At 38.8% G+C, this 144,179-nt stretch overlaps 1 protein-coding gene across 1 annotated transcript; it reads right to left on the bottom strand.

The window, feature by feature from the left end:
- Positions 1-43,885: 43,885 nt before the first annotated feature.
- Positions 43,886-128,772, bottom strand: LOC145989016 (neuropeptides capa receptor-like). The gene is made up of 3 exons (XM_083124316.1): positions 128,648-128,772; positions 116,423-116,871; positions 43,886-46,075 (listed from the first exon to the last, which is right to left on the bottom strand). The coding sequence occupies exons 1-3, from the start codon at positions 128,770-128,772 to the stop codon at positions 45,030-45,032; spliced, it is 1,620 nt and encodes a 539-aa protein (XP_082980442.1). The 3' UTR covers positions 43,886-45,029.
- Between the last annotated feature and the right edge of the window lie 15,407 nt (positions 128,773-144,179).

Below are 144,179 nucleotides of genomic sequence, written 5' to 3'. Positions count from 1 at the left end.
CTATATCGTACCAAATTCCCACTTTATCACTGCATCTTGCTACATTTTACAGCATCTCAATTGTTTTCCGATTCGAAAACAATTGGAATGTTGTTTTGTGCAGTTGATTGTCATTGTTTCGTTGTTTGGATTGTTTAATTAACGCCGCATTAATTAGTTTTAGACCGATCTTGACACAGAATCGAGAACACAAAGGAAGGGAAAAAGACAAGTTAGAGACCACGGCTCCCTTTAAAGGTAGCATTCCGTGAATACGACTGAAGTGACTGCAGAATATTATGGATAAAATTTTTTTCGCTTTTTCCTTTTATTTCTATTGCAGTTAGCTATTTTACTTCGCTTTTCTTCTACCACTCGTGTTAATCGTGTCGGTGAGGAAGAATTATAAACTCGTGAAATGGACGATGGGACAAAAAATCTATGCCTCTCCCAAGGTTCGAAACTGTGACCACAGAATATTGTCTTATTTTTAAAATTTACGCCAAATATGGTTTCACTCTTTCTCAAGGCGTTACATTGCCTCTCCGATGGCGTAGTGGTAACATCTTCGACATGTAATCAAAGGCTTCCGAATTTAAAACGAGATAGAGGAACATTTGGTTCGGATCCCACTTTAATCTGTAGGTCCATTGTACAGGGTGATTTTTTTAAAACTCATGGTTTTCTTTGTTGTGTAAAATTTGTAAATGAAGTATTATTTCCATGCGGTTTGTGGCAAATGAATAAGGAAGGATGGGAGATTTATTGGAGTATGTTTACCGGTTTATATGCATCCCGGGTAATATCGCCCACGCCTCAACAAAAACAGCAAATATTCATCAGTGTACCCTACAATAACATTGAAGTATTGGATTTTTGCTAAACTGAATTAATGAAAATGAAAATGAGTTCTTCTTTTTTTGTATTCACTCAAACATAAATAAAACATAAAAATTATGGCACAGACATATGACATAACATCTCACCATTAAAGAAGGTGCTGAAAGTGTCGACTTCCTTCCTGTAAAGAAAGTCGAACACGCCGTTCCATGTTAAGGGCTGTCTGACATAGTGTTTCTGCGGTAATGTTCGCAATTTCAGTGATAATGTTCTGCTTCAACATTTCCAGGGATGTAGGGTTGTTTGTGTACACACGTCCCTTTAGGAAGCCCCACAGAAAGAAGTCAAGTGAAGTAAAGTCTGGAGACCTCGGAGGCCACAATCCCTTTGAAATAACCCTATTCGCAAAGAAACTTTCAATGAGTGCCATACTGTCATACGATGTATGGCATGTAGCACCATCCTGTTGAAAATAACCCTGTGTGAGTTCAATGTCGTCCAAACTTTCAACAAATTCCATGAATATTGCCCTGTACCGCTCTGTGTTCACTGTTTCATTGAAGAAGATTGGACCCACTATACGTGATGCTGAGACAGCGCACCGTACCCCAACTTTCTGTGAGTGCAAAGGAATTTCGATTACACTATGTGGATTTTCAGCTGCCCATATCCGTGTATTCTGAGAATTAACATACCCAGAGAGATGAAACCAGGCTTCATCAGTAAACCACGTTATTTTCAGAATATCAGGATTACGCACAATAAACACTAAAAACCAATTACAGTAATCTACACGTTTAACTTTATCTGGATCCTTCAATTCTTGAACAGCTGTAATTTTGTACGCCCTTAGTTTCGCAGTTTTCGCTGCCTTTTGACATGTTGAATAGCTATAGCCGGTTTCTTGTGACAAACGACGGAGAGATTTCTTGGGCGACCTCAAGAGTCGAGCACTGACATCTTCCACAACACCTGCCCGCGGGGTCTGATGCTTCCCTGTCTCACTCAGAAGCGATCCTGTTTCTTCCAATTTCTTCACTAGCGACAATATTGTGTTCCTGTCTGAGGCAGAACGTGAGGCAAATTTGTTTCTAAATACCCTTTGCGTGGCAACAACAGAATCAGTTTTCCAAAAACTTTTCACGATAAACACACGTTCCTGCAAGGAGTACACCATTCTTACTGTGTGTCCTGATCACAATAACGCAACTTTTCAGCACAACAATTACGCAAAAGCACACAACTTTCCAGCACAACAATATAACAGCTCAGTTTCCTGGTTATTGTTGACAATGACAACGGTGCTATCTACAGGAGGAAACTTAAACCTCCGCACTGCATCCAAACCCCCAGACCATATAGACGCGATAGGTACACTGGTGAATATTTGCTGTTTTTGTTGAGGCATGGGCGATATTGCCCGGGATGCATATAAACCGGTAAACATACTCCAATAAATCTCCCATCCTTCCTTATTCATTTGCCACAAACCGCATGGAAATAATACTTCATTTACAAATTTTACACAACAAAGAAAACCATGAGTTTTAAAAAAATCACTATAAACTAGACTTAATCAATTAACGTTTGGCATGTGGTCAGTAGTATTGATCCCAGCCAAGCTCGGTCGCTATTTAATATTCGCAGTTTATTTGCACGGGTGTTAATTAATTTGCACGTACTTATAACTAATTTGCACGTACTTAGAACTAATTAGCATGTACTTAGAATACTTTACATTTATGTATTTGCTTAATTATAACTTTTATGAATATATAATTATTTATTTTATGAAAAATATGTATATAGAAGGTAATTAGAGGTACTAAACGCTATGCATATGGTTTTATATTCATTACTGCAAAGTATGTAATGTATCAATCGATAATATTAATGTTTATAATATTGAAAATAAGTTTTCTATGGTTTATGAACCGCTATGAACGGTGGTAATGGCTGTAGGTACAGGTCCAATTACGAAAGAAGACGGTCCCGGTACTCGAACCCGCGATATGTAATGTTATTAATTAGTACTATGCAATAATTTCATTAAGTTATGAAAGACGATGGTGCGAGATGCTAGACAGAATACTGTCTCAGTATCTCGACTCCGCTCTGAGGGTAGACGAGAAAGGAATTTGGGGGAGTGTGCGTTCAAGGTCAAATGACGTCAGAACGTCAGAACAAAGAAGGAACCTGTTTCACCAATCAGAGAACGCGTCGGTAGATTTTCAGAACCGGTTTTTCCAAGGTTAACCAGTACGCAATAACAGGGGAAAGCTATGCAATACTGTAGGGCAGGGGAGGGATTCAACCAGACAACAAAGGATGTCTGGAAATGCGCAGCAAGGGTCAAATCTCTGAAGCTATGCGTCGCTTGTAGAACTGGTTTCAGCCGCCAATTAATATTCCGCTCAGGGTTGCCCCAAGGCACAGGACGCTTTAGCGCAGGTTTTTTTTATCTGTACTATGAAGAAGGGAGAGCTATCAGGGACGGGGCCTACAGTTTTCACCATTTGCTTTTATCACGGGGTAACGAACCTAGGACACTTTGATTATTGATTTAGGTAGTAAATGTATGTTACTGTGTGCTATTTAATTTAATTTAGAGTTTATTTTTTACCAAACTTTGACTTTATGTCAAACATTTTCACAGCTTATCCTTATTTTTACAAAAATAACACTATTTGTACTATTCAGGCAACATTTTTTATTAAATTTCGGACTCGAAAGACATTTTTTCAACTTTTAATTTATTATTTTACAATTTTATGTTAATTTTTTACCAAATAATACTATTTATACTATTCAGGCATCATTTTTTATTAAATTTTGGACTCGCAAAGACATTTTTACAACTTTTAACCTATTATTTTACAACTTGATATTAATTTTTTACAAAAATAACACTATTTGTACTATTCAGGAAATACTTTTAGTTACATTTTCGACACACTAAGTGTGTGTTCTCAACTTCTATCTGTTTATTAGGCTTATTATTACTCAAATAACACTATTTATACTATTCAGGCAACCATTTTTATTAAATCTTGGACTCGCAAAGAAATTTTTTCAACTTTTAATTTATTATTTTACAATTTTATGTTAATTTTTTACCAAAATAACACTATTTATACTATTCAGGCAACATTTTTTATTAAATTTTGGACTCTCAAAGATATTTTTACAACTTTTTAACTTATTATTTTACAATTTTATACCTATTTTTAACCTAAATAACACTATTTATAGTATTAAGGAAAGATTTTTAGTTATATTTTCGACACACAAAGTGTGTGTTCTCAACTTTTATCTGTTTATTTCACAAGTTTAGGCTTATTTTTACCAAAATAACACAATTCAATCTGTTCAGGAAAGACTTTTAGTTACATTTTCGACACACTAAGTGAGTGTTTTCAACTTCTATCTGTTTATTAGGCTTATTATTACTCAAATAACACAATTTCAGCTGTTCAGGCAACATTTTTTATTAAATTTTGGACTCACAAAGACATTTTTTTCAACTTTTAACGTATTATTTTACAACTTTGTTAATTTTTTACCAAAATAACACAATTTCATCTGTTCAGGAAATACTTTTTATTACATTTTGGACATACACACACACACACATACACACACATACACACACACAGAAAGAGAGAGAGAGAGAGAGAGAGAGAGAGAGATTTTCCAAGTTTACAGGATTATTCTCCACGTTTACTCAAATAACATAATTTGAATGTGTTTTGAATTAAATTTTGCACTCACGAAGTGTGTTTCGTCAAGTTCTACCCTTTTATTTTACAAGTTTAGGCTTATTATTACTCAAATAACACAATGTAATCCAGTCAGAAAGGATTTGTTATTATATTTTGCATGCACAAACAGATGTTTTCAATTTTTTTACTAATTTTTGCAGGGTATGTATTAATTTTTATTTATTTTGTTTTGTATCATATATACATTTACAAATTTTTAACTTAAAGTTTAGTATTTATTTAAATCTTTTCAAAAACACTAAAGAAAAAGTACTTTTAGCTAAAATGTAAGCCACAGAATATAGTATTAATATCATTATTATTATTATTATTATTATTATTATTATTATTATTATTAGGGTTTACTGATTTCCACTATGCTATTTTTGGTTCCGTATTTCTATATGCATTTATTTAGGTCAGGTTACGCCTGCTACGTAGGAAAGTTTGTTTATTTTAGAGTTTGCTGAGTATTTTGTTACTGTTGTACTAGGTAAAAGTTTTCTAAATATATCAGATAGGGCTCTGTATATTTTTGTTTTTGCTATTTTGGAGATGATGCGATGAGATCAGCACCACTCTTCATCTGCTTTTTTATTTTATGTACCTTAATATTATTTTGAGGCTTAGTGAATTCTAGAGCCTATTTATGCAGGAGAGAGGGCTTGAAAATTTTGATCTCAGATAACCCACATCTATTTGTCAGAGTATTTTAAAGGATATTTTATATTTATTATGGGCCACTAGAATATCAAAGCTTGCTTAATTTTTGTCTGTAACGCTGTTATTGTATTTCTAGCTAAGGCTTACTGGATAAAGTACACGAAATGTTTATCATTTCGACTATTTACCTTTATACGAGGCCAAATTTTTAGTGTAACGAAAATTATTGTGTGTCTATAAAGACTGAAATTTCTTTACCGATGGGTCCTTAACTGGACGCTTACCAACATTGTTCCTTTCTTTTAAAAAAAAATATATATATAACCATTTATCAATATATTGACAATTCACACGACAAGACGAAGTTCACAGACGACTGACTATATGGATCATAGGTCCACTTGCTAAACTTTTTTCTATGCTAGAAGAATAATTTAGCTTTATAGCCTTTTTCAAGGTATTTTTGAAGGATTACTGGTTTTTGGGTGCATCAACATTTGGGTTATTTCCATTTGGTTTATTATACGAGGCTACAATCACTATCTGAACACTGAAATCCTCTGATTGAAACTAAAAGCTTAGGCTGTAACTTAGTATGTATATCGACAATTTATAGGACAACACGAACCTTACAAAGGATTATAGGTGACGTAGGACCACACGCCAGAGCCCTGTTAATGTGCAAGAAGCATTTACAGCTAATATTACGAGGAAATGAGGTTGATTTTTTACTGTTTCACAAGAAGGCTATCTTTTATACACCCAATATTTGCTTTTTCAAGTAACTACATGTACCAGAAGTACTTACTGGCCAACTCTAACTAGACTTCGACTTATTATATATCAGGTGCTAAATTTATAAAGAACTATGATTGTGTATATTTCTGAGGAAGTACGCAAAAGCAGATTACCCGATTAAAGTATCTGAAAAACAGATTTTTCTATGTAAGTATATTTTTATTGACTGGATTATTTAACAGATCAAACAGGAAGACTGCAAAATTCATTAAATGTAGTTCTATAGTATAGGTGGTTTCAGAGATATAAAAAGAACAAATATAAGATTTTGCTGTTTTTGCTTCTGAGGCTAATCGCGACGCTAAGGGTAAATGGCGAGGAAATGTAACGGAGGAGAAACAGTCCCAAAAGTTATGGGCTGCATGTAAGTTAATACCACAGAGATATTACAGTAGGTGTAGGTTCTACCACCAGAACTTTTCTATCATAATAATACTGGTTATGCTGTAGGCCTACTGTTAGCTAAAGATACTGATATTTGAGAAATTTAAAAGCTTATTTGCAAAATTTTAGATAAATAATAATCTGTTAGACTGTAAACATATTTTATATCCATTCTGCAAAAGATCCGATGACAAAATTTAAAACTTGTAATCGCCCCGACAGGGACTCGAACCCTGGACAGATAGATTAAAAGCCTAACGCTATACCAACTAAGATATCTGGGCACAAGGTATTCTTTTCTTGAAAAGTTTGATATGTTAAGAAATATATTGAAACATTTGAGAACACTCTTGGTCTGGTTCGACAGAGAAGGAGACAACATTTCCAAATTTTTACAGACTGGGTGTATTTTTCCACTATAGAGGCCTTCACTATATGTAATTCGTAACACTAAAGTTCAGCTAGCTTCCAAAATGGAGGTAAAGATTGTGTTTGGCGAGATTAACAAGTTACAATTATATCCAGTTACGGACAAATAAAGCTAAAACTCTCAGATTTACTGTACTAGCCAAGTTTTAGTAACATTTTCTTCACTTTAGTACAAATACCAAAGAAATAGGTATATTTTATTTATAATTTGACAAAATGTACTAGTATTTAATTCACAAAGTTAGGTAAAAAACAGTAGTTTTTAAAAATATTGTTACTGCCTTCAAATTTTATGTTATTTAGCCACTAACAACTGGTTTACACTGTTTGGCATCCTTTAAAAAGGAAAAGAAGGAATTATTTGTTTAGTATTTTTACTACTTTATATTTATTTAAGAAAATAATTCTACAGTTTAACTTAATTTTAACAAATTGTTACTAATTTATATATCAAAGTTATGTTATTTAGAGTGTATGAAGGCGTATAAAGTTAATATTTGTACTTATCAGTTCAACTAACAATTATATTTTACACACAAAAGATAATGTTTACAGTTAAATTACTTGAATCAGAGAATAATATTTTACAGTAATTGATTCATTCAGCACTAGTCAGTACTTTTATGCATCAGAAAGTTTTCTTAATTTTCTATTACGCATGCTATTTTGAGCTATTCTTAAAATGTATTTCTAGGGCAAACTGGTTTAAATTTCTGCTTATAATGCAAAGTTGACAGTTTTCGCAAAATGCATTGTACATTTGTTATATTCTCTACTTACAATCCAAATATTATGCTTATTTAATGTATAACTAACTAACTCTCTAGTTTTTTTAAACCCGAATGTTCATGGCTGCAGCAACAAATGCCTTTCATCTGTCCCTGTCCTGAGCAAGATCTATATACTCCTTTCCTTCCCTACCAATTTCCTTTAGGTCCATCTCTACATTATCCCTCCATCTTTGTTTTGGTCTTCCTATTGGTCTTTTACCATCAGGTTTCCCAACAAGAATCCTGTATACTCTTCTTTCCTCTCCCATTCGTACCACATGATCTACACACCTAAGTCTTCTTGATTTAATTATTCTGATAATATCTGGACATGAATACAAATTATGTACTTCTAAATTATGTAACCTTCTCCACTCATCTGTCTCCTTATCTGTTTTAGGCCCAAATATTTTCCTAAGGATTTTATTTTCAAATACTCTCAATTTATGTTCCTTTTTCAATGTAAGGGACCAGGTTTATTTACTGTATTTAACTTTCATTTTTTGTAATTAACAAAAATTAAAAGCTTATACTGTAGTTATTATATCTTTTTCTATCAGCTTATTTTGAAATTAATATTATTAGGTATAATATTTGATTTATAACTATATTGCTTTTTTATCAATTTATCTAAGAGTACACGCAGACAAACACATGTGTACACACTTTTATGTAAATAGATATGCCTTTTTTCAATATTTTAGTATGAAGATTGCACTTTAGCTATTTAAGCAAGGGTAGGAAAGGTAGGATTTCTGAGAATTTGTTGTAGGATTTTGTTGTCCAAGTATAGATGAGACCTGAGCTGGGAGACTGTTTTGAACCTTTTCATGATAGTTTGCATGTGAACTGTATGCAAACTGAGCACTATTGACTGTGCATGCTTCTAAGTTTTGCTGTTATTTTACATCAAGTCTCTGAGACTGTAGTTAGTTTCCCTTTTCAAGTAGTTTTTATTGATTGTGTTTGTATATGTTTTGGGGACTTAGCAGTTTTATGTTATGAGGCAGTTTGTTGTAGAATATTTTTACATGATTGTTTTGAGATATTGAGTGTCTGCTGTTTTACTTGTAATTATTTTCCTTCTTGTGTTGTGCATTTGACTATATTTTGTCCACGTTCGTAGTATTTAGAATAATTGTTGTTGACTTGTAGATGTAGGGAGTAATAATCCTTTGCAAGATGCCCTATACTTTAGTCTGAACATTATTCTTAGTGTTCACTTTTGAAGCCTTAGTATTCTGGTAGTATTATTAATGTAGAGGTAAATTAGGCTGAAATGTAGGCATTTTTCTGATAAATTATACTCACTTAGTCGTTTCAGCAGGTAGAAGTTGCATGATGGTTTACTGCTGATGATATTAATTTGCTCTTCTTATGTACTACGTATGATGTAGCTTACTTGAGTAATTGGAATTTTCTACTGAAAAAAGGATTGCTTGTCTATTTTATTCCTATGTTGTTGAGTTTGTCCATAAGCAAGCCATGTGTTTACTCTATCCTATGCCTTGGAAGAATCTAGATATATTGTGTTTGCAGTTTTATGTTTCTCTAAGGTTTCAGCTATGTAGTTTTTTAAACTGTGCTATGGGTGTGACTACTGATTTCTCTTTCTGGATGCCATGTTGGTTTCTGTGTATTCCTCTTGAATAGTAGTCACACCCATAGCACAGTTTAAAAAACTACATAGCTGAAACCTTAGAGAAACATAAAACTGCAAACACAATATATCTAGATTCTTCCAAGGCATAGGATAGAGTAAACACATGGCTTGCTTATGGACAAACTCAACAACATAGGAATAAAATAGACAAGCAATCCTTTTTTCAGTAGAAAATTCCAATTACTCAAGTAAGCTACATCATACGTAGTACATAAGAAGAGCAAATTAATATCATCAGCAGTAAACCATCATGCAACTTCTACCTGCTGAAACGACTAAGTGAGTATAATTTATCAGAAAAATGCCTACATTTCAGCCTAATTTACCTCTACATTAATAATACTACCAGAATACTAAGGCTTCAAAAGTGAACACTAAGAATAATGTTCAGACTAAAGTATAGGGCATCTTGCAAAGGATTATTACTCCCTACATCTACAAGTCAACAACAATTATTCTAAATACTACGAACTTGGACAAAATATAGTCAAATGCACAACACAAGAAGGAAAATAATTACAAGTAAAACAGCAGACACTCAATATCTCAAAACAATCATGTAAAAATATTCTACAACAAACTGCCTCATAACATAAAACTGCTAAGTCCCCAAAACATATACAAACACAATCAATAAAAACTACTTGAAAAGGGAAACTGACTACAGTCTCAGAGACTTGATGTAAAATAACAGCAAAACTTAGAAGCATGCACAGTCAATAGTGCTCAGTTTGCATACAGTTCACATGCAAACTATCATGAAAAGGTTCAAAACAGTCTCCCAGCTCAGGTCTCATCTATACTTGGACAACAAAATCCTACAACAAATTCTCAGAAATCCTACCTTTCCTACCCTTGCTTAAATAGCTAAAGTGCAATCTTCATACTAAAATATTGAAAAAAGGCATATCTATTTACATAAAAGTGTGTACACATGTGTTTGTCTGCGTGTACTCTTAGATAAATTGATAAAAAAGCAATATAGTTATAAATCAAATATTATACCTAATAATATTAATTTCAAAATAAGCTGATAGAAAAAGATATAATAACTACAGTATAAGCTTTTAATTTTTGTTAATTACAAAAAATGAAAGTTAAATACAGTAAATAAACCTGGTCCCTTACATTGAAAAAGGAACATAAATTGAGAGTATTTGAAAATAAAATCCTTAGGAAAATATTTGGGCCTAAAACAGATAAGGAGACAGATGAGTGGAGAAGGTTACATAATTTAGAAGTACATAATTTGTATTCATGTCCAGATATTATCAGAATAATTAAATCAAGAAGACTTAGGTGTGTAGATCATGTGGTACGAATGGGAGAGGAAAGAAGAGTATACAGGATTCTTGTTGGGAAACCTGATGGTAAAAGACCAATAGGAAGACCAAAACAAAGATGGAGGGATAATGTAGAGATGGACCTAAAGGAAATTGGTAGGGAAGGAAAGGAGTATATAGATCTTGCTCAGGACAGGGACAGATGAAAGGCATTTGTTGCTGCAGCCATGAACATTCGGGTTTAAAAAAACTAGAGAGTTAGTTAGTTATACATTAAATAAGCATAATATTTGGATTGTAAGTAGAGAATATAACAAATGTACAATGCATTTTGCGAAAACTGTCAACTTTGCATTATAAGCAGAAATTTAAACCAGTTTGCCCTAGAAATACATTTTAAGAATAGCTCAAAATAGCATGCGTAATAGAAAATTAAGAAAACTTTCTGATGCATAAAAGTACTGACTAGTGCTGAATGAATCAATTACTGTAAAATATTATTCTCTGATTCAAGTAATTTAACTGTAAACATTATCTTTTGTGTGTAAAATATAATTGTTAGTTGAACTGATAAGTACAAATATTAACTTTATACGCCTTCATACACTCTAAATAACATAACTTTGATATATAAATTAGTAACAATTTGTTAAAATTAAGTTAAACTGTAGAATTATTTTCTTAAATAAATATAAAGTAGTAAAAATACTAAACAAATAATTCCTTCTTTTCCTTTTTAAAGGATGCCAAACAGTGTAAACCAGTTGTTAGTGGCTAAATAACATAAAATTTGAAGGCAGTAACAATATTTTTAAAAACTACTGTTTTTTACCTAACTTTGTGAATTAAATACTAGTACATTTTGTCAAATTATAAATAAAATATACCTATTTCTTTGGTATTTGTACTAAAGTGAAGAAAATGTTACTAAAACTTGGCTAGTACAGTAAATCTGAGAGTTTTAGCTTTATTTGTCCGTAACTGGATATAATTGTAACTTGTTAATCTCGCCAAACACAATCTTTACCTCCATTTTGGAAGCTAGCTGAACTTTAGTGTTACGAATTACATATAGTGAAGGCCTCTATAGTGGAAAAATACACCCAGTCTGTAAAAATTTGGAAATGTTGTCTCCTTCTCTGTCGAACCAGACCAAGAGTGTTCTCAAATGTTTCAATATATTTCTTAACATATCAAACTTTTCAAGAAAAGAATACCTTGTGCCCAGATAGCTTAGTTGGTATAGCGTTAGGCTTTTAATCTATCTGTCCAGGGTTCGAGTCCCTGTCTGGGCGATTACAAGTTTTAAATTTTGTCATCGGATCTTTTGCAGAATGGATATAAAATATGTTTACAGTCTAACAGATTATTATTTATCTAAAATTTTGCAAATAAGCTTTTAAATTTCTCAAATATCAGTATCTTTAGCTAACAGTAGGCCTACAGCATAACCAGTATTATTATGATAGAAAAGTTCTGGTGGTAGAACCTACACCTACTGTAATATCTCTGTGGTATTAACTTACATGCAGCCCATAACTTTTGGGACTGTTTCTCCTCCGTTACATTTCCTCGCCATTTACCCTTAGCGTCGCGATTAGCCTCAGAAGCAAAAACAGCAAAATCTTATATTTGTTCTTTTTATATCTCTGAAACCACCTATACTATAGAACTACATTTAATGAATTTTGCAGTCTTCCTGTTTGATCTGTTAAATAATCCAGTCAATAAAAATATACTTACATAGAAAAATCTGTTTTTCAGATACTTTAATCGGGTAATCTGCTTTTGCGTACTTCCTCAGAAATATACACAATCATAGTTCTTTATAAATTTAGCACCTGATATATAATAAGTCGAAGTCTAGTTAGAGTTGGCCAGTAAGTACTTCTGGTACATGTAGTTACTTGAAAAAGCAAATATTGGGTGTATAAAAGATAGCCTTCTTGTGAAACAGTAAAAAATCAACCTCATTTCCTCGTAATATTAGCTGTAAATGCTTCTTGCACATTAACAGGGCTCTGGCGTGTGGTCCTACGTCACCTATAATCCTTTGTAAGGTTCGTGTTGTCCTATAAATTGTCGATATACATACTAAGTTACAGCCTAAGCTTTTAGTTTCAATCAGAGGATTTCAGTGTTCAGATAGTGATTGTAGCCTCGTATAATAAACCAAATGGAAATAACCCAAATGTTGATGCACCCAAAAACCAGTAATCCTTCAAAAATACCTTGAAAAAGGCTATAAAGCTAAATTATTCTTCTAGCATAGAAAAAAGTTTAGCAAGTGGACCTATGATCCATATAGTCAGTCGTCTGTGAACTTCGTCTTGTCGTGTGAATTGTCAATATATTGATAAATGGTTATATATATATTTTTTTTTAAAAGAAAGGAACAATGTTGGTAAGCGTCCAGTTAAGGACCCATCGGTAAAGAAATTTCAGTCTTTATAGACACACAATAATTTTCGTTACACTAAAAATTTGGCCTCGTATAAAGGTAAATAGTCGAAATGATAAACATTTCGTGTACTTTATCCAGTAAGCCTTAGCTAGAAATACAATAACAGCGTTACAGACAAAAATTAAGCAAGCTTTGATATTCTAGTGGCCCATAATAAATATAAAATATCCTTTAAAATACTCTGACAAATAGATGTGGGTTATCTGAGATCAAAATTTTCAAGCCCTCTCTCCTGCATAAATAGGCTCTAGAATTCACTAAGCCTCAAAATAATATTAAGGTACATAAAATAAAAAAGCAGATGAAGAGTGGTGCTGATCTCATCGCATCATCTCCAAAATAGCAAAAACAAAAATATACAGAGCCCTATCTGATATATTTAGAAAACTTTTACCTAGTACAACAGTAACAAAATACTCAGCAAACTCTAAAATAAACAAACTTTCCTACGTAGCAGGCGTAACCTGACCTAAATAAATGCATATAGAAATACGGAACCAAAAATAGCATAGTGGAAATCAGTAAACCCTAATAATAATAATAATAATAATAATAATAATAATGATATTAATAATATATTCTGTGGCTTACATTTTAGCTAAAAGTACTTTTTCTTTAGTGTTTTTGAAAAGATTTAAATAAATACTAAACTTTAAGTTAAAAATTTGTAAATGTATATATGATACAAAACAAAATAAATAAAAATTAATACATACCCTGCAAAAATTAGTAAAAAAGTTGAAAACATCTGTTTGTGCATGCAAAATATAATAACAAATCCTTTCTGACTGGATTACATTGTGTTATTTGAGTAATAATAAGCCTAAACTTGTAAAATAAAAGGGTAGAACTTGACGAAACACACTTCGTGAGTGCAAAATTTAATTCAAAACACATTCAAATTATGTTATTTGAGTAAACGTGGAGAATAATCCTGTAAACTTGGAAAATCTCTCTCTCTCTCTCTCTCTCTCTCTCTCTTTCTGTGTGTGTGTGTGTGTGTGTGTGTATGTGTGTGTGTGTGTATGTCCAAAATGTAATAAAAAGTATTTCCTGAACAGATGAAATTGTGTTATTTTGGTAAAAAATTAACAAAGTTGTAAAATAATACGTTAAAAGTTGAAAAAAATGTCTTTGTGAGTCCAAAATTTAATAAAAAATGTTGCCTGAACAGCTGAAATTGTGTTATTTGAGTAATAATAAGCCTAATAAACAGATAGAAGTTGAAAACACTCACTTAGTGTGTCGAAAATGTAACTAAAAGTCTTTCCTGAACAGATTGAATTGTGTTATTTTGGTAAAAATAAGCCTAAACTTGTGAAATAAACAGATAAAAGTTGAGAACACACACTTTGTGTGTCGAAAATATAACTAAAAAAATCTTTCCTTAATACTATAAATAGTGTTATTTAGGTTAAAAATAGGTATAACATACATTTACTACCTAAATCAATAATCAAAGTGTCCTAGGTTCGTTACCCCGTGATAAAAGCAAATGGTGAAAACTGTAGGCCCCGTCCCTGATAGCTCTCCCTTCTTCATAGTACAGATAAAAAAAACCTGCGCTAAAGCGTCCTGTGCCTTGGGGCAACCCTGAGCGGAATATTAATTGGCGGCTGAAACCAGTTCTACAAGCGACGCATAGCTTCAGAGATTTGACCCTTGCTGCGCATTTCCAGACATCCTTTGTTGTCTGGTTGAATCCCTCCCCTGCCCTACAGTATTGCATAGCTTTCCCCTGTTATTGCGTACTGGTTAACCTTGGAAAAACCGGTTCTGAAAATCTACCGACGCGTTCTCTGATTGGTGAAACAGGTTCCTTCTTTGTTCTGACGTTCTGACGTCATTTGACCTTGAACGCACACTCCCCCAAATTCCTTTCTCGTCTACCCTCAGAGCGGAGTCGAGATACTGAGACAGTATTCTGTCTAGCATCTCGCACCATCGTCTTTCATAACTTAATGAAATTATTGCATAGTACTAATTAATAACATTACATATCGCGGGTTCGAGTACCGGGACCGTCTTCTTTCGTAATTGGACCTGTACCTACAGCCATTACCACCGTTCATAGCGGTTCATAAACCATAGAAAACTTATTTTCAATATTATAAACATTAATATTATCGATTGATACATTACATACTTTGCAGTAATGAATATAAAACCATATGCATAGCGTTTAGTACCTCTAATTACCTTCTATATACATATTTTTCATAAAATAAATAATTATATATTCATAAAAGTTATAATTAAGCAAATACATAAATGTAAAGTATTCTAAGTACATGCTAATTAGTTCTAAGTACGTGCAAATTAGTTATAAGTACGTGCAAATTAATTAACACCCGTGCAAATAAACTGCGAATATTAAATAGCGACCGAGCTTGGCTGGGATCAATACTACTGTGGTCTGTGATGAGAACCATCATTTCAGTGAACCTTCTTGACAATGACTAATATCACTGGAAAGAATATTTCCTTACGAGTAGCTCTTGTCAAGAAACCAGTTCCTGAAATTCACTATTCTGGAGGCCTCGTAGCACCGAGCTGTTTGTTGTGGCTGGGGCATGAGTCATGTGACTCCTGCTATCAATGCTCAATCCTTCCCGAGAACACAGATCCACCAGACAAACTTAAGCGAATATTTTGTTATTTGCGTTGCATAAACAACAGGCTTTAAGACGTTACGAAATTCTAGGTCCCGTGGCCCAGGTAATTCTTTCTTTGACTGTACAATGTTTAACTACACGATCAAAAATATAATTAAACGAGCTTTCAAAATATGTATAAGGTATTAACATTCGTTAGTTTAAAGAATGTGCAAACACTCACTTCTTATTTACCTGAAAATAACGACAAATATTCTGCTCCCCAACACAATTACTGGCAGCCCGAGACAAATGGTTGTATGATTTAACAATATGGGGAGATACTCACTAATTTTGGACTCCTAATGATGAATCTCAAGTTGAAATTTGGCGCTGTCGTATAGAAATTGCGAAATTATGTGTAATTATTAACGGTATGATTGTTGATACACTATTATGGTAGCCATATTTGATGTGAACAATTGAAGATCGGTATTATTCATTACGCTGTCTACAGCGTTGCGACATTGTTAATTTGTCACTTGGAGATCATTGACCGTGGAAGAATGGAGGAGGAAGGAGTGAAAAGATCTTTAATCTGGTGCAATTATTTACAGTGACGATGAGGACGAAGAGGTTGTGGAATGCGGCTTCGAATACAGGTAAGTTTGGCAACGGTGCGGTTCCTAGAGTGTTGTGCCGAAAGTTATACCACTTGCATGGAGCGTTCATTTGTATGTGAGAAAATGGCGTGTTGCATAATGTCGATTGTATGTTTGTTGAACGAATCATTGACGGTAAGGATAGATTACGTTAATTTTGAGTAACGGAAATCTCCAATTTGTTTCAAATTCTGTATACTTACTACTTTTGGTATCGTAATCATGAATGTGGAGTTGAAATTTGGGTGTGGATTGTATGTTTGTTCAACGAATCATTGACGGTAAGGATAGGTTACGTTAATTTTCAAATAACGGAAATATCTCCAATTTGTTTCAAATGCTGTATACTTACTACTTTTGGTCTTGTAATCATGAATGTGCAGTTGAAATTTGGCGCTCACTTGGGGGGTAGGTGACTCCGGCCAATTTCTAACATGCCCTTAAAAAGGGACTCTATAGTGAAAGCCGGGTAGCCGGAGCGTAGCGGAGCGGAGGCGGGGCCGCGGTAGCGGTAGGGGGCGGTAGGTCAATTACCCCAGGGATTGAGCCCGAAATCTGTGGGAAATTTGAACTCAAAAATTTAAAACTGCGATATCTTAACTTTAAACGGCTATACATTCGTAAATACTTCTTTCCGCGCTCCAGATTATTGTTCAGGGGTGTATATATCGTTTTTTAGTTATTTGAAACAAATATTTCCGATAAATAATGAGCAAATGTGGCGATTGCAGACCACTTAATTTCGGTTATTTTGCAATTTGTACGCGTGAGCGCCAAATTTTAACTGCAGATTCGTGATTAGGAGGGCAAATTAGTGAGTATGTCGAATTTGAAACAAATTGGAGAAACTCCAGATATTGTAAAATCGCTCCCAAATGGTTTTCTGCATGATACGCAGGAAGACTGGGTACATTAATGTAGTGCCATTTGTTAGCTATGTTAAATACTAATATGATTGTAGTGAATGGAGAATATAGAGAATGTCTCCAATTTCGTTAATATTTGGTATACTAACTAAATTTGGCCTTCTAATCACGAATCTGTTGTTAAAATGAGGGGGTGTGGAAAGGTAACGGTTCCGATTGTTTTATGATTTCTTCTAGCACAAAGACTAATTAGCGTAGAATTTTGGAAATCATTGTCACGAAATTTGAACCTTCCTTAAAGTAATGAGCACTGTTTGGACTCTGAAAAAAAGTTATTTATGTTGAAAGAAAAACTTTAAAAAAATACCTTACGCACTTCTCATGGACAAGATATTCTCCGTCGACGAGCGACAGCAAATATCGTAGAACCGTGGGAATGAATGTAGAAGTAAATCGGAACCTTGGTAGAATGCATTTATTGACTTTATCTTAATGCTAAGGGAACCAAACTTAACATGCCTAACCTAACCACGAGAGCATATATTGAACAAAACCTTAAGTAATCGCCAAAACTCCGCAGTATGTGTTAACTAACAGACTTACATCAAAATCGAACCATGTAAAAAATGCATTCGAGCATGATGAAATCGCAATAAAACAAAAGGAACTTGGGCCTTAAAGGGTTTTAATTTAAATGGCAATTAATTGGTAACAGTTCAGATTGCGGTAAAAATCTACTATTCCCCGGACACCTATAATTCTTGACATTTGTACTTAACTATCTGCTTCGCGGAACATTCTTTAAGGTGTATTGACGTTTTTTTTATGAAAGTAATTGCAATTTTTCACATTACGACTACTTCTTTCTAGTACCCTTTTCGCTTACCTGAGACACAGTATGGCGCGTACACCTTCCTAGATAATCGCGCGTCGTGCCTGTGTTTTGTCGATTTTCATTCGTTATGCAGTGTTTCAACCTTCGGAACCCAAGAAATAACCGTGAGCAAAACTCATCTGATCTAATTTTGTTTTTTAAACTTTTTCGCATTGTTTTACGAAGAAAGTTTTAATGTTTCGTGGCGCTATCCGTGAATGGTTTTTGGGGCTATCCGTCCCGGAATCGGTGGGAAATTTAAACTAAAAAAATATTTTAGTTTGAAATTTTTTAGTCCAAATTTCCCACCGATTTCGGGCTCCGCCCCTGGGGTAATTGACCTCCCGCCCCCTACCGCTACCGCGGCCCCGCCTCCGCTCCGGCTTCCCCGCTTTCTCTATAGAGTCCCTGTTAAAGGCATGTTAGAAATTGGCCGGAGTCACCTGCCCCCAAATGAGCCCCAAAGTTTTAAATTTGAAGAAATCCGTTTCCAGGATACGGAAAACTTACCTGAATTTCACCACGCATCCACGACACGTCATATTAGGCACATACCCACAGCCCATTCCTTCTAACGAGTAGCTTACATTCACTGCCACATTTTCGACATTCCATTCCTTTCGTTTCTTTACGATCCCGTGTTCAATTAAATTAAAAAATCCACTGGATCTTCCACACCCGGTACGAATTTCACCACGCATCCACGACACGTCATGTTTCTAACTTTCGTTGCAAACACACACAGTTTGAAACACTGGATACCCCAATTAACATGAACAAAACACAATCACCACGCGTGATGTACGAAGGTGTACGCGCCAAACGCTATTGTCCGTTGGAGAATTAATTTTCAACAAAGAACATGAATTTCCGCTATGAAACATTCCCACATTACACAAAACATCTTCCAGATGTTAGACAATGCTACAGGAACTTATTACCGTAAGTAGTTTCCGCTGTAAAAATGAAGAAATCTGTCCGGAGAATATCAGATAAGTACCGAAGAAACTACTTACGGAAATTAGTTTCTGTAAAGTTTCCAACGTTCGTCGAGGCATTTTCTTTCATCGTGGAATCTACATGTATTTGAACGGAAAATCATGTATTTTTCTAGAGAAATATCTCACCGACGCACAATTGCCATTGCTTTACCTACGTGAACCGGATGCTGCATACGTTGGATGACGTAACCCCGTGTCAGTTTCCAACACTTTTTTTTTTAAAACTATGGTTGCCTAACGTAACCTTATCGGAACGGTTCGTGGGGCTATCCGTCAGCTACCCGTGCATAATGTACAATTTGCACACGTGACGAACACTATAGTAGGTATTTTTCGGTGAAGAAGGTTGGAAACACTACATACCCGGTAAAATTTCAGTAACCGCCAAACGTCTGAAATTCCTTTATTTTCTTCTTTTTCACATTGGTACATACGTATTCTGCATTCCTAAGGATTCTTGAAGGTGCCATTTCGTTTTTTTCACGCAAATAATCTCAATTTTCGACATATCGAGTAATTCTTGTTTGTTTGTTTTCGCTTGCGTTACACGCAATATGGCGGAGAAATCTTGACTAGCGTTGTCCATAATCAGTTGTTATGCAGTGTTGCAAGCCTCTTCATCGAAAAGTACCTACTTTCGTGTTACTGATTTTGTATTTTTTTTTTTCAGGTTCGAAAACCCCACGAACCATTCACAGATAGCCCCACGAACCATTCACGGATAGCCCCACGAACCATTCACGGATAGCCCCACGAACCATTCATAAATAGCCCCACGAACCATGCACGGCAAGGTTAGGTTAGGTTCGGTTAGGTTAGGCAAACAGTTAAAATTGTCATCTTCAAAATTGTCATGTTCTTGGAAAACAACGGTGTAGTTGGAAACACTGACCGGTGGTTACATCATCGAACGCATGCAACATTTGATTCACCTATTGGAAGGACAGAGGCAACAGCTTTCGTGCATTGGAGATACATTAATCTTCAAAAATACATGATTTACCGGCAAAATAAATTAACCGATGGGAAAAAAAACACTTCCACGACCTTTCAAAAAGTGTACGGAAAGTCAGTTCGGTAAGTACTTTCTCCGTAAAATTGAAGAAATACTTTTTGCGGATACGAAAATTTTCCCTTTTGGAAAAAATGTTATTTTTGTTGAGGAAATAACGTAAAAATTACCTTACGCAAGCATTCGCACTCGCCATGGACATGACATTCTCACATTCTCCGTTGATATAAGCGACAGCGAGTATCGTAGAATAGTGGGAATGAATGTAAAAGTAATTTGGAACCTTCCTGAAGCTAATCAGCAGAGTTTACATTTCGAAAAAGTCAAATTTATGGGTAAAATAAGTTGTTAGAGGTACCTTGCGCAAAAACTTCCCATTTCTCACGCTTGACGCATTACACTACTACCACCTAACCTAACTACGAAAGCATGTATTGAACAAAATCTTCGAACTTCTTGACGGCAAGAATTATGGAAGTTAAAACCAGCATCAAGGAAACACGCAGTAAGTAATCGCTAAACCTCCGCAGTGTGCGTTAACAGACGTAAGTTGAAATTGAACCATGTAAAAAATGCTGACGTAACATGATGAAATCGCAATAAAACAAAAGGAACTTGGGCCTTATAGGCTTATTGCGCGGAACGTAATTTTACTGTGCAATGTCGATGTAATTGGGCAGTCAAACACACTTGTGACTTGAGTAAAATGCACATACCTGACATTCAATTTGAAGATCTTCTTATCGGGTCATTTTCGATGATTTGGGGAAAGAATAGTTCTGTCGTGGTTGAAGTTACGTATCGTCCTTCAGACACGTAAAAACACGACCTGCTCTCTGGTCACGTAGAAAACAAACAACCAAGTCCCTCTTGACGTATTCTTCCGGCAAAAATATGTTGCAGCTAACCTCCAATCCAGCGTGTCGGCGAAAACGGCCAGTCTACGAAGTTCTCTGCTGAAATCTCTTTGCGACGAACACAAAACATTTGCTAGTAGTAGGCAGGGACAGCGAACCGAATTTGAACTCGAACTGAAATATACTCCAGTTCGACTTATAGTTCGCACTCGAACCTGAACTGAAATGTTTCGCTACATTCTGGTGCACCATAACCCTCCGTGTATTTTCAGTTTCAGTTCAGTTCCGGAATGAAACCTCATTGTGAACACTTTTGGTTCGCACCCGAACCTGAACTGAAATGTTTCGCTACATTCTGGTGCACCATAACCCTCCGTGTACTTTCAGCTTCAGTTCAGTTCCGAAATGAAGCCTCGTTGTGAACATTTCCGGTGAGCACCCGAACCTGAACTGAAATGTTTTGCTACATTCTGGTGCACCATAACTCTCCTTGTACTTTCAGTTTAAGTTTTGTTTCGGAATAAAACTTCGTAGTGAACAATTTGGTATTTTGGGGGCTGCCAGATCCGAATATTTGGAAATAGATAAGATCCGAAATGCCATTAAGGCAGTGTTTCTAATTTTTTTTGCCTGAGAGTCCTCCTTGACATAATTGAATATTTCTGTGTACCCCCGGAATTCTCAATATTTTATATACCTAAAACTTGTATGAAGTAAGTGTGAAAAATGACACCAAACACGAACTCATTGCTTCCAATGCGCTACATAATAATATGGATACGTAGTTATTACTTCTGAGTGGCAATATGTTTGTAATTCGTATATCTTGGTCGTGTTTTGTGTCATTTTTCATATTTTATAGCCCAGATTTCAATTATAACAAAATAAATGTAATATTATTACAACATAAAAAAATAACATTGTTGATTCAAATAGTCAGTAGGTGACTCACTAGTCAGTACGTCGGTCCTGTCCAGTTTCTATTGCGTCACCACCTGTAGGAAGAGAACAGGAAGTATGTATTTTCCAACAGTGTCTTACATCGCATTGCATTCCCGTTCCCAACCAATCACCTGGCCTCCTACCCGACTGCCATGCCATCAAACTGTTTAAATCCAGGTACTATAAATAAGCCTGTTCATACAAGATATTAATCAAATCCACATTGGAATCGTGTTTTTTACCACAGCTGCAGCGCAATTCGAGAAACAATTCTCATATCGGCATTGTCCAAGAGTGGTGGTCATTGGTTCTGCGGTCACGAAAGACGTTTGATCGACACACTGTCGGCTTAAACCACAATACATTTTCTTTCAATGGGGAACTCGGGAAGGCAAGTGCAAGGCGCATTTTTCCCACTTTTCATTGTGGTTACTCTTGGGAGGGCGCATTTTTCCCACTTTTATTGCGAGAGCGCACTTTTCCCGGGCGCATTTTTCCCGACACCGGTGGTTTTGGCTGCACCAGCCACCCAGGTAAGCGTGGAGCGGTTGTTCTCAAGTGTGAAGTTTGTAACGTCAGATTTGAGGTACAACCTTTCCTCTCCAACACTTGATGATCTCATGGTCTTGCTGACGAATGCTTTATTCCAAAAACGTTCTGATCAGCACTTGCCAGCCTTAAACCAAGATGAAAATTCTTTCAGTTCCTCTATTAGCTCCAGTAGTGTTTACGAGTTCGTCGAGGAGGAAGGTGAATAGTCATTGTCTTTCATGCTCACATGTTTGCTGTCGTTTTTCATAATTATCGTTTGGAAAGACATTTAAAAGATTAACATTGTAAGATTTATGTATGACCTAATTTCCTTTTTTATTCAAAATTTAAATAATAGCTGTTAAAGTGCAAATACTATGTTACATACGAGGAGGAGGAACTCGTACTACAAAATTATGACATGTATCATTTACAATCAACCAAAATTTGTGAAGCATATTTTTAAGTGCTTTTTCTTTAATCTATGGTTATTTGTAGTGTGAAGATATCCATCGAGGATAGATGCTTATTGCGTTTTTCATAAATTAACAGTTCATTCACTATTTGATTTTAATTTTCTATTTTCAGGAATTCAGAAAACCAAACAAAATTATGTAATTACATTCAAAAGAGTAAATGCCATGAATTGGAAAATTTGCTGTCATAGGAAAATCTAATGTGTATTAATCTTATTGATGTTGTAGTTTTGCGGCAAAATGGACACGCTAATGAAGCTAGCCACAGCTCACGTAGAATTGTATCTGTTTTATTAACTACAATTTGGTTGCTGTACTGTGATGACATACGCTACTTTCATAAATGTATTTGTTTAACTACAATTTGGTTACTGTACTGTGATGTCATACGCTACTTTCGGAAATGTATGTTTGATTAACTACAATTTGGTTACTGTAATGAAGATACGTAACTTTTTTCACAGTTAATTTTCATCCCATTGTTTGATGCCATTTTGAACTGAATCAACTGAGGTAAAAGTGACGCGACGGATTCATATAAACTTTTCTTTTTAATTTCACAGATAATTACAAAAAAGTACAATTGTCAGTACAATGTGAGATACAGTTCTTAAATGAAGAAAATGTAAAAGTTACTCAGTATTTTTCTCGATCTCAAACATAGCAAAACGCGCCCAGATCCTTAACATTTGGGTCTGGAAACGGTTTAAGTTCGAGAACTGAAACTGAACTGAAAACTTTCATTCCGGGCCAAACTGGAAGTGAAAGTTCAGACCATCCAATTACGGTTCAGATAGATATGCTCCGGTTTCATTCCAGTTTCAGTTCGAGAACTGAAAGTGAACCGAAAGGTTTCATTCCGGGCCGAACTGAAACTAAAACCCCAGATCATTTCATTTTCGGTTCGGATAGATATACTCCGGTTTCATTCCAGTTTCAGTTTTATGAACTGAAAGTAAACCGAAAGGTTTCATTCCGGACCGAACTGAAACTACAACACCAGATCATTCCAGTTGTGGTTCGGACATATATACTCCGGTTTCATTCCAGTTTCAGTTCGATAACTGAAAGTGAACCGAAAGGTTTTATTCCGAGCCGAACTGAAACTAAAACCTCAGATCATTTCAGTTACGGTTCGGATAGATATATTCCGGTTTCATTTCAGTTTCAGTTCAAGAACTGAAAGTGAACCGAAAGGTTTTATTCCGGGCCGAACTGAAACTATAACCTCAGGTCATTCCAGTTACGGTTCGGACATATATATTCCGGTTCCATTCCAGTTTCAGTTCGAGAACTGAAAATGAACCGAATGGTTTCATTCCGGGCCGAACTGGACGTAAAACATCAGATCATTCCAGTTCTGGTTCAGACATATATATTCCGGTTCCATTCCAGTTTCAGTTCGATAACTGAAAGTGAACCGAAAGGTTTCATTCCGAGCCGAACTGAAACTGAAACTGAAAGTAGGTTTCAACTGCAGTCCCTGGTAGTAGGTTGAAAGTCTTCCCCTGTCCGGTGAATTTGCGTAGGTTAAGTTCCCATTGTCTTACTATGTTATCTGACAAGGCGTGGTGCAGGTTAGTGACGTTGTGTAGTTACTCACCCATGTCTGTAGAGCGAGAGAGTGCGACTGCCCAAATGTGTCAAACCTCGAGTCTCCCTTTTCGCACATCACGAGAGCAACATTGCGTTCTGACGTCATGGCAAAATGGTTTCATTGTTACGCTAAATGCCAAAGATGTTGGGTTATGTTGGTTAGGTTTAGTTATCTTTGCATAAATAATACATTTGTATTTTGCAATACCAAACCTAACAGACATAACCTAACAACGTAGGCTTTCATCGTCTGACGTCGGAACGCTAGGTTGTCCTAGCGTTGTACGATAAGGGAGACCCGATAGCTGCAAAGCTGTCAATAGGCAGAGGCATCTGGTGTTTGCGGGGGACAAAAGAGTAGCAATACTCGCAAACGTAGTCAGGGGCGGAGAGACGAATTTTACGGCGTGTAATAAGGAGTGCTATTGTTATGACGTAGAGAAGTTGTTACAATTTCTAGGGAAATAACATAAAACGTACATATTCTAGAAATTACTAAAGTTTCTGAATTATTTGTATAAACGCACATTTTGGAGTTAATGCTTAAAATGGACGAAACACACGGTAAATTTGTAAATTACTATCCGATTCGGTACTCAACAAAAAAATTTTGAAGCTTTTGCCATATTTATAAGATATCTGGGAACCTTGCTTCGTAATTGTAATTATTTCTTTGCCTATTTCCTTCTCTTGGGCTAATCGTGACGATGAGGATGAATGATGAACTGATTAAATGGATGGTGAGGTAAGCACAATGATACGTACGTGTCAAACCCACCATTCGAAGCTGGGACCTCTGACGTCGCAGTGTGGCCATTCTACCACGGAAAAGGGCGTGATTGTAATATGATGGCAAAGTAATACCTAGACATTGCAAAGTGTCCTGGAGGATCGTAGGTGGGTGTGGAAGTAAGGGCTCCACACATTTACGACCTCGGCCCATTGTGAAGGTGGTGTGATAACCCCCACGCTCCGACCGCATTCACCCCTCCCCCGCAAGGTTGCTCCCAGGTATCTCTTCATTAGAAGCTGGAAGAATCCAGGGGCAGTCTTACGTAGGGTTGAAATGCAATGAGTATGGAAATATCCCTCCAGCTTCAGTGGACTGACGTCACTTTGGGACCAAAATAGCAACTTTTCATATTTTAAAGTAATGTATTTGTGTTATCCCTATATATTGTACTTGCTATGAAGGCACATATAGGTGTAGCGGTAGGACTCTACCCATTCTCGATCTCGACCATATGATGCAATTCCGGCCATATATTATGAAGCAATCAGCACCAAACTCCAGCTGCCTTTACTCCCAGGCTTGCTTCCAGAAACCCATTTATTATAGGCTGGGTTCCTTGCCACTTGAAATCATACACCCCAGGAATCGCACACTAAAGAAGAAAGGAACAGAAAAATGTTTAAAAAATTACAAGAAGAAAAGGAAAATAAAGAAAGGCAGAAAAGGAAAACGTGTAAGAGAATAAATTAAGTAAAGTACACTCGCGCCACTTGTACAGCATTTTTGCCCAAGCTGCAGTTCGACTTCGTTATTCGATTGTCTTTAGTTAAAACTTTCTATTAGTATAAATTACACAGTACTATAAAATACGCTGACTGTATAAAATTCTTCTTCTTCCTCTTTCCCCTCTTGCCTCGGGGTTGTCTCTATCCACTCCTTCCATTTCTTCCGTTCCTTTGTCATCCTCTTCATTTCTCTCACTCCTTTTCCTTTCTCTTGTCCTATTTGTACAGATCTCACAAAGACGACAACGCAAGAAAAGGAAACGAGAATCTGAACCTGGAATATCAAAATAGTAAATGGTAAAGAAGTAGAAATAATCAAGGAAATGGAAAGATACAAAATAAAAATACTTGGAATAAGCGAATGTAACGAAGAAAGGAAATGGAGGGATAAAGCTTGAAGGAGGAAATGTATTGAGATACTCAGGAGTACCAGTTGGAAACAGAGCAAAAGAGTGAGTAGGAATTATAGTAACAGCAGAAATAGACAGAGTAATCAGTTGGGATCTAGTAAACTCAAGAATAATGACTTTAGACAGAGACTTAGAAGAAAAGATTACCCTGATTCAAGTACGTATATGCACCAACCGAAGATGCTGAAAGATAGAAAATGAAGCCCGAACGAATTTTCTTTGGTGAAATTGCCAACAGCTTGTACTAGTGGGTTAATGCACAAACTACGCCAAACAAAAATTAACAACTGAGGAACCGACACTTGGTGCATAAACTCCTGCGATCTTTCTTACCCCTTTGATTTTCTGTTAAGTTTTTTTGTACAGCATGTTTGCACTTGGCTCTGGTCAAAGAAGTCCGTGCATGGCCCCGAGGGGAACTTCAGTGCTAACTTCGTTAAATCGAGGTGCGTCTCTGAAGGGAAAGCCCACGAGTCTCTTTGACATGTACAGGATGACGTTGAGGTCCCTTTGATTGGTGGGGCTGGGGGAAGGAGGAGGGGTGCTTAATTAACTAGCAACTGTTGACCGTGCTTCACTCCAGAGCACCGAATGTAAACAATGGGATGTTCCTCGATTGCATGAAGTTCTGAAACGAAAAACCTTAATGAATTTCGCCGTTTATTATAATGAATCGAATCTTTAGTTACAGATGAAAGTCACCAAAGCCGACAGACCATTTTGTTTTTTGCCCTTAAGTCGGAGTAGGGAAGGATTTTTTCGAAGTGGAATACATCAATGTATACATCAATTCCATGCCCAAGTAAAAACTGCGTAACAATGTCTATTACAACAACATTTAGTTTCACAAAATAGTTTTTTTTTACGAAAGGTACAATTATACCATCTGAGGAAATGGGTTCCTAAACCAACATACCTGTTTAAGTAAGGAATTAAATTACAAAGCAACACAAACAATATAGCCCTATGTGATAATATTTTAATGGTTTCTCTTAGATACTAGAGCAATTCCTTTAATAAACATAAAATAAAATGTAATTTCTTTCGAATATTTAGTCCTCAATGGCAATACAAATACATTCATTTTAGAAATCACAGACGTGCAGGTCATGTTCTGTACCTGCACATTGCACATGAGCCCAAAGATTGCACATACGGTAATACATATTCACCACAGGCATCTTCAGAATAAAGCCCTACACAAAAAAATACATTCAGCATCTAGGGCATCTTCATCTGGCGCATCGATTTATGGAACCCAATTATTGACGTATGTCGATTTTGGAAACGACGCCATCAATAACAATAGCTTCGAAAATCTACAAACAGCACATCATCTTCACAACTAAAAGAAATATAGGTTTGGAATCGTTATTCTGTCAAAAATAACGTGATAAAACTGAAAAATTTTACTCATCCTTCCAGTATGAATAATATAGTACTATGCACAGACAAGCAAAAGTATTGAAATAACCCACAAACAAAAATGTCTCCCTACACATAGAAAACAGTCACCAACGGTCGTTTCGCTTGTCGCACACTGTTTGGGACCCTAAAGAATAGAGTTACCCTGCTACCGCAAAGTGGCAGCACTTCTGAGCTGTGAAATAGGGGTGTGTCGGTTTAGGAGCCCTATGTCAATTTTGGTGACTCTACTCTACATTTTTATAAATTGATATGCAACATTTGCAATCTATGGTTTTGTGGGGATGGTCTAATCTAAAAATGAATTCTCAACTTGCCATTTAATATAAGAGTGTCCTATTATGACCCTCCAAGACACTACACTCTTTTATTCAAGGGCTTCCAATGTGATTCCTGTCTCAGTTTGTAACTTGAACGTTCAATGTTATGGTAATGATTGTACGGTACATAAAAAAAAAAAAAACATCTATCGTTGGAAACCGTTCTAATATTCAGATTTGTATTGGGTTGTACAATTTTTAAAGATAATTGTTATGTTTATATATATCCTTAAGGCTGTTGAATTCACAAACGATCAATTTAAAAGTTTGTTTTTAATTCATGTTAAGGTCCACTTAAAAGTAATGATTAATTAATTACATTTCATAGATTCTGGATATTGGGAATTTAATGTACACAATCAAACATTATTTCCTTGCACTCAATTTTATGATAACTAAATTTTTAGAATTTGGTTGAAGGTAAACAAACAGTACACATAAAAAAATGTACTGATTGCAACCACATTTCTAAAAAATAATATATCATTAAATTAAGTCCAAATAAATCATGTTCCTCATTCATCGCTATATCCTTGTAATAAAGGGGTCCTGGGTTCGACCAGTACTTTCAATTCTACTTTAAATATTACGTCCACTCCCTATTAGCTTAAGTGTAAAGCGGAATTTGATTCTGCAACTTTCTGGAACGCCACATAAAATAAATATTTCATTTTAATATTAAAATGTTCTTAAAAAGAACATGGTACATACCCAGATAGCACAGACAGCTTGCTGCAAGCATGAAGCTAGCTTACCATGGCAAGCTAAGTAGCTAGCAGCAAGCTTGCCATAGCAAGCTATTAGCTGGATGCAAGCTTACATTAAGCAATCTAGTTACCACAATTGGAATCTGCAGCAAGCTTGCCAAGGCATGCTTGCATCAAGCTTTTCATAACTAGCTGTAAGCTTACAGAATGCAATGCTCGAAGTAAGCGATAATATGTATGTTTAAGCTAAATTTATATATATGTATAAACATGGCTGTAATGTACATTGTATACACTTACATTCATAATAGCAAAACTAGAAACAATTGGGGCTAATTAACAACAAACACACATGTTTGTGACGTCACAGTTTATCTTTGCAACTTATAGAAACTTTTCGTGCTCCCACAAAATAGGCAATAGTTAGGCTGAAGAGTTCAATGAACTATTCAATATTCAAAGAATCTCTAACTATACACTGGTAATCAATTTTTCTTACTTCTTTCTTCAGTTTTTTTTCCCTCGTTTTCCATTTAGTAGGCTACACCTTCTCTTTGGTAAGTGAATTGTTTTCATAAATGTTTTCCCTTGCAAGGTGATGGTCTAAGTGGTTTCAGTATTGGAGTGGTACATATTTACTTATTCTGAGGGTAGTTCATTCGGATCTTATTTATTCAGCGCCGGTAGTGGGAAATTTAATTCAGTTAGGAAAGTAGTAATTTGCTATGGTGTGGCATGTGTTGGATATATCACGTGCCGTAGTTCCGAAGGATGATGGATATTATATAGCTGATAGTCTGGATGCTGTGGATCTATCAGGAAGGTATACATGGTTAAGAGATGCTGTAATGGTGTGCAGTGGTATGTAGGAATGCAGTCGTGTAGAGCATCTTCGTACATTGTGCTGAGAAGTAGTGGATGGTGCGAGTTCATTCGACCAGTTATATATTTCTGACGGACGGCTTCGATGTGGGTTGTGATTTCGGGAAAGGTTATTCGATCGTATAGTAGTCGTGAAGGATTTGGTAGGACTACTCTGAAGGCAAACGAAGAGCATGTCTTTCCAGAACTTGTAGTTTATGATAAAATGAATCTGGTGCTGATATCCATGCAGTGTGGCCGTAAGTAATTGCTGGTCGAAGGAAAGCCTTGTAGGTATGTAAGACGACCTGGGAGTTGAGTCCCCAGGAGGTTCCAATTAGCCGTTTGAGTAACCTTAGCCGATTTGTAGCTTTCTGGACAATGTTGAGCAAGTGAGGTTTCCAGGTTAGCTTGGAGTCAAATATGACTCCCAGGTATTTTGCAGTGGTGGTAGGCAGAATAGGAGTTCCCCGTATTTTAATGTTTAATAATGTTGGGTTCCTTTGGATCTTCGAGCAACAGCCTGTGTGTAAAAACATCAATGCTTGTGTTTTGAGAGCATTAATTGTGAGACGCCATGTGTCACACCATCTTTGGAAGGAGTTTATAGCTGGTTGGAGAGCTTTGTTTATAGCTTGGATGGTTGATCAACATGCGAGAAATGCGGTGTCGTCGGCGAATTGGTAGATAGAAACTTGTGTTTTTTTTGGCATATCAGCAACGTATAGTATGTAGAGTAGTGGTGATAATGCAGTACCCTGTGGAACGCCAGAGTAAGGGAAAATGGGGTATGACATTGCTCCATTTACAGCAACATAGGCGATCCTATTTGTTAGGAAGCTGTAGACTAATCTGATAGAGCAAAGCGGTAGATGGAATTTATGGAGCTTGTAGATGAGTCCAGCATGCCAGCAGTCCACTTTGTCAAATGCTTTCTCCAAGTCAAATAGCACTAGACATTATGGTTTGGAAGTGTTGAAATGATTTGTGATGCGAGTCGTTAGTTTTAACAAATTATCTAGGACACTGTGTTGAGGTCTAAACCCTGCTTGGTGCAACGGTAGTAAATTATGAGCTTGTAAGTGCATGTGTATGCGGCGAACAATGATGCGTTCGAATATTTTGCTAAAGGTTGATGTGAGCTGAATAGGTCTATAGTTTGCGGGATTAGTACTATCTTTGTTTGGCTTTGGAAACATTAGAACTTTCGAAATCTTACAGTCTATCGGGTATTGTCCTGTGCGGAGGATAAAATTGTAGATAATGGCCAGAAATGACAGTAATGCAAGTGGGTCCTGTTTAATCAATACGTATGTAATATTGTCTAAGCCGGGAGCAGTGTTTCTCTACCTACGCACAGTATTGAGAATATCGTCTGTTGTAATAGGAACAGTTAGAGCATTATTAGGATCAATAGCGTGCGTATTACTGGGTTGCAGTTGCCTGTTATTGGGATTGGTGATTCTGTCAATTTTGGTGTGGAGGCGGAGATTTGGAGCTAGTTGTGTTGTTGGAGTGGAAGTGTCTTGCAAGACATTTGCGAAGGCATGAGCTTTATCAGTGTCGGTGTTTATAGCTGCGTCCTTAATTGTTATTGGATAAGGGGTACTACTGGATTGTCCAGTGAGCACATTGAAGCGTTTCCAACACTTGCTGGGATGGCTTTCATCACTCAATTGTTTGCACGTTTCAATCCATCGACGTTGTTTATAAGCTTTTATATAGTTTTGAACTGTACGCAGCCATTGACGGTGTATGTTAAGGGATTCAGGATTTCTCGTCTGGAGATAGTCCCTGTATGCTCGTCGTGATGCTGTGATTAGGTGAAGATATTGCGGAGGTAGCTTTGGTTTGTAACTATTGAGAGTGGTCGTAGGTATGTTAGTGGTTGCCGCACTGGTAATCTGAGCAGTAAGATGTTCCACCGCCGTATCGAGTTCCTCTGAATTGTTTGGTGGTGGATGCGGGTGAGAAAAAGCATTCTGTAGCTTTTCACTATATGCCTCCCAGTTCGCTTTGTTGTAACACCAGATTTTTCGAGGTTGTATTGTACTGCTCGTATTGCGGTTACCAAGATTTAAGGTAATTTTCACTGGGTCATGGTCACTGCGGATGGAATCCAGCACAGATATGTTCAAGCAGGCACTTAGAGATGTTGATGTTATAACAACGTCAGGGGTAGTGTTACCTATGGGACGTGTGGCTCTGGGCAGTACATGGAATTCCGCTGTAGTGTTTTGGTCCAGAAATTGTAAAGAGTTTGTTTTGTCTTGCATGGTTCGACTATGGTAATTGATGTCCGCTGCTATGATATAATGTTTGCTAAGGGTTTGGATATGTTGAAAGAATTGGTATGGAATAGTCTCCCCTGGTCTTACATAGATGGTAGCAAATGTAACGACCCGGGATGGAAAGTAGATGGTACTAGCAGTATGTTCTGGCAAGTGGAAGTGTGGTGGGAAGGTAACTGTTCGATATGGTAATTTTCTATCTACTCCAATTGCTGTGCCGCCGTTTACTCTTAAGCCCGGTGGACCATCGTGGCGTAAGGTGTTGTATGGTGGAATATGACAGATCATTTTTGGAGCAAGATAGGTTTCGTTTAGCGCAAAGCAGTGAACAGATTCTTCCAAAAGCAGGTGTTGCAATAAAGCTTTTCGTTTAGAAACGGATCGGATATTTAAAAATAGAAAATTATACATATTCCGTACTGCCATATTCAAAACCTTAAACCGCAGTTTCCAAGTGGGATATGTGGAAATGCACATGAGGACCAGAGTATGTTGCATGGAGTTGCAAGTTGAAAATTGTTTTTGCAGATGCTGTTACTTGGGTTAATATGTGCGTTCTTAAAAATGGGTGCACATTTTGGAGAGTCAGGGTGAAGAAACGTATTAGATCTTCCACTGTTACTGGATGTCGTAGTGAATTGTCAGGTTCTGTAGCAGTGTCATTGGTGCGCAGGGGAACTGTTAGATCAGGGTGTTCAGGTATTGCATCTGGCTTGGCTTTGCATTTGTAACTGTATGTAGGATGGTTTTCCGTACATGTGACACATTTTGGTGCAGCAGTTTGGTTTTGACATTCTCTGGTTGAATGGGGTCCTGAACAGTATCCGCATTTATCTCGGTTTGGACATGCAGCAGTAGTGTGCTTGTTATACTGTTGGCATTTTTCGCACCGCAATGGAAGAGGTTGTTGAGAACGGGATGGTTCAACTTTGTACCTGCGTCTGTATATGTATGCTCCACTGTGTAGTAGAGTGTCTACAGCATTTTGTGAGTCTGTTAGGACCCGCACCATGTACGTGGGTCCGTTGTTATTGCGAATACGGATACATTTGCGGATTTGTACACCTTCGCATTCCAGTTCCTCAAAAATCTCTTCGTCTGTTAGACTAGGTTCTACACCCCTGATGACAACTGATAGTAGTGGGGATTTATGTGGTGGTGGTGGTGGTTTTTGAATGGAAGCATTTAGTGTTTGGATGTTTGCTTTGGCTCCATAGATTTCAAAAGAAGCTTTGTTTCTAATTAGTTTTGCAAAGTCTGGATCTGGTGATTTCAATATGATGCCATTGCGGGTGAACAGTATTTGTGCAATTTGTGCCCTTGGTACATACTTAGATGTTTGTTGGAACACATGTTTTGCTGTATTGAATTTGGTGTCGTAATTGGTGAGCAGGAAGTTGTATAAGCTGTTATCCTGTTGTTTGGATTTTAGTTGGGTTGCATGAGCTGTATTTCCTGTATCTCGTTTAATTGGTGATCTAGATCGTTGACGTTGAGGTAGAGGTAATCCTTCATAGGAATTGCGACGTCGGTGTTTTGTGGAATAGCTGGACGTTTGCATTGGATCATTGGTACTTCGTGAATCGAGCATCGTCTCGGAGTTTGGACCGTCCGTCCGTTTAGTACCTCCGGTGAAAGTTTTCACCCCTTCTCGCTGTCGTAGCAGCGTTGCAGGAAGACCATGATGCATATCAGAAGACCACAACCGTGAGTTGTTTATATGATCCAATAGAGCAAACGCAAATCCTATGGGAAAAGAGGCACAAACTCAAACCAACTGACAACTCAATCCAAAGAAGCGAATCCAAATTCCAAACTAATTGTAGAGCCCAAGACAAAAGAAGAGGAAGGATGAAGGTAGTAAGGGAAAACAGTTTCAAAAAATAGTGCAAGTCGTATGTCTGCTCCACTCAACGTGTTCAACCAAAAAGGTTCCTCGCAATCACCTAACCACCGTATAGGCACAATTGGTACCGTTTGTCCGTTCCAGACTTACGGCTTCCACCTGGAATAATTGGCCCACGATGCGTGACACAAGAGAGACCGACTTAGGATTACCTATACCTTGATCCTGTGCTTTCTTCAGTTTTTTTTTTTTTTTTTTTTTTTTTTTTGTCCTTGTTTTCCATTTAGAAGGGTACACCTTCTCTTTGGTAAGTGAATTGTTTTCATAAATGTTTTCCCTTGCAAGGTGATGGTCTAAGTGTTTTCAGTAATGAAGTGGTACATATTAACTTATTCTGAGGGTAGTTCACTTAGATCTTATTTATGCAGTAGTGGGAAAATTACTTCAGTTAGGAAAGTAATAATTTGCTATGGTGCGGCATGTGTTGGATATATCACGTGCCGTAGTTCCGGAGGATGATGGATATTATACAGCTGGTAGTCAGGATGCTGTGGATCTATCAGGAAGGTGTACATGGTTAAGAGATGCTGTAATGGTGTGCAGTGGTATGTGGGAAGGCAGTCGTGTAGAGCATCTTCGTACATTGTGCTAAGAAGTTGTGGATGGTGCGAGTTCATTCGACCAGTTATATATTTGTGACGGATGGCTTCGATGTGGGTTGTGATTTCGGGAAAGGTTATTCGCTCGTACAGTAGTCGTGTAGGACTTGGTAGGACTACTCTGAAGGCCAAACGAAGAGCATGTCTTTCCAGAACTTGTAATTTGTGATAGAATGAGTCTGGCGCTGATATCCATGCAGTGTGGCCGTAAGTAATTGCTGGTCGAAGGAAAGCCTTGTAGGTATGTAGGACAACCTGGGAGTTGAGTCCCCAGGATGTTCCAATTAGCCGTTTGAGCAAGCTCAGACGATTTGTAGCTTTTTGGACGATGTTGAGCAATTGAGGTTTCCAGGTTAGCTTGGAGTCAAATATGACTCCCAGGTATTTTGCAGTGGTGGCAGGCAGAATTGGAGTTCCCCGTATTTTGATGTTTAATAATGTTGGGTTCCTTTGGATCTTCGAGCGACAGCCTGTCTGCAGAAACACCAATGCTTGTGTTTTGAGAGCATTAATTGTGAGACGCCATGTGTCACACCATCTTTGGAAGGAGTTTATAGCTGGTTGGAGAGTTTTGTTTATAGCTTGGATGGTTGAACAACAGGCGAGAAATGCGGTGTCGTCAGCAAATTGGTAGATAGAAACTTGTGGGGGTTTTAGCATATCGGCAACGTATAGTATGTAGAGTAATGGTGATAAAGCAGCACCCTGTGGAACGCCAGAGTAAGGGAAAATGGGGTATGACATTGCTCCATTTACAGTGACATAGGCGACCCTATTTGTTAGGAAGCTGTGTACTAATCTGACATAGGAAAGCGGTAGGTGGAATTTATGGAGCTTGTAGATGAGCCCAGTATGCCATACTTTGTCAAATGGTTTCTCCAGGTCGAATAGTACTAGACAGGATGGTTTGGATGTGTTGAAGTGATTTGTGATGCGAGTCGTTAGTTTTAATAAATTATCAAGGACACTGTGTTGAGGTCTAAAGCCTGCTTGGTGCGACGGAAGTAAACTGTGTGCTTGTAAGTGCATGTGTATGCGTCGAACAATGATGCGTTCGAATATTTTGCTAAAGGTTTATGTGAGCTGAATAGGTCGATAGTTCGTTGGGTTGGTACTATCTTTGTTTGGCTTTGGGAACATTAGAACCTTTGAAATCTTCCAGTCTGTCGGGTAGTGTCCTGTGCGGAGGATAAAATTGTAGATAATGGCCAGAAAGGACAGCAATGCAAGCGGGGCCTGTTTGATCAATACGTATGTGATATTGTCCAATCCGGGAGCAGTGTTTCTCTTCCTACGCACAGCATTGATAATAGCGTCTGTTGTGATAGGAACAGTTAGAGCATTTGTAGGATCAATAGTGTGCGTATTACTGGGTTGCAGTTGCCTGTTATTGGGGTTTGTGACTCTGTCAATTTTGGTCTGGAGGCGGAGATTTGGAGCTAGTTGCGGTGTCGGAGTGAAAGTGTCTTGCAAGGCATTTGCGAAGGCATAAGCTTTTTCAGTGTCTGTGTTTAGAGCTGCGTCCTTGATTGTTATCGGATAAGGAGTACTACTGGATTGTCCAGTGAGCACCTTGAAACGTTTCCAGTATTTTGTGGGATGGCTTTCGTCACTCAATTGGTTGCACGTTTCAATCCATCGACGTTGTTTATAAGCTTTTATATAGTTATGAACTGTACGCAGCCATTGACGGTGTAAGTTAAGGGATTCAGGATTTCTGGTCTGGAGATAGTCCCTGTATGCTCGTCGTGATGCTGTGATTAGGTGAAGATATTGCGGAGGTAGCTTTGGTTTGTAACTATTGAGAGTGGTCGTAGGTATGTTAGTGGTTGCCGCACTGGTAATCTGAGCAGTAAGATGTTCCACCGCCGTATCGAGTTCCTCTGAATTGTTTGGTTCTGGATGCGGGTGAGAAAAAGCATTCTGTAGCTTTTCACTATATGCCTCCCAGTTCGCTTTGTTGTAACACCAGATTTTTCGAGGTTGTATTGTACTGCTCGTATTGCGGTTACCAAGATTTAAGGTAATTTTCACTGGGTCATGGTCACTGCCGATGGAATCCAGCACAGATATGTTCAAGCAGGCACTTAGAGATGTTGATGTTATAACAACGTCAGGGGTAGTGTTACTTATGGGACGTGTGGCTCTGGGCAGTACATGGAATTCTGCTGTAGTGTTTTGGTCCAGAAATTGTAAAAAGTTTGTTTTGTCTTGCATGGTTCGACTATGATAATTGATGTCCGCTGCTATGATATAATGTTTGCTAAGGGTTTGGATATGTTGAAAGAATTGGTATGGAATAGTCTCCCGTGGTCTTACATAGATGGTAGCAAATGTAACGACTCGGGATGGAAAGTAGATTGTACTAGCAGTATGTTCTGGCAAGTGGAAGTTTGGTGGGAAGGTAACTGTTCGATATGGTAATTTTCTATCTACTCCAATTGCTGTGCCGCCGTTTACTCTTAAGCCCGGCGGACCATCGTGGCGTAAGATATTGTATGGTGGAATATGACAGATCATTTTTGGAGCAAGATAGGTTTCGTTTAGCGCAAAGCAGTGAACAGATTCTTCCAAAAGCAGGTGTTGCAATAAAGCTTTTCGTTTAGAAACGGATCGGATATTTAAAAATAGAAAATTATACATATTCCGTACTGCCATATTCAAAACCTTAAACCGCAGTTTCCAAGTGGGATATGTGGAAATGCACGTGAGGACCAGAGTATGTTGCATGGAGTTGCAAGTTGAAAATTGTTTTTGCAGATGCTGTTACTTGGGTTAATATGTGCGTTCTTAAAAATGGGTGCACATTTTGGAGCGTCAGGGTGAAGAAACGTATTAGATCTTCCACTGTTACTGGATGTCGTAGTGAATTGTCAGGTTCTGTAGCAGTGTCGTTGGTGCGCAGGGGAACTGTTAGATCAGGGTGTTCAGGTATTGCATCTGGCTTGGCTTTGCATTTGTAACTGTATGTAGGATGGTTTTCCGTACATGTGACACATTTTGGTGCAGCAGTTTGGTTTTGACATTCTCTGGTTGAATGGGGTCCTGAACAGTATCCGCATTTATCTCGGTTTGGACATGCAGCAGTAGTGTGCTTGTTATACTGTTGGCATTTTTCGCACCGCAATGGAAGAGGTTGTTGAGAACGGGATGGTTCAACTTTGTACCTGCGTCTGTATATGTATGCTCCACTGTGTAGTAGAGTGTCTACAGCATTTTGTGAGTCTGTTAGGACCCGCACCATGTACGTGGGTCCGTTGTTATTGCGAATACGGATACATTTGCGGATTTGTACACCTTCGCATTCTAGTTCCTCAAAAATCTCTTCGTCTGTTTATTTTTTTTTTATTTATTTTTTTTTTTCCCTCGTTTTCCATTTAGAAGGGTACACCTTCTCTTTGGTAAGTGAATTTTTTCCATAAATGTTTTCCCTTGCAAGGTGATGGTCTAAGTGTTTTCAGTGATGAAGTGGTACATATTTACTTATTCTGAGGGTAGTTCACTTAGATCTTATTTATGCAGTAGTGGGAAAATTACTTCAGTTAGGAAAGTAGTAATTTGCTATGGTGCGGCATGTGTTGGATATATCACGTGCCGTAGCTCCGGAGGATGATGGATATTATACAGCTGGTAGTCAGGATGCTGTGGATCTATCAGGAAGGTGTACATGGTTAAGAGATGCTGTAATGGTGTGCAGTGGTATGTGGGAAGGCAGTCGTGTAGAGCATCTTCGTACATTGTGCTAAGAAGTTGTGGATGGTGCGAGTTCATTCGACCAGTTATATATTTGTGACGGATGGCTTCGATGTGGGTTGTGATTTCGGGAAAGGTTATTCGCTCGTACAGTAGTCGTGTAGGACTTGGTAGGACTACTCTGAAGGCCAAACGAAGAGCATGTCTTTCCAGAACTTGTAGTTTGTGATAGAATGAGTCTGGGGCTGATATCCATGCAGTGTGGCCGTAAGTAATTGCTGGTCGAAGGAAAGCCTTGTAGGTATGTAGGACAACCTGGGAGTTGAGTCCCCAGGATGTTCCAATTAGCCGTTTGAGCAAGCTCAGACGATTTGTAGCTTTTTGGACGATGTTGAGCAATTGAGGTTTCCAGGTTAGCTTGGAGTCAAATATGACTCCCAGATATTTTGCAGTGGTGGCAGGCAGAATTGGAGTTCCCCGTATTTTGATGTTTAATAATGTTGGGTTCCTTTGGATCTTCGAGCGACAGCCTGTCTGCAGAAACACCAATGCTTGTGTTTTGAGAGCATTAATTGTGAGACGCCATGTGTCACACCATCTTTGGAAGGAGTTTATAGCTGGTTGGAGAGTTTTGTTTATAGCTTGGATGGTTGAACAACATGCGAGAAATGCGGTGTCGTCAGCGAATTGGTAGATAGAAACTTGTGGGGGTTTTGGCATATCGGCAACGTATAGTATGTAGAGTAATGGTGATAAAGCAGCACCCTGTGGAACGCCAGAGTAAGGGAAAATGGGGTATGACATCGCTCCATTTACAGTGACATAGGCGACCCTATTTGTTAGGAAGCTGTGTACTAATCTGACATAGGAAAGCGGTAGGTGGAATTTATGGAGCTTGTAGATGAGCCCAGTATGCCATACTTTGACAAATGCTTTCTCCAGGTCGAATAGTACTAGGCAGGATGGTTTGGATGTGTTGAAATGATTTGTGATGCGAGTCGTTAGTTTTAACAAATTATCAAGGACACTGTGTTGAGGTCTAAAGCCTGCTTGGTGCGACGGAAGTAAACTGTGTGCTTGTAAGTGCATGTGTATGCGTCGAACAATGATGCGTTCGAATATTTTGCTAAAGGTTGATGTGAGCTGAATAGGTCGATAGTTTGTTGGGTTGGTACTATCTTTGTTTGGTTTTGGGAACATTAGAACCTTTGAAATCTTCCAGTCTGTCGGGTAGTGTCCTGTGCGGAGGATAAAATTGTAGATAATGGCCAGAAAGGACAGCAATGCAAGCGGGGCCTGTTTAATCAATACGTATGTGATATTGTCCAATCCGGGAGCAGTGTTTCTCTTCCTACGCACAGTATTGATAATATCGTCTGTTGTGATAGGAACAGTTAGAGCATTTGTAGGATCAATAGTGTGCGTATTACTGGGTTGCAGTTGCCTGTTATTGGGGTTTGTGACTCTGTCAATTTTGGTCTGGAGGCGGAGATTTGGAGCTAGTTGCGGTGTCGGAGTGAAAGTGTCTTGCAAGGCATTTGCGAAGGCATAAGCTTTTTCAGTGTCTGTGTTTAGAGCTGCGTCCTTGATTGTTATCGGATAAGGAGTACTACTGAATTGTCCAGTGAGCACCTTGAAACGTTTCCAGTATTTTGTGGGATGGCTTTCGTCACTCAATTGGTTGCACGTTTCAATCCATCGACGTTGTTTATAAGCTTTTATATAGTTATGAACTGTACGCAGCCATTGACGGTGTAAGTTAAGGGATTCAGGATTTCTGGTCTGGAGATAGTCCCTGTATGCTCGTCGTGATGCTGTGATTAGGTGAAGATATTGCGGAGGTAGCTTTGGTTTGTAACTATTGAGAGTGGTCGTAGGTATGTTAGTGGTTGCCGCACTGGTAATCTGAGCAGTAAGATGTTCCACCGCCGTATCGAGTTCCTCTGAATTGTTTGGTGGTGGATGCGGGTGAGAAAAAGCATTCTGTAGCTTTTCACTATATGCCTCCCAGTTCGCTTTGTTGTAACACCAGATTTTTCGAGGTTGTATTGTACTGCTCGTATTGCGGTTACCAAGATTTAAGGTAATTTTCACTGGGTCATGGTCACTGCCGATGGAATCCAGCACAGATATGTTCAAGCAGGCACTTAGAGATGTTGATGTTATAACAACGTCAGGGGTAGTGTTACTTATGGGACGTGTGGCTCTGGGCAGTACATGGAATTCTGCTATAGTGTTTTGGTCCAGAAATTGTAAAAAGTTTGTTTTGTCTTGCATGGTTCGACTATGATAATTGATGTCCGCTGCTATGATATAATGTTTGCTAAGGGTTTGGATATGTTGAAAGAATTGGTATGGAATAGTCTCCCCTGGTCTTACATAGATGGTAGCAAATGTAACGACCCGGGATGGAAAGTAGATTGTACTAGCAGTATGTTCTGGCAAGTGGAAGTGTGGTGGGAAGGTGACTGTTCGATATGGTAATTTTCTATCTACTCCAATTGCTGTGCCGCCGTTTACTCTTAAGCCCGGCGGGCCATCGTGGCGTAAGATGTTGTATGGTGGAATATGACAGATCATTTTTGGAGCAAGATAGGTTTCGTTTAGCGCAAAGCAGTGAACAGATTCTTCCAAGAGCAGGTGTTGCAATAAAGCTTTTCGTTTAGAAACGGATCGGATATTTAAAAATAGAAAATTATACATATTCCGTACTGCCATATTCAAAACCTTAAACCGCAGTTTCCAAGTGGGATATGTGGAAATGCACGTGAGGACCAGAGTATGTTGCGTGGAGTTACTTGGGTTAATATGTGCCGTTACTTGGGTTAATATGTGCGTTCTTAAAAATGGGTGCACATTTTGGAGAGTCAGTGTGAAGAAACGTATTAGATCTTCCACTGTTACAGGATGTCGTAGTGAGTTGTCAGGTTTTGTAGCAGTGTCATTGGTGCGCAGGGGGACTGTTAGGTCGGGGTGTTCAGGTATTGCTTCTGGTTTGGCTTTGCATTTGTAACTGTATGTAGGATGGTTTTCCGTACATGTGACACATTTTGGTGGAGCAGTTTGGTTTTGACATTCTTTGGTTGAATGGGGTCCTGAACAGTATCCGCATTTATCTCGGTTTGGACATGCAGCGGTAGTGTGCTTGTTATACTGTTGGCATTTTTCGCACCGCAATGGAAGAGGTTGTTGAGAACGGGATGGTTCAACTTTGTACCTGCGTCTGTATATGTATGCTCCACTGTGTAGTAGTGTGTCTGCAGCATTTTGTGAGTCTGTTAGGACCCGCACCATGTATGTGGGTCCGTTGTTATTGCGAATACGGATACATTTGCGGATTTGTACACCTTCGCATTCCAGTTCCTCAAAGATCTCCTCGTCTGTTAAGACAGGTTCTACACCCCTGATGACTACTGATAGTAGTGGGGATTTATGTGGTGGTGGTGGTGGTTTTTGAGTGGAAGCATTCAGTGTTTGGATGTTTGCTTTGGCTCCATAAATTTAAAAAGAAGCTTTGTTTCTAATTAGTTTTGCAAAGTCTGGATCTGGTGATTTCAATATGATGCCATTACGGGTGAACAGTATTTGTGCAATTTGTGCCCTTGGTACGTACTTAGATGTTTGTTGGAACACATGTTTTGCTGTATTGAATTTGGTGTCGTAATTGGTGAGCAGGAAGTTGTATAAGCTGTTATCCTGTTGTTTGGATTTTAGTTGGGTTGCATGAGCTGTATTTCCTGTATCTCGTTTAATTGGTGATCTAGATCGTTGACGTTGAGGTAGAGGTAATCCTTCATAGGAATTGCGACGTCGGTGTTTTGTGGAATAGCTGGACGTTTGCATTGGATCATTGGTACTTCGTGAATCGAGCATCGTCTCGGAGTTTGGACCGTCCGTCCGTTTAGTACCTCCGGTGAAGGTTTTCACCCCTTCTCGCTGTCGTAGCAGCGTTGCAGGAAGACCATGATGCATATCAGAAGACCACAACCGTGAGTTGTTTATATGATCCAATAGAACAAACGCAAATCCTATGGGAAAAGAGGCACAAACTCAAACCAACTGACAACTCAATCCAAAGAAGCGAATCCAAATTCCAAACTAATTGTAGAGCCCAAGACAAAAGAAGAGGAAGGATGAAGGTAGTAAGGGAAAACAGTTTCAAAAAATAGTGCAAGTCGTATGTCTGCTCCACTCAACGTGTTCAACCAAAAAGGTTCCTCGCAATCACCTAACCACCGTATAGGCACAATTGGTACCGTTTGTCCGTTCCAGACTTACGGCTTCCACCTGGAATAATTGGCCCACGATGCGTGACACAAGAGAGACCGACTTACGATTACCTATACCTTGATGTTCGTCTGTTTCGTCTGTTTACTTAGCTGCTGATTATTTAGTCTGGGATAAAAATATTTATCATGGGAGTTTCACTTTTATTCACCACATTTTATTTTTTTATCTTCGTTGCAACTTCAATATTCACACACCTTTTGAAGGATAATAAAATACATTTTTTCGCTAATTACAATCAAAGTTATCTTTACTGATGTTACTAAAACTTATGTTTGTTTAACATTTGAGTCGCACTGCCATCTAGTGTATGCCGCATGGAATAAAAGCTTAGGTGCTTTATTCGCACTGAAATTTATTCCACTGTATTTCAGTTTTATTTCATTTTGTCACTATTGTGTATGTTTAAGAAGTATCTCTATTGTTATATTAAGTGGGTGTGTCATTCTTTTATTTTTTTTAAAAAATGCATCCTATCACGCTAGTTATCACATGCATCAGGCTTACGTCGAACTTGCCATGTCAAGCTTGCTTTGACAAGCTAAAAGGAAGCTATCGCAAGCTTATGTGCTATCTGGGTATATATATATATATATATATATATATATATATATATGAACATAACTTGTCGTTACATACAGTGGCGTATTGCAGGTTTGGAGCAGCGTGACAATCTTACATAGCGAAGTTTTACTGGTACATACATATCCGAAATTACAAATATATACTCCACTTCATGTACTGTTACATATGACTTTGTACATTTTACACAAATACAGAGATAATATGAGCGGCTTGGTGGCCTTCATGGTGGACTTTGGGGGAAATTCTTCAATTCAGGCCAATTTTTTTTTTCGTACCCCTTCGATTTCTAAGGGGAAAAAATGGATTATTGCATTTTTCCCGGGGAAACATTGACCAAGATAGATATTTTACACTAGGGTAGTAGGGGATAAAAGAATCACTGGTTCGAGACTCCACGTCAGGCCACTCTTGGAACTATTGGACATTACTGAAATGACAATCTAAGTATTTGTTACATAAATGAAACTTGCATTAATGCTTTATATGAATGGAAAATAGTTCGTAGTTACGATTTGATGTAGGAAATGCAAAAACACATGAGATTATAATATAAATACGTTTTGAATGTAATTAAAATACACTTTTATAAGTAAAATAATAAACTGTCATATCAAACGGATTTTTTATTAATTATAAAAGCACCACATTATTGATTCACTGGAAATGGGAAAAAATAGAAATTTCCACAGTTTTTGTTTTAAAATATTTCGTGGTAACTTACAGCACACTCTAATTACTCAGGAGTAAGTAACGTATATATTCATTGTTTATTAACCAGTACACTCGTTGTTACGACTATGAAAGACAACAATGTTTGACACAGACTAAAATTCCCAATTGTTCAAGACCAGTTGCATTCATCTGAAAATTTTTGCTGTAGACTTCGCTCATAACATTCCATTCCTTAGGTTCCGCACCTTGCTAAGGCAGATCTGACAAAGATATGGTTGATCAACATAACAAACAAACAAGCAACTTATTGCATTAAGTATAACTTAAATATTATACTACTTACCTGTCATGAAGTAACATTATCTTCTATTTCCTTAAAACCTATCAACTCGGAAACCTACAGTTTGGATTACACTGTCTTCTTCTGGTACTACTGTCATTACAAGAATCTCTTTTGTGTATTTTTGCCAATTCATTTTTGTTCAAGACTGAAAATGATGCAAGAATGGACATCAATATAAAAAATATCTAAAACACAAATCCCAAGAATGCACATCATTCCTCACTTATAATTGTTTACTTATACATTTCATATTTACAATGTCTGGTCTAAAAATATAATTTTGATTACGCACAAATAGTTTAGCACACACATACAATTTAAATATCATATTTAAACGTTGAACTGCTTCTTTGAATTAGTTATTAAATTACCTGTTACCAAATATGATACCGTGAAAAAAATTGTACTGCATTAATATTTGAAAATGAATGCAATTGAAACTAGAAACAGATAACATTTTTTTATATACATTTATTTATTTGTTGAAAATAAGACAACTTAATTTGAACTTTCATGAGCACCTCTTTACAAGATTATAGTTTTATAATACAACAAACATTGCACCCTATACACAAGAAATATCGACTTGGAACCAAGTTGAACGTTTACGAAAAACATACTGTTTTAAATAATATTATATCAACAAAACTTCACTGAGAAAATGAACATAACAAACACATATACGTAAGAGGACGGTATTTTATATACTTTATCTTCTTTTATATAACAAAAGAAGTCCTGTTCTGTTTCATAGTATGTACAGTTATCACTTTTTTGTGTCTCCTGAGACAATTTCAGTGTTATTTTAAACAAGCAACTGTTGGTTGGATGTTTTCTTTTGTGTGTGGACACTTTTCTTTCATTATTAGAAGAATATGGCTTGGTCTTCAAGTCAGTATTCAACTCGGCGAGGTGCAAGCCCTTGCACATTTATGTACAAAGGTGAAAAGTTTGAACATTTTAAAGTCTACACTCTGGTTTCAGTATGGCCAGGAGACAGTTTCTGTTCCCTGCATATCGTGATGTTGTTTGGGGCAGAAGTTAGAGCGTCGGTTTCACTACTATAAGCGGTGTCGTCATCATCGTCGTCATCACCGCTGTCAATGACGCCAGCGCAGCAAGGGTTCGGGGGGACGTTGTTTGAGTCGCTGGCCAGCTTTGAGGAGGTCAGGTTGCTGACCGTCGTCACAGAGGAGAATCTGCTGTTGTTGGAATGGGCTGAGGGGGATACTAAGCAGTTGACCGCAGTGCCGGAAGGGGACACTTTGAAAGATTGTCTAGAGTCGTCCTTGGATAGGGGAACGGAACCGTTCCTGGCACTGATGGACTTAGCCCTGCCATTTGCAGATGACATCACAACTATGGCTGTAGATGGCGTTGTGGTTTTCTTGCAGTTTTTAACCTCGCAACGGTTCGCTTCGAGTTTGTGTCGAGGGATGAGCGGTTCCCTGTGCACTCGGTGATCGAACAGTTCGAGTATCACAGACTCGTCAGGTTCCAAGTCATCGAGCTCGTGCGAGTTTCGAGCTTCTTTGCTCAAATTCTCACAACCAACACTATTCTGACGCCAGTATCTGTCCCTGAGGTAGTTCTGCTCGCAAGTGAGCGACCAAGAGTTCTTCAAAGCTTGCGGAGATTCGGGAGCAGAATAATGTCTACCAGCACCGTTCCTGTCGACCTGTTTATAAATGAAGCTGTTGGCTCTTTCGTTAACGGAACGCGTTCTTACCCAGTGACTCGAATCCCTGACGCTAGATGCCTCTCGCGACATATTTGAGGTGAACCCTACAGACGTGCCACACAGAGTCTCCTTGAAGGCCACCCTGTACTTGGCGGACATGATGTTGTAGAGAATAGGGTTCACAGTTGAAGAGAAGTAATAGAAACATCCCGTGATGTAGTACATCCACGCGTTTATCTCCAAGTAGTTGGGTGAATCTTTAGCGTAGACGTACAGGAGCCTTTGAGCATGGAATGGCGCCCAGCAGAGGAAGAATGCGACGACCACAGATGCTGTAAGTAGAAAGCTTTTCTATAGTTACATGTAATTATTTTCAGCAACAATACTAATTATACTGTAGGTTGCTACGGACTAAATGTTAATTGTTTCTTGGAAGAAATATACTTAACAAGCGGTATTCAGCTATTTCAAACAGGGTAGACCAAAAGTAGGAATACAATAATAGGATAATGGTAATAAAGAATGACATTCAAGTAATAAATAATGGGTTGGTTTATTATTATTCATAGCATTTAAATTGCTTTTATGTACATTCATTGATGGTTCTTCCCAGATATTGACATTTAGTTAGTTTAACATTTACGTTAAGTTGTTTAACATTGTGATAGTAGGTTGTGTACTTGTTTAACATTGTTAAATCTTTTAAGTGCTCGAAATGTCCTCCATGAACGTTATAACATGCATCCAACCTATACGATACACTTTGACACACATTTAGACACAATCTCAAAATGTCCACAAAATATGTTATGGACTCTTTCATTTCGCACACTGTTTTGGACCTTCTCTCATAAATGTTATTTTTCACTATCCTCCCCAAAAGAAGTCCATTGGGATAAGGTCTGGTGCATATTTTATTATTTATTAATTTAACATAAATATTTCTTACTATTATCCCATCACGAATATACTATACACTGTAAACCTACTTTTGGCCCACCCTGTATATACATCAGAACCTTGATTTTACGCTTTTAAGGGGGATACATTTACATGCAGGTAAATGTAAACTTGAGGAAAACCTTTATAGCATTTTGGGGCCTCCCCGATGGCGCAGTGGTCGCCTCGTCGCCTTGTAATCAAGGGGTCCCGGGTTTGGTACCCGGTGGAGGCACATAGTGGTACGGATCCTACTTTAAACTGTAGGTCTAGTCCCGATTAGCCTTACTGTGCGTAAATTGGACTTACAACACCAAATCAATCAATCAATCAATATAAAATTTTGCTCTATCGGAAGAATGAGGATTAAGTGCATAATGCACGAAAATACCCGCGAACGTAAAATCGGAGTTTAACTGTACTTTGCTATACTCTCTTATGTCAGAATGGGCAGCTCAAGGTTAAGCCCTTCTTTCTCTCTCCACCCAGTGTTGCCAGTTGGCTAACTATGATCGTTACTATAGTGGGACCACAAGGAAAGAAACCTGCGCAGACCCGCGACTCCTGTGCACCATACTCCCGCGAGGAGTGGAGGGGGAGAGTGAACCATGTTTCCTTATGGTCCGAGCGGAACGGACGAAGGGAAAACTGCGCGGGGACTTTTAGTTCAAGGTTTTTTTCCTTGTGGTCGCTCTATAGAACCTCCTAACCGTATTCTGTACAAATTTCATTTATTGTTTTGATTTTATTATTAAAAATTAGTGTAAATACGGCAGTACTGACGCTATATTCCAGCCTTAAATATGAAAATATAAGTTCCTTAACCGTAACAAAATACGAGTCAACAATTGAAAATAAAAAAATCTCAATTTGAATGTACGCTAAGATTTCACGATGACGTTAATTAACTGAGGCTATATACTGCTACCTGTTAACTGTCTAGTTCTTTCAGAGAGTCAATTTTAGGGTACTGAACAGTAAAGCTGAGAAAAAGTGTCACATATTATGTATACAACTATAAAACACACTTTGGTGAACGGATAGGCCTATTAAATTACTGCTAAATGTATCATAGATTTATCGGTCAAACTGTTCGTCTCCTAAAACCATACTGTACTAGGCAGAAGAACTCTCTACTCATTGTCATTAATTCTTCATTTGCGTAGTACAGTAAGGTTTTGCGATAACGTAAAAGACTCCTCTAAGGACAAAGCATGTGGAAACAAGGCATTTCCATTCTCACTGAGGCTTGGTCAGGTGTACACGTCAGCAGCGCATTCTACAGTGAAAATTCAATGAATTTAGATTAAAAACAACATAATTCCAACAACTTTCTCCCTTTCCATTTTCCGTTATTTACACTTAAACAGAATTTTTAATTGGTGTCGGACTTCTCAAACACCCTGTGTATGTGTGTGTAATGATGTGTGTATGTGTGAGTAAGTGTGTGTTAAGCATCCAGGATGGAAAACGTGGTAATTCACATTTTCCAGTTTTTACAAACAAATTCTAAGTTTCAAGACTTATTGGTTTTCTATTATATGCATCATATACCATTTGTTTTTTTAAAAAAATCACATTTCTCAGGACTTTCCGAGTTTTTCGTCTCTAGAGTTACACCATACAAAACTACACTGACGGAGCTATTTAATGCCATCGAAAACAGCAAATCGATAACATTGGACTTATCACGTTTTTCTCCTGTACTCTTGAAATATATCCGCGTTCGTTGTTTTACTATTCCCAGATTGGAGTTGGCAACACTTGTTATATTGTAACATTCCAAATATTATATATTCAATTTGGGAATATTACTCGTACTTTTTGTACGTCTATAGAGTTTATTTCGGAGAAAATAAACTCTCCTCCGCAAAATACGATAGCGCTACGGCATTTAGATGGTGTTGCCATCTGTCGTAGATAAGCTAAATTATACTCTCCTCCCCCCCCTTTCCCTTTTCTTGCACGATTCCCGATCGTCAGTAACACAGTTCGCATCCGGTCTTCGAAACAGCCACATACAGTCAACTAGCAGCGGAGCAGGATCGCCTTGCCTGTACGCAATTCCTTCGCCCACGCATTGCAATGGTGAGATGAGAATACAACTTTGGAAGCCACGATTTCTAGAGTCGTGAAGAGGCGCACGAATGCAGTTACGTGATCCATACCATGTGCTTGCGATTGTGATAAGGACCATCAGAAGGATTGCTTCAAGGTAAAGTGGACGTTTATAGATTTCTTTGATCCTGTTACCGACTTGCCCTGTTTCAACTGTACAATTACTCTCCCTTTTGTGTGATTATTCAGCGAGCTGTTTTGTTCGGAGTTTTTTCTCCAACACATTACCCCCCCCCCCTTTTTAGACTCTTGGATGTAAATTAACGTGCCGAATATATTGGTACAGTGCTTTCGGAGAGTGAACTCTAATAATTTATGCATGCATTTTCGGAACTGAGAATGATACCAAGTGAAAGTACGTCCAACACGAAGCCTTAGACATTTCTACTCCAATATTTTGTATAACCGTCCAATCACAAAGAAAGATCGATTAGCTCTCTATTCTCATGCCCCTTTTGGAGACTGAATAATCGATCGTGACAAAAGAAAATAAATTTGGTTTTTTTTTGTACGCAAGGAATTGCTGTGTAGACCCTGAGTAGTGTAATTGGGGCGTTTCAAAATAATACTTAGTAGGTATTGTTTTTTTTTATCAATTGAATATCATTTTTTGACATATTTTGACAATTTTTTGTCCATGTTTTAGCGTTTAGCGATGTTTTTAGTACAATTTTCAATGAATTATTTTTTTTCCCACTCATACTTGGTAGGTATGCATTTGTAGCCTTTTTTTATCAATTGAATATCAGTTTTTGACATATTTTGACAATTTTTTGTCGACGTTTTAGCGTTTAGCGATGTTTTAGTAAAATTTCTTTTTTTTCCCACTTACACTTGGTAGGTATACCACGATCTTACGTGATATAACTTAACCTATCTTTTTTTTTATTACGTGCTAAACTAAACGAGAGCCTCTACATGCTTTGACCTACTTTAGAGTAGTGCAGATTAGAGAGTTCACCAACATCAATTGGGGATCAAAAAAACCTTAAAAACTCACTTTCTCTCCACGTTCCGCGCCTCATTTATTGCGCTGACGATGTTTTGCAGCGAAGAAAAGAGCACCAAAACATCAAAAACTCACTTTACTCATTTGGGGATCACCAAAATCTCAAAAACTCATTTTTATTAATTGAGGTTCACCAAAACCTCAAAACCTCACTTTCTCTCCACGTTCCGCGCATTCATTCGTTGCGCTGACACAGCGTGATGAGTAAATAATGTACTCTCTCCCATTCTTTGAAGGATGAATGTACCTTATCGTAATTTTCCAACTCCGGGACCAATGTTTATATATTGTGACCTTTGTAAACCTCTTTCGGAAACGATGTGCCACACACACGCGCGCGCGCGCCTATATTGTGACGCAAGCAAACAAACAAATAATATTTTTTTAAGATTCCTGGCCCCTAACCCCACTTCTGGTCGCCATTTTGGATTTCCGAACATAGGTTGTATTCATATTTTACTCACATATAGGCGTACGTGATGAATCCTCAAACAGATTTTTCCTAAGTCTTACCGTTTCCAAGATAACCCCACTTCCGGTCGCCATTTTGGATTTCCGAACATAGGTTGTATTCATATTTTACTCACATATAGGCGTACGTGATGAATCCTCAAACAGATTTTTCCTAAGTCTTACCGTTTCCAAGATAACCCCACTTCCGGTCGCCATTTTGGATTTCCGAACATAGGTTGTATTCATATTTTACTCACATATAGGCGTACGTGATGAATCCTCAAACAGATTTTTCCTAAGTCTTACCGTTTCCAAGATAACCCCACTTCCGGTCGCCATTTTAGATTTCCGAGCATAGGTTCTATTCATACTTTTTCTCACGTATAGGTGTACATGAAGAATCCGCAAACAGAATTTTCCTAAGTCTTACCGTTTCCAAGATAATCCCACTTCCGGTCGCCATTTTGGATTTCCGAGCATAGGTTCTATTGATATTTTTTCTCACATATAGGCGTACGTGATGAATCCGTAAACAGATTTTTCCTAAGTCTTACCGTTTCCAAGATAACCCCACTTCCGGTCGCCATTTTGGATTTCCGAGCATAGCTTCTATTCATACTTTTTCTCACATATAGGTGTACACGATGAATCACCAAACAGATTTTTCCTAAGTCTTACCGTTTCCAAGATAACCCCACTTCCGGTTGCTATTTTGAATTTCCGAACATAGGTTCTATTCATATTTTACTTACATATAGGCGTTCGTGGTGAATCAGCAAACAGATTTTTCCTAAGTCTTACTGTTTCTAAGATAATCCTACTTCCGGTCGCCATTTTGGATTTCCGAACATAGGTTCTATTCACATTTTACTCATGTATAGGCGTACGTGATGAATCCGCAAACAGATTTTTCCTAAGTCATGAATTGGAGGGTTCTATGGCAACCTATATTAATTCTCGTAAGAGAACAGAAAACGCACACACACACACAAAAAAAAAACAATACTGTGGTCACTACAACAAATAGTCTTCTTCAACCCCTATCCAACAAACCAAAAAAAAAATCATCATCCTAACTAGAACCATGTAACTAACATTGTGATGACTCATATTAAATACCTCTTAATTGTATTACTTATAAGGGTATACTATTGCACAACGTTTTTGCAACAAGTTATTACGTAACATTGTGATGACTCATATCTAATGCCCTTCGTTGTATTAACTATAAGGGAGTAAACTATTACACAACATATTGCAACAAGTTATGACGTAATGTGATGAGTCATATCTAACGTGGCGTCTTCTGATTGGTTAATTATTACAGGTGTTTTCAATACGGTCCGCGCTTTTATTATATAAGACGGCATACACTGCAGATCAGTCAGTCTCGTGAGAGCAGCCGAAGAGTACGGACGTCCTGTCGCAGCGCTCCTCGTTTTTTGTAAAAAAATAGGTATTTAACTTTTTTTGAAGCTACATACCATCTATTATTTCAAGTTCAAAGGTGTTTCACGTGGTTTTTCATAGTAATTTCGACCAGATTGAATTTTGACGTGATCGTGCATTTTCTATTTCACCTCAAGAAATTATATATAAATAACATACCTGAAAATTGTAGAGTACGGACGTCCTGTTGCAGCGCTCCTCGTTTTTTGTAAAAAAAATAGGTATTTAACTTTCTTTGAAGCTACATACCATCTATTATTTCAAGTTCAAAGGTGTTTCACGTGGTTTTTCATAGTAATTTCGACCAGATTGAATTTTGACGTGATCGTGCATTTTCTATTTCACCTCAAGAAATTATATATAAATAACATACCTGAAAATTGTATCGCTATATACTAGACTTTTTGATTTCTGTGATTTTCGAAAAAGCAATGGCATCCACCACCAGTTTCAATTGTAAAAATGATAAAACTGAATGTGTTACTTGTGGGAAGCTAATCTCAAGGAACAATTTATCGGTACACAGGGTAAGATGTAGCGAAACAGGTTCGAGAATTAATTGTTCGTTACCTTCTAAGCCTTGTGCTCGATGCGGAAAAATGATCAGCATTGCAAATTTAAGTAAACACCTCAAAATTTGCAAACCATCGACCGGACAAGCATCGAAAAGGAAAAATCGATAATGCAGATACGGAAGCTTCCACTTCCAAGCAAATTAAATTATCCAATGAACGCAAACCAATTAGATCTGCATTCAACGACCAACTCCAGGATTTTTCAATTAAGTCAGAACCAGGCCGTGACATTCTAAGTTTCTTGGATGAAACGAAAACACCTGTACTAAATATTTTGAAAGATAAACTTGAAAACAACTCTATAAAAGTATACGTTGTTCTGTTTTCTGAATACGAGAAAGTTGATGGCACAACGAGTATTTTTTATCATCGTACAAAAAACCAGACACTTTATTTTGCCGACGTCGAAAATTTAGACAACTTCTATTATAAAGTTACCAATGAGCTGGTTAAGAAACACGACGATTTCGAGGCTAAAGGGTCGGGATGGTCTCTATGTGGAAGTCCTCACACGTTAACTGTTTACGTGAACCAATTCTCGCCTCTTCGCGCTTCCAGCTACGTTCCTCTTCCACCGAACATTCAACACAAGAGGGCTGTGTTAAATATACAGAACAGCGATAACAAGTGTTTTCTTTGGTGTATATTGGCTGCACTGCATCCTGTTTATTGCAAAAATAATCCACAGTGGGTTGGATATTACAAACAATACGAGACCGAGTTTGAAAGTGAGTTTGAGAAACGTTTCTCACAACGTTGCAACGTTTTGAAAGTCGTTGATTTTGTTTCTGTATTTTCCGTCGTTGGGTTTCCTCGTCACGTCGATCGTCGCGAATCCGAAATCGTCCCTGTTCCAGCAAGAAGAGCAGCGTTCCGAAAATTGATTGATCAACAGGCCGTTGAGTTTAGATAGCATGGAAGGTAGAAATTCATGATCTGCCTTGCGATGTACAATCTCCATTGTTTGCTTTCGGAAACCAAAGAGATTCATTGTCCTTGCTAGTTCTTTATTGTGTATGTGAGACAGTTAAAGTTTTTTTTTATTTTATAGTTATTTAAGTTTATTTTTTTCAATTGCATTGCCTACAATTTTTACTATTTTCTAAACGATAGTGTCCCCAAGGCAACGTGTGGATTCCACAAGACAAAATACATCTTTTATCGTCGTGCGGATCTAATGCTACTTTCCTAACTTCGTTTGTTGTAATCACGTGGTCTACACTTTGGATTCTTTGTTCTATACTTAGTATCGTCGATTGTGAGTAAAGGCAATCGATGTAATCGTGGAAGGTGAGTTTGTTCTTCACCGTATTCTTGCCCACACCTTTTGCTTTCTTCGTGACGCTACTCTCTGTTCTCATGGCATACATCTTCGAACGCAAACCCGCGAACTCTACAATAATATCACCGTTACATTCATCTTATAGTTTACCTAGGACTTTTTTGTTACGAGATGGAATCCCAAATCTGTTGGGTTGAGGATACACAGAAGTATCGAAATACTCAAGCATGGAAGGATTTTTTATGTCTTCGTATAGGTTAGGTGTTTGTATGCTGTAAATGAAGCTGTCGGTGTCCGTGTACAAAAGTGATATCTTATCATTGTAGAAGGGTTTCATCACGTCGTAATGAAATTCGAACATGTAAAGTTTCGACAAGTCGAGAACCGTTGCGCCAACGTAAATTGGTTTTCTGAATTTCATCAATTTTATATCTAGATTGAAAAGTGCCAAATTCTCGTTGTAAATTTTTCTCGACTTGAATCTAGGATCGGCTATCCACTTCCGACATTTATTCTTATCGGAAATTAATTTCACGTCTACGTGCTTTCTAACATTCTCCATGGTATTTCCGTACACCGCATTGTTCATTAATTTAAAGAAGTCCTTGTCTAAATCGGAAGTGGCAGCTGTTCTATGTTGTGTGTTAGTTTCTATGTAAGGTCTTAACCACGTGGAATGTTTAAACTTTAGTATTCTTCTAACATTTACTATCTGAACACCCTTCCCAATCAAAAACCGGAGATTCTTGTAGTGGACGACGTATCTCTGTTTAGAGTCCAATGTTAACAAAAGCTTGTCTTGAACCGAGTCGGGTGGACATTTGATTTCGGGAGTCGGAGGCAAATCCGAAAACGTGTCGTGCAGGTGATCAGAGAATTGGAGATCTACCTCTGCGAAGAAACCACACTCGCTATCGTCGAAATGAATAATGTCTATCGAAGTGGGATCTAACCATTCGAATCCCCCGTAAGGAAGTTTCTGAACCATGGCATGTCCGTAGAGATTATTAACGTCGGCGTAGAAGATGTAATTCGATGCTCGATTTGAATCGTAATCTTCTTTCATGTGTACGTTATTAGCTTTTGCATGTCTCTGTACGCATTGCACCATTCCACCTCGTATCCCTCTTTCGATAAATAGCAACATGTCAACGTCCGATATCAGTTCCAGCTTGACCTTTGTCTGGAATAACATTGCCGACCACGCTAATCCCGGTAGACTGTAGAAATACGCTGGATCTAATTTATAAATATTCGTTGCCGTTTTCCTGAACGCTTGAAAAACATCCGCGAGTATCGTCACGTCCAGTTTTAAGTATGCGTCGTGGTAGTCTCCGAGTGTCGTACATTCTAATTTCTCCCACATGAGTTGCGCGTGTTGGTATTCTTCTTCCGCGATTTCTTTCTCTCTGAGTCTGCTGTAAAATTCTCTTGGAAGTGGAAGAGCGTCGTCGTTAAATTTAGAACCATCACTAACGTATTCGTAAGGATAAATCCCTTTACGTCTAACGAGTTCTATGTCTACGTTGGGAAAACTAGCTCTAGTTATTTTAAATTGATCGTCGGTGAGTTTGTTCGCTAAAGCATCCAGACTTGCAGAGAGAAATCTATACGAATCCAAAAAGCGCATCTCGATTGTATTTTTCGTTCCCGGAATCGACACTTGCTTGCTGAGACTAATGTAGCGTTCTTCATTCTCGGCCAAGACACCTATACGTTTCGGATCGTAGCCAAGATGTCTCACCAGGTGGTGAAAATCATATCCGCTTCCGTTGTGAAAGAATATGGGGATGAATTTAGGTTTCTGGGTTTTAAGATTGCACGTGTTGCAAATTCCACCTATGTGGTTTGCGCTGAAATGATCGTGGTGGAATATTTTTTTGTTCTCATCAGTGAAACTTTGATCACATACCGGACACACCTCAGTGGAATTGTAATTTTGAAGTTCATTTTCAGTTAAAGGTGCCATCGGTTTTGATGTAAGCAGTACGCTACCAATTACCTCAACCTCCTCCACCATTTTTTCCAGGAAGTGTTCGATTACATTTGGCCCGCGGTATATATATGCTTCATTTATTTTATCACGTCGCACAACAACATAGCCGAAACTATTAGGTTGATGAAGCTGGTACGGCGTTGTGGAGGAAATTTCAGGATCCGGTTCGCAGTAGGAGAGTGGTTTGAGGAACGCCTCGAAATCTGCGACGATGATTGCGGGATGTGCTAACAATGCCTTGTGCATTTTGAATTCTTCGACTTCGTTCGTTTCGGGCATCAACATTCTAGCCGGTCTGTTGTCACCGCAATAAATTTTATGTTCGGCAAGTTTCTCCAGAGCAATTTGACGACTATGAAGATTTTGATGATCACGTCGGTCACGATCGTCGAACGTGGTTAGGCATCTCGGGCAAACTTCGATGCAATGTTCATGCTTGGTAGTTTGACTTTTGACCAAACGTGATAGTGAACGAATTAGCGTGTAGTGATGAACATCCTCGTTTGAAATTAGAAGAAGATTAATCACACGAGCATCGTCATCGTCGATATCGCTTATCCTGACGGGATGCACGAGATATTTATCTGACGTGAAGGAATATACATTAATAGCGATGCGTTTTCCGGCACGATTTTCAAACTTTGTTATATCCGACAATATCACCGGGTATTCAATGTCAGACATTACACTTTCAAACTCGGTCTCGTATTGTTTGTAATATCCAACCCACTGTGGATTATTTTTGCAATAAACAGGATGCAGTGCAGCCAATATACACCAAAGAAAACACTTGTTATCGCTGTTCTGTATATTTAACACAGCCCTCTTGTGTTGAATGTTCGGTGGAAGAGGAACGTAGCTGGAAGCGCGAAGAGGCGAGAATTGGTTCACGTAAACAGTTAACGTGTGAGGACTTCCACATAGAGACCATCCCGACCCTTTAGCCTCGAAATCGTCGTGTTTCTTAACCAGCTCATTGGTAACTTTATAATAGAAGTTGTCTAAATTTTCGACGTCGGCAAAATAAAGTGTCTGGTTTTTTGTACGATGATAAAAAATACTCGTTGTGCCATCAACTTTCTCGTATTCAGAAAACAGAACAACGTATACTTTTATAGAGTTGTTTTCAAGTTTATCTTTCAAAATATTTAGTACAGGTGTTTTCGTTTCATCCAAGAAACTTAGAATGTCACGGCCTGGTTCTGACTTAATTGAAAAATCCTGGAGTTGGTCGTTGAATGCAGATCTAATTGGTTTGCGTTCATTGGATAATTTAATTTGCTTGGAAGTGGAAGCTTCCGTATCTGCATTATCGATTTTTCCTTTTCGATGCTTGTCCGGTCGATGGTTTGCAAATTTTGAGGTGTTTACTTAAATTTGCAATGCTGATCATTTTTCCGCATCGAGCACAAGGCTTAGAAGGTAACGAACAATTAATTCTCGAACCTGTTTCGCTACATCTTACCCTGTGTACCGATAAATTGTTCCTTGAGATTAGCTTCCCACAAGTAACACATTCAGTTTTATCATTTTTACAATTGAAACTGGTGGTGGATGCCATTGCTTTTTCGAAAATCACAGAAATCAAAAAGTCTAGTATATAGCGATACAATTTTCAGGTATGTTATTTATATATAATTTCTTGAGGTGAAATAGAAAATGCACGATCACGTCAAAATTCAATCTGGTCGAAATTACTATGAAAAACCACGTGAAACACCTTTGAACTTGAAATAATAGATGGTATGTAGCTTCAAAGAAAGTTAAATACCTATTTTTTTTACAAAAAACGAGGAGCGCTGCAACAGGACGTCCGTACTCTACAATTTTCAGGTATGTTATTTATATATAATTTCTTGAGGTGAAATAGAAAATGCACGATCACGTCAAAATTCAATCTGGTCGAAATTACTATGAAAAACCACGTGAAACACCTTTGAACTTGAAATAATAGATGGTATGTAGCTTCAAAAAAAGTTAAATACCTATTTTTTTTACAAAAAACGAGGAGCGCTGCGACAGGACGTCCGTACTCTTCGGCTGCTCTCACGAGACTGACTGATCTGCAGTGTATGCCGTCTTATATAATAAAAGCGCGGACCGTATTGAAAACACCTGTAATAATTAACCAATCAGAAGACGCCACGTTAGATATGACTCATCACATTACGTCATAACTTGTTGCAATATGTTGTGTAATAGTTTACTCCCTTATAGTTAATACAACGAAGGGCATTAGATATGAGTCATCACAATGTTACGTAATAACTTGTTGCAAAAACGTTGTGCAATAGTATACCCTTATAAGTAATACAATTAAGAGGTATTTAATATGAGTCATCACAATGTTAGTTACATGGTTCTAGTTAGGATGATGATTTTTTTTTTGGTTTGTTGGATAGGGGTTGAAGAAGACTATTTGTTGTAGTGACCACAGTATTGTTTTTTTTTTGTGTGTGTGTGTGCGTTTTCTGTTCTCTTACGAGAATTAATATAGGTTGCCATAGAACCCTCCAATTCATGACTTAGGAAAAATCTGTTTGCGGATTCATCACGTACGCCTATACATGAGTAAAATGTGAATAGAACCTATGTTCGGAAATCCAAAATGGCGACCGGAAGTAGGATTATCTTAGAAACAGTAAGACTTAGGAAAAATCTGTTTGCTGATTCACCACGAACGCCTATATGTAAGTAAAATATGAATAGAACCTATGTTCGGAAATTCAAAATAGCAACCGGAAGTGGAGTTATCTTGGAAACGGTAAGACTTAGGAAAAATCTGTTTGGTGATTCATCGTGTACACCTATATGTGAGAAAAAGTATGAATAGAAGCTATGCTCGGAAATCCAAAATGGCGACCGGAAGTGGGGTTATCTTGGAAACGGTAAGACTTAGGAAAAATCTGTTTACGGATTCATCACGTACGCCTATATGTGAGAAAAAATATCAATAGAACCTATGCTCGGAAATCCAAAATGGCGACCGGAAGTGGGATTATCTTGGAAACGGTAAGACTTAGGAAAATTCTGTTTGCGGATTCTTCATGTACACCTATACGTGAGAAAAAGTATGAATAGAACCTATGCTCGGAAATCCAAAATGGCGACCGGAAGTGGGGTTATCTTGGAAACGGTAAGACTTAGGAAAAATCTGTTTGAGGATTCATCACGTACGCCTATATGTGAGTAAAATATGAATACAACCTATGTTCGGAAATCCAAAATGGCGACCGGAAGTGGGGTTATCTTGGAAACGGTAAGACTTAGGAAAAATCTGTTTGAGGATTCATCACGTACGCCTATATGTGAGTAAAATATGAATACAACCTATGTTCGGAAATCCAAAATGGCGACCAGAAGTGGGGTTAGGGGCCAGGAATCTTAAAAAAATATTATTTGTTTGTTTGCTTGCGTCACAATATAGGCGCGCGCGCGCGTGTGTGTGGCACATCGTTTCCGAAAGAGGTTTACAAAGGTCACAATATATAAACATTGGTCCCGGAGTTGGAAAATTACGATAAGGTACATTCATCCTTCAAAGAATGGGAGAGAGTACATTATTTACTCATCACGCTGTGTCAGCGCAACGAATGAATGCGCGGAACGTGGAGAGAAAGTGAGGTTTTGAGGTTTTGGTGAACCTCAATTAATAAAAATGAGTTTTTGAGATTTTGGTGATCCCCAAATGAGTAAAGTGAGTTTTTGATGTTTTGGTGCTCTTTTCTTCGCTGCAAAACATCGTCAGCGCAATAAATGAGGCGCGGAACGTGGAGAGAAAGTGAGTTTTTAAGGTTTTTTTGATCCCCAATTGATGTTGGTGAACTCTCTAATCTGCACTACTCTAAAGTAGGTCAAAGCATGTAGAGGCTCTCGTTTAGTTTAGCACGTAATAAAAAAAAAGATAGGTTAAGTTATATCACGTAAGATCGTGGTATACCTACCAAGTGTAAGTGGGAAAAAAAAGAAATTTTACTAAAACATCGCTAAACGCTAAAACGTCGACAAAAAATTGTCAAAATATGTCAAAAACTGATATTCAATTGATAAAAAAAAGGCTACAAATGCATACCTACCAAGTATGAGTGGGAAAAAAAATAATTCATTGAAAATTGTACTAAAAACATCGCTAAACGCTAAAACATGGACAAAAAATTGTCAAAATATGTCAAAAAATGATATTCAATTGATAAAAAAAAACAATACCTACTAAGTATTATTTTGAAACGCCCCAATTACACTACTACCCTGCGAAAAGACAGGAAGCAACAGTTTAAAATCAAGTTTGTCAAATGACAATGTGCCCCTTTTTTCTAATTCTCCCCCCTTTTTTCCGCTTTAATAAGTCATATCCCCGGAACACCTTACGCAGTAGCCTCAAAGCCATGCACAATAAATAAGTATACATATGTACATGTAGGGTACTTATGCTTGATTGTACGTAGATGTTAAGGATTCATTGTTATTGCAGAATACCTCCGTAGATTGTTATTGGCATTGCGTTGCCTTTTGTTAAGCAATACAGTTACAGAAACGTTGAATTTTCAATTGGACTTGTTCCTTGCACTCGTTTTTTGTAAAGAATATTCCCCCTCTTAAAAATGAAAGGTTGAGGGTCATGTAATAATGTTTCACGTGTTATTAGGAAGTCAAGACAGTTTAAAATTGTTGAAATAAATAGGAGGTTAAATTTGAAGTTTTCTTTCCTTTATCTTTTGCTTCATTCCGTTAGAGTTAAATCGAACACATTGAATGAAAAGCAATATATATATATATATGCATAAATATGTTTTCTTGAATAGGAACCAGGATACTGTATTCGAATGGTTAAAGTCATTTTACACCTTTTTTGACTGTTCTCTCCCCCCCCCGTCTTCTTTGCTTCTTTTGAAGATTACGATGGTTATTAAATTATGTAAGTCTGTTTGGTCAATTAGTATTAAGTGAGTTAATGGTGATTAAGTATTTTTTGACGTCATCATTTGTTACAGGAACATTGCTGTTGACAACATAAATAAGCATAGTAGTAATTGGAACGGAATCTTCGTGATTTTGACCGTTCCTCGGATTCCTGCATTTAGCGGAACGAGACGTTGCCTTTCTGTTGATGGTTTACATGTTTTGGAACTTATGTACTCAACGGAAACGTAGCGTCGAAAGGTGTTTGTGACCCTTGTTTGGGATAGGCACTAACAGGGGTATATTTACCACGCGCTTCCAAATAACTATCATTAACTTACCGGGTTAGTTAGTTGCCTTAACCACACAAGCGTCATAATATATATTACTATTTCGAGAGTGGAGTTGGCAACACTTGTAATATGTATTACTATTTCGAGAGTGGAGTTTGCTACTTGAGAGTGACAACGAGACTAGAGTATTCACTCACTTGGAACACGTTCGTTTCGTCTCGACACCATCCCATAAAATCACAAAATCAGCAAAACAGAAAAATTAATTAAAATATGTTTTGTTCAGAAAACAGAAGACAGGAGAAACCAAAAGCCACATTCATTAAGTTAAATCTCTATTACCTTTGCGTTGCGCGCAAATGTATTCTCTCGCGTCACAAAACCTTTGTATGGCAATTAGGATTGAAACGTCATAAATTGGTCACATTCACTACTTTTTAAAAAAATCCCCTCCTGCGTGTAAATGCTCTGTGTACGTTGTCATGACACCCAATCTCCTTGTTTCAGAAACGAATCAAACTGCAGGGAAGAACGCGTTCGGAGCAACGCGGTGTACAAAAGATAACACACCCTTCATTTGGAGTGACTCACAGGATGAAGCGGCTTGCAGCAAAGGTAATTTAATTAACCTGCGTAAGTGAGCTCTTTCCGGCTTTGTGATGCCACTTGGTTACGGACAACTTCCGGATGTTTCTGCGTGTGGCGGTTTTATTTCGGTTCGCTAAGTGAACGGCGTTATAGTAGAGAAGTGCAAGTAATGTTCCTTACATTGATTAACACGTGGAGTACTTGTTTACATATATTCCTAATTTAAAGTCGCTTTACTACCCCATTAGGTTGCCTTTCTGGTCGAACACGTTCAGTGCTCACTATAGATTGTTACGATTAAACGCTAAAAGCGACGTTACATTACCAAAAATACAAAATTGTATACAGGATGTCTCCTTAAAATACCGATAAAGTTACACAATGTGGGAAACTTCTCTCAGTAATGTTTCGTTTGTTGAGGTCTCGTCCTCAACGGGAGCTTGAGAAACGGTAAATTGTATTCTATATGTATGCAACCACGCACCACATATGTATGATTGTGCCCTGAAGCCTAAACGAGTAAAGCGTTATTAAAACTTGTTCACCTTAAACTCCTCTACACTAAGTGAAAGTTTGTCGTTGCAGTGACACCCTGTACATACACCCCCCGCATACATACACTTCATATACACACTAACGTATCAGAAATGTTTATCGTCATCATTTCTTTAGTGCTCTCAACTACTGTAATCATTTATTTAGTGCTTTACTAGTTTACTAGTAACTAGGGCTTTGTTGTTCTTTTTCTACTGTTATACATATTCCAATTTAAAATGGCTAATGCTGTATTTGGAATTCTATGTTAAAAATAAATAAATTAATTAATTAATAAGAAGGGAAGCTGCTGGAGAAGGTAATTTAAAGTTCATCTCCCACATAGAGCACTAATACAAATATATTTTGCATAGTAAATTTCCGGTACAATAATAATATTTAATAAAACATTGGTTCTATTATTTAAAATTACAAGAAATAGAAATGAAATTTTGTACAATGAAACATGTTTCAAAAGCCAAATTACGGTATACCGGGTGTTTCAGAAATACTTGAGGGGTTACAAATATTTATTGCAAGAAAAGTATTGAACATACGTTAATGAAACCAGTCCAGAACAAGCGAGGAACTCACCTACAAATGTTCAGTGTAGGCACCACGGGTGACACCACGGTTCAACACGATGGTCTACTTCTTGCAACACTCACTTCAACATGGGCCTGTCGATAGTATCTATCACGCGGCATCTGTGAGACGAATACCCACAAAAAGAAGTTACACGGTGTAAGGTCCGGTGATCTTGGGGACCAAAAACATTTCACAAAACACTGTGAGTGATGTGAGCGATTTGAGTGTCGCCTGGCGGCAGGGATAGGAACTCTCACCTTAACAAAACATACGCGCACAAACTGTTTGCGTTCCTCGATCGTTCTGGACTGGTTTCATTAACGTAAGTCCAATAGTGTACTTGCAATAATTTTTTGTAACACCTCAATTATTTATGAAACACCCTGTACTAAGTCTTATTTCAAATTAGTTAAGTATTTTCTGCATTGGAGATAGGGCCCTCGCGATAATTGTAATTCTGTCGCTTTGTAATCAATGGGCCCCCGGTTTGATCCCCGGCTTAGGCACATTGTACAGTAGTTCAGATCTCTCTTAAAACCGCAGGCCCAGTCCCGATTAGCCTATGATCATAAAGTGTACTTAAAACTTAAGATAACTTACTATATCTTAATAGATTTGCCTTAATTATTATCAAACAACGTATTTTTCAAGTTTCTCATATCGTAACGAAGTTGCTGTATCCCTTATCAATACTAAACGTAAACTACGGTCAACGAGTTCTTGAAATAACATGATCGAGATTTTTTCACTTAGGAATATTTGTGTGGCATATGTTGGATACACTCACAAACGTACAAAAAATTACAATTCTAAAGTTTTTTTTAAAAAAAATAAGGCTTCGCAAGAATAATTCAACGAAATAATTGTATGCATGTATGAGAAATGAATGGCATATTTAGGATTAAAATACACACTTCTATTCTTCAAACTATAGATTTGCCAAGTGGTATATGACAGTTACACAATAAACACAGCTTCAGTTTGATTCAATTTTGTATTGATAGATGGAACCAACAAATCATGTTCATCCTATGGTAACTAAAAGCATCAATTATGTACCTAAAAAATAATAAATCACAATGATATTTAATTTTACCAATGTGAAAATAAGTTTCGTGCGCAATAAAATACGACCCCTATGAAATCCCTCGTATTAGTATGCTTAGAGGTCCACCTCCTGTTGCTTTCTTTTTGGATCATCGGTGTAATATCGGAAATAATGTCTAAAAGGAAATTATGCGTCCGGAAACTCATACCCAAGGCGATACCAAACCGAGATTCTTGGATATCGTGTGTAGCCAGATATGTTGAATAATTAAATTATCAAACTTATGGTACATCAGCTCCTTGATGATAATTTCTTTTCGCAGGGTGGATAAACCAAATTATCCCAGTGCGAGCCACCGGAGTAGTTTTCCAAGCGTCCTACGTTTGAGGCTTTTTCTCAAGATATAAAGGATCAGTGCGTGATCACTGATCAGTATGGCTCGGATAGTTATGCACTAAAAAAAACGCAAAATATGCACTATAAAGTGCAAACTATATGCACTTAAATATGCACTTTAAAAACCTGTTTAACTTATAAATGATGTATATTACAAACTATGAAAGATTACATACCAGGCAATGAATATCAATTATTCTCAATGCTCATTCGCTACACAGATATTTTCAATTGATATGGTTCTGCGTTAAATGAAACACAATACACTACAGATCAAGATCATGATTGCATTTGATAACAACATGTCTCAAATTTTCGAACTTGAAACTCCTTCTGTTTTCAGCTAGAATAGTCTTATATTCAGAAACACACGTTCCACTTCGCAAGGTACAAGTGGACTGTATTTTAAGACAACAAAGTCAGACACATCAAGTTCCAGATCATCTGCACGTTGTCCATTTGAGATAAGAAACTTACACGCGGCGTTGCCAGCTTAGTCGATTGTTAAGGTGAGAATGAAGTACGTGCCACATTTCATACAATCCAGGAAAAAGGAAAGAAGAAGGACAGAGAAAAGATAATGAAAAGAGAAGAGAAGCGAGGAGATGAAAAATAAATATAGCATATGCTCGGTGTTGGTTGTGGGTACAAAAATATGCACATCAACAATTTTCATACAAATATGCACCTGCATATGAAATATGCATTTTTAGTTAAAAATCCTTAAATATGCATTTGCATATGCAATATGCAAAATGCATAATTATCAGAGCAATAATGACCAGTGTGACCGTCAGACGTCCTGCAGTATGTTTGTGTGTGTGTCTATCTCGGTATTCTCAATATGTAAATAACAAACACATAACACATTGGAATATCAAGATCAGCCAACTCGAACTATATTTCACATCGCTGATCCAAATAACGACTGAATTTCAGACCTCTGTCACAAGGCCGCCTCATCATTCCTATACTTCATGGCAAATTTGATAAATAACGGTAGTATATACAGTTCCAAATCACAACATGTCTCTAGTGCAGTGGTTCTCAACCTTTTTAAGTCCGGGACCCACCTTGAAGGATATTACACTTCATAGGATCCCATAAGCATTGGCGCCGGCAGAATTACTTGTAGGGGTGTGCACCCAGTTTATAATCATGTTTTTACTAATATTGAGTACTTTACGAAGCCCTCTTGTTTAAACAAATTTGTTCATACTTCATTCTAGAAAAGTAAATATGTAATTCAAAAGACTAATTTACTCTAGTCTAACATCTAACTGATGATGTTATAGATGACAGTTGACACCTCTCGACAACGGCATACACACACACAGTCGGTCGGAAATATCAAGCGACACCTTAAGTCGACATGCATGTGAAACACAGATAATTAAGAACTCATCGCTGCAGCCGAAACGAAAGCGACAGATATCCGATTCCCTTGAGTTAAATATTAGAGAGATGCCGGTAAAAAAAACAATGGTAGAGCGCGAATAACATAAATGTAGAGTTTAGACAATATATATTACTTATTTAAATGTAATAGGTTTTTAAGACACAGTAAATAAATTTTCGAGCCCGACTTCGCGACCTGCCAAACGCCCTCTCGGGACCCAGCAGTGGTTCGCGCTCCATAGGTTGAGAAACGATGCTCTAGTGGATATAATTATCTTTTGTACTGAAGAAATACATTAACTTTACGTTCAGTTGTACGTGATTAGATATACATGGAACCTCTTGTTATGTATATTAATTTGTTTCAGTAGCTCTTTGCTTTTGAAGGAAAGAACATCTACCAACTAGCACATTTCCCCCTTTTTTACATGTGGGAATTGACATTAAAATAATGAAACACTCAATATGCTGACCAAGACAGTAATTTATTTTATTATAAAACATAAACTAAACGTAACGTTTCAACCTTCTAGCAAGGTCTTCTTCAGACTCTGCACCAAGTACAAAAGTAACAATTTACAAAAACAGGGCATTATATATACTCAAACATTACTCCCCTCCAGACTATTAGAAAGTTGTTCTGGAACATTCTAGAAGGTAGCTTTCCCTTGTCAACTTTACTTTAACCTAAAAGGCTAAACATATTTTCTTCAATCTAGAATGTGGTTGGACTCTTTATCTCACGCTCTTTTTCCTTCATTCTTCTTCCTTCTTCTCTCCTCTTTCTCTCTTGTCCTTTCCACTCTTTCTAACACCTTCTTCCATTCTTTGTTTAACTTCAGTCACCCATTCCAGTTCATTGTGTCTTCTTCACCTTTCTTCTCTATTCCCTTGCCCTCTAATAGTCTGGAGGGGAGTAATGTTCGTGTATATATCTCGTCCTGTTTTTGTACCTTGTTACATTTGTACTTGGTGCAAAGTCTAAAGAAGACCTTGCTAGAAGGTTGAAACATTACGTTTAGTTTATGTTTTATAATAAAATAAATTACTGCCTTGGTCAGCATATTGAGTGTTTCATATCATGGAAACAAGGCTTAATGGTGTTATAATTAAAATAATGATTACTATTACATATTTTGCAATCAGTTACAACATACATGCATTAGGCGAGTTACGTTTCGTGCTTTAACTTTTAGGTTTTGAGCAGGTTAGTCTAGCTAGGTTTGCTCTTAATGTTTCCCCAATTAGTTTTAGACACGTGTCACATTGTGTAAAAAGCAAGACATATTCAAGGCCATTACATAGATGTCTCTTTTGTCCACGCCTTCAGACTCCCTAAGCCCCACAGTTAACATTAAATACCAGCTAATCAGTTGAAGGAATATTTTCGAGGTATACAAATTTAAACAAATGTTTGCGAGTTCTACGTTACAAAAGAACATTTTAATTGACTTTGATGCAAATCAGTGCATCTTTTCTCTCTCTCTCTGTCTCCTCTTTGTTTGTGTAAAATTTTCAGGAGTTACAGGCAAAATCTAAACCTTTGGTTCCTTCCTTTAAGTTCTTAGAAATAAATATCTTTTCAGAGTAATTCTTTCCGGCATGGTTTTGTAGCGGCCGCTAATGACGGTGATTGTGCATGTCGAAATGACTTCAAACGAAATTCCAGACTTGAAGTAGGTTGGCATAAAGGACCACACAGAGAACTCCTGTGTTTCTTAGAAATATAGTCAACTGTCTAAGAAGGCGTAGACCTAAAAAAAACTTATAAAAGCCATTTGTTTACCTAGTTTTCGTTTGGGTAATTTGGCTGCAAGAGACTAATTATGGGATGTTCTGGAAAAAGCACCACAAACTGCAATTCTCTTTTGCTTTCTTTTAAGTCTCACTGAATCAGTTTAAAAAATATTGTAAGTATAATTTTATATTGGGCATGTCTAAAGACACTAAACAATCATGATCCAATATGCTTACCATGTCTGTAATGTTTGCTTTTAAATGAATAAACATAAAAAACTTTATTCTGTAAAGTTGCATGTTTTTGACTTAAGTCATTTTCCCCGAACACCCTTCAATTACGTGTTATACGTTTCTAAGTTGTTCTCTGGAATATACATTTCATGGAATAGCAAGACAGAACTTCAATATAAGAAAACTCTTTATCCAATTGTTAACAACTTATCCTAGAATTGACAAGAACGTCTACGCGCTTTTGGATACCTACAAGATCTGATTCTCAACATGGCAAAAATCAACCTTTGTGGCGGAATGGTTAGCACAGCGCGCTACGACGCCAGGGGACCAGGGTTGGAATCCCGGTCTGAGCATGTGTGTTCTTTGTGCATTCTCATCTTCGCGATTAGCCAAGAGTGTCAGAAAAGCGAAGTAAAACAGACATAATCAATAGATAACTGCACTAAAGGTTTGAGCTTTGTGAGCAAATTTAGTTGGAACAGCAACATCACAAGGTGTAATCGAATCCTGGGTAAGGTATATAACTTACTTTTGAATCGGTTTCGTCCTGCGTCAATTTAATTAAATCATCATTCATTTTCATCATCGCGATTAATCACAAGCGTCTTCCTGCAATGGAAGCTATACAAGCTCTATATATATATATATAGCTATACAAGGCTATGCAAGCGTGATTATACAAGTCGCGGATATTTCCGGACTAACAATTCAAGTGAATTTCAATGGAATCATTACAACCCAGATGTGTCCGTGACTGTACATTTATGTAAGCCGAAAAACGGGCAACAACAATGCTGTAACCAAGGGCGACCGCAGGATTTTTTCTCAGGGGGGACAGAGTCATAGAAACGTTTGTTATTGCTATTATTATTATTATCGTTATTATTATTGACCTTGTTATTATTGTTATTAGTTACTACTACTACTACTTTACAAATCATAAAATTCAAATTCAATGTATAATACTTTGGCGTTCTATACAAGTTCAGACTCAAGTCTACTATTTAGATAGAAACTGGATTCGCCTTTGTTCCTTTCAATAAACATCTAGCCTATCACTTTGTTGATGAACAGTGTTTTGTCTTTTTGTACTTTTTCATAACTAACTCTCTAGCCTTCTTGAACCAGAAGGTTCATGGCTGCAGCAACACAGGCCTTCCATCTGTCCCTATCCTGAGCAAGATCTATATAGCTACTCTTTTCCACCCCCTAACAATTTCCTTTAGGTCCGTCTCAACAATATCCCTCCATCTTCGTCTTGGTCTTCCTACTGGTCTCTTACCATCAGGTTTTCCAACAAAAATGCTGTAAACTCTTCTTTCCTCTCCCACTCGTGCCACATGGCCTGCCCACCTAAGTCTTCTTGATTTAATCATTCTAATAATATCTGGACATGAATACAAATTATGTACTTCTAAATTATGTAACCTTCTCCACTCACTTGTCTCCTCGTATCTTTCAGGCCTAAATATTTTCCTAAAGATCTAAAATTATAATAACAATAATGATAATACTAATAATAATAGTTGCTGTAACTTACGGCCTGTAAGTCACAGAAAACAATATTTTTTTGTTATAAAATATCTCTACAATTTCACAATTCGAATTACATTAACTCTTTCGAGAAATCTCAGGGGGGGGGGGGCGAGTGCAACCTGCTCCTTTCCGACGAAAACAGAAGCCTCACTTTCCCTATTGGATGTCATGTTTATAGATATGACACAAATGCAACGTTGAAGATTGTTTCTCCGGAATATTGACAGAACAGACCAATCTCCTTTACCTTGAAACTTTCTTGCCCTTCTCGTTCTGTGTTTTTGCTAATGGCCTGAGCAGGAAGGTAAAGCTTTCCAGCACGCATTTTCTTAATGGGGACGCGGGAAAGACCCCCAGGCAGAAAGGCTTTGCCACTTAATGGGATTTACGGAAAGCACTGCGCAGCAATTTGCTTATATAAATGGACAGCCGCAAGCCAAAGCCAGCAGATGTGGCCATAGACTATGTGTAAGAGGGTTCCCTTTTTGTTTCGTGGAATAACAAAATTTAACTGAGATCCTATTTTAAGGTGGATGATTCCATCAAAAATAGAAATTACTACTAGCTATGGGCATAATTTCCACAATTCTAGTAATAATTCAATGGTGGTAAAGAAAATGTTAGAAAAGCAGAGACAAGAAGGTGTCAAAGAATCTAGCAAAGGTTCCTAATTCAATTTGATGCACTTCCTAAAGGTTTGAAGCCCGAGTTTCGTCAAATACATACATGTATTTTAAGTTGCTTGCCATGGTACTTTTCTTGTTACAACTATACAATATATATTTTTTGTAATAACAATGGAAATAATATTAAACAGTGAAGGTTGCCTAAAATTTTATATTACAAATTTTTTTAATTTAAATAATCTCTGTATTAATAAAAACAATAACGCAGTAGAGGCACAGAGTGGTTCGGAACCTATTCTAAACTGTAGGTCCAACCCCGATTAGCCTATCTGTGCATAAAGTGGACTTACAAACAAACTCAAGCAAATAGAAACGATAAAATATTGTCATGCTTTTACAGTCAGTAAGTGGTTATTTCATAATTAACAGTCCATTTTTCTCGAACCTTAGAGATACGTAACCGGTTGTAACATTTCCTAAAGTCTTCACAGGCCCTATGGAAATACATGACGGCCCCCGTGTGGTTCGCGGACCACAAGAAAAGAAGCACTGACCTAGAGGATAAATCATGTAAACATTGAACATTTTGCACTATTTCTAGGTTAAGGGCTAAATGTGCAAGGTCTTAAAAGTCTTCACTGTAGCTGAGAGTTGTTAGGGTTTGTAGAGCCAACGGCAAAGATGACAGTAGGGAAATAGTCATTATTTTTAATTCCACATCATGTGTTGTTTAACAAGCGAATTCTGTTGATAGAAAGCAATGTGGCAATTCCTGCTGTGTATCGGGTTGCCTGCCTTTCAGAATTTTGACATTGATTCAAAGTTAACATCTCTATATTATCGAACCTTTGGATTACAACTCAATTTCGCTTCAGACCGTACATATAAACACTGTTACGTAACCAGGTTAAAGCAAGCAGCTGCTTTCAATATTCTCTGCTGCATCAAAAGATTGCATCTCAGGGCCAACCTCATGGGAACCTGAATCCTGAGAAACCTACGTGAAGCAACTCCTTTGGAAACGTATCAGTGCTAGAGAACTAAGACTCAGTATCCTGACAACAGCCTACTTTAAATACAGGGCTGTAGCGCTTAACATCTACCTTTGAAGGATACTCCGAATCCACAGAGCGTGGTTTAATTAATTCAATGACCACGTCCCTTGCGTCCAATCCACACGGAGATTGACTAAGTTGCCAAAGTTTGAGCACGCAGTCGGGAAAGCCACGAAATTCCCTATCGTAATTCAACCGCTCACTTCCAGATGATTGAACGTACTTAACAGTACGTTTTCTCACCATGTGCTAAAACCCAGAAATGTTCTAAGAATAGGTATTATCAAGCACACTTAAAGCTTGAAAACAATAGAATTCAATAAACATTTAGATTGGAAGCATGAACGTAGCCGTATGGAGTGAAAGCAGACTCAACAAGTGGATAGAAAGTGCCCTCTTTACAGGGCGACGGCACCGCTCGTTGAATTAAATCTATTCTAGAGTTTGAAAAGGCAGAAGAGGTTGACGTCAACCAATGGGAGCTGGATATCACTCATGAAAAAGGAGGGTAGGACACTTTATGAACAGAGATCCTAATGGAAAATAATTCCAATGGAAGTTATTGAAAAATCTACTATTCGTATATAACGGTCCCAAGGGTTAGAAGTAATTCACTAACTAATAGAGAATACATTAGACATGGAAGATATAGTGAGATTTGTAAAACCAAATCGATTAAGATGGATGCGACATATTGAGAGAATGCAAGCAGGAAGGATACCGTGCCGAGATGGAAGGGAGAAGAAAAAGAGGAAGGCAACGAAACCGCTAGCTAGATGAAGTGGAGAGCGATCTGAAAACACTTGGAGTTAGAAATTGGAGAAATGGTGCAAAGGATAGAGAAGAACGGAGAGCTGTAATTGGGGAGGCCAAGGTTCGTCCAGAACTATAGTGCCGTATAAGTAAGTCATTCAATAACTAAAGTTAACTCCTTGGAGGAACAATCATTGGAGGACCAAAACTTCAAGCGGATTTTCTCATTCGATGACACATGGTGAGGATATTGATTACCATCGCCGCTGACTTTATAAAGGCTGTTCAATACTTTTAATTGTACCCGTTTTTCTCTTTTTTGTAGGAGAAGCAGCAAGAAGTTGTGTGAGTTGGGAAGGAGGGCCCTTGTGGTGAGTGAAAATGCAACGCTACACCATTGAACAACGTGTCTTCATAGTGAAACAATATTACAAATGTGGGGAGAGCTGTGCAGAAGTTGGTCGTAAATTCCGTACCAAATATGGAAGACAAAGTTGTCCGTTAAGCATGCAAATCAAGATACTCTGTTCCAAGTTTGAAGAAAGTGGTTCAGTGAGGGATGAAGTTAGTCCAGTACACCGTCGTCGTGGTCGCTCCCAGGAAAATTTCGCAGCCGTGAGTGCAAGTGTTCAAGATGACCCAAACACATCAATTCGTCGCCGTTCACAGCAATTGGACAGCATTTAAAGGCGTACAAAATACAGTTAACCCAAGAGTTGAAACCAAATGATCACACACTACGTCGTGAATTCGTGGATTGGGCCCTAGGGCAAAAAAGAGGACAATGACGATTTTTTCAACAAAATCATCTTCACTGACGAAGCCCATTTCCACCTGGGTGGATATGTGAACAAACAAAACTGCCGGATATGGGGTACAGAAAATCCACAAGTAGTATTCCAGAAACCAATGCATCCACAAAAGGTAACAGAGTGGTGTGGGTTGTTGGCAGAGTACGTGATTGGTCCATATTTCTTTGAAGATGGTGCTACTGTCAATGGAACTCGATATCGCGCGATGATTACACACTTTTGTGGAATGTATTGGAAGCCATTGATGTCGCCACCATGTGGCACACTGCGACAGCAATAATTGATCTTTTGCGTGAAAAGTTTGGGGGGGCGCTTAATTTCACGCAGGGGGGACATCAACTGGCCGCCTAGATCATCTGATCTGACACCCCTAGATTTTTTTCTGTGGGGTTATTTGAAAGAACAAGTGTATGCCAACAACCCACAAACAATGCAGGACCTTACAGACAACATTATCGCTGCTACCACAGCAATAAACATGCGTTTAAGTGCAAATGTCATTGAAAATTTTGATAAAAAACTGATTGCTTGCCGCAATTCCAGAGGGGGGTCACTTGTCGGACATCATCTTCCATTGTTAACCGGGACATATGTTCTTTTCATTCTAATATTAAAATTTTCACTTTTCCATTATCTTGTGCATTTCTTTAGAAAATTAAAAGTAACATTGAAATTTGAACACCCTTTAGATTTCTTTGTAAGAATATCCACAATTGTCCTAACAACACTGCTCCATATGGAAATTTTACGAACCAGAGATCTCTAATGACAAATGCAAGACCTATAACCATTCCTCTACGCAGGAGACTTCTGGGTAGAAATTACCCTAGTAAATCAAATCGGAAGAAAAGGTGGTTGCGATTTTATTTCCACTTTCACAACAAATCTTAATGTTCCATTAATTGTAATTTTGACACGGTCAATGGTAAATACTTCAGCATGTAATTTTAGACAGACATTATCGATTGCTGTTATGCGGAACCAGGTTACAGTTCAAGAAGTCCTAGGTCCAAATTACTATTAGAGCAATACAGAATACAAATGACTGACCTGAAGACAAGAATGAGCTGTATAAAGACGGTATTGTGCAAGAGAGTTTAATATTTATATAATATTTGTTGTGTGAAGTTTATATCAAAGCTACTCGTAATTTAAGTCCAAGGATTTTGGTGTTTCAAATATCCTGGGAAATGCCTCCAGAATAATAATACTAATGATCAAAAACGAAAAATCAGCTTTATTCATCCATTTCTTGTTATAGCAATATTCATATTGCAAGGTTGTCTCTTAGATGGAGCTGAGGTAACTACAACAAATCATATCATTAGGGCCAAGCTGATACCACTTTGAATCGATACCGATACTCTCACTGATTCCCACCGATACCGATACTCTCACATATTACCACCGATACCGATACTCTCACATATTACCACCGATACCGATACTCTCACCGATTCCCACCGATACCGATACTCTTACCGATTCCCACCGATACCGATACTCTCACCGATTCCCACCGATACCGATACTCTCACCGATTCCCACCGATACCGATACTCTCACATATTCACACCGATACCGATACTCTCACCGATTCCCACCGATACCGATACTCTCACCGATTCCCACCGATACCGATACAGATACCGATAATTGAAAATTGCAATAATTAAAATTTTCTTCAAAATATTGATCAATATTGGAGATTAAATGTTCTTCTGCAATTATGTGCATCAAATTACCAAGAAATTTGCTATATAATATTCAAGAATTACATCAGAGCAGGCGCGTCACCTGATAATGTTCGCATGAGCACGTGAACACTCATGTATATGTCTTAAATTACATACATATTAAATGCACACACACATACTTATATTTACTCGAAAAAATACTATGTTTGATGTACGAGTATATACACACAATTTACTTCAGACACGACTTCTTTCACGTCTGATAACTTTTCTAGATAGTTGGTAACACTGACTCCCACGCTGTTCCACGGAGGGCGTTGAACACAATTGATGTGCGTGTTGCATAGAGCTGACAGTTAAGGGGCTGTTGGCCACTATACCCCGAAGATGTTCATTTCGCTGTGCGAACACTGATGCAAGCGACAATACTTTTTACATTCGGCACCCGAGTGCAGCATATGCTAGGTATGTCTAGGGGGATTCGAAAAGGTCTGTGCTACATAGTTGCAAACTTCAGCGAGAATTCGCTAAACCTGGCGGATTTTAAGGGGGAGAGGGACAATTTCCCCTAGGTTATTCTCACTTTTTTAATTGAGATGAAGTTACAAGGGCGAGGAGTAAATCTGAATTCAGTACAAAAACATTATTGTGAACACTCGTGTGCGAACCGCATGCGACGCCACTGCGTCAGAGTATGAAAATAGATGATATGTAATTACAAAATATAGCTTTTCGTGCAAAATTAATGCAAAACAAAAAGAAAGTTCAAATTTTGCATAATTTCCGCGCGGCCTTTATGCGAACCCCGTGAAATACAATAATGCCGGCAAAGTATCGGCTGGTATCGTTATGGATTCCAACCGATACTTTCCGAAACCGATACCACTAGTATCGGCCGATACCGATACATCGGCATCGGCCCAGCCCTACAAATCAATGAACTAATATTTTAAAATTCACTTTTCCGGAAGAAATTCTGCGTTTCTTAGTAGACCTAGTGGCCGGGTTCTAAGCCCTCATTTGAGGCTCGAATCATCATTTGAGGCTCGTCGTAGCCTTTTATGATGTATATTTTGAGGGCAGAGTTGGCAACACTGTGGGCCCACTGTAGCCTTTTATGAGGGGGGTCTATTGCCCTCTGTTTACATCTGGTAACACTGCCCGTAGATTTTTTGACAGTGTTGTTAACCTACTGGTTTTTTTTCACTGAGGCTCGAATCATCATTTGAGGCTCGTCGTAGCCTTTTATGATGTATATTTTGAGGGGGCAGAGTTGGCAACACTGTGGGCTCACTGTAGCCTTTTATGAGGGGGGGGTCTATTGCCCTCTGTTTACATCTGGCAACACTACCGTAGATTTTTTGACAGTGTTGTTAACCTACTGGGTTTTTCACTGTAAATTTTCATCAAAGGGCCTGAGGGGCCCATGTATTTTTTATGTCTGGCAATACTGTTGGGGGCACAGAGTTGGCAGCACTGTGGGCTCACTGTAGCCTTTTATGAGGGGGGGGGTCTATTGCCCTCTGTTTACATCTGGCAACCGTAGATTTTTTGACAGTGTTGTTAACCTACTGGGTTTTTCACTGTAAATTTTCATCAAAGGGTCTGAGGGGTCCATGTATTTTTTATGTCTGGCAATACTGTTGGGGGCACAGAGTTGGCAGCACTGTGGGCTCACTGTAGCCTTTTATGAGGGGGGGTCTATTGCCCTCTGTTTACATCTGGCAACACTACCGTAGATTTTTTGACAGTGTTGTTAACCTACTGGGTTTTTCACTGTAAATTTTCATCAAAGGGTCTGAGGGGTCCATGTATTTTTTATGTCTGGGAACACTGTTGGGGGCCTAGTGTTGGCAGCACTGTGGGCTCACTGTAGCTTTTTATGAGGGGGGTCTATTGCCCTCTGTTTATATTTGGCAATTTTATTGGATGTTTTTTTTGAGGCTTGGGTTTTACCAACTCATCCGAAGAAAATTCCACTATATGATCTTTCACTGGCTAAGCTAACCTACAAATAGAAATTGCCAACACCGACGAGCATCAAATGATGATTTCGAGCCTCAAATAATGATTTCGAGCATCAAATGATGATTCGAGCCTCAAATAATAATTCAAGACTCGTCGGTGTTGCCAACCCACTCTACAAAAATTCCACTATATGATATTTTGAAGCCTTTCACGGTGTATGTTAACCTCACAAGCAGTGTTGCCAACTCGGGGCGAGGCGTAGCCTTTTATGGTGTATGTTAACCCTACCAGCAGTGTTTCCAACTCGTTGTAGCTTTTCACGGTGTATAATTTTTACACGCGCGCGCGTGTATTGTGACGAATGCACTCTCTCATCCTTGAAGGATGAATGCAACTTATCGTAATTTTCCAACTGTGGGACCAAATGTTTATATATCGTGACTTTTGTAAATCTCTTTCGGGAACAATATGTCGCACACACACACGCACGCGCACGTGCCTGTATTGTGACGCAAGCAAACAAAAAAAACTTTGCGTGTCATTACAAAAAAAAACTTTGACCGTATTCTTAAATAACTAACAAGGACAATGAATCTTTTTGGCTTCCGCAAACAGATCAACATGGAGACTGCACCGCCAAATTTCAATAACCTCTTACCTTCCGTGTTATCTAAACTCAATGGTTTACTGATTGTTCATCTCAACAGCATTTGGACGAAACTGAATGACGATGTGGGCAAGATGTTTTATGTTTTTAATAACAATTTACATTTCTACGAAATTCCGATCGACGGGAAACTTCAAATCACCGTGAATCCGGAAAACGCAGGCGAAATCAAAATTTCTACCGGCAAGAATATTTTTCGAATCAAGCACGACAAGATGCTTTCTAACATTACGTACGATGTTTCTGCAGGAGATTATCTTTACATGGAACTTCTCGGAGATTACGACAAACTCATTCCTCTTTTTGTAGAATTACGAATCGTCTATCCTATTATAAATAACCGTTAACAAAAAATGCCTAACGACATTTTCGGCAACACCAAGCGTGTAGACCACGCAGAAGAGATTCTCATGTTGGACATTCGAGTTAAGAAGTTGAGGACCGATTTGATTGCTTTGCAGGAGACCTTAAACAAAAGTTTAGAGTCGGAAATCGCTACGCTCCAAACGCAATGTCTCGACCCCATTCTGAAAATCGATTCCGAACTGAAGACGCTGATAAAAAATTATGTCGACGTACCTTCTTACGACAGCGTTCAAAATATACAGTTGAGCGTGGATTCGCTTCAAAATGATTTGGCCAAATTACAGCAATTTCAATCGAAAAATGAAGATTTGGAAAAATTGAAACTCGAAATCGAAGAACGAACTTCCGCAATCGAAAAGAATTTCTCTGAACTTCAAACCGTCGTGAACGATATAGATGCAGAACGCTTACATGTCGTCGTTTCCAAATTACAAGAAGAATTCACCGGCACGTTGGAAGAAATCAAATCCAAGTTACAGACTTTGGAAGATACCATGACGAACCTACCATCGTCGGACGAACTGCAGGTCATCGGTAAAAGCGTCGCGAACATAAAAATTCAATTGGAGGCGTATCGAGATTTCGAACACATTCAAACCACCATCGCTACGCTTCAGGCGTCCTTGGAATTGATCAACGAAGAAATTAAAAATATTCACGCTGAAGCAAGAGCGTTGACGAGCATTCAAGACACGTTAAGCACGGTTCAGCAGAAGATCGAATATTTAGAAAATTTGAACGTCGAAACGAATCTCGCTCATTTTCATCACGTACTCGACAACATACAGGGTGACTTGGAATCGTTACGGACGAGCGTGCCTTCGAGCGAAGATTTGGAAAAATTGAAAACGGCGGTGACGGCACTATCCGATTCGAACGACATCAAAAGTTCATTGAGCGATCTCGAGAGTAGGGTGGCCAATCTCCCCACCTCCAAAGAATTGCACGCTTTGAAAAGAAACATATCTCGAATGCTGAAACGACTAGAAACGGAAACGGCGAACGTGGAACAGATTCGAGACGAAATTAGTTCGCTGGTGTCGACGCTGCCCACTTCGCAGAGCGTCGCCGACCTTCACACGCAGTTTACAGAGATGTGAAGGATCGTGAACGATCTTACCGAGAAGAGCTCGAAATTGAATCAAGTCGAGAACCTTCAGAACATTGTCGTCAACATCAGAGATCAAGTTGGAGTGCTGGAATCCACGCAGGAATCGACGCTGGCCTCTTTCGGTGCCAAGTTGCAAGAACTCAACGAAAACTACAAGCAGTGGAACGTGGAAGTGAAAATCAAACCGTCGTTTTCTGCCGTAACGGATACCATAATCGAGCATTTGCTGCCCATCGAAAATAAACTCGGACACGTTCACAGTAATCTGCTCGGCGTCGACACTAAATTCGCCAAATTGTTCACCTTGCAAGCCATCGAAATCAACAGCGTTCCCAATCAACAGAGAATCTCCACGTTCGTCGAAGGTAACAAACTGTACATGTTACATCCTTATCATCCGTACTACAAGTTTCTCCTCGATGGCACGATTCAGATAAACGAATTTTCGTACTGGTCTCACGGTAGAAAAGCTAGCGTTCCTACCATGACTTTGATATCGAATCGTGGTGTCCAGAAAGCAGGAAACATTCCTCTGGCACGTTGGAACGAAACGCGCAACATATATGAAATACACGAAGACGAAGATCTTACCGTTTTCGACGTGAGTGCCGGCGATAAGCTGATCATTCAAAACACGAGCGAAGTGCCACCCTCTTTGAATCCCATCACGCTTGTGCTTCTCTTGAAACGTAATCTCTAAAAAAAAAATGTCTAGGCAAGCCATCGTCGAAGAATTGCATAAACCTGCACGCCGTAACTACGAACGTTTGGCTGTGGTAACCAAGGGCATCGACGACCTCTGGCAAAGCGACCTCGTGGAGATGAGTAGCGGCAATTTGAAAAACGTACATAAATTGAACAAGGGCAACAAGTACCTCCTCAGCGTCATAGACACATTTTCGAAATTCGCATGGGCTCTACCTTTGAAGGCGAAAACGGGAACATGCGTCACGGAAGCATTCAAATTAATTTTTCGCGAAAGCGGCGGCAGACAACCACGGTTTCTGCAAACGGACAACGGTAAAGAATTTTACAACGCCGTATTCCAAAAGTTTATTCAAAAACACAAGATTCAACATTATTCGACCTTCAGTCACATCAAAGCCAGCATCGTGGAAAGATTCAATCGAACCTTGAAAACACACATGTGGAAACGATTCACGCTTCGGGGAAATTACAAATGGGTCGACATCCTGCCGGAACTCGTCGACACCTATAATGATACGGTACACAGAACAATAGGCATGAAGCCAGCCAACGTTACCAAGTCCGACGAGCAGCGTTTAATTTCTACAGTTTACTGTCCAAAGTACACTCCCACGACAAAAAAAGCTAAATACAAAATTGGAGACCAGGTGAGGATCAGCAAATTCAAACGCACCTTCGAGAAGGGATTCACAAAAAATTGGAGCACGGAACTCTTTACGGTGGTTCGAGTTCTACCCGGAAACCGACACACGTATATAATAAAAGATAGTAGCGGCGAGATTTTGAAAGGAAGATTTTACGAAGAGGAACTCTCTAAAACAAAACACCCCGACACGTACCTCATCGAGAAAGTATTGCGTAGGAAAGGTGACAAACTGTTTGTCAAATGGCTGGGACTTCCGGAAAAAAGTTGGATCGACGCGAACGAAGTGATCTTGTGAGTACGTGGAACGTGGTGAAGCGTCTACCGGATCCGGAAAGTCAAACGAGAAAAAAAAAGAACGGCAAGTTGCTTCCCGACAGCATCCGCTGTCTGATCGTAGGTCCTTCGGGGTGTGGGAAAACAACACTGCTCGTGGACAATTTTCTCCTCGCACCGAATTGGTTAGATTGGAAGAACAGGCACCTGTACGTGTTCTCGAAAAGTTTGGAGCAATCCAAATACCAGCAACTGATGAAAGTGTACGATGGTCTGGACATTGCAACGTTCGCTTCGGAAATAAAACCACTCGACGATTGTCGTGAAAATTCAGTCGTTGTGTTCGACGACGCCATCCTGGAAAATCAAAATGAAATTCGCAACTTTTTTACGCAAGGTCGTCACAAAGAAATGGATTGCTTTTACCTAGCTCAAACGTTTTCCAAAATTCCAAAACAGTTACTACGCGACAACGCTAATTTCATATGTTTGTTTCGTCAAGATCACACCAACCTCAAGCACGCGTACGATGACTACGTAGGCGGAGACATGAACTACAATCAATTTTCGGAACGCTGCTCTTCTTGCTGGAACGGTGACGATTTCGGATTCGCGACGATCGACATGACGAGGAAACCCAACGACGGAAAATACAGAAACAAAATCAACGACTTTCTAAACGTTGCAACGTTGTGAGAAACGACGTGTATAAATAACGTCATGACGAAACGAAAAATCGAAGACGAAAATCTCAAGCTTCGCGATTACCTCGCGAAACGCTTCAAAGGTTGGAAATCCGAGAATCGCGGATTCTACGAAGAGAAGAAACGTCAGGATCAACCCGTGATCGATGCCATCAGCAGTCTAGGTAAAGAAATTAAAAGTGTCACGGAACAAAATAAAAATTGGATCAACGAACTCGTACCGCTCGCAGCTAAAAGTTACGCCGTACCCACACCCATTTCGAGCATTCCTTCGACGCCGTTCGAACTGAAGGATGCACCGGCACGACGTCGAACCATAGGCAGCACGTCTTCGGATAAAATCGAGTTGGGACCTTTGGCACGAGACTACCTGAGCACTGGGAAATTCGACAAGGATGAAGTGTTCGGATTGTATCCCAGCATGGAAACCAGCGAAGGCGGCGGTGTGGTGTGGAAGATTGGGAAATCGAAGGTGACCTTCGAAGGCAACGACATTAAAGTCAATTTAGGCGACAAGGATAGTTGGACCAGGTATCCGGGTACGGTGGGACTGTGGGAACTCGTCGCCAAAAAGCAGCCGAAAGATTACACCGACGAAGATTACCAAAGTTACAAGGAAATTCTGATCATGACGGATGCCTTGTACCAGAACAACGACGCCTCGCAGAATAGGGTGAAATCGAGCAGCGGCGAGAAGTACAGGAATCTCCTCAAACCGATTTGGAACCAGGTCAAAACAGGCAGCGGCGTCAAACGCTACAACACGTTACCCAAAGAATTCGTTTGGGTGGACGACGTTAGGAAACTCGTGGACCGATTGTTGGTGATAGCCGGCGAAGAGAATGCAGGCAACCGTAATTTCTACAACGAGAAGGTTGGCATCGTGGACATGATCAGCACGAAACTTTCCAACTTCATCGTGAACGACGACAAGGGCATAGGTCACCTGATCAAAATCATCAACACGCTGCCTCCGAAATTTTGGAACGTGGCCGAAGGAAAGGGACTCGTGAACGACATCATCAACAAGTTACCTTTCGAGATGCATCTACCTGGCTACCAGTACTGCGGACCGGGTACCAAACTCGAGAAAAGATTGGAGAGAGTAGACAAGGGTGTGAATCCGTTGGACGCGGCATGCAAAGATCACGACATCGCCTACAACACCACGCAGACGGATCTGGACGCACGTCACGAAGCAGACAAAAAATTGGAACATGCAGCTTTCGAAAGGTTCGTGAGCAGAGACGCATCGCTGGGTGAACGGGTCGCCGCACTGGGTACCACCATCGCCATGAACACAAAACAAAAATTGGGGTGGGGTATATAAATAACATACCGTAAAAAAACTACACAAGAAAAATCTCAGAATATATATATAAATAACATACCGTGAAAATAACACATAAAGCATCAACATGAAGCCCAAGGGTGTCGTGTACCAGATACCATATTCGAATCTAAAAAATCTAGGTGCTCTCGATGGGTTATTCACCAAGAAACAACGCGAGAAGAAACGTTCTTGCTTGTCGAAAGGACACGGAATGAAATTGCTGCTCAGCACACCCCAATTGAAAAGATTGCAGCGTTCGCGGAAACAGCAAAAGATCGGAGGTTTCATATTCAGCACCCCCGCCATCCTGGCAGCATTGGGGGCCGTGGGAAGTTTGGCTGGCGGAAGTGCCGCCATCGCGAAAACCGTCATCGACTCGAAGAAGAACAAGGCGGAATTGGAAGATCAGAAACGTCACAACCTGGCCATGGAGAAGAAAGGGGGGAAGGGTGTGATGAAGAAGTTTAAAAAAAAGAAACAACAGCACTCACCAACCGAGACATTGAATCTCTGATCGAACCGTTACGAATCAAACACTTCAGAGGAGTTTTCATGTCCGACTCGTTACCTTCAAGCGTTAAAAGAAGAGAATGCGGAGTAGTCAACTTGGACGGTCAAGAAAATCCAGGCACGCATTGGATATGTTACCACAAAAATGATGATAAAGCATTCGTTTTCGATTCTTTCGGAGGTGTTCCACCTACAAATTTAATTTATTATCTGAAAACGAACAAAACCTCTATATACTACAACGACGAACGCATTCAAAATTTCGGAGACGTGAACTGCGGTCATCTCTGCCTCTCCGTGCTCGCGTTTCTCTCTAAAATAAATAACCCTACGATCGAGGATTTCCAGAAAGCATTGTGGAACCTCAAACAGCATCACTAGGATGGGCGTGTTCCATCTCACGAGCGAATCTTCAATCTTGAAACTCACGCTGCACGACGACATCGTCTATCCTAAATCCGTGGCTCTGCGTGCATTCTACAGCATGTACCTCATACCTAACGTCACGCAGCACAACAACAAAATTAGCGTCGGAAGCGAACACATCGTCGTCACGCCAGGACAATACAATCTTTCCACTTTGCAAGCTCAATTACCCAAAGGCACATACCTTTCTCAAAATTCGGTCACGCACAGAGTGGAAATCCTATCCGCGACGGAGACCGTGGACCTGGGCACCATGGGAGAACTTTTAGGTTTCGAGAAGAACCACCCAAAACTCGAAGCTGGCATCAAGCACGTAGCAACCAACATTCCTAAATTCTTGGCCATAGAGACTCTGAACGTACACTGCAACGTGGCGGAAGGCATGATCACGAAATCTTCGGACGGATTATTAGGAAGTCACAAGCAGACGGGAATCATAGCCACTTTCAAACCAAGTTCCGAGTTCATGGAACCGATCATCTACACGCCCTCTTCGCCGATCTATTTTCCAGTATGTCGCAACCGCATAGACGACATAGAGTTGGTGGTGACGAACGAGAAAGGATACGTGGTGGATTTCGCAGGTGCCACTACGACGGCCATCGTGGAGATCAACGTATAATAAATAACCATACATGTAAAATGGAGCAAATCGAAAGTTACGAATTGCAATCTTTCCCTCCCAACCGTCGCACGTTCGCCAATCTGAACGAAGCGAACAGGGAGATCGAATACGACGTGGACGTAGGCGACGGGTTCATTCATCCTCACAGAGCGGAAATATACCTTCAATTCGACGTGGTGAAGAAGGAAAGCGGAGACGCGTTTCCCGCAGCAGCAAACTTGATACTCGTGGACAACTTCGTGCCTCACCTGTTCTCGCAGGTGGAGGTGAGGAAACACAACACCGTCATCGACAGAATAGATTATCCAGGCATCACGTCGACGGCAGTGGGAACGTTGAAATTATCCAAAACGGACGCAGCGTACTACCAGGCCGGGGGATTCGAAGCCGGGACCAAAATATCGACGAGAAGTCACACGGTGCTCTTTCCCATGCGTCTGCTGCCTGGTTTCTTCTCGGACTACAAGGAGATCATGTGGAAGGGGGGACTGAGGATCAAGTTTCGAAGAGCGGCCAACGACAACGACGCACTGATGCGATACGCTACTTTGGGTCCGGACGGCACCACGCCGATAGCCAACACTTTACCCGAAGCAGCGAAATGCGTCATCCGGAGCATGGAATTGAGAATGCCGGTGGTGGAATACGAAACGAACTACGCCCTCAAGTACAAAGCGGAAATCTTGAAAAGTGCGCAGGTGCCGATTCACTTTCACGGTTACCAGTGCCTGCAGAAGATGGCGTCGGGAAGTCACATGGAATTCGACGTGACGACACAGTTCAACAACATACAGTTCGACATGCCAGATTTCGTCGTAGTGCTTTTTCAGACCGGACGCGATAACGATCAGGAAAAAGATTCCAGCAAGTTCGACGACTGCAAGATCAAGAACGTTTATCTGAAGAACGGTAGGAACGAAGTGTTCCCGCGCGAGAATTACAACCTCGACATGACCAAAGACGATTACCTCAAACTTTACGAAGCTTACACGGCTTACAAACGCGTGACCGAGGGAAGCGTGGACGTGTACTACGCGCCCAGCGAATTCAAAGCACGGAGACCCATGACCGTCATCAACACCACGAAAAGAAAGCAAGTGGTGGTCAACGATCGTACCAACATCAAGATTGTATGCGAGTTCCACGATGCCTTGCCTGCAGATACTCTGTGCAGTGTCATTCTTATTGCAGAGAAAACATTTGTGTATGACGTCAAGAATGAAAGAGTGACTGAACAGTTTTAAATAAATAAAAAAAAATAGCACACAATAAGAAATGTGGAATTTTATATATATAAGTACAAATTGTAATTAGTAGTTTCCAGAAGTTTAATTTTGCTGTGCCATGCATGCATGTAATCGAGGAAGTGGAAGTAAATTAAAATTGTTTTTTTTCGCATTGCCTATTACTTTTTGTTACACTCTGGGCAGGCCTTACTAGTTTGGAGGCGATAGTGGCCCCACGGAAGTGTATGGACCCCACATTCAAGAATACACCTCTTGTCGTCGTGTGCATCCAGAGCAACTTTCCTGACAATATTAGTTGTAAGCACATGATCAACGCTTTGGATACGATGCTCTTTTTGTAGAATGGGCGATTTTGTTCTGAGGCACTCGAGGTAATCCTCAAACTTGAGGTGCTCCCGAACCACTTGCCTACTTACACCCTTTGCCTTTTTTGTTACAGAACCCTCAGCCCGGATCGCATAGGCTTTGGCACGAAGTCCAGCAAACTCCACAATCACATCCCCATCTTTCTCGTCCTTGAGTTTGCCGGGTATTTTTTTGTTCCGGGGCAGAATTCCATACCGGTTTAGCTGGGGATAGCCCGATGTGTCGAAGAGCTTGACAAGAGCTGGAACTTTGGCTATATCACCATACGCATCGGCCGTGCGAACATGGTACACCAAGCTGTCTGTGTCTGTGTAGAGGAGCGAGATATTGTGGTTGTAGTGTGCACGTAGTATGCCGTAATATGTCTCGAACATGCACAACTTGCTCAGATCCAAAACTGCAGCTCCCACATAGATGGGCTTGTTGAGTAGCACCTCGCCCCGGTTCATGTGAATCAGAGACATCTGTTCGTTGTAAATTGTTCGAGACCTGAACAGCGGGCTTGCAACAAGTCGACGACACTGTGTTTTCTTCGTCACCAACCTCACATCAACGCGATTTCGCACATTCTCCATGGTCTTCCCAAATACCGCATTGTTCATTAATTTGAAAAAATCGCGATCAAGTTCCGAAGTGGCATCAGTGCGATGGTTGGTGTTCAGTTCGATGTACGGCTTCAACCATGGAGACTGCCTGAACAAGAGCACGCTGTAAACTGCTTTGACCGAGACCCCTTGCTGCATTAACCACTGGAGGTTCCGGTAGTGTAGCACATAACGCTTTTTGGGCTCCAAGTCCATGACGAGCTTCGGTTGATCCGAGCCAGGTGGACACTTGAATTCCGGAGCAGGCGAGAGGTCACAGAATGTATCCTGCAGCTTCTCGGGGAAGTCAAGGTCCACCTCGGCAAAAAACCCAAACTCGTCTCACTCTTTTTCGATGTCGTGGTATAAAGGATCAGCCCACTTAAACTGTCCTGTTGGGAGTGGCTGCATCATGGAGTGCCCGTAAAGATTATTCACGTCAGTGTACATGATGTAGCTTGATGGTTGGGAGGGGTCGTAACCAGTGGCCATGTGGTGATTGTTGGCGTGTGCGAAGCGTTGCGACACTTGGACCATGCCGCCCCGGATAGCTCTCTCGATGAAAAGCATGATATCATTATCGGAGATAAGTGAAAGTTTAACTTTAGTCAGCAGGAGCATGGCCGACCATGCCAGTCCAGGAAGGCTGTAAAAATATACAGGGTCCAGGTTGTAAATTTTTATCGCAGTCGCCCGAAACGCCTGGAACACATCGGCAAGAAGCGTCACATCAAGCTTCAGGTATGCATCGTGGTAATCACCGAAAGTTCGGCAACCCAACTCGACCCACATAGACTGAGCATGCTTGTACTCCTCGTCGGTAATACCAGAACCTCTCAGCTGGCTGTAGAACTTATCCTGGGGAGGCAGCAACTCTTCTTCGAACTTGGAAGGGTCTGTGACGTATTCGTAGGGGTAGACCCCTTTACGTCTGATGAGTGCGACATCTAAGTTCGGGAAACTTGATGTGGTAATGGCTAGTTGGTCGTCTCTGAGCTTCCCAGCAAGAGCATCGAGGCTTGCCTGGAGGAACCTCAGAGAGTCGAGGAACCGAAGCTCGATGCTGCTGCTTGAGTCGGGGATCGGCACCCACTTGCTGATGCTAATATAACGCTCCTCGTTTTGTGGCAGGACATTGATTCTCGCATTGTCGTACCCTAGATGTGTGACCAAGTGATGGAAATCATATCCCGAGCCATTGTGAAAAAAGACCGGTATGAAGCGCGGGTCCCTGGCTCTCAAGTTACATCTGTTGCACCACGGGCCAATGTAGCTTCCGGTCCCATAATGGTCATGGTGGTGGACCTTTTTGTTATCGTCAGTGAAGACCGAGTTGCAAACAGGACAATTTAGAGCTATTTCGTGCTGATGCTTGTTTTTGGGAGACAGAGGCAGCATGGGCTTGGGGGCCAACAGTACCTTCCCTATCTTGATGGCTTCCTGTTGCATTCTCTCCAGGAAGTGTTTGACCGGGTCGGGACCGCGATACACATGGGGCTCGGAGGCAATATGTTGGTCTCGCCACACCACAACATAGGAGTAACTCGAGGCCTCGTGGATTTGGAAAGGAATGGTAGAGGATGTTTCGGGGTTGGGCTCGCAGTTAGACAGAGGTTGAAGAAAGGCCTCGAAGTCTGCTACAATATAGGCAGGATGCTTCACCATAGCACTGTGCATGCGAAAGCACTCTACTGCACCAGGTTCGGGCTGGATAGTTCGTGCAGGCTTGTTGGTACCACAGTAGAGCATGTGGCAAGCTAGCTTCTCAGCAGCAATGTTGGGTCCTCTGATGCGCCGGTAATCCTGCTGTTCTCGATTATGAAATGTAGCCAAGCACCTGCGACACACCTCGACGTGGGTTTTGTCTTTGCTCCGTTGGCTCGAAACAAGCCGAGAGAGGGAACGGATAAGGGTGTAATGGTGATGGGTTTCGTCCTTGATGAGCAGGAGGTTGATTTCTCGTACCTTGTTGTTGTTGCTCACGTTGCTCACCCGGATGGGGTGGACCTCATGTTTGTTCTCGGTGAGACCGTAAACATTGATGGCTAATTGCAGGCCCAACAAGTCACGAGCACGAACCTCAAACTTGTGAATATGCGAGACTTCTACAGGGTAGGCAATCCCGGCCATTGCATCCTCCAGTTCCGACTCATACTGCTTGTAGTGTGCAACACGGTACGAGTGGTTTTCCCAAGGTATAGGGTGCAATGCTGCCAGCACCGACCAGAGGAAGCATTTGGTGTCTTTGTTCTGAATATTGAGAACAGCTTTTCTTGCTTCAACCTCGGGTGGCAGGGCAATATAGCTAGACCCTGCCAGTGGCAGGGACTTGCTAAGTTTCAGACAAAGTTCGTGGGGGTCGCCACACAGCGAACCGCCCGAGCCTTTAGCCTGATGCTCCTCGTGCTTTGCCACAAACTCCTCGACAAACTTGTCGTAGATGCTGTCGAGGTCAGTGATATCTGCCTGATGCAGTGTTTTTGCTTTTGTGGCATGGAAGAATTTATATATTTCATCAGACGGTTTCTTATACTTGCAGCATAGCACAGCATAGAATTTAGTGGAGTGTGTAGCCAATGCATCGTTGAGGATGGATATTATCTTAGCTCGCTCGCTCTCCAGAAAACTACGCACATCGCAGAAGCTGTCTGATGTTATGTTAAAGTCTTCTAATAAATGCTCAAACGCAAATCGGTCTGCTTTCTTCGCCAGCTTGACGCGTTTGGCAGGTGGCGATGCATCGAGGGAGGTTACTTCTACCTTTCGCTTGGAAGGTTGCGGTAGAGATGTTCCAGTACTCTTGCAAGTAAGCTGGTGTCGCTTGAAGTTGGCAATAGAAATATTTTTTCCACACTTAGAGCACAGTTTGGTCGCACATATTCGCTTTCCCGGCACACAAGTACGACAGTGCCTTTGAAAATTTTTACTTAACACAGCAATTTGGCACGTAGGGCAATTTTTTACAGAACGCATAATGCAGAGATTTTTTGGGGGTATGTTATTTAATACCTAATGCTGTGCAATGCAAAATATAATTGTTCACTTTCTTTTTAACTATTTTCTATGACCTTATTTGGTTGTTTTTTTTTTCGCCAAATTATATGCTTCTAGTCTCCTATACAATACAATATACGTACAATATTGTCAACAGTATCATATTTGAGCAGGTCGCTTGTCACCTAAACACTACAGCTCACAGGTTGGTAAAATCTGACATGAAAGCAGATAATACGCTTAAGTCTTATTTATATGTAATTTTCACGGGCGTACAATATTGTCAACAGTATCATATTTGAGCAGGTCGCTTGTCACCTAAACACTACAGCTCACAGGTTGGTAAAATCTGACATGAAAGCAGATAATACGCTTAAGTCTTATTTATATGTAATTTTCACGGGCGTACAATATTGTCAACAGTATCATATTTGAGCAGGTCGCTTGTCACCTAAACACTACAGCTCACAGGTTGGTAAAATCTGACATGAAAGCAGATAATACGCTTAAGTCTTATTTATATGTAATTTTCACGGGCGTACAATATTGTCAACAGTATCATATTTGAGCAGGTCGCTTGTCACCTAAACACTACAGCTCACAGGTTGGTAAAATCTGACATGAAAGCAGATAATACGCTTAAGTCTTATTTATATGTAATTTTCACGGGCGTACAATATTGTCAACAGTATCATATTTGAGCAGGTCGCTTGTCACCTAAACACTACAGCTCACAGGTTGGTAAAATCTGACATGAAAGCAGATAATACGCTTAAGTCTTATTTATATATAATTTTCACGGACGTACAATATTGTTAAGAGCGTCAGTTTCCGTAGAGCTCTCTTTTTCCATCTTCCCTCTATACAGTGAAGCTGTAGAAGACACAATTAGCTAACCTAGCATACAACATACTTTCCTAATTAATATGGATATTGTCACACATTCCTCTTATTTTATACTGTTGTAAATGGAAAAGATTATGTACGGTAAATGTTTTGTACATTATAGGGAAAAAATGCAAAATATCCCCCAACTTTAATTCGATCCACCTCTGAATCGAATTTTTTACATATTTTCACGCCGCCATATGTTGTTCTATTTTGCTTCTTTTACTTGCCTTGCTTAATTAACTCTCGCTAATTAGCATTTTTTTGGAAGAAGTCAACTAGAACAACATATGGCGGTATGAGAAATATGCAAATTAAAGAATATTTTAGTAATATAAGGGCCCTAGCAATTAGCTTCGTCGACTAAGAGTACTCTTTTAAACATCTTCAGCTAGATCGTATTACTACGCGAGGACGTTTAAAATGTTTGGGTGTTGAAAAAGTTTGACCCTACTTTTTATTTCTATTGTTTGCTAATAGATGGCGCTAATAGTACCCCCTCCCCTCCCTCCCCTCTTCTCCTCTCCCCCTTTTTCTCCTCCTCCTCTGCTGTATGACAAATAGCACAAACATAAAATCAAGATTTTGGAGAGCAAAACATAAAATTTGCATGCATCTGATGTCGAACTAGGAACTTTTATCTTTCGGGGAGTCAATATTATTTTTTTACTCAGTCGTCATATAACATGAACACATGCAAATATTCACATGTGCTTTTTATTATTTTGTGTTCGGTAAGTACAAGTATATTCTTACATAAATTATTGTTTAATTTAATAAATTGTAAACTCGGAGCCTGCTATACTAACATTCCTTCTGCCTATTGAAAACGAATGTTGCGTGCATACGGAAATAACACAGAAAAAAAAGCGGATGGAAGCAATTTAAAATCAGTGGAGCAAGGTTAGTATTACGAGAGCGTAAAAACATGTGCTTTCATTCAACTTCGAAAAATAAGAATAAATGTGTGCATACAGAACACATATGCTTTCTTTTCACAGTTGTAAAATCATATAAATTGTACATGAAGTAAGTTACGGGAAGGCTCTCTCTTTTATGTCTGTGTATATGTTGTACAATTAGGTACAAGTATTGTACAATTAGGTACAAATTGTTGTACAATTATTTTCCCCAGTTGTCCAGTTGGAGTTGGGTGCATAACACTGGTACTATTTGTACCCACAGTGCTTACTCATGTATTTTGTTTAATATTTTATTTCAAATTCACTGTCAGAAACTAGTGTTGCCAGTTCCTGGATGTAGGTTTACCTACTCTGTTGGTTGTCACTGTCAAGCTCCCAGTATTCGTACAGCATAAAAAGCCATAACCCCCCCTCAAAATATATATATTGTATACGCCAAGATGCCCAATAGCCTAGCAACACATCATGAAAAAACATGCCAAGAAGACCCAGTGGGTTTATAAGTCAGTGCTGCCAACTCCTATTTGTAGGTTAGCTTAGCCTGTAAAATATCATATAGTGGAATTTTTTGTAGAGTGGGTTGGTAACACCGACGAGCATCAAATGATGATTTCGAGCCTCAAATAATGATTTCGAGCATCAAATGATGATTCGAGCCTCAAATGATAATTCAAGACTCGTCGGTGTTGGCAATTTCTATTTGTAGGTTAGCTTAGCCAGTGAAAGATCATATAGTGGAATTTTCTTCGGATGAGTTGGTAAAACCCAAGCCTCAAAAAAAACATCCAATAAAATTGCCAAATATAAAAAGAGGACAATAGACCCCCCTCATAAAAAGCTACAGTGAGCCCACAGTGCTGCCAACACTAGGCCCCCAACAGTGTTCCCAGACATAAAAAATACATGGACCCCTCAGACCCTTTGATGAAAATTTACAGTGAAAAACCCAGTAGGTTAACAACACTGTCAAAAAATCTACGGTAGTGTTGCCAGATGTAAACAGAGGGCAATAGACCCCCCCCTCATAAAAGGCTACAGTGAGCCCACAGTGTTGCCAACTCTGCCCCCTCAAAATATACATCATAAAAGGCTACGACGAGCCTCAAATGATGATTCGAGCCTCAGTGAAAAAAACCCAGTAGGTTAACAACACTGTCAAAAAATCTACGGGCAGTGTTACCAGATGTAAACAGAGGGCAATAGACCCCCCTCATAAAAGGCTACAGTGGGCCCACAGTGTTGCCAACTCTGCCCTCAAAATATACATCATAAAAGGCTACGACGAGCCTCAAATGATGATTCGAGCCTCAAATGAGGGCTTAGAACCCGGCCACTAGGTCTACTTTTCTTTCATTACTAGACATTGTATTTGAAATGATATTGGGTTCGAATCCCGGACTGTCTCTTGGTGGGTGTCCTTAATCAGTTTCATCTAATCATCATCAGCCTCGTCGTCGCGATTCTATAAACGAGGCAGAAAAGACGTGAAGGTGGGGGGGATTACGTGGTAGTAGGGCATCGCACATTCACAATCTCGGCGTTGTGGAGATGATGATATCAGCACCACGCTCTAATTGTTTTTACCCTTCCCCCAGGCACGCATTTATTAGACGCTGAGTGAACCCCAGAGGCGCTCCATGCAGGAGCATTGCTGGAATCACATACTTCGCGAAAATCAAGAAAAAAGTGCAAACAATAAAAAGAAGTATAAATTGTAACAGAATTACTTTTATCAGCCAAGGACTCCCAGATTTTTGGATCTATAGCCCTGCAAAAGGGTCCTGTGTGAAATTACGTTGAAAAGGGCCAAAAAATTAGCAATAAATCTTTTTTTGGAATGCAGTAAAAATATAGAACAATATAATTAACAAAGTGACTAAATTGCTCTGAAAGTAATAACTGAAATTGTGCACCCTGGATGACATTACTGATACATCACCGTATCTGTGCTTCCCCCCGAAAATATTGGCGGTAGTGTCGAATGCTTGTCAAGGGGGTAGCTTGTAGTTTGTATATCTTGGTGTTTTAGTATCTCCTAGTCACCAGATGTAAATACAAATCCACATCTGCAGATAACTAGTTTTAAAGGAGTGATTTTTTCGAGCACAAATTGGTATTGGCTTACTTTTCCTGTTAAGTATGTATGCTGATATCAATGGCGTTCTTAAGATGCCATTTTTGGGGCTCATCTCCTTTCAGGTGCAAACTCCACAATTACACTGAATTAATTATCTTCAAAACAAGAAGTTATCAAGTGAAGACAATCATACATTTCGAGGGAACAACGGAAGCCGTGAGCTAAAGCCCGTCAGCGCCCTTTCTTTAATACGCCACTCGCTGACATTGCACTAATCCGCGGGAGTCTCCCGGTCTGGTCATAAATTGAATTCCTACCGGGAAGTACCCGAAGCATAAGATTGTCAGGCGCAATTTATGTCGCCGAAAGTGGCGGAACCGACGACTCCGCGTTGAATTTCAGATCACGCAGTGAGTCGGAACATCCCTGTTAGCTTCGGACAGATTCCAGACTGCAATTGGATCTGCAACCTCATGTCTCGTAGACGGATACTCTAGAATTACCAATTCGCCAATTATATCGTTGTTGTTGCAACCCTCATTTCTTTAACTCACTTGAAATACTTCTCACAGATGGCGTAGTGGTAACGCTCTTACCTTGTGGCCATAAGCTCGATCCTTGTGAGGGACATTGCACAGTGGTTCAGATCCTACTTTCCCGATAATCCTATCTGAATAAAGAGTGGATATAAATGAAACGTTGCCGCACTAAATATATTAAAAAGTAATGGGATTTTCGCTACTTTTGGCGAACATTATGTCAATTTCCTGGTAAAAACAATAGTCTGTATTGGATGAAATCAAAAATGTCATATCACTGCCTATTCGGTGAATAAACTGGATACATTTGGAAAGATAATGATTTGTACGGTCACCGATACTTCTGGGTTGTAACAATTCCATTAAAAGTCAACGGTATCGTTACAACCCTGATCTGTCCGTGACTGTACATACGTATTTAGTGGGGGCCAACCCAACAGGTTTGATGCTGCAGACTACGATATCAATTTAACTTGAAATATTTTTATTACATTTTAACATCCTTTTTATTTCAAAATGTATAAAACTCCAAAAACAGATTCTTCTGAAATATTTGTATCGTAGGATATTGGTTGATTTATTGATTGATTTGCTTTATTTTACTTCGCTTTGTGTCACTTTTGGCTAATTGCGAAGATGCGAAGATGATATGATTAAATTCATGAATGGACACTCACAAAAATCCATGCCCAGGCCGGGATTCGAATCCGGGACCTCTGGCGTCGTAGTGCGATGTGCTAACCACTACGCCACGGTGGCCAGCACGTAGGATACTGATAACCCTTTCAAAGGTTATTGCGGTATAATAATTCTATATATATGATTATGTTATTTATGTCCTGTTCTTGGCCTTATTCGTAAACTATTACAAGTCGTAAACTTAATTTATTTAATTATTTATGTTAGCACTCATTTAACTGTAATATTATGTCTTCGAGAGAGCACCGAATTCCCTTAAGTGTCGGTAGAGGCGCTGCGGTGACTCGAAGTTAACTAAGAGGAATATTTCTCTAATTTCCTTGGAAGAGTTGATAGAAAATTCTAGACCAAGGCAAGTAGATGATTTGGAAGAGGTTAATTTATAACTACAAGCAAAAAAAAAAAAAAAAAGAAGAAGAAGATGGAATTATGAAATGTGGGATGTCTTTCGACGATCATTCGTCTTGAACTTAGTACGGATCCGTGTTTTCTGCTAATGAGGAGATTTGTCAGGAGAAAACCGAGATGAAACTAAATGCGTTGAAGAGGCTGCTCAATTTCTTTAATGAGTTACCATTACCAGGTAGGTGAAGTTAGTATTTTATGCGAGCTCCCAATCTTCACGTTCTTATCTCAACGAGAATATTTGTCTGGTAAACAGCATCAAGTAAAAAGGAACTTGAAAAAAGAAAAATGAAGTTGAGTTATAGCAACTGAGTCAAGAAGAGACGAATGCTTAAATGGATATAAAAACAAGAAAAGTTTCATCCACTTCGTTTTGTTAACGAAGAAGAACGTTATGTAAAGCCCTTGCACATTTAAGAACCTTCAAAATTGGAAAACGCAAGTAAAACATGCAAGAAAAGTAGGAGTAAAGTTATATGTTAGCGATAGCTTAACTTAAGTCACGGATGTGAACTTTAAGGATAATGATTTAATTTGTTTGATTTGTCATTTTAAGTCCACTCAACGCACAATAATGCTAATCGTGACTGAACGTACAGTTTAAAGTGGGATCCGAACCACTATGTACCTCTACCGGGTATCGAACCCGGGCCCCCTTGATTACAAGGCGACGACCTTACCACTACGCCATCGGGGAGGTCCTTTAAGGGTAATGGACCTGATGGAAATTAGTAAGGGTGGTGAAGAGTGTATTGATTTTGCGCAGAATAGGGAGAGACGGAAATATTGCATTTCCACGGCAATAAATCTTCGGGTTTATGAATGCTAGAGAATTCGTTCATTGAAGTATTATAAAATATCAGCTAAGCTGATAAACAAGAGGGCGAAGGGCGTGGGAGCAGATTGTGGTAAATTGAACTCAAATCATTGCTATGGCCTACCCGATTGGGCTGTGCCAACGCCGTAGTCTTGTAATCAAGGGGTCCAAGGCTTTCGATACCCGATGTGGTTCGGATCATACTTTAAACTGTAGGTTCAATCCCGACTTAAAAGTCCAGACTTGCTTTTCACAATAATTGGATTTTGGAGGCTGTATTTGTTGAGCAGTTTCCAGTAGGGTCAAGTGGATAAGATGAATTGGTCGAATCTAGAAAGATGGCAAATCATTAGTAGGGTAATAGTCATATTTCCCGCAACGTGGCTTTTCCCGACAGAGGGAGCTGAGAGTAACAGCCAAAGTTGTTAAAGGTGCAGGAATCCATAAATTCTAATGGGTTCTACTGGGGTCCGATGCAGAACCGGAACCTTTTTTGCTCGCACAATTTAATTTCGGTCCAAGTTGAGCATTGTTTCGTTGCAAAAAGGTTCCTGGACCGAATTTAAACTGATCCAGAAAAAAAGGTTCTTGGACCGCATTTAAATTCATCCGGAAAAGAGGTTCCTCGACCGAATTGAAACACTTTACAGATAAAATTATTCTTTACAGTCCAGAACCCATTTGCGCTTGCTGATTTTTCTCTCCTGGACCGAAATTGAATTTATTTAAAATTCCCGGAGCTTTAACAGCGACAGCGCCAAGTGTTTTCTGATAGAAAGATGAAAGTTGGGTAAGCTTGGGAAGAGCATTAGCTTAGGCTAGACGCGGTTCAAAGAGAGATCAAGACTCCTCATTCTCCGTAGGTTCGATAGCATCGCCCTTTGACGAACTTCTCATCCGGGTATCATATCCCCGGAGCATCAGACAAACACACCCGGGAAAGTTTCTTACTTTCTGTTGATCATCAGACCCGAACGATGAACTTGATAGATGGCTGGTTGTCTGGCCGTTAACTTTTGATTAAGCTCTGAGCAACGGAGAGAAAACTAGGCAATTTGATCCCTGCAGTCTTGCAGTTCGTCGTCACTTTAATTAATGACATTTTTTGTTAATTATAGTCTTGCAGAGAGTGTGACGGAGTTCATTGGATGATGACAGCTAGGCGCTGCTTAAGAACCGAGTAACAGCCAATCTTTGCTACTTTTCTGTCACTTTCGGCTAATCGAGAGGATTGGGATGATTAATGAAATTGACGAATTGACACTAACATGTCGGGACTCGAACCAGAAACCCTCCGAAGTGCCCCGACACAGGTTTGTATCTTGTAACACCCTTTGCTTTGTTTCTATATCTTGCGTCGCTTTCCTGCAACCTTGGTTAATGACGACGGTGTAGATGTGTGGTGAATGATTATATGATGTAAGATCAGGTATAACCAAAACAAATGACTCCTAACTCAGGAACTGTGGAATTTCTAATAAAAACAGTGCCATTTCACGAACAGGTCCAGTCGGATATAACCAGTTGGACATTTCAGTGAAATGTCTTTCCAACTGAGGACGTCCTGGGTTGGCATTATGCACGCCTGTGTAACTGCTAATCTAACATAACATACAAGCAAAATATATGAAATATACGCAAAACATTGTTACGTTCCCACCACTGCGGGGTGTGAGTGACTCGACACTGTATCTTAACAGACACACGCGGTTGTAGGAACTAAGTTAATTACCCACAGCTCCTGTAGTCCGCAACATGAGGACTCCGTCAGTCCACACTGGAACCATCTCAGATGAGTAGAAGGAAAACTCGAACCATAGGATATGAGTTTTATCTAGTCTTTATTCAAGTAAGTTCATTTACGTACTTGCGGAAACTATGAGCGCCAGACTGAGAAATCGGGTTCTTTAGGATTTCAAAACGGGATTACTGTTTTAATTTCTTAGATATCCAACTGAGATCTTTCAAAGGAACTTTGCTCAGTTAAAGATAATTTCCTGCGGGGTGTGAGCGACTCAACACTAGGCCTGCGAACAGACCCACGCAGGAGCAGATATCAAGAAACCACTAAATTTTACCATGAAATGTCTGAATATTTTTATACCTGATTTCTGTACTCTCGAACCCCTGACTAGTAGGTTATAAAGACAAAATATTTATTCACTTACATTAAAATGTGCAGTATTTACATAAGTTGAGTTTGATAAATAATTCAAAAGGTTTTGATACATCTTTTCCTGTTAACAAATACTTATACATTGATAACAAATACTTATAGTACATTGATAAATATAAAATTTAAAACTTCCGCCATTAATTTATTACATAAAGGTTAGTACATCAACATCTTCTGAATTATGATAGGCGTTCCTTCGATTACGACATAATATTTCATTTATCGGAACAATCAACTCTATTCTTTTTTTGTTGTAACATATCCTTTAATTTACAACCTTTAACTTTTCACCTTATACATTTTCTATTTCTTTCTTTATAAATGTTGTAATAAGTTTATCAAAATTAGCAAGGCGTAACAATATATTAGAGGAAAGAAGAAATAGGATTCGAAACAGGACCCTCAGATATTTTGCATCATATCTTGTTTCGCTGTGACTGCAGCACCGATTCGAACCCAACATTTCTTTGCTAAACACTACTCCATAGATGCAAGCTTGGAAAGTCTTCATGCCGACATCCGTGGTGGAATGGTTAGCGTAACGCGCTCCGAAGCTAGAGGTATTGCGTTCGAATCTAATTCCTTCATCAATCATCCTCAACATCGCAATGTAATACACTAGCACAAATTAAATGTTAACCCAATTTCTAGTTTCTAGACCCATTGGAGAAAGAAATCGTGGTCAGAGCAAGACAGGGAAGGGTGAAACTCGAAATCCAATTACAGGAAAGAAGAAGAAAGATTCATGTGGGTATTATTTCACGACTTCTCTTCGTAACAAGAAAAAATCTATCCAGAATTCAAGTCAAGAGGCAGAGTGGTAAAAATAGCCCTGGCTGTTGGATGCTGCGGAAGTTGTGGAGAGGACGCTCATCTCTTGTAGAGAGCTAAATCTCTCAAAGGGCAGGAGACGGGATTTTCTCCATCCCCATCCGGTTGGTTCTGGATCAGAGATGAGAACAAGTGGGTTTCTAGTGCTCTTGTTCCTTAGATCCTCACGTACGTTTTTTTTCCAGCTGTGGACCCTACAGGTCCTCTTGGCAGAACAATACATCGCCACTGGCCCTATTCAAATCCATCCAGTTTGTCTACTTCAGAGGGTTAGTCTGTATACTACCAATGCTTTGCAAAAAAAGCTCTTTGGAGGGAAATGAATGCCTATCATTTTCGTTGTTGTTGTTATTTTTCCTAACAAAAACCATTTTAATAAAGTTCAAACTGTACAGAGACCCACTCTCAGTTTGCTAGGCATGAAATGCAACAAAGAATTATTATATTGGGTTGAGGAATAATTCATGAGAGTTTTCTTTTTTTTTCACATATCAAAATGCACACAGAAATAAAACTCATTGGCAAAATGTTTTATGTTAGTTGAATTGTTTGCTCTACAAGATAGTGGGTTATGAATTTTTAATGTTATTGATTTTTGTGTATTTTCAGATCATCAAAATGGAATGTCAAGTGGACAAAACGGAGCATTTTCGACACCTTTTGTTATAAGGCCGCCGAAGCTGCTCGTGAGGTTTGTGTTGTGTATGGAGAATGAACAGTGTCTCCAAGTACCGCCCGCCGTTGGTATTCGCGCTTCAAAAATGGGAATTTTGACCTTAAGGACGGATCACACACCGGTCGACCAATTGAGTTCGATGAAGGTGTTTTGAATCACCTTCCGCACGAAAATCCACGTCAAACGACCAGAGAATTGGCGGAGAAGATGGATTGTGATCAAAAAACTGTGTCACTCAATGGGCAAGGTTCAGAAACTCGGCCCTTAGGTGCCACACACTTTGAGCGAAAACAACAAAAATCAACGCTCCACAAGCGCCGCCAGTTTGCCCGCTCGGCATCGCGCAACACATGGGCACAAACAGCGTTTTCTTTACCGCATTGCATTTGGCGGTACTTTGAGGCATTTCTCATTCTCCATACACAACACAAATCTCACGAGCAGCTTCGGCGCCCTTAACACCTCGATTAAATGCAAACAGCAAAAAGTGTTGAAAATGCTCCGTTTTGTCCACTTGACAGTCCATTTTGATGATCTGAAAATACACAAAAATCAATTTCCCATCAAGAAAAATGGATAAGCAACAGGAAACCATATCATCCAATGACATGACAGTAGTATGAACGGAGCAATTATTATTGCAACATTAAACAAGACATGGAGACAAGGCAACAGACTAACATGCTGAAGGCGAGGCAACAAAAGTTGCTGAAACTTCAACAAAAATGAACCTCACAAGATCAGCTTTCGGTTTCTCAGCACTTTAATCCCTGAAGATGAAAGTAACGTTAGCTCTCGAAAGCTCGGAACACTTTAACCTCTGAAGATGAGAGTGACATTAGCTCTTGAAAGTTCGGAAGACTTTAATCCGTGAAGTAATGTTAGCTCTGAACGCGGAACACTTTGACCTCTGAAGATGAAAGCAACTTTAGTTCTGGGAAGACTTTAATCCATGAAGATGAGAGATTTCGGAACATTTCAACCTCTGAAGATGATTTTAACGTTAGATCTCAAAAACTAGGAAGACTTCAGTCCCTGAAGTTTAGAGCTGTGATTCTCAATCTTCGTGAGCTCGCGACACGTGTAACTTCGGTTTTTAAAAGTCGGTGCACCGATCTGAACAATTTTACTGGTAAAAGCTTTCTAATTTTGTTTTAAGCTTTGTATATTATCTAATAAGTATCCTTTAAATTTAATATTAATAAGAAAAACTCAATATGCTGACCAAGGCAGAAATTTATTTTATTATAAAACATAAACTAAACGTAACGTTTCAACCTTCTAGCAAGGTCTTCTTCAGACTCTGTACCAAGTACAAATGTAACAAGGTACAAAACGGCACGATATATATAGACAAAAATACTCCCCTCCAGACTATTAGAAAGTTAACAGGCCATGACATAGAGTGGGATGAGGCTAAGCAGAGAGGAAGGGAGAAGAGAGTACTAGTGAGAAAATGGAAGGAGGCCAAGGAAATAGAGAAGAAAGGTGAAGAAGACACCATAAACTGAAATGGAGGACTGAAGATAAACAAAGAATGGAAGAAGGTGTTAGAAAGAGTGGAAAGGACAAGAGAGAAAGAGGAGAGAAGAAGAAAGAAGAATGAAGGAAATAGAGCGTGAGATAAAGAGTCCAACCACATTCACTTTCAGGTGAAAGTACAGTTGACAAGCGAAAGCCACCTGCTATAATGTTCCAGAACATCTTTCTTTCTAATAATCTGGATGGGAGTATTCTTGTGTGTATATATATCGTCCTGTTTTGTACCTTGTGGCCGCGGTGGCTCAGTCGGTAACGCATCTGACTACCATGCTCAAGGTCCCGGGTTCGATCCCCGGCCGGTTCAAATCCGGGAACTTTTCTAACGGTGGAAGCGGCCCCGGCGCCTACCCAGCGTCGAATAACATGGGTACCTGGGGGAAACCCTGAGGGGTAAAGGCGGTCAGGGGCGTGATGCTGATCACATCACCCCCACTCACGACCGGATCAAGAAAGTGTGGGGCGTTACCTCCACACCCCCTAAACGCCTTCATGGCGTGGTGCTATGCACAGGGGAACACTTTACCTTTTTTTTACCTTTTTTTTGTACCTTGTTACATTTGTACTTGGTACAGAGTCTGAAGAAGACCTTGCTAGAAGGTTGAAACGTTACGTTTAGTTTATGTTTTATAATGAACAAAATCTGCCTTGATCAGCATATTGAGTTTTTCATATCATGGAAACAAGGCTTAATGGTGTTTTAATATTAATAAATAAATTATTGCATAATTTTAGATAGTATCAATTTGATAATGTCTAGACTTGTAGATAAATATAACATTTGGTTTAAATTAGATGACAACGACTGGATCTAAAGGAATCTCTTAGTTACCTATGGTCAATATCATTAATTTAGTTTAGCGAGTGCCGATTTTCATTGGTGACATTTCGGTCATCGAAAAATCAAAATTAATGAGAATATTTTCACTTCAATATAGCCTACCTGTAAATCAAAATCTTTCCAGGTGGTATCTAGCTCAGGCTTAAGTCGAAAATTTCCCGAAAACCTCCAACACCTCTCGGGGTCCGGCATAACTAATGCTATGGCCCGGTACAGGACCGCGGCTCGGGAGTTGAGAATCACTGGCTTAGATTGACGCTACTCTCGAAAGCTCGGAAGCATTTCAATAGAGCTAGGAAGTTGATCGAAACACATATCTTTTTTTTCTTGACCTTGAAGACAACCCCAAACCTAATAGCAGTGTGTTTCCCTTCAATTAGAACCAGGAAAAAATGTTTTCATTCGCATTTTCTGCCGTTTTTAGACTTTTAGGTCATTTTTTAGTATTTTTCGACGATTTTGTTGCAATTTTTCATTATTTCCAAGTTTATTTTTGATCTTTCCCTGTTGTTTCATGAATTTTACATGCATATGCTAACATATCTTACACATTCAAATTTCCTAACATGATCTTTTTAGAAAATACGCCAGTAATCGAGAATATTGTGTATGCAAAAGCACAATATTATTTTAACTGAAATCTTTGGTAAAAGATTAAATAATGAATTGTGGTAAATTTATTTTTCTCAGAAGCAAACTTAATATAATTTGAGTGAAGCCGACTGTGATGTTTCCTTGCTGGACACTATTATCGCTTTAATCTGTGGTTTTTAAAGTAAAATTAGTCATAACCAAAAATAATATATAATCTGTTGTATGCGAAACACAACTCTATTTTCAGATGCTCACAGACTACTGCTCGTGAAAGACCCACTCGGAATAGAGGTGAATGACATACAGAAAAACCTTGTGGTTATTTCATGTAAACTTGAAGTAAAAATAAATAGGTAGTTTAAACCATCAAACAATGGGTTTTATTGAAATACTCAACGACTCCCTTGGAATTTGTGAGAAAAATCCACTTTCATTTCAATTTCGAAAAATTATTCTTAGGCCATTCTTTAAAATTTTAAGGTATTTTTTTAAAATAATTTTAAGGCCATCCTAAAGGTCATTTTTAAAGATTGTTTTAGGTCATCAATTTTCGAGCCCTACATATCAGGAAATAACCTGGCATGAATTAAGATGTCTTCATCATTTCTCATAAATAATGGACTCGTTGAAAATATGAATTTAATTTATAATGGTAGTATATCCATACTGGGTAAAATTTGAAAAGAAATAAATGAAAGTCTAGTTAGTTAATGATCGCTTCAAAGGACCTTTATGGAATGAGAGTGTTATAAAACGAAAAAAATAGTAATTGATCAATGAGAACACAGTGAAATTTATATTACGAAAATTTTGTCAAAAATATTTTAGGTAAGACTTCCATCTCTATTAACATATACTGAAAGATACTGTGGAAGTATTAATTATTGTGGTGCATACAAATGAATGTGAAATTAAAAGGGAAGAAAAAGTATGTTTTTTTTAGCTACAGAGAGAATTTTTAAATGTGGCACCACAATATCTGTATAAACCTTTTGTTTACCAAGCCCATTTTGCCAGGCAAGCTCCTTACTACCGGGCCAATTTTATGCAAAATGCAGAGTTTCATTTAGGTGACTGTAGATCGGAGGCTAATTATCCTAGACAGACGAATGATATATCGTTATACGCGGAATGAACCATACATTCGGACTACATACAAATTATGTACATTGAGTGTATATATGGATGCGGGGGGAGGGGCGGAACAGAAAAATTTAAAAATTTCTGAGGAAAATGCCCCTCCGCCCCTGGACAACAAAGTACAGGACATTGTCAAAATACACATGGAAATGATCGCAGGCATATTTGGAAAAAGCAAATAATTGCATTATTATTATACGAGTAATAGAACACAACTTTGTAATGACCCCGATTTTGCCATTACTTCGTGGTTTTATATTATTATTATTATATATATTATTATTTCATGCTTATTATAGTTGGTATTATACAGTTCATAATTCATATATATATATATTCATAAATATATTAATGCCTTCAGCCAATTTTCTAATATGGCCGCCTTTATAATCAAAATTATACACATATCTACAAGTATGAATAGCGGCAAATTTAAGCAATTTACATAGTTTCAACATTAATCGTTTCATTTGCTTTTAAATATTCTAAAGATTGTTGTAAGGTTCATTTTAATCAAGTTAGTGAAGCCTAAGTTAATAATTTCTGAGTTGAATTCTTTATATCTATTTGTTGTTTCATGTTTCTGGCAAACGCCGTTCGTTTCTCTTATATTTTGAAAGCCATTGTTGATTTATTTAAACTCTTGTGGTGTGAGAAGATCACGCGCTTTTCATTGCATTGTTGCCACCACATACCTAAATTCACTGTGCCAGATTACTGTACATTTCTAATATATTACTGTTTGCTTTTATCAACTTCCTAGTATTAAAAGGTTATTGTGTCTGGTAACACTGTGTAATTGAGGAGGTGTTTTCGCCTTCCAGAAAAACGGTTAGTAGTTGCGCGGAGAGATTTGAAGTAGCAAGAGGTGCTTCGCGTTACGGGAAAGATAGGCTTACGCATCTCGTGCTGTACCGTTCTAAAGTATTTGAATTGTAATTTTAGTCTTACATGATATACGTGCGTGTCTAGAATAAACGTAAAGTTGAACATATTCCGGTTTTTCTTTATTTCGAAAGTGTATTTCGTACTTGTGGATACCTGCATCAGGAGGACAACCTCGTGGGTTGTCATTGGACTTCACCTGTGGATCCAAGGGGAAGGAACGCATTAACCTAGCCCGAACCCTGGGATTATCCAGCATGCTCTGCTGAGCTTATAAGGTAAGTGTACTTGTGAAGTGCACGGCTACGCGGGACGTGTAACGTGTAGCAGTGTTCACGTTACAAGGAAGTATATAAACTTATTATTTTCCTTTGTTTGGTATTTATAATTTTTGGGTGGTAATGGTTAATTACCAAGAAAAGTGGAACCACCTCGTATATAGACTATACATCCAGATGTTAAATAAAAGTTCAAAGATTTTGTTTCTTTCTGCCAGCAAGCTGAGCTGGTAATTTTTTTTTATCGGTGACAACAATGCGAGAAAACAATCGCTATTGTGTAGAAGCCAGGCAGACTCAACTTTAAGTAAACGTTGAAACCGGGGAAAAGACGAAAGATTAGGCTGTGTTCCCCACGCTATATCTGTCGTGTCCCTTGGCGGACAATAAGTTAACTAATATCATATTAATCCCTGATTCTTTTACTGCAAGACGGTGCAATCAGAATTTAGTTATGTTAAGGTAAACGAAAGTTATGCCCGCGCAAGACAAAACCTGTATTTAAAGAAATTTTGCTTAACACTTTAACGTTGTAAACTTTCTTTCTTTTCTTTGTTGTCTTTTCGCGTGGCCGTTGCAGGGAGAGAGGGGAGTTGGCAGAAGCAATACTCCCTAGTCAAGTTAAATGCTGAGTGTAACAATTAAAATTATCTTGCATATTTAATATTCACAAAAGGTTAAAAATAGTAATTTCTGTATGTAGCTAATTATGTTCCTCTTTGATATTTTATTAATATGTATTTTATTGTAATGTAAAATTGAGGTAAAGATAAAAGTTGGTAAATCCTTCACGGCACCGAGTATTCCTATATAAGCAGCGAAGCTCGGTGGCCCGTGGCCTTTGTATTCGAACTCCAGATAAATACGGATCTCGTATTACCGTCTTTTCTTTTCACACCCGTATTTCTGCGCTTACTTCCACGTCGCTACTAGGAATTAGTTTATTCTGGATTATCGTTAGGACAATTACTTAGCTCTTCTGGTCAGAAGGCTTATGTTCTCTCGGTTCTATGCTTCTGGTCAGGAGATATAATTGAGAGGATTGTGATTGTCGTAGGATACACCAGAATTCGGGATCGGTCGATAGACTGTTAGTAGTCAACGTTTGTGTCCCTGGTCAGGGAACACCTTTTCTTATTCTGTGGTCACAGATTAATTTTCAGTTCTCTGGTCAGAGGCTGAAAAGAGAAAAGGAAGTTGGATACTTAACTGAATATCGACAGAACCTAGTGGGAAAAAGGATTGTTGATTGCTTATAAATCTTGGTCAAGATCTATAAGTACATTGAGAACCTTTGACCTAGAATTACTAGGGACCTTACATCGAGGATTGAAGAAGCCGGAATAACCCGAACCTTGAGCCGAGGAGACTCAAGCCCCGAAGCGATACTGAGTGTGAAGCCGAGGCTCAATAGACCCATCGAACCAAGTACGATCCAGGGCGGATCCTTACAAGTGGCGCTGCAACGTTTGGGGCTCGAAGTATATATCCGGTGGTTCTTCTGAAATTACGAAACATCGAGATGGCAACAAGAAAGTCTAAACGCAATTCATTGCCGACGATTGTAGAGGAAGACGGAAATTTGCACTTTGATTGTTGCTCCGATCAAGATGAAGATAAGGGGGCATTTCGGTGCATTTCCTGCAACCAGTGGAAGCATTTCGTTTGTGAATTTGAGGCTGAATCCGTGGAAGGGCAAGATTTAGTTGCCGTCCGGTGTAAAGGTTGCCAGGGCGATGACGATGAGAATAAGGAACCTGCTATTGAACTTCCTCCGTGGTTGACAGTTTGGTCCGAAATGGAAGAAAAGAAAAGAAGGAAAGAAAAAGCCGCAGAAGAAAGAAAGCGACGTGAAGAGAAAGCCGAAGAAGAAAGAAAGCGACGAGAAGAGAAAGTCGAAGAAGAAAAGAAACGTCAAATAGAAAAGGCTGCAGAGGTGAAAGCTCGGAAGGCGGAAGAGAAAGCTAAAAAAATTGCTGAAGAGAACAGGTGGCAACAGTTCTGGAGTATATTAAGAGAAGAGAAAGCAGAAGAAGAAAGAAAGCGGCAAGAAGAGAAAGCCGAAGAAGAAAGAAAGCGACAAGAAGAGAAAGCAGTAGAAGAAAGAAAGCGACAAGAAGAGAAAGCAGAAGAAGAAAGAAAGCGACAAGAAGAGAAAGCAGTAGAAGAAAGAAAGCGACAAGAAGAGAAAGCAGAAGAAGAAAGAAAGCGACAAGAAGAGAAAGCAGAAGAAGAAAGAAAACGACAAGAAGAGAAAGCCAAAGAAGAAAGAAAGCGGCAAGAAGAGAAGGCAGAAGAAGAAAGAAAACGACAAGAAGAGAAAGCAGAAGAAGAAAGAAAACGTCAAGAAGAGAAAGCAGAAGAAGAAAGAAAACGACAAGAAGAGAAAGTAGAAGAAGAAAGAAAGCGACAAGAAGAGAAAGCAGAAGAAGAAAGAAAGCGACATGCTGATAAATCGGAAAATGAAGAACGGTGGAAACAGCTGCATGAAACTCTAAGCAAGGAACTGTCCCAAAATAATGAGAAGTGGGAGGTACTCCACACAACGCTTACAGTTGAGCGAGAGCGTGAAATGGAAGGAATTACTCGTTCCATGGAAACTCTGGGAGTGAGTGTAACCGAGATTAAGGAACAGATGACTGCTTATCTAGGGAAAAATGAGGAAGTAAGTTCTAAGGTTGCTGAATGCTTCGAGAGGTTAGAGAATTTTGGTGAAGAACTACGTCAAGGAGAAAGTAAGGTTTCCTCTTTTTGCGAAGAGATAAATACTAGTATTTCCAGCTTCCGTGAAGAAGTAACCCACAATATAACCAGCGTTCGTGAAGAAGTGGATAACATTGCAAAGAATAACACTTGTGTGGCCACCGAGTTACGTCAGCTGAAATTAAACATGCAACAAAACATAAGCTCCTTGAGAGACAGACTTCAAGGACTTCGCGTAGATTCAACTCAACAGGAAACCGCTGTTAAGTCACCTTATGGCTTTGATAACCATCAGTCAGCTGGAGAGACGTCAGATTACGTTGCGAGTGAGGGTGCACGTGGACCTCTGAGAAAGAGAAAGATCTCAAGGAAGAATAATGATAGGCCTACAGTGGAAGATCAAATTGTTCGAGGTATGGAAGAAAGAATTAAACACAGTAAAGTTGTGACCTCCATTGGAAACTCTGATGCTGGAAGGTTTGGAAAAACTTCGAAGACAGAAATAAACCGGAAGAGACCTTCTTGTGATTCATCTTCGGAGGACGAAAGACCACCGGGAAGGATTCGTCATAAGAGGCGAAGACGCGGAAGGTACTCAACTCCATCTTCTTCAGATTCGGAATTTGATAAAAGGAACGAAGGACGATATGGAAAATTACCTCGGATATCTGACTTAAATCAACTCCCTAAGTTCAGTGGTAACATTGAAGCTCAGAGTGCACAGAAGTATTTGAAGGAACTAAATGTTAACTTTGAGCTTATGCAAGTTCCAGAGAAATATCGTCTCCAGTTACTATCCAGATTGTTTACCGGACAAGCCGAGCATTGGTTCCAGGCCCATTACGAAGAGTTTAGGGACTACAATGGATTTTGTAAAAAGTTTACTGCTACATTTGCTTCAGAGGAAGCAAAACAAAGACAATTGGACGTCTTGAGAAATAGAAAGTACTATAAAGGCCAAGGTCAAACCATGGAAGAGTATGCGTGGGCAATCTATGCTGGTTTTAAGAATCTCTCTCCAGTACTCATAGAAAGTGAAGTCGTGAATATGATAATTAGACAGATGTCTTATAAAGTCAGACAGCTTTGCCTCGTTAACCCACCGAAGACAATGGAAGAGTTAGCAGCGTTTCTGAAAAGATATGAAGTGAATGAAGAGTCCGAAAGCTGGAGAGCAGATTGGTTCAAGAGAAATGAAGCTGGGAACAGTAATAATGGAAGGTTTAGAAACCAGCAACCACTGCAGAGAAATACAGCTGTAAGACAAGTCGTCCGAGAAAACCACGGCCCTGCGGGGAGAAACTTTAACAACGACGCCCGTAACCACGAGGAACCAATGACAGGTAATAATGGTTACCGTCAAACTAGGGAATTTAGAGGAAGGACGTGGTATAGGAGTCAGCCTAATACACCAGAGCTCAGATCTGATCCCGAAACGAGAGCACCAGAAGGAGGTTACATCGAGAGAAGAAGAAACTCAGCATCTCCTCCTCGAAGAAGAACCTATGATTTTCCTAACGGGCAATTCACAACTTCGGGGTCTCAGACACATGAATCAGAGTTCCCGAGGACCTTTGAACAACAACAAGCGCTTGAGCAGACTCGTCAGTACTATTGGAGTGCTCCAGTAGTTCCCACTAACCAAGGTTCAAATAGGAATCTTGCTTAAGTTCCGTTCCGCTAAGAAAAGGAAGCCAGGGTAAATATCGCTGTGTTGGATAAGTGGAGTACCAGTGAAGATAAAATTATGGAAAAGGTTGAAGAAAGTCAGTTCTTGTCCAAGAGTGAACAGGATAGTTTGTTCCATTTGCTTATGAAATATCACCACGTATTTTCACAAAGACCTGCCTGTAGTAAAGATGTTTATTGTGAGATATGGATGAAGGATTTTGAACCAGTGTTTAGTAATCCATATGCGATCCCAGTGGCCCAGCTAGAAGCTTTAGAAAAGGAGCCTGTAGATCGAGTTAACTACCAGAACCTAAAGAAGTTCACCTGCTCCCAGGAACGACGGAGAGAAATACTCGGAGAAAGCCAGATTTCTTGTGACTAGTGTGGAACGTCAAGAGTTGTCAGTGAATTTTTTATGAACATTAAGTGAAGTTTTGAAAATTTTCACAATTTTTCTGTGAAAGAGAAAATTGTTCAAATTTTCTCGTAAGAGGCGGGGCAATTGTAACGTGTAGCAGTGTTCACGTTACAAGGAAGTATATAAACTTATTATTTTCCTTTGTTTGGTATTTATAATTTTTGGGTGGTAATGGTTAATTACCAAGAAAAGTGGAACCACCTCGTATATAGACTATACATCCAGATGTTAAATAAAAGTTCAAAGATTTTGTTTCTTTCTGCCAGCAAGCTGAGCTGGTAATTTTTTTTTATCGGTGACAACAATGCGAGAAAACAATCGCTATTGTGTAGAAGCCAGGCAGACTCAACTTTAAGTAAACGTTGAAACCGGGGAAAAGACGAAAGATTAGGCTGTGTTCCCCACGCTATATCTGTCGTGTCCCTTGGCGGACAATAAGTTAACTAATATCATATTAATCCCTGATTCTTTTACTGCAAGACGGTGCAATCAGAATTTAGTTATGTTAAGGTAAACGAAAGTTATGCCCGCGCAAGACAAAACCTGTATTTAAAGAAATTTTGCTTAACACTTTAACGTTGTAAACTTTCTTTCTTTTCTTTGTTGTCTTTTCGCGTGGCCGTTGCAGGGAGAGAGGGGAGTTGGCAGAAGCAATACTCCCTAGTCAAGTTAAATGCTGAGTGTAACAATTAAAATTATCTTGCATATTTAATATTCACAAAAGGTTAAAAATAGTAATTTCTGTATGTAGCTAATTATGTTCCTCTTTGATATTTTATTAATATGTATTTTATTGTAATGTAAAATTGAGGTAAAGATAAAAGTTGGTAAATCCTTCACGGCACCGAGTATTCCTATATAAGCAGCGAAGCTCGGTGGCCCGTGGCCTTTGTATTCGAACTCCAGATAAATACGGATCTCGTATTACCGTCTTTTCTTTTCACACCCGTATTTCTGCGCTTACTTCCACGTCGCTACTAGGAATTAGTTTATTCTGGATTATCGTTAGGACAATTACTTAGCTCTTCTGGTCAGAAGGCTTATGTTCTCTCGGTTCTATGCTTCTGGTCAGGAGATATAATTGAGAGGATTGTGATTGTCGTAGGATACACCAGAATTCGGGATCGGTCGATAGACTGTTAGTAGTCAACGTTTGTGTCCCTGGTCAGGGAACACCTTTTCTTATTCTGTGGTCACAGATTAATTTTCAGTTCTCTGGTCAGAGGCTGAAAAGAGAAAAGGAAGTTGGATACTTAACTGAATATCGACAGAACCTAGTGGGAAAAAGGATTGTTGATTGCTTATAAATCTTGGTCAAGATCTATAAGTACATTGAGAACCTTTGACCTAGAATTACTAGGGACCTTTCATCGAGGATTGAAGAAGCCGGAATAACCCGAACCTTGAGCCGAGGAGACTCAAGCCCCGAAGCGATACTGAGTGTGAAGCCGAAGCTCAATAGACCCATCGAACCAAGTACGATCCAGGGCGGACCGTTACAGATGTAGCAACTTGTACCCCAAAAGACATGTCTATGGGCCACTGACTCAGTTTCAAAGGAAGCCGCCATTTTCCTGGCATTCCCCCCCTTTTTATGAGGGAAAGAGTGTTTACGGTGCAGTATATGTGTTAACAATAATTTAAAAGAAGAAAATCGCAATTCCAGCGAAAAATAGGGACATTATGACGTAAAAACTACGACCTTGTCGAGGTATCTATATATAGATAGCTGGTAAACAAGGGGTATACCTAGAGGTATCTATTTATAGATAGCTGGTAAACAAAAGGTAAAACTACTTCAATCTATCTCGTCCAAACTACAACACATCTTGTTTCAAAACAAGAATCAAATAAAAGTCTTGTTTGTTCTTACAGAAACAACAAGTCCATTGAAACCTCCAATATGAAGGTTTTATTATTCCCTCTAGCGTCTGGGAGGTTAAACACATTATGGAACAGAAACTTTGAAGTTCTTTCACCAATCTTCAGCTCTCTCTTGTTCTTTGCGATAAACCCGTTGCTTCTTTGTCCTCCAGCCAACGCTACTCTTTTTTTTTTATTGTACGTTGTACTTAATTCGTCTTTTTAGAAGTTGCTGTGCGAGCCACTTCTGATGCTCTCTATCGGTTTCCTTTGAAAAACGATTGCCATGGTTTCGGGACGCTGGGAAATGAGATTATCTGCGTGAGGCAAACTGAAAATGAAGGAAAAAGGAAGATGCCGGTTTTCGCTGAAATATCACACTCTGAAGATGTTTCCTGAGCTTCAGGCAGAGTGAAGAATCTGTTTGTCACTGCCTGTAAGGCTTCCTCTGCGAGAAAGACGAATGAAAGAACGATTTGTCTCTAATGTTGTTGGTCGCAGACGGAGAAAAATCACGGCTTAGGCTACTTCCTGAAGGCTTTCATCGGTCTTAATGCCAGACGGAGTCAAAGCAAAGACATCAGATCTTTCTGTATCTCTGAAAGGTTTTCAGCAGGATAATCTGTGGGCATCTACTTCAGAATCTGGGATGACCAGATTTTCTCAAAACTGAAGACCTAGTGTCATACCCTCGTATGGGTGACGTCATGCTCAAGAAAATAATGATAAAAAAGGTGAAAGAATGAACTCCACTGGCGCACCAATGCATTTTCAAAGGAAGGCTGTTGTCATTAGGCGACTATATAGTAAAAGCGGGTCATATCTTCCTTTCTGTAGCGGTCAGCCGTCCTGGATACAATACAATACGTTCTCAATAAATAGAATTTTGTTTACTAACTGTAGAAATATGGTGCGGTATTTAATAAACATTGTGCAGAACTTTTAGTCCAGAAAGGTTAAAAAAAAACAGCTCCACCCCCTTCCCAAAAATGCAATGCAAATGAATTTTTCACCATCATGTGCAGAATAATACTCGTATGTCCCAAAAGTTCACACCATTTAGTCGTACCGCTGCAAAAATAGTTTTTCTAAGTTTATCTCTTAAATCGCTGCATGCATGCGAACTTTTCATAACAACGAAATGAAAGATGATAACATTTTATACAAAATTCGATCTATATCATTCATTTATAGAAGGAATTACTATAAAGATAGAGCCAATCATATTGGCACAGTGAAACTGCTCTACGGATTTTCTTTGCCTATGCTGTTTTTACTCAAGTATTTATGTAAATAATAATCGCTTAATATGACTGAAATGCAATAATAGTAAGTAAGTAAGGGAGAGAAAGAAAGAGGTTGTTCCTCCCATTGTTTCTATTCCTCTTTCATTCTTTGTCTATTCTTCTATCCAGCTCTCTCCTCCCTCTCTCCACTTGGCTGTAAATTTCTCTACTTTTCTCTATTTCTATCCATCTCTTTATTTTTCTCTTTTTCATCCATCTCTCTCTCTCTCTCTCTCTCTTTCTACCCATTTCTTCCTCCCTCTATATCTCCCTCTTTCTATCCATCTCTTCCTCCCTCTAAATCTCCCTCTTTCTATCCATCTCTTCCTTCTCTATCTCTATTTTTCTATCCAGCTCATGTTCCCTCTTTATATGCATTTCTTCCTCCCTTTCTCTACATTTCTCTCCCTCCCTTCTTTCCTTTCCTATCTCTCTTATTCTGAAAGAGAGAGAGTTCTTTTCTCTCCTATTTTCTGCTTCTCTCTATGTTTTTCCGTATGGGAAAGGATTATTAGCGTAAATGTGGACATGAGTTTTCTGAAGTGCAAGGAATTAAATTGGAGCAGATGTTCTAAAGAACCAGTTTTAATTCTTAAGCGTTCCAAATGTCACGTTATTTATACCCTTTTCCTTTAATGAAGAGTAATATTGTACGATTTTCAAGCTCGCGCGGAGTTCTTTGCGTACATTGAGTTTGTCAGCAAGTGCAGTTTGTCAGTTCCGTGAAAGTGAAATAAAGTAGAGGCAAGGAACTTGAAAGAAAGAAGATCAAGGATAATAAATTAAATAAAAAGGAAACGGAAAGTAGGTTACAAAAGGGAAACATAGTACAGCGAGGAGACCGGATACGTGAAATGAATAGTGCATGGGAGAAAAAAGGAACTGAATTTAAAACGAGCATAAAAATCAAAGTACAAAGAACTGAAGATAGAAGTGTCTGTGTGAAAAGAGGCTGTTTTTCAATCCTAATCCAAGAAGAGAAATGCATAGCTTACTTGTTCAGAAGAAAACGGAAATACATTGTATGTGTTATGGTGATATGAAAGCACTGTGTTCCTATGCTCTACTTATTTTCGTTATTGCAATAACCTTGATAAGATTTACTTGGATATTATGTTGGTATTTTCATTATTATCGTCCCTTTTCTGTCGCTATTGGCTAATCGCGATCACGAGGATCGTGATTACCTGAATTTGATGACGGGAAACTCACAATAACACACATGCCAAGGCCGGGACTCGAACCCAGAAACTTTCGGTGGTAAGATCGAAATCCGACCACTTAACGCACTCGGTAAACGATCCGACAAAAAAAGTGAACGCCGGAGAGTGTGGGAATTAGGTCAATGCATGCCTGATGTGACATTGGAAGTGCAGACGCTAATTTTGCACGTTCGTCGAAACTTTTTGCATCGCCCGATGGATAAATGATTATTCAGTCTGACAGGTACTTGGAGTGTTAAGTATCGGCTACAGAGAATGGAGGAAGCAGGTCTTCGCCGCCGAGTTCTCAAGAGAGAAAGGTGAACCTGGGATTCTGGTTGCCATGGAAAGTAACTGGCCATGAAGGTAAGAGTTTTCCTTCTGGAATATCGTTGCCGGAATGCACCCTGAAGAAAAGCAGTAAGTTGAAATTTCATTACCACTATTTGATACGGAATTTCGAGTGAACTAGGTGCAATTTCGTTGTTGCTTGCAGACGTAGCGCTGCAGAAAGAGTATAGGAGAGAACAAAAAGTGATTCGCTAGTGATATCTTCAATATAACAAAAATTCCCGTGTGTTACGAAGGTGCACGTTGCTCAAAACGAGTTATTTGATATGTATGGGTAAATTTAGTGTAAAATAATTAACATTTTTGAATAAAGGTTTCTTCTGCGCAATTGAATGTTCATGCGACGCAGATTCATGTATACTTCAATTTTGCAACCTGACGTAGACGAGTGAATTTGTTGCTTATCAATATCACTTGTACAGACTGAAAATCTAACAGGTTTTCTTTGAGTCAATAAAGTAAATCGGACTGGTTATGTAAATACTCCATGGAGTCATTTATTTATGTATATTTGAACATAAAAATGATCTGTGGTTTGCCTAAGCATTTGTGAATTGCTTTGTGCGTATGACCTCAATGGCATTGAGAGAGAAGTTTTACTCAAACTATTGTGTTCTATATTGCACGAATCTGAGTGCTGTTGTAATAGCTTAGTTAGCGTTGCATTGGTGGTACAATGTACACTCAAGAGCATAATAATCTGGGGTACATGTCAGGGTAACTAAATAGGTTATTTTGCTTTATTCTAAGTATGCCAGTGTACTTATTTCAGCATAATATTTTCACTTGTTCCCTTTTTAATGTTATATAATAATAAACAATAGTATTCTGTACACTCGAGTGCATAATTCATTTGTTTCAACCTGTGGTGTTTCCCAGTGGATGTTATGTATGTACTAATTTGTGAGTTCTTTACAGCGGGGAATTCTCATGAGTATCCTGGGCTTGAATAATCATTACTGAATAAAGGTAGGAAAGCCTCACCATTTACATAACCTACAAGGGGCAGTCTCTCAAAATTCGTAATAATTCCAGTTACGGGAATTTCTCTGGATTACTTTTGAATATTCTAATAGTGAGAAGTGGGAAAATGGGTGTTTTCTCTATTCAATAGCATTTTCGGGATATACAGGGTGTTCTCGAAATTGTGGGTCATCTTTGAATTTATAAAGTCCACTTAAAATAAATATTTTAGTGATTCGAGGGGTGCATATAATTTAAGTGAAAGTTAGCATGTTCCTTTAGAACTGTAACCCTCCAGTCTGTGCTCCTAGAGCTATCGAGGAAGAAGTACAAGAAACTAAAGAAAGAGAGGAAAACTGGAAGTTTGGTTGGTTTTGGGTAGGTCAGCGTTTTGATTGGAGTTTCTTGTAACTTCTGGGGTCTGAGGTATCGTCTCACCTCCACCAGGTATCGAACCCGGGACCTCTTGATTACAAGGTGGCAATGTTACCACTACCCCATCGCTGAGGTCATATTACAAAGTGTAATCAACGTTTGCTAAAAGAAGGTAATATACGTAGAATAATGTTGTAGCTTATGTTGCTTTGAATTAAGTACTTTAAAAAAAGTAGCAATTTCTTGTCGGTTCCAAAAGCTTTTTACGTGATCCGGGAAAAAAGTGACTATAACCCACATTAAGATACCACTCTGCTGAGGTTATCATATCAGAAAATCTCCCTCACACATGGAGCATTATAATTTTTTTTTATTAGAACTTGCCTTTCCAGATGGTACCAATAAATGAAATTTTGCACCCAAGCTCATGAACGAATCTTAGTACCAACATATTATTACAAGAATTAGTATGTAAAAACTGTTCTTCTCAATTACATTGTAATGTCAAAATATATGACATGAGAATTTTGTTTAATGCAACACAATTAATAGAAGCCCTGCACGATATAAGAAAAATCTTACGCTATGGTATCTTCGAAATTATGTCGTAATTCATTTATATTCTGTATTAGCATTTTCTTAAAAAGAGAACGCATACTAACGCTTTTAAATAATATGTACACAGAGAGACATCTCGTAGTGACGTAATGTAATAAGTATCAAGAAACAGAACTCAATTATCTGCAAATGAAAAAGCGCAAGCATTTGTTGCACTATAAATAAAATACGAGAAGCATTTCAGTTCTATCAATTATATCTGTCTTTGTTGCAGCTAGGCAGTTGTGACATTTGACGGGAGTGTAAAGCAGAGGCAGAGAAGCAACGAATGAAGAGAGAAGGTTACATCAATAAGAAAAGAAACAGAGGCAAAGAAGGAAGGCGAGAGAGATTGAGAGAAATGAAAAGCTACATAAAGAGACAGAGAAAGAGAGATAAAGACGTGGAGAAACAGATAAAGAAATAGAGGAAGGACACACGGTGACACACACACATATGCAGAGAGAGGAGGGAGCAGAGAAAAAGAGTTTGACAGATATTTTTATTGAAATTACGAATCAGGCAGACAGTGAATGTGAAGCAGAGAAAGATAGCAGGAGGCAAAGAGACAGAGTAAAATGACGTAAAAAATGAAAGAGTTCGGAAGTGAGAGCGCAATGACAAGTCATAAGAAAAGACAATGATACAATGATAGAGAGATTAGGCTTGATTTGATGAATTTGTTATTTAGTGTTACTTTTCTGCCACTTTTGGCTAATCGGGACGATGAGAACGAGTGGTGATATTATGAAATTGTTGAAGAACATTCACAAAGAACACCAATCCTCAGGCCGGAATTCGAACCCGGGATCCCTGGCATCATAGCGCGCTGTGACAACCACTCCACCACGGACAGAGTGACACAGGAGAACGGTAAACAATATAGAGGGAAGGAGTGAAAGAGAGAAAATATGGAAAAACAGAGAGGCAAACAAATGGATTGTAGAGAATGGATGATATAGAACGAGAAGAAAAGACAGAAAGAAGGAAAGAGAGAGAGAGAGGGATAAAAATACATGGATTACGAGGAAGAAATAAAGAAAACAGAACAAGAGAGATGAAAGGAGAGAACTTTAAATAGAGGTAATGAAAGAGAGAGAAGAAGAAAATGATTCACAGGGAATTAGAATAAGTAAGATATGGATTATGAACTAACGTAGGCATGGACAAATCTCGTACACTTGTGCATGTTGCTGAGCGCTCTCTTCCACGCACGCATACGAGAGCGCGCTTTCACAACTAAGGCGGGTTGCCCAGAATTAAAATAGAGAATGGGAGGTAAAGACAGATGAGCAGTATTTAAGAGAAAATGGATGTAGAAGAAGGAAAAAGAAAGCAGAGAAAGAGAGGTGAATGGCAAAGACTGCTACTAAATCAAGATAAATCTGCTACTCACTCAGCATCCTGATGATGGCTTTCCTCGAGTGGCTCTGCTTCGTCTCCCCGTGCACCGTCCCTTCCATCTTCTTCCCGAAGTAGTTGGTCTCCCTGATGCGGAGTCCCATCCTGACGTAGAGGATGACGATGATGCCCATCGGGAGGATGAAGAAGACGAAGCTGCTCACCTCGTAGATGGGCCAGTTAGGCGGGAGGTTCTCGTTGAGCATCGCGCAGAAAGCTGAGTCTTGCACGATGTTTCCCGAGCCCGGGGGGTAGTCCACGTAATTGATTGTTGTGAAGACGGCGAAGGGTACGGCGCTCATCAGAGAGATGATCCACAAGACGGCGATTATCCTGAGGGCCCTCCTGAGGCCGGACATCGTGTAGGAGTGAAGTGGGTGGCAGATGGCCAAGTAACGCTCCATTGAGAAGGCAACGATGGTTAGCACGGATGTGTAGGAGGTCCTGAAAGGATAAACAAGAAAAATTCATCAATTAAACATCCCCTCATACACTTTGTACACCATTCAAGTTAAATATGGATCGTGAAGTAAAAGCCGCAGTGAAACTTAAGTGAACACAGTCATTATCTCCATGTTAAAATGCAGTTTAGTATATCTTACCAATACAGTGATACATTAAAATGAAACAGATGATTGTGGGCTAAAACTGCCAGGACGGATATTTTACATGCATGTAAAAAAAAAAAGTAAAGTGTTCCCCTGTGCTTAGCACTACGCCATGAAGGCGTGTAGGGGGTGTGGGGGTAACGCCCCACACTTTCTTGATCCGGTCGTGAGTGGGGGTGATGTGATCAGCATCACGCCCCGACCGCCTTTACCCCCCAGGGTTTCCCCCAGGTACCCATGTTATTCGACGCTGGGTGGGCGCCGGGGCCGCTTCCATCGTTAGAAAAGTTCCCGGATTTGAACCGGCCGGGGATCGAACCCGGGACCTTGAGCATGGTAGTCAGACGCGTTACCGACTGAGCCACCGCGGCCACCCATTTTACATGCATGTGTCTAGGATTATTGGGTGACTCGGACGAGTGCGAGTGTGCGAAAGTGGTTCCATGCAGTGCTCTAATATACCGGGTGTCCCAGAAGTCTTTCCCTGATTACAAACTTTATCCATATCCGGTATATGCAATGTAGAGATGTGAAAGTGGTGCCAAAATGTTGGAAAACTAACCAAGTTTATTTGTTGCAGGTTTCAGTAATGTGGCTGCAGTGTAGCAGTGTCAGTGCCAAGTAATTCGGAATTAATGCTCTTAACATCGGGTGGCATCTTTCCATACAATGTTTCTTGGACTTGACAGGATTTGGGAATAAGGATAAATTCCATTTTTTAAATACCAACTTATTGATGGCAGATTTTCTAGACGAAAGAATTCTGTACATTTGAAAGTTCCTCTGAACTGTTATTGGTGACCGGGTCTCGTGATACCAGAGGACATGCTGAGCTTTTTACTGATTTGTGAACATTTCCGGTTTTCTGGGCACTGACACAGTTACACTACAGCCACGTTACTCAAACCTGCAACAAATAAACTAGGTTAGTTTTCCAACATTTTGGCACCACTTTCACATCTCTACCTTGCATATAGCGGATATTAATAAATTTTGTAATCAGGGAAAGACTTTTGGGCCACCCTGTATGTATATATATATATATATATATATATATATATAACAATGAAAGTGATCAGGTAAACCTAACTCTTCCAAAAAAACTCATGATGAAGAAATCAGTTATGAAGCATGAGCACATAGTTTGTTATTATCAAAATGTAAGAGGTCTAAATACCAAAATTGATGATTTACAAAATAATATTCTGTCGGAATCCTATGATATATTATTATTTGTTGATACTTGGTTTTATGAAAATCAATCTTATTGTGCTGATATTTTACCAGAATATCAAGTAATACGTAAATATGGAAATTTGCAAAATCACCATAAGTCTCGTGGAGGTGGCTGTGTTATCCTCCTTAAACAAAATTTTAAGTATATAACTTTATATAAGGATATAACTTTTAATGACTTAGATATAATTTGGGTAGAGATTTTCTACGCGAAACCAGTGTTGTGCTAGGCTTGCATCATCTCCATGATTATGTACACACTAACATATTTGAAGCATACATAAATTTTATCGTAGATAAATTTATTGTGTGCTCAAAGAAACTTTTAATAATTGGTGACCTCAATATTCCTAGTATTAACTGGAGTGAATACAACAGTAGTAATTTCCAACCTCCTTAATTGAAAAGCAGCAAACTTCTTAAATTACTAGAGACACTTGATTGCAAACAAGTAAATTTAGCATTCTACTCTCAATGCACAAAGAATGTGCTAGATTTAGTTATTACTCATATAGAGCACTTGAAATTTGATGTTCCTTTGTCTACTGTAACAAAAGTAGACCATTTTAATTCTCCTTTTGAATTTTTGATGGAATATAGCACTGATTTTAAAGAACACAAAGAAAATGCTAATGTTGGTACTGAATACTATGTATTTAATCAAGGTAATTGCCTACAATTATATTAGATGTTTATATACTAGATGTTTGTGATACGATTGTTGAACATGATGATGTTAATATCTTTGTAGAGAATCTATATGACTATCTGTCCAAATTAATTGATAAAAAACATTCCCAAAAGAAAAAAAAAACTATCATAATAATCAAGTTGCTTGGATTACCAATGAAACAAAATCATTGCTAAACAAAAGAAGAATATATTATGGTAAATATAGAAAATCATGTAAGTTGGTATTTTTCCTTAGGTATATAGAACTTACCCAAGACAAAATGTGGTTCTGGAGTCAAGTCAAATAAAAAAATACACAAAATGTATGCAAGGATATTGTAAATGATGATGTTATTATCAATGATCACGTAAGTGCTGCTAATACCTTTGCAAAATATTTCGAATCTAACTACAAATAATGGCCAGAAATGGGAATATGAGATGAAAGACAGTCATATACATATACCCATATCTAGGATAGATGTAAGTGATGTAATAGCTGCGGCTATGAAAATTAAAACTAGGAGTTCTCTTACACCATCATTTTTTCCCAATTATGTAATAAAGGTCAATATAAAACATTGGCATCTGTATTAGTTAAAATATCTAATTTATCATTAAGAAAAGGAATTTTTCCAAATAAATGGAAATGTGTTAAAATTATACCTGTTCCAAAAGTTCAAGATCTCAAAGGTATCTCATTGCTATAATTGACGCTTTTGGAAAAATATTTGAAAATATAATACATACGTATATCAGTTTCCAAACCAAATTTCTAATAAACGAACATCACAACCAATTTAAGTGTGATTACAGATTTCATAACTCAATCACTTTTGAACAGGTGTCAGATTGATGTCTTGTATTTGGATATAGGAAAGGCCTTCGACTCTGTACGTCATGAGATATTATTATATAAATTTGATAAACTTGGTTTTTCTGATAGTTATTGGAAATGGTTTAAAAACTACCTCTTGGGCAGAACATTTAAAGTTAAAATTAACAATTCTCATTCAGAAATAGTCAACATGAAGAGTGGTGTACCGCAAGGGTCATCCCTAGGACCACTATTGTTCTTGCTCTTCATAAATGATATGGAGCATTCTGTCTCAAGTAGCAATCTCTTACTATATGCAGACGATGCAAAAGTGTACAAGGAAATAAATTCTATTAATGACTGTTATTTGTTACAGAAGGATTTAAATTACATATACAAGTGGATGCAGAACAACCAATCAACTAAAAGTAAATAAAACTAAATTTGTAAGATATACCAGGAAAACGGAATATACAGTCTATAATTACAAGGTTAATAATGTACCAGTACAGAATGTAGACAATATGAAAGACCTTGGTGTTTTATACGATACTAAGCTTACATTTAAGCTACACATAAATATGATTGTTAAGAAAGTACGATCAATTATGGGAAACCTGATACGAAAATGGAAAGCAAGCAGTAATTTGGAAGTCTTCATCTTCATGTATACCATCATGGTTAGGCTGTCCTTAGAATATGCTTGTCATCAATTAGTTAAAAGTAATACATCGCTAATTGAAAATGTTCAACGCACGTTTTGTAGATTTATGTATAATAATTTTAAAATGTATCATGTCTATTACGAATACAGAATCTACCGTTCACCTTGATCGACGGTTTTTGTCCAAAAAAAATATAAGTAAAAAAACTTAAGTTATGTAACCTTGAATGTAGAAGAAATATATTCTGTCATCAGTTTAAACGAAATGTCTTAGCAGGTGTAATTGATAGTAAAACAAATCTGGAAAAACAATGTGTGAAAGTGCCTCATTATAACACCAGAAGACATCATAATGCAATTGCAACTACAGTCTTGGAATCCAACCTTGGATGGACAAATTGGTATCGTTAGTACAGGAAAATGTCCCATTGTATGGAAATGAAATTTGACAATAATGTAGGCAAATTTTAAGAACAATTATGTTTTAATTTTTATTTATCTTTTTTATTTTAATTTCTGATTAAATGTATATTATTCCAAACCCCTTTTATGTATCTAACCTTACTTTGTAAAATAGTTTTTTTTAAAATAAATACATTTCAATTCAATTAATTTATATATATATATATATATATATATATATATATACATATAAGTTCAATTGTTATAGTAATCTCTACGATATTCCTTTGTTTACGTGGAGTTAACTTTATTTTGTATTTAATCTCTTCCCGTAAGCTGTCTTTTCAGATTTTCTTTCCTGTTCATGTCTCGCACGAAAGAGACGCTTTACTTAAAGCCGACAATAGCACTTCCTGGAAGAGATGCAACCTCCCATGGAAGTATTATTGCGGGTCTTCCGCGATGCATTCTTGGAAAATTAATTAGGTTTATAAGTAGTTGCTGGGATACGGCCTGAATATGCACTTTCAGGAACTCTGTTTTGATTGATGTTAATGTGAGCGATTTTTCTGCAATTATGAAGGGCTTCTGTCACAATCATGGCGCAATACGCAACAAAAGGGCCTTTCTAACGAGGTTATTTTTTCAATTTTGTCAATGGTAAACATTAATTCTCTTTGCATAATGCTCATTGTACCAGGTTGCACAGAACAGAGTTCAATTTAAAACTCATTACTTTGTCCATTATTTCAAGTCGCTGAGCATGGAATACATGTCGTTTGTGAAATATATTAAAGATGAAAGGATGGATAATTAAAAAAGATTTTAAGAATCTAAAAAATTCATAGGATTTCATCCTTCAAAAAAAAATATCTGAAAGGATAGAGAATAATTTTCATCTGTTATCTCGCTTAATAACTGCTTGTAATTGGATATTATTCATTGACTAGTGCTTTAAACTATACTTATTTAACCACTAGGTTTTGAGAGAGCGTCTCTTCTCTCGTCTTCAGATGAACAATTTCTATCTGTTCGATGTGTTAATTGGACATTATCCATTGCCTAGAGTTTCTACTACTTAAACTTATTTTAACTCTATGTTTCGAGAAAGCACTCTTCTCTCTTCCTTTGCTGGTAGGTCGGTGGGGGGGGAGGCGCCGTGGAGTAGTTCGTTCGAGCAGCGTATTTGTAGTAGAACCATGGTTCTGTTGTAGGCTCGATTCCCACCACCAGAAGAGGCGCTCTATAGAGTTAAAACAAGTTTAATAAGTAGAAACTCTAGGCAATGGATAATGTCGAATTAACATTTCGAACAGATAGATATTGTCCATCTGAAGACGAGAGAAGAGGTGCTCTCTCGAAACGAAGTGTTAGAATAAGTGTCAGTAGTAGAAACTCTACGCAATGGATAATGTCGAGTTAACATTTCGAACAGATAGAAATTGTTCATCTGAAGACGAGAGAAGAGGTGCTCTCTCGAAACATAGAGTTAGAATAAGTTTAATAAGTAGAAACTCTAGGCAATGGATAATGTCGAATTAACATTTCGAACAGATAGAAACTGTCCATCTGAAGACGAGAGAAGAGATGCTCTCTCGAAACGAAGTGTTAGAATAAGTGTCAGTAGTAGAAACTCTAGGCAATGGATAATGTCGAGTTAACATTTCGAACAGATAGAAATTGTTCATCTGAAGACGAGAGAAGAGGTGCTCTCTCGAAACATAGAGTTAGAATAAGTTTAATAAGTAAAACTCTAGGCAATGGATAATGTCGAATTAACATTTCGAACAGATAGAAATTGTCCATCTGAAGACGAGAGAAGAGGTGCTCTCTCGAAACGAAGTGTTAGAATAAGTGTCAGTAGTAGAAACTCTACGCAATGGATAATGTCGAGTTAACATTTCGAACAGATTGAAATTGTTCATCTGAAGACGAGAGAAGAGGTGCTCTCTCGAAACATAGAGTTAGAATAAGTTTAATAAGTAGAAACTCTAGGCAATGGATAATGTAGAATTAACATTTCGAACAGATAGAAATTGTCCATCTGAAGACGAGAGAAGAGGTGCTCTCTCGAAACGAAGTGTTAGAATAAGTGTCAGTAGTAGAAACTCTACGCAATGGATAATGTCGAGTTAACATTTCGAACAGATAGAAATTGTTCATCTGAAGACGAGAGAAGAGGTGCTCTCTCGAAACATAGAGTTAGAATAAGTTTAATAAGTAGAAACTCTAGGCAATGGATAATGTCGAATTAACATTTCGAACAGATAGAAATTGCCCATCTGAAGACGAGAGAAGAGGTGCTCTCTCGAAACGAAGTGTTAGAATAAGTGTCAGTAGTAGAAACTCTACGCAATGGATAATGTCGAGTTAACATTTCGAACAGATAGAAATTGTTCATCTGAAGACGAGAGAAGAGGTGCTCTCTCGAAACATAGAGTTAGAATAAGTTTAATAAGTAGAAACTCTAGGCAATGGATAATGTCCAATTAACATTTCGAACCGATAGAAATTGTCCATCTGAAGACGTGAGAAGAGGTGCTCTCTCGAAACGAAGTGTTAGAATAAGTGTCAGTAGTAGAAACTCTACGCAATGGATAATGTCGAATTAACATTTCGAACAGATAGAAATTGCCCATCTGAAGACGAGAGAAGAGGTGCTCTCTCGAAACATAGAGTTAGAATAAGTTTAATAAGTAGAAACTCTAGGCAATGGATAATGTCGAATTAACATTTCGAACAGATATAAATTGTTCATCTGAAGACGAGAGAAGAGGTTCTCTCTCGAAACATAGAGTTAGAATAAGTTTAATAAGTAGTAACTCTAGGCAATGGATAATGTTGAATTAACATTTCGAACAGATAGAAATTGTTCATCTGAAGACGAGAGAAGAGGTGCTCTCTCGAAATATAGAGTTAGAATAAATTTAATAAGTAGAAACTCTTGGCAATGGATAATGTCGAATTAACATTGCATGCTAATGTACAACCATTGTCACTAACATTCACAGAATTATTAAATTCTAGTCTTGTTATGATAAATTCTTGCTAGAGTTGACGAGCTGTACCTTTGAGGATGACCTTGGCTATTCGGCAAAGATAAAGTAGCTACCTACTCGCAGTTTTGGTTGACAGCTGGTACCAAGCATTACAGACTGACGCATTGTGGCTGAGGCAGCCTCTATGCCTTTCCCCTGACTGCTGCGCATCCGGCTTGGTCACGGTTCACCCGCAAGGACACAGCTCGTCAACTCTAATATCTCAAAGGACACAACAGAATCTTCAAAACCTAAGCTGATTGTTGAAATTTCCTTATCAGAAGGAAAATTGTTAGACTATATGTAGATTGCTGGTTGAAATCTACGGTGATGAGTTTGTTTAAGTCCACTTTATGCACAAAAGCTCTAATCGGGACTGCACCTACAGTTTAAGGTTTTATCCGAAACACTGTGAACTGCGTCTCCATCGAAGATCGATCCCGGAACGTCTTGATTGATTGAATGAGTTGATGTTTTAAATCCACTTATGCACAGTAAGGCTAATCGAGACTGGACCTACAGTGGGATGCGAACCACTATGTGCCTCCACCGGGTATAGAACCCGGGACCCCTTGATTACCAGGCGACAACGCTACCACTGCACCATATGGAACTGAAACACTGCTATAGATAGAATATACTTCCACAGCGTAAGTAAAGCAAATTTACGTAATGGCATTTCTCTTTTTGGCAGGTCTCTTCCAAGGCGTACTGCTGATGTAGTCGCCCTGTAGTCTAAGGGATCCGGGTTCTATATTCGGTGGAGGCACAGTGGTTCTGATCCCACTTTAAACTGCAGATCCAGTCCCGATTAGCCTATCTAAAGACAATGCGGAATTAAAACCAACTTTACTATTTTCTGGCGACTCCTTTAGACGCTACGAACCCAATAAAAATGGAATTTTATCCTGAAAGCATGTAACCACTCTGATTTAGAGTCGCCAAAAATGTTTCAACTCTTGCAATTGCAATGTATATCTGCTTGATATATGTGAACTATTATTAACCAAAAACTTTTACTCAACCTTTTTGTACATTTCTTCTTTTAGATTATAAATGGTTCTAAGTAACTCATCATAACATTAATAAAACATAATAATGTAAAAATGTGTGGAGAATTCAAGAGATAGAAGCGCCGATTATTTATATATAAAATACCGTGCTGTAAAGTGGATACCCCTAATATTCTAAGAGTAACACCCTACAGTAACCACTGGAGCATCTTAAGATCATCATGGAGAAAAATCTTGAGGTGTTCTCAGCATCCTATGCATTGGTTTTCCTCCACCTCTGCTTCCCGCCGTGCAACTGGGATTTATCTGAAGTGTCGTAGGAGATAAATTATCAAAGAGAAACGTTCCGAACATTTCCCGACCATGAACTACCGTTTGTCGAGGGTCTATTAAGTGAGGACGTTCCAAAATGCCCCGCAGAGAGGAAATACTGCATATAGGGTCATAAAGAATCACTCTTCTTCATTGCTTTTCCATTGCACGTCTGAGAAAAATATCCGTTCTCTCTCCTCGACACTACTGAAACACCTAAGGGGAATTCTCTTAATATCCTCCGGATGGTAGTTATTCTGGTAACCAAGCACATAAAATCATGATTTTTATTTTCAAAAAATCATTTTTGATTCTTTTCTTTATTAAAATCAGATTTTGTTTATATAAATCGATTTTTTATATTTCTTTAAAACGTACTTGGGTGATTTTTTGTGCCATACATATAGATCTGTTTTTTTAATAACAAGCCTTTTTCTGGTAAACAACACTGTAAAATATTTGAACAGTTTTATTAAAGCAAGTAAAAAATGATATGTAAATATACATATTTAATTTTCTGATACTGTACATGTAAACCTACTATGGAAATGTTTATTTAGTGTGTCAATGAAACTATAATTATTTCAGTAACTTTCATTCCAGTGAAAATAAAAAACATTCTGGATGTACTATATATTTATAACTTAAAATATTTTTTATAGTCTTTATAGCTAAATTTTGGATGTTTTTAATGAGAGTTTGCAAACTATCAGCTGCCATGTTTGTTTACAGCTTAATGGTAATTGACACTACTTACGGTTTAACATGATTAGTATTCTGTACATTATTCTACACAAAATGTTTGCTATTTTTCGCTACAGAAATTATTCAATTTTAAGTCAAGATAAATGTAAGTGTGTTTACAGTTTGCATATTACACTTCCTTTCATATGAGCTTCACCCCATCAGTACATATATATTTTCCCCTTTTTTCTCCTTTCTTAGAGCCTAATAAACACTATTAAATGATTATGAGATTAATATACTTTCACCAAAAGTGATTCTATATCTACAAAATCCTAATGTACATTATTCTATAAATTATTTATTTAAAGTGATTTAAGTCAACCTGATTTAAATAAATCAACCATGATCCACACTGCTAAGAATCGAGTCGTAGATATGTTGATTTATATTTATCAACGATTTTTTTCTTTATTTCAGTTTGCTTGCACCTTGTCATGCTTCCCCGATGTTGCAGTGATAACATCGCCACTTTGTATTGAAGACGAGGTCTAGGCTTCCAAACCTGTGGAGCCACACAGTGATTCGGATTGCCATTTTTCTGTAGGACCAGTCCCGGTTAGCCTATCTTCGTATAAACTGGACTTAAACCCAAGCTAGCACACATTCCTATATTTAGCGATCCTGCGGGTTGACCTCAGAACCAGGTGTGTCTGGTTGGAATCATGGGAAAGACGCGGCTATTTTTGTACTTCTCCGTCCTGTTGAAAATTTAAAGTGATCTCAAAAAAGTGTTAAGGAAAGAAAGTTCAATCCCACGGCCAGGTGGTCTCAGGTTGGAATTATTAGAACATTGAGCGGCTCTGGGTTTCACCTGGCCTCTAATGAAACCAATACCTGGGGACAAGCTCTGGGTTGCAGGAAAATTTCGCCGGAGCATGGTGCTGATCACGGCAAATCCACAATGGCAGAGTACTTTCCTGTGCGGCTAGATGGCATGTCAGAATGTGCAGGAGAAGATACGCTATTTTCGAGTAGCTATTCTACTTTAGCTATTTTAGAGAGAAATGTTGCTTTACGAAAAAAGTGATTACACATTGTTACGTGCACTATAAATATAGTTTACAGTTACTTTCCTTTCTTATTATACTTATTCGAAGAACTTATGTTAACAGTAAGACTATAGTCTTTAGAACTTGGTTACAAATTACTGGTCAACACTTGATGTAATTTCTACTAAATTTCACAACGATAATGAAATATGATAACTTGGTATTCCTTTGCTTTAATGAATATGAAGTTGAAGTTCAAGGTGTCAGGAACATTAGGCCTATATCGAGATACATCTGAGAGGGGAAATGTCCACTTGTCCCATGGACCAGAACGCTCCTGGTGGAAACTACATGGATTTCAAAAAGGAGAGCATACATTGACTACAATCAATGCAAGTTCGTCTGAAGCTTGTTCCATCCAGTAATTAGTTTCAGCAATGCCCGTAAGATGTCACACAAGCCAGTAGCACTATGAACGAGTGTCAATTTTTTTCAATTTTCAAATACATTATTCTTGCCATTTTAAATTTTGCCTTTATAATAGCGTTTGTAATTTTCAAATGTTTTTGAAGAAATTGAAGTGCAGCGGTTCATGATGGACAACATGGACAGTTCTTTTCATAATAGTGATTAGTATATAAGTATAAATAAATTAGCTCTTAAATACGGGATGATAAATCGCATCAAAAATGATATGTGTATTTGTATTTCGTAGATGATGGTAAAGGATACTAAGAATATATATCTGTCTCTATCTTTCTATATCTCCTTATTTCTTCCTGTTTTCGTCTCTCTTTATTCTATCTCGCTTTGTCTCTTTCTATTTTTTTGTTTTCCGTTCTTTCTTTCTCTGCCTTTCCCCTATTTCGCTTATTCTCTTTCTCTGTTCTGCTTTCTTTCTCGCCCTCTCTTCTATTTCGCTTTGTATATATTTTCTGTTACTCTTTATTTCTCTCTATCTTCCTCCAATTTCTTTTTGTCTCTTTTCTTTCATCTACTCTTTCTTTCCCCTATTTCGTTTTGTATCTTTTTCTGTTCCTCTTTCTTTCTCTCTTTCTCTTCTATTTCGCTTACTCTCTTTCCCTTTTTCTGCTCATTTTCTCCCTCTCTCCCCTATATCACTGTCTCTTTCTGTTCCTCTTTATTTATATCTCTCTCTTTCTCCTATTTCGCATTCTCTCTTTCCCCTTAGTCTTTATCTCTCTCGTACTCTGATTATTTAATTATCTTTCTTTTTTCCCTGGTTCCACATCTATCAATTTCTCTCTTTTTACACCATTTCTCTTCACCCCTTTATCTATCCTCTGTTCCTCTACAATGTTGTATTTTATTTCTCTCTCTCTCTATCTATTTATCCATCTTCCTTTATTAAAAGTGACCCTGGAATTTTCTAATGTAGGCTCTTTGTGTAACAGGTGGGTGAGCTAAAACAATTTCACGAGCGGGGGTGGGGGGTGGGGCTTGAGTCCACCCGTTGGTGACGCCAACATGGATACATGCATACTTATATTATATGGGAATAACAAAGGTTATAATTTCAACGCCTTATTTATAAAAGAACGCATAGCAATAGCAAAGCAAAGCAAAGCAAACTTGAAGTTTAAATATACTCACTAGATGGTACTGCAGTACTTTTACAAATACGTATATACTTTTTTTTTATTGTACATGACACTAGCATGGCAAAGAATTTGCAAAAATAATAGTTGAGTATGTACTTACATTTCAGACACAAGGGCTCTGAATTTGCACAGTGCCTCGCCAAGAACCCACGGGTACTGCTGCCAGTAAACATTCAAGTCATTTGGCAACCCTGTAAAAGAAATAAGCATGTTACTGCAAGGCATCAATATTTTCTTTTTTATAAAGTCAACTTTCTATTCATAAAAGTGTTGCAAACTATATGGGCATGTTTCATTGTACTTTGCTAAGCGCAAGTATTTACAAGAAGACGGATTTTCTGAAAAAGGATAAAATTAGATGTTAAAGAGATATGTAAGCTCTACGCAGGTTTGAGAGAGTGTTAGAGAAGGGATTTGGATCTCATAAGGGATAAGGGGGGGGGGGTGGATAAGCACTAGAGGATATGGCAGAGCGAATAGAATAATGTCAATAAAAGAAACGTAGTTACTCTTCATGCTCATTAAATATTTATCGTTTCAGACTTCAAAGAGAGGTTATTTCTAATTTTTGGACCGACTGAGCACGATCACAATTTTTTTCTTCTATTGTATGCTATTTGAAGATTTTCTATGAGCTTTAGATGCAATGGGTTGGGTTGATACAGAGACGAGGTCAATGTAGTTTTCATCTCAAAATACGAGACCGACAAGCTTTCATATATATATATATATATATATATATATATATATATATATATATATATATATATATATTGATGCGTGACAAGGATTTCTAACGAGGTATGAGGGATGTCACGTAGGGATGTAGCAGTAAAACAATGTTCAACTGGGTTTTATAGGTTGTGGATAGCCCTCCTTGACTCGGCGAAGAGGTAAGGAAGGCGGACGAGCCAAGCACACTCACCTGATCGGGCAGCGACCGCTCTGGCGTCTCGGACTCTGGTAACGACCACGGCACCAGCGAGGCAGTTACCCCGGGTGGCAGGAGTAGGCTGTCATCACCTGAACGGTGGCGCGCGTCTGTCGCGCGACCACGATAACGTTTGAACACTCCCTGATGTTTCCCAATGGTCCGGGGTACTTATTCGACTCGCCCTCTTTCGATCAGGAAGAGCAACCCAGTAGTTCCAAACTGGATTCTGTCTCGCCAGAGGAATTTTGTAATTGTCTCTGCCTTGATTGGGTAGTGTACTCAAGGAAAACTTGGTTCTTTACTTAAGCTTTTGATGCCCGTTTTCCTTTCCATGACAAAGGTATATATACAGGGTGTATCATAAGTAATAATGCAAACTGACACAGTTGAAAGTACACGATAATAGAAGCAAAAACATGGGTCCGCAAACGAGCCGTTTTCGAGATAATTGCGAATGTGTGATTAAAAGCCGCCACTGACTCCATTGTTTGTAAACGTCGTCCTAGTTGGTAAAATGCTAATAATGTGTGGTTAGAAGCCGCCACTGATTGCATTTTGTAAACACCGAGTGCTTTACTCCTTGCGCGTTCCGAGGTTTGCTCTTTGTTTACAAAACAGAACATTTCCGAGAGGTGGCGTTAGAATCAAACAGGATGATAAAAAAGAGCAAACCTCGGACCGCGCAAGGAGTAAAGCACTGGGTGTTTACAAAATGCAATCAGTGACGGCTACTAACCACACATTCGCACACATTATTAGCATTTTACCAACTATATATATATATATATATATATATATATATATATATATATATATATATATAAAATGGCGTAGGAGACAGTATTCCGACAATATACTGACAATGAGGCCATAACCTCGAAATATGAAACTTTTCTGAAGAGAGAAGCCCTTGTGCACTGCAATCGAATTCTCAACCCTAAGTGAGTGAAGGTAGTTAAGGGGATGCAATCAGCTGCTTGCCATGTAAGAGATGTGCCCCAGCATTGCCAAAATGTGGGACATTCTTCTTGGTGGGACGTTCAGTGTCGCTGGATCGTCACGACAGCGAAAGGAGAGACGTGATATTTTAACGTTGTTTTTGGACAACTCAAGGGAGGGAAGTTGGGAAAATTTTCGTCTGCTGTGAATGCGAGAAAAGTAAGCAAACTACTATGCACTTTTGTTAGCCACTTTGCCGACTTGGTACGACTGTACATATGTTGCTTGTCGTCGGTGTGAAACTCCCTAACCCAAATATATATTTACGAAAAGTATTTTTAAGTTATTCAGGGTGAGAAAGCAAGATCTAGAGAAGGGAAAGCAAAAAGAGAGAAAAAGTAAGTGAGAGAGAAATTACGAGGAAATAAAATATAGACTACGAGAAACAATCATATGTTATTTGAACAGAAGTAAAGGAATGGAAATGACCCCACCAGATCCTCCATGTGGGCACCAAGGACTTAACACCTGACATGTGCCTCCTACAAATACACCTCTAAAAAAAAACCTGAAAATTTCAAAATGTAAATTTCAGATTGCGGCACTACTTACTTTTAATTCATCCATTCAACCAACGAAAATAAATGTGTCTTTTTTTGTTCTTTTTTATGAAAAGTGTAAATAGTGGGTTTCGATTCCACGTATAGCTGATCATTGTCAAGGATTTTTTAGACATTATCTCTGAATAAGTCGTTCTGTGGTTCATCCAACCTCGCATCAATGCATATCTTGGGGCGGCATTGAGGGCAAACAGCGTATGAAGAAATGTGCTCATCACTTGACCTCCCTACGGCCGGTATTGAGATATAGTGCTACTGATCAAGCTTTGACGGTTTGGTAGAGGTCGAATGTTTCGAAAGGGCCCGCACCCAAGAATTCTTTAAGTTTTTAGTACCAGTGTATTAACAGTAAGTTTTCTTAAGAATAGATTTCCATTTCGTTTTCACCAGTGTACCAATAGTATATTGCCTGCAGCACAAATATATTGTCCAACATTATTATCACAAAAAAAAATCAGATTACCGAGTCACAGATAGTAGAAAAATATGTCGTTGAAAAACCTCAAGAGTAGATATAATGCACAAACTTTAGACCAAATAGTTTTTCAAGTGTAATTATTATGGTAAACAAAAAATGGTATCCTTATTACTTTTGTTTTAATTTCTCATTGGATTTTCATTACACCAAATAGTTTTTCAAGTGTAATTATTATGGTAAACAAAAACTGGCATCTGTATAACTTTTGTTTTATATTCTCAATGTATTTTCATTAGACCAAATAGTTTTTCAAGTGTAATTATTATGGTAAACAAAAATGGCATCTCTAAAACTTTTGTTATATATTATCAATGTATTTTCATTAGACCAAATAGTTTTTCAAGTGTAATTATTATGGTAAACAAAAAATGGCATCCTTATTACTTTTGTTTTAATTTCTCAATGTATTTTCATTAGACCAAATAGTTTTTCAAGTGTAATTATTATGGTAAACAAAAAATGCATCTCTATAACTTTTGTTTTATTTTCTCAATATATTTTAATTAGACCAAATAGTTTTTCAAGTGTAATTATTATATTAAACATAAAATGGCATCTCTATAAATTTTATTTTATATTCTCAATGTATTTTCATTAGACCAAATAGTTTTTCATCTCTATAACTTTTGTTTTATATTCTCAATGGATTTTCATTTTGGTAAAATATGTCTTATATTGTGTTCAGTTCATATTAGTACTCTGTGCTGAACATACAAAATTTTAAGTATTTTATTAACCTATATACAGGCCTGCCTCTGTGGAGGAGTGGACAGCGTAATGTGCTCGAAGTTAGAGGTCATAGGTTCGAAAAGTACTAAAAGTGTGAACGAATCAATTCAATTTATCAGTTCATCATACATCCTCATCAGTTTTGATTGCTCCTTCATCAATTCACCATTTCATGAGGATGAGAAGAGATGCACCCTTTAATATCTGTTCTGTCACTCAAGCGATCTGAATAACACGGAATATATATTCTTTAATAATGATTGTATTTTCAATCTGTAATATATATATCACAAGTCACTTTCCTTTTAAATTTTCTGTGTCACTTAGGTGGCCGAGTGTATCGAGTGGTATGTTCACGATCTCGAAGCAACCGGGCTCGAGTCTCGTACTGCGTATGAGTCATTCCATGCCAAATCAACACAGATATGTGCAATTTTTAACCTGACCATCTCCGATTTTCATGAAATTTAGGGAGTTGAAACTATGCATAGAACTTAGTAACTATGAAAATTTTTAGTCTCGTGCGTCTTGTAATTGTTAAATTATTCAAGGTCAAAGTTTGCAGAAATTGCCCTTTTTAAGCCCGCTTAGCTATACTAAATCTGCTGTAACTCCGCCCCTATTTTGCCTAGGAAGCTCAAATAAAGCTTATTGTACAGGGAATTAAATAAGCTTTTCAGTGATATATAACAAGTCTACCTTTGGATAAAAATATAATTTTGTCACGTGACCTTGACTTTTGACCTTGAATATCTCAAAACATATCATCACCAAAAATCGTGAAAAAATATATTTCGTGCCTCATCCCATACTCTAAAACATACCAAAAAATCATTCTGGGACTGCAATGCGATCAGAAGATACAAAATAATATGTGTAACTATGTGACTGATAAAAGCCTCATTACATGAACTATGAAGAGTCAAAAGTCCCTTAACACCCCCTACAAAATGTGAAGGAGTTATCCTGGGTATAATTGGTCATGAAAGAAATAGGTTAGGCACAGGGAGATTTCTAGCCATGTGTGTCAAGCGCAGATCCGACATATTGTTGACCGCCATATTGAATTCAACGCAAAAATTTGAAATGAAAGGGGGTTATGTGATATATCAAATCAGGCTAGAATTTCAAGAGAAATGAAGTGACGAAGGATTTTCCAACGTATATTTAACCAGCAAAAATTTATTACTGCATGCTTGTAACCATTTTCTCCTTTTCGAGGTGTTAAAAACAAAGCATTGGAATGTTCCTAACGTGTTAGGAACTCATCGAGATCACGCTGACATCTTGGGAGAGAAAGAAGTATACGCACCATTGCATATGATTTTAAACAGCTACATTCATCAAATAGTTGAATAGTGAAGAATATTGGGAAAAGTATCTCAAACAATTACGTGACACTTCCTTTGGAATGAAAAATTCTTCAGTTACGAGGCAAATTTTTATGTTCACGGTGAAGTTAATAAAAATATGCAATACCTGTGGTTTGCTCAGTCGAATGGTTGTTGCTGGTAAGCTAATTATGTGGTATAATGTGTGGCGAACGGAAATGGTTGGTCCATATTCAACAACGGAACCTTAAATGGTGAGGGCTTCTTGTATTTGTTAAGTGAACAGGTTTTTTCACCCTTGCTTACGGGATATGGCACTTTTCGAGAGTTTTGAAACAGGAAAGAGTGTGACCACACTATGTAGACATTTTCGCAATTTCTTCATGGTAATTTTCTAGGTAGATTGATGGGCACACGGGGGTCTATTAAAAGGCCTGCACATTCCCCAGATCTAACATCTTAGGAGGACTTTTACTTTCAGAAACATTTGAAGAGAATGGTGCATGCACTAAAAGTCCCTGATATTGACCATCTGAGAGAAGGCATAGTTGCTGCTTGCGATGTTGTTGCACATGCTACATTACCAAATGTTCTATGCGAGTGTGAGAGACGTCAACGAGTGTGCTCACAGGAACATTGACAACATTATAATGAGCATATATCGTAAGTGAAAGATATGTGTATAACTTTTTGCTGGCGTAAGATACGTTGGAAAATCCTTCGTCACTTCATTTCTCGTGAAATTCTAGCCTCATTTGATATATCACATCACCCCCTTTCATTTGAAATGTTTGCGTTGAATTCAATATGGCGGTCAACAATATGCCGGATCTGCGCTTGACACACACGGCTAGAAATCTCCCTGTGCCTAACCTATTTCTTTCATGACCAATTATACCCAGGATAACTCCTTCACATTTTGTAGGGAGTGTTAAGGGACATTTGACTCTTCATAGTTCATGTAATGAGGCTTTTATCAGTCACATAGTTACACATATTATTTTGTATCTTCTGATCGCATTGCAGTCCCAGAATGATTTTTTGGTATGTTTTAGAGTATGGTATGAGGGACGAATATTTTTTTCACGATTTTTGGTGATGACATGTTTTGAGATATTCAAGGTCAAAAGTCAAGGTCACGTGACAAAATTATATTTTTATCCAAAGGTAGGCTTGTTATATATCACTGGAAAGCTTATTCAATTCCCTGTACAATAAGCTTTATTTGAGCTTCCTAGGCAAAATAGGGGCGGAGTTACAGCAGATTTAGTATAGCTAAGCGGGCTCAAAAAGGGCAATTTATGCTAACTTTGACCTTGAATAATTTAACAATTACAAGACGCACGAAACTAAAAATTTTCATAGTTACTAAGTTCCATGCATAGTTTCAATTCCCCAAATTTCATGAAAATCGATGGTCAGGTCAAAGGCTGTGTTGATTTCGCATGGAATGACTCGTATGCATGTTCCTTCGTTCCTTTCAATTTCAACTAATCATTCATCCTCATTGATGCAATTATAATTAAAATTGGCAAAAAAACGATATAAAATTAGAAAAGTACAAACAATATTTATCTGGTTCGGTTCGGGAAAATACGACCTAAAGAGACATTTACGAAGAAATCCTACGTTTTAGTTCATTTTTAAGTCTATAAATAAATATCTTTAGCGCATACGAGTTTGGGTTTTTATTTTAAAGTCCACTTTATGCACAGAGATGTTAAACCGGTCTGGGCCCACAGTTTGAAGTGTACATGAAGCGCTATGTATATGGATCCCGGATCCACTGATTACGAAGACGACGAAGTTACTACTGCGCCACAGAGGACGTCCGTTTTAGCATATACGAATCGACCCACTAACAGGGAAGAAAATTCATTTGGGGTTAGTTCCCCCCGCCCCCTCCCGAGCTTGATACTTTTTTAAATACGCCACAGGGAAGCAGTGGTTTCAAACTAAGTAGATTTTCTCACATATAAAATAGCAGAAACCCAGTCAGGTATTTCTCCGTTCCGCGAGAGTTCATTTCGGGGCATTTACATGGGATGCCCTGGGACCAGAGTTACGCCGAGCAAATTAAAAGTCATCCCCGTTCTGTAAGAGACAGACGGGCGTGGAGAATATCGCGCTAATTGGATTTGCGAAAAAGCAGATTTCACCGTGATTATTTATGGACCCCGCGGGAAGGTTCTTTTTCCCCAACGTTCCATGCAAACCTCTTTGTAGTGCACGATCAATATGCACGCTGAGACGAAAATTTGTGTTCATAAAATACATATTAGGTCGTCGAAAATCCTGAGGTAAAGTATAATTTCCAAAATGGCTCTAATACACTTCGATCTTAACTGGTGTTCTAGTTTTTTGCAGGTTAAGCACCAGTCCACATTTTATTATATTGGTCAGGGCAAAGCAGACTGTACTCTGTTGTAATTTTTTGTTATTATAACTTTCTTTGAGGACATGTGTGTCGAAATTACACACATTCCCTCGTATTTAGAATTAATTTACTTACCAATTTCCTTTTTATTAAAAAATAGTAGAGGAAAAGGTGGTAATATGGAACCCTGCTGATAATATGGACCCCTAGATATCTGAAGAACACGCTGCTGCACTCTAGTGATGACACTTGTTACTTCCTTATTATTATGCTCTGAGGGCCAAATCACCACTACAGACAGTCGACATTTAGCCCTGTCGAATGTCGGAAATAATTTCGTAAAAGGGGACTCTTGCCAAGTTGTTAGAACACTATTAGCAGTGAAAAATCATAAAAGTTCCCTCCCTTTCCCGGGGTGCTTTCCCAGTGCGCCCCTCAATCAATTTCGTAGACTGTCAGTTCAGTTCCTAAGCTATATCTCCGTAACCAATGCTCATGGAGAGATAATTTTTTAGTCTTAATCTTCAATAGATGAGATACAAAAAAGTTTATGTTTAATTGTTTGATAATGCCAGTGCTTTTAACGTAATTTAAAAAATAATCTTTAAAAAGTAAAATTTTTCTAGTACTTTTTAAAGTTTTTGCCTCGTAGCTTTCGAACAAATTAAATGACAAGAAATTGTTTCGAATAAAATTTATAAGCTTTCAAAAGGTATAAGTTTTAATGTGTATTACTGAAATGTGTCTCCAAATTGAGGATAGTACCAAGAAAGTGTGTCTTTTTCACAGTCCGGCGGCTAAGGGCTAACTTGATAAAAGCAAGAGACTTGGTAGAAATAATTGTTACACCATTGAAGATATTTTCAGTCGATTAGGCAATCGCTATCTGCGTGCTGACGGGCGCCATATTGAAAAGAGTATACCATATTGAGTATTTTATGATCTGATATATCTCGGGAACGGTGGCACCTATCAACGTCCGGTTTTCTCAGAAATGCTCAAATTAGTGTAAACATTGATAAAAATCATCATAATACAATATCTGCATCAATTTTGTGTAACTGTGTCAGCTTTCGATTGCCAGTGAAAATATTTTAAAAGTAAAATTTATGTTCCGCACAATCCATCGAGTGTGACACAGCAGTTGTCACCGACCAGAGTACCAGCTTAAGATACATTGGGGGGGGGGCAATATTGGCATAAACAATACTTTATATATGTAAATATAATAACATGTGTCATTCTACGTGAATTTGGGAGGGCAGATAGTGCTTACCCCCCCCCCCCCAAAGTCGGCACCTATGTCACTGACACAACAGTGAGATGAAAACGTAACGAACAGTATCATACAAATGATATCTAGATAGAACGAGAAGGGGTTAAGTAATACGTCACTACCAACGTGTAAATTTACACGATGCGTTATTTGTAGCAAATCCCAAGCTACTCGTATGTACTTGCAAAAAGAAACACGCACCGTGCCCTTTCAGCAAATTTATTGCTGGCAACAAGGCAATAATTGCCACTAAATCAACATTTACTAGGTAACTCTTTTTTGCTAAAAGACTGCAGGTATTTTCCAGATTAACCAGCAAGGGAAGAAAATAGTTTTTTTAGTCCTTCATTTGATCAATTACCGTACCTTCGTAATTATGCTCTTTTGTTGTTGTTCGTTTTCACTTTACACAGGGGAATGCTTGTTTTTTACTAGGGGTTGCCACACTTTCGCGGGATTAATAGCCTAAGCTTGTCAATTATGCACGGGCAATTTTCTCAGCGGGGTAGGAAGATGGGAGAATTGGTCCAAGGCACAGCATCTCGTCTTATGTAAAATTTACTTAGATTCTGTTCTCTCGCAGCCACATTGGAGCTTGTTGGTGTTAGCGCGGAGAAGATGCCCTCGTACGCGTACCTTTAGGCTTCTTTCGGAGACAGCGTTTTGTGCATAAACAAGTTGGAGCTGTGGTTAGAGCAGTGCGGTAGTATAATGCTGCCAGCTTTCATACTGGTCGCAGATGTCATCCACCATCCACTGCAAGAATGACGTTAATTTATTTATTTACAAAGGCTGTCGCAGAGAAGGTGAGACTAATTCCTGTATAGGAAAACAGCGACCTCCATTGGCTAGCAAATGTACTAGGGTGAACATTTGGTTCATTAGCTGCCGATTGAAACCAAAATGAGCGCAATAGGTCAACAAGTCGTGACTGCGTAGCAGTTAAAAGGCAAGCATGTACATGGACCCCTCCAAGAATCATTAAAATGAAACAAATAAATTACAAACCACAAAATGTTTATTCTGAATCAGCCATATCGTGTAGACGTACATCTTTTTCAAAATAGGCACCATTGACAGCTAAGCAAGAATCCATACGCTCCTGCCACTTTGTGAATGTCTTTGAAAATTCGTAGCGAACTGAAGAAAACATGCGCTGCGGTGATCACTTCTTTGTTCGTCATGAAATGACGACCAACTAAAGCAGCCTTTAAAAGTGGAAGTAGCCAAAAGTCGCAGGGTGCAAGGTCCGGGCTGTATACTGTATGCGGGAAAATTTATATTTTTCTCTTCGTCGTGTAATCCTGAAAAGCCCGCGCGGTATGCGGGCGTGCGTTATCGTGGTGCAATATGAAGGAGTTCTTCAAATGCGGCCTCTTTTTTCCTACGTGCTGGTTGCAGAGTCTCAATGACTCCTTGGAAATACTGTGGCTCTACTCAGTCTGTCTTGATCGGCATATGCCTGTTGAAACATTGCTTATGTTTCCGCAGCAGTTTTCCCTAAACGCCAACAAAATTTTATGGTATGTCGCTGTTCATCTTGAATACTCATCGTGAAAAGCAATGTTATACACAAAAACCTGGAGAGGTAAACGAAACACGTTCCACGTAAATCAACACAGCTGCTCACTAACGTGGTTTCGCAACATGTGACAACTTGCTACGGAAACAGAATGAGTCATCCTACACGACGCGACTAGTGCTGAACCCATTGGCAGTGTTGCCAAGCCAGGATAAAATCTGTCTCACCTTCTCTGCGACAGCCTTGTATTTACTTCCTTTAAAAGGAGAAAAGTATTTCATTAGAGTAGGTAGCATAATAATGTTACATTTAGAACATGTATACACATGCACACTCTCCCTCAACATCTCTCCCTCCTGCCTCCTTTACACACACACACATACATAAACATAGACATATAATACATAACATACATACATACATAAATATAAACATACATCTTGGTGACAGAACATATTTACCACTTAACTTTAACAAACACCTCGTGATTCATGAGAAAAGTCATTTTCCTTGTGTTAAGTTGTCCATGTATATCTTATAATTCTCTTAGGAACGATGGAATCGAACCTGGGACCTTTAGATGTCCCTTGGGTGGTCATAGCTCTTCTCACCATTCATACTCGCTTAGCGTAATAAAATCATACGAGAGGCAGCGAATGAATAGCATGGCGTGACAACGAATAGACAATACACACAAATTGGATTTTAGTCTCCCTAAGATTGTTTCAGCATGGTGATTGGAAAATTATCTGTTTTAACTAGGAGTTGAAGTCCTCAGTAGACGTTGGCTCGTAGAATAGACATTTTCCAACTCCATGTCGACGTGGAGCGACCGTTCCCTCAGAGGTTACTAACATAGCTCTGTCACTCTGGCCTAATGACTTTCGAACTCCCCACTATCAGAATCCACACTATTTATCCTCCAAGCATTGCTGTCGTAAATTCCGGGTCGATGTACCTGTGTACTTCAATTTCTTTATTACGCCGAGTGACCCTTCAAGACTGATGTAACTTTGTTACTCAGCAATCCTTGGATTCCTAGTGTCTGTTTCCTGGCCTCCCGATGGCGCAGTGGTAGCGTCGTCGCCTTGTAATCAAGGGGTCCCGGGTTCGATTCCAGGTGTAGGCACATAGTGGTTCGGAGCCCACTTTAAACTGTAGGTCCAGTCCCGATTAGCCTTACTGTCCATAACATGGACTTAAAACACCAAATCAACAATCCAATCCTAGTGTCTGTTTCCTGTCTGGGATTCTGATAGCCAAGAATCGAGAGATTTAGCTTTCTGTTTTAATAAAATATACAATATTATATGGGTGTTATACGATATATTAGTCGTGTGGGGGGGAGGGGGTGCGTGCGTGCGCTTTAACTTCTCACTGAAAATACTTTTTCTTTTATTCTGAGGTCCTCTTGAAGCCCATTGCTTCGATTACATGGAAAAACCCTTACAATAAGTTTATTGATTGTGATAATACAGGACTTCCTTGTAAGTTACCATCTCTTTAAATGAAGGAATGCAGTGATTTTACAAAAAAAATATTGTGTAAATTGACAAATATGCTCATACTCATATGCCTATGAATGAATACAAGAAGACCTCTGGACATCCCCCGTGGCGTAGTGGAGCGTCATCGCCTAAAACTTCTGGGTTCGAAATCTTGTGGAGGCACCACCTTAGCTTGCTGTTGTCCTTATGATTACGTACCTCCATTAGGGTGGACCTTACGTTAATGAATCCCCATGCGAAGTTGCCCAAGTGCTTGGAGTTACCCATTCATTCTGACAGCCGCCTTGCCTTCGAGAAGGTTATTGTTCACGTTATATACCAACAAACATAAATACCAATGCTTTCATTGCAATGTGTGATGAGGTTGGGGTGTACAGTTTACATACAGGGAACGCTGGTGTTATTCCTTTCAAGTTTAAACCTTATGTTATCATGCTCAATCATGTTGGCTGTAGTTCCAATACTCTGTGGTAATGTCCACTGTGCAATTCCCCTTAAATTTATGGCGATGTTCTGGAAGGTATTTCCCCATAAATCAATAGTGATCTTCTTCAAGGCCTGCTGGAATAACAAGAGCCATTGCAGGAACACCTTCCGTCATGGCCGATTTCCAATTCTCGGAAAAGCCAAGTTGTGCAACCTGGAAAGTCGGTTTTGGGGGGGTGGTCCCCCTTTGCCAACAGTCGACCGCGCTTCTAGTTGAAGCGACCGAGTTCACCACAGCACCGACAAAGGCCACAGTGGACGTTGCCACGTTACCAAAATCTGTCACTCAGCAACCAGTCATGATTTCAAGGGATGTCCCGGGAGAATTCACTTTGGAAACACAAAATTTCAACAAGCTGGCAGAGCATTCGGAACAATAGCTAAGAAATTTGGCAATCATGTTTACTTTGTAATAATAAGCACTGATTCACTCTTCTTTGTAATTAAAAGTCAAAATAATGAACGAATTTAAATGCAGTCCGTTTTGATAACTAGTAACATGTAAGAAAATTCCACTTCATTGGAACTCAACAATGGACAAGTGTAGAGCGGCAGGGCTGGTGTAATGTGAGCTTCTATTGTTGTAACGAACTTCTTGCAGATATGTTTAACGGTTAGTCAGTCAACAATTTGCTGTGGAATGGTTGTGACGTGCTTGTGCATTCATATCAAAATTTACACTTACTGTATTTTAATTTAAACGCATATGAGAAGTAAGAGGCAATTTTTTTAAAAAAAAATAGTATTGCTTTTATTAGTACAGTGCTCAAAAAAAGTTTTGCATATTATGATTGCATGCGGTTTGAGTCGCGATATCCCCAAAAGGTATACAATGTTCATTATGTGAGCAATGCTCGAGATAGAAACTGACATAATGCCCCAAGTGAGTTTGGTATTCAGCAGATAGAGGGCAGTAGTTGCCACATGACCCCTGAGCAGATTTGAAAGCAGCCCGATTGGAGGCATTTTTCATGTCTTATCCGCACTTTTGAGTTGGAAACTGCACAGAGAGCGGGTGTAAAACGAAGGGCAACATGCCTCGTGGAACCATTTCGTAACACTGCTGCAAGAGGGATATCGTCAAGTGGACGTCGCTGCCTGTGTTGGAGTGAGCCAAAGTGATATCTCTCGAGTGTGGAAAAAGTTCAGTGAGACACAATCAGTTGCTGATCCACCAAGGATGCAAAACAACACGCAGGGAAGATCGATACATGGTGATTTCGGCACGTCGTAGACCCACTGCAACTTCTAACAGTTTGTGCCAGTATCTGGAGAGGGCCTCAGGAGCGAATGTTTCCAATCAGACAGTACGGAATCGACTTCATGAGGAAGGATTGACGTCAAGAATACCCATACCCAAGGTTCCTCTGAAACCACACCATAAGCGAGACCGTGTAAGGTGGGCAACAATGCACAGCTAATGGAGTCAGGAACAGTGGGAGCACACGCTCCTTACAGACGAGGTCACCATCAGTTTGCACTCGTTAAGCAAAAGCATAAGGGTTTGGAGATGATCAGATGAGAGATTGAACAAGCCCTTCATCCAGGAACGTCACCAGCAGCAGGGGGCTCCATCATGTTTTGGGGTGGAATCATGTTTGGTCGACGTACGCCCCTAATTCCTCTCCAGGGTCACATGACTGGTCTGATGTACAGAAATGCTATTCTCGAACCCGTGGTACCAGGTTTCTCTACAACTGTGGGGGATGGCTTCACGCTGGTGGACGATAACGCTCGACCACATCAAGCCAGAGTGGTTCAAGAGTTCCTTGATATGCATGGCATTCGACGAATGGTGTGGCCGGCGTATTCTCCAGACATGAACTGTGTGGAACATGCATGGGGACACCTGAAGCAAGCAATTGTCAGCTGCGAAAATCTTCCTGTGAACAAGGTGCAATTGCAGGAGGCTGCCATTAAAGAGTGGGACAGTCTTCCTCAGGAAGAGTTGAATGCTCTTATCCTTAGCATACCCCATTGTGTTCAAGCATGCCTTCGGGCTCGAGGTGGCTATACACGGTACTGAACTCCCATCTGTTGATCCCAAGCATGCCTGCAAGCCGTAGGTACACGGTATTGCACTGCCTTTCTTTTGTGTTTCGCATCCCACAGTTTCAATCTTGTGATTCTGGTGTGATTTTGTTTCTTCTGCATGGCTGCACTGTTTTCTTTCTGTTTGTATGTCTCCCCTGTACTCTTGAATATGATTCCATGTATCTAGTACAATAAAATTATCACAAACCCTGAATATGCAAAACTTTTTTGAGCACTGTATTATAACTTGATGCCTATGATATTCCCGCCGTGAAATTTTGATACCTCCCCTCCTCGGAGGAGGAAAGTGACTGTGTTCAACTCTGTTCATCAAGAGTTGAGGAACTCTTTAAGGAGGGTCTCTTCGGTAGCTACACCAGGGACCTCGAAGTAAAACGGTTAGGCAGAAGTGCAGTGGTGTCAGATGTGAGAAAGGCAAACCCTTCGGAAGCCAAGGAGCGCTGTTTCCAGCACACCACGTGGCAACGCTCACCATGCCATGTTGCCAAGCCCAGTTGGCAATCGTCACTCCTCTTACCGGAGCACTTCCGTCCGACTGCTTGCTGGCAGTAGTTATTCAAAGTTTTTTTCCAGGTAAATTTGAAATCAATCATGTATTTTTTTGAAAATGAGCTGAAGGCTACAACAAGTCCATTAGTGGAAAACGGGCCAAAACGGACGTAACACGGGTTACTGGGTATTTTTTACCTACCAAGTAAGGGTGTGTATGGGATGGTCTTGGACCATTATCAGCAGACACTATCCTTCAGCTTGACAGCCACTGGCATCAGTTCCAGACAGTGTTCTCCGACGTAGAAGGAATACTTAAATTTCACACTCTGCCGCAATAATTCGACATACTATTTATTTTTGTAAATAAATTGAGATTATAATTTGAACTCTTATTGATATGATATTGACTGCGTGGTTTCCTGGAATGCCATGACAGGTTTAGCATTTATTTTCAGTGGATACAAAGTTGTACATGCGAATCTGTATGTGTTCAAGTAAGGTAGATAGCAGTGACGTATACTGAGTCCAAGATCTGGTCTATCTCACTATGTCACGTGGTCCTAGACTATGAATAGAAATACATTTACCAACTCCTAAGAAACCAGGTTGCCAACTTATAGGAAATGAGGTTGCCAACTCATAGGAAATCAGGTTGCCAACTCATGGGAAGTCAGGTTGTCAACTCATGGGAAGTCAGGTTGCCAACCCATGGGAAGTCAGGTTGCCAACCCATAGGAAATCAGGTTGCCAACTCATAAGAAATCAGGTTGCCAACCCATAGGAAATCAGGTTGCCAACTCATAACAAATCAGGTTGCCAACTCATAAGAAATCAGGTTGCCTACTCATAAGAAATCAGGTTGCCAACTCATAAGAAATCAGGTTG

This window comes from Lepisma saccharinum, chromosome 6, assembly GCF_977018435.1.
Source record: "Lepisma saccharinum chromosome 6, izLepSacc3.1, whole genome shotgun sequence".
Taxonomy (NCBI): Eukaryota; Metazoa; Arthropoda; class Insecta; order Zygentoma; family Lepismatidae; genus Lepisma; species Lepisma saccharinum.
Note: the sequence above shows the minus strand (reverse complement) of the source record. Positions and strands in the feature narration are given on the sequence as shown.

Bases quoted from the DNA above. Each gene is read 5' to 3' on its own strand.
- LOC145989016 (XM_083124316.1), bottom strand. From the start codon at position 128,772: ATGCCTTGCAGTAACATGCTTATTTCTTTTACAGGGTTGCCAAATGAC. The intron at 116,872-128,647 runs GTAAGTACATAC...TTATCCTTTCAG, and splicing joins AGAGCCCTTGTGTCTGAAAT to GACCTCCTACACATCCGTGC. The intron at 46,076-116,422 runs GTGAGTAGCAGA...TTCTACTTACAG, and splicing joins AGCCATCATCAGGATGCTGA to CATCTGTGGTCGTCGCATTC.